The sequence below is a fragment of the Nilaparvata lugens genome, chromosome 2 (genome assembly GCF_014356525.2).
Source record: "Nilaparvata lugens isolate BPH chromosome 2, ASM1435652v1, whole genome shotgun sequence".
Taxonomy (NCBI): domain Eukaryota; kingdom Metazoa; phylum Arthropoda; class Insecta; order Hemiptera; family Delphacidae; genus Nilaparvata; species Nilaparvata lugens.
The window spans coordinates 77,455,966-77,600,144 of NC_052505.1; the positions used below are offsets into that span (position 1 = coordinate 77,455,966).

Consider the following 144,179-nt stretch of genomic DNA (forward strand, 5'->3'; position numbering starts at 1 on the left):
TAATAATTAAGAGTGCCAGTATTGAAGCGTGAACTTTTATTGGACATATATATATATATATAGGCTGTATAATTTTATTAGAATTATTTTATTGCAAATATACATTTATAAGGTGGAAATTTTCCAATTTTCTTGTTTTGTATAAGAACAAAAATTCTTGAACTGTAGATATAGAATGGAATGTTATGTGACATTGAATGTAGATCCATCCATCCTTTAAAGGATGATTACATCAAAGTTAGATTTCTATCATGAGTTGGAGCCGAGATATACTTATTTTTGAAACCATTGCACTTTCGAACATTGGTGGTGGTAGTGGTCCTCGGAGGAAGACAAGCAGTGTAACAATGGGGATTTCCAGGTTATGTTCAATAACACCCTGCAAGAAATCAGCTTTCCCCCAATCTGTTACTTAGGACTATGTTTTTTGTCTTCATTGACATTGACAAGGCTACTTATAGCAAACAAAATGCTGACAGGGTTTCAACCACGATATTTAGATGAAAATCTTCTTCTATATACCGTGGTTTCAACTCAACCACTTGTCTCGGCGCACAGCTTATTGACAAACAGACGAACGCACTCCCATACCCATTTATAATAGTTGAATACCTCGCCCGAGGCAAACGCCTGTGAGTAGGCTGCTTTTCACAAACTCGGCGAGAGTGTGGCGTCTGCATACTGCATAACTTGAGCGTTCTAACCTAAAATCTTTTCTATTTCTATTGTATTTATATTTACTACAGTATTTTTTAGTTTTGATTTATTGAATATTGTATTAAAAGGTTTGAAGCTACAACCGTAAAACTGCAAATTATCTTTTAAAAATGATATTTTAATAGCTAGTTCATTTTTTATATGCCTACTTTTAAAATGGAAAAAACTTTATTTTTCAAGAAAACGTTGAGTGAATTTTTGAGTCACCTTAACAGCCATAGTGTAGCTTCAGCATCAAAATTTCTTACCATCAAATCGCAAAAGAGCTTCAGCGTTGAGAAAGGTAAGAATTTGTTTTTTTTCATGTAACTCATAGACCCTGAAGAATAAGGGTATTTGGAAAGGACTGGCCTTTCCAACTCATCGGGGATTATGCCTCACCCTATCTCAGGAAGTAGGCTACTGGATAAACCAGCCGCGGGTTGCTGGTTCTCATGGTGAAGAGGAAAGGTGCCAACCAGGGAGAGTAAGATAACCTTTGTTCCTGGGAGTAGCCTGGGCTCATCAATGGGTGTAGGCTATGGCCAGACGAAAGCTCCAGAATGAGAGATCTTATGGACTCTTCGACACTGGAAATAGCTAGGCACAGAAAGGCTTCTAGAAGAGTCTCGGGGTTTTCGAGTGTGGTCTAGAATCAGGGTGCCTCCGTCTGCGGTAGTAGCAGGCATGTGAAATATCTCAGACTGTAGGATTCATGGGTTGAGCCCCCTTCTCTGGAAGTAGAATCAAAACCCCACCTACGGTTTTCTCTTTCTGAAACGCTCTCGCGTCCCTCCTGGACGCCTGCTTGGTAGACGTGGAAGCGCCTAACTTGGGGACGTTTATTACAATTTGAGGACCACAAGTACTTTTCTATGCTCTTAGACAAGTTAGAGGATAAGTCTGGGTCTTGGTTGTACCACGTACCACCGGAACTGCAGCAGTGTGCACGTGTGGGATGACCACTGCAATGCAGGTTAAACTCCTCTGTGATATTTGCCTGCCGACTTGACAGTGCCGATGGATAGTTTATCGCGCTTCACACCACTCGGGATATGCGCATAGTAGATGACCATTTGGAGGTGTGGGATTAACGTGTGTTTTCACAGCCAATCTGACTATAATGTAACCCATGTCAAGGTATTTATTCAAACATGAGAAATGATTTACAATATGGAAAAAGTTCGTTACATAGGCAATAGGCTACTTATATATCATGCAGATTCCCACTATAGAATCTTTAGATGCATGATAGACTTGTACACTGTATTAAAACTCATATAAAGCTGCAAATATTGAAACGAAGAAATCTCATAAATACCGCAATCACTTTTTAATGCCTTATGCCTAGTCCACATGTTGTCCCAGTAAACTGGCCCAGCCTGGTAGGCTTGGCCGCGTTGGTCTTGCCATGCACACAGCAATGTGATCAGTCCCCCATCAAGGCCAGCAGTAGCCAGCGACATATCCATCACAGAAAGAAAGAAATAGTAACCAACATGAACACAATAAAAACTATAAAAAAGTAACGCAATAATAATTAATAACTGCAGAGCAGACGATAAAACAGGGAACAGCACGCATTGGTTGACATAATGTGCATTGATTTGACAACACTGGCCTTCACAGGTCTCCGGAGCGATGGCCAACCAAGGCCAATGAAGGCCAGCGCTGGCAAACCACCCATCCACTCTCTGGCGCTGGTAGACATTTGTACGCATTAGGCCAACTGGAACATTAATTTTCTCACTGGCCAAGTACACGTGTCCACTCACGTGTTCTTCTCATAGCTCGGTCATATTCTGTAAGTTAATCAATGAGATATGGGACGAAAAGATGACAGAAACATGCCTGTTCTTGGACAGGAAGTCCAAGAAGGTCTAGGATTTGCAACTAAATCAAGGCTAACAATTTGAAATCTTTGATTGCTCAATGAACATGTATTTACAAGCTAATCAACTTGAAACATTGGTCTTTTTCCAGTTTCTCCATCCAAAAAACAACGTATTTGTTGGAAAGATGGAACTCCATACTTTAATTTTGGATACAGACAATATCAATGTCAACATGGCAAGGATATGAATTTATCTGCTAAAAAGAGATATTGTGAGAAAAAGGAGAAAGAGGTATGCATGAATTATTTTATTCTCATGATTATTTTCTTATTTATTTATTATATATTATTATTTTATTCTCATGATTTTATTTTATAAGCAATCATATTTTCCTCAATCTGATCAGGTTATTCATTTAATTATAGAAAATCAAAGGTTTTGACATTTAAATTGCTGGTTTGCAACCTGCTCACACACTGGACATAGCACAGTTTGCGAGTAGCTTACAGGTCATCAGCTCAATTCAATCATAATATCGGGGGACCGAGCTTCGCTCTGGAGTACAAAATCATAGAAACTCTATAATGAAAGAGCAGATAATAATATATTTATAGTTTATACAGAAAGGTTTTATCTAATCACGGTGGATTGAGATTGAGATTCCCAGTGGAATGCAAAAATCTCTCTCACAAAGGCCTAGTTGCACAAAATCCGGATAAATTTTAATCCTGATTAATTTCACGTAAACCAAATCAGAATGTACCATTTTTAAAAAGACGGCTTCTATGATTGGTTCTCCTGAAATTAATCAGGATTAAAATCTAACCGGCATTAAGGACCTGATTAAAATAATTGCAATAGTTCAACAGCTGAGTCATAATTTTGTCTCAGTCACACACACATGCACTCGCTCACTCACTTCCATTATCGACAGACGACGAAATTATCAGTTGTTTTTTCCAAGGATGAATAATTATTATCCTGTTTTTGTCCTTCAGCGAGTTTTCCCAGGGATGAGACCTAGTACAATCGAATTTTTATATCATGAACCTACTATGTTCCAAATTTCGTGAAAATAGAGCCGTTTTCGAGATCCGTTGGACATACATAAATAAATAAAAACATACAGAAACTGCTCACCTAATATAATAGGATATTATTGAATACACAGGATGCGGCAGCGAAACTTCCTTTTTTCAAGTAGATAAAACTCTTTGTATGGATCTGAAAGATTGTATTCATTTTTTGTTATGTAGACACCTTTATAAAGTTTTGTTTCAATCAGTTTTGAATATCTAATCGGGTAGGTGACGTGCCTAATTCTCCATACACTGAGTAGACTGATTTCTGGCGTTTGTCATGACTCCTGCCAGCATTGCAGGCGTTATGTTAGCAATTTCTGCTCTGATATTGGTCTTCAAATCTTGTAGGGTCCTTGAACGGTTCACACAATCAAGGGATTTCAAAACCCCCATAGAATAAATCACAAGGGTTCAAATCGGGAGATCGAGCAGGCCACTCCAAATCGCTCCCAATTGAGATGAGGCGTCCTGGAAAGTGTTTCCTCAATTGAAGTCACGTTCAGAAAGTTGCTGCACGATTGACATGTTGTATGGATGAAAATGAATATCATCATGAAGAACTCGTCTCACAGAACGGTCGGAGAGTCCAAGAGCAGACGCATGTTTGCGCGCAGAACGCTGCAGATTGAAAATCTCACTGCTTCAATGCTCTCAGGTGACCTAATTAGCCAAGGGACTTGTCTTGTCGCATTTTCAGTTCGTCTGAACGTAGTGACCCCCGTAACATTGGTTTCCGGTCCGAGACAGTAGCCAAAGGGGCTAAATTAATGCGATTTCGAAATGCGCACTGGGTTGTGATCACAGAACATCCGCTCGACAAATAAGTCTCAACAGCAAATGCACGCTTCTCATTGCTCCAATGGTGGCGACTGAACATGTCGGGAAGAAAACTTTATGGTTTGACCTCTCTAACGAGACAATTTATTTTTTGCTCTACTGCGACATCAGCTGACTGATGGTGTTCAAAAAAGGAAGTTTTGCTATCGCACCCGGTATTTAAGATGTCAGGACGTTTCTGTTTGCTGATGATCTAGCGATACAAGTCAAGTTTGAGAAATTATTAATTGACAACATTAATATCCTACATTTTATCAACGCAACTATCAAAAACTGGACAGCTGCAAACTCTCTTTGTCTAAAGCCTAGTTTATACGATGCCAATTGGCGAGACAATTATCATAAGGCAACTGACTGGCATGAAATTATTGCCTTCGTATAAAAACTTCAGGTCAATTGTCTTGCCAACTGTCCCGACAATTGGCCCGAAATTCAACTGTCTCCGGGAGTAGACTATGGACAGTCAATTGGGCCCAGCGAGCCCCCACCACTCGGAATCTCAGTTGTCGCGACAATTGGCGCCGTGTGAACGGTTTAGGCCAGTAGCGCTGTCTTGGTTTTGCCAGTTCAGCTATTTAGTCACAACAGATGACGAGAACTCGGACATGTTTAGCTGTCAACTGACGTGCCAATAGTTAGCCGCGTAAACATCTTCTCGTTTAACTGGCCTGGCCTCCGACAATCCGCAACCACGTGATGACAATTGTCCAAAGACAACTGTCTCTCCAATTGGCATCGTATAAACTAGGTTTAACTAAGACAAAAACACAGCTGTTAGAATTTGATTTAAGTGGCAGATGTGATATTAATCATGTTGAGTTTCTGGGCATCACATTACAATATAATTTAATGTGGGAAAAACATGTCAGCTTACTGTGTATCTGAGGTAGTTTTATGCTTAGCAGATTAAGGCATATTGTAAGTCTTGATGTGTTGATTGCTGTTTATCATGCGTATATTCAGTCTCATTTGGTATATGGCATTGTTGCATGGGGGAGATGTTCAAATGTAAAGAAGCTTTTTATATTACAAAAGAGAGCTATTAGAGTAATTTGTAATAAAGATAGTAGTACCCATTATAAACCATTGTTTAAGAACCTCAGAATTACGTCAATTACTGCACTGTATGCTTTTGAATGCTTGATGTACACAAAGAAAAATGTAAACGGTTTTCCAATTGTTTGTAATGTTTACAGCAATTATACTAAACAAGCACAGCACTCAGAATGACATAGTGTAACTATGCTAAATCTGGAAAAAGAATGTTTAATAAGTTACCAGTTGAAATAAAAGAGCTTGAGATTAGACAGTTCAAAATTTGTGTTAAAAATATTTTAATTGACTGCTGTCCTTACAGTATGAATGACTTGATGTAATGTAATTCTTATGACTTGTGATATATTGATGTTGTTAAATTTGTGATTGCTTGTATGTTTTTTTGATGATTTCTTACATTTGTTTTTAATGTTCTGACAATAAACGATTCTTGAATCATAGTGTGAGGAATAAAAGTCTGAACAAACACTTGAATTCACTTTCCATAGGCTACACCTTACATGCATTGCACACCATAGAATGTTTACAATGCGCAAAAGGAATAGCAAAATTCATAGTAAGTTGAAGGGTTCACTTTCCACATTATGTCAATAAATTGTTGTATCGATATTCATACAACCATTCAGTTATTTATGTATTACTGTATTGATTGTTTACGTTATTTGCGTTTGAAATGTTACCGCTGTATTTACTTGTACTTATTTGGGAGCTAGCTGTACTTATTGGAAGGAGTGGCTTCCCTTATCTCATGGAGCTCCCGGCAGCTTGTAACTCAGGGGTTGTTTAAAGCAATATTTTTCCACTATTTTTAGTTATACATTGTAATATATTGTAATTTAATGTATTTTTTGGAAGAATAAATTTCAATTTCAATTTCAATCTAGCGATACAATACAAGTCAAGTGTGAGATATTATTAATGACAACATGAATATCCTACATTTTATCAACGCAACCATCAAAGACTGGATAGCTGCAAACTCTCTTTGTCTAAAGCCTAGTTTATACGATGCCAATTGGCGAGACAATTGTCATAAGGCAACTGACTGGCATAAAATTATTGTCTTCGTATAAACACTTCAGGTCAATTGTTTTGCCAACTGTCCCGACAATTGGCCCGAAATTCAACTGTCTCCGGGAGTAGACTATGGACAGTCAATTGGGCCCAGCGAGCCCCCCACCACTCGGAATCTCAGTTGTCGCGACAATTGGCGCCGTGTGAACGGTGTAGGTCAGTAGCACTGTCTTGGTTTTGCCAGTTCAGCTGTTTAGTCACAACAGATGACGGACAACTCGGACATGTTTAGCTGTCAACTGACGTGCCAATAGTTGGCCGCGTATAAACATATTCTCGTTCAACTGGCCTCCGACAATCCGCAACCACGTGATGACAATTGTCCAAAGACAACTGTCTCACCAATTGGCATCGTATAAACTATGCTTAACAAAGACAAAAACACAGTTGTCAGAATTTGATTTAAGTGGCAGATGTGATATTAATCATGTTGAATTTCTGGGCATCACATTACAATATAATTTAATGTGGGAAAAACATGCCAGCTTACTGTGTATCTGAGGCATCTAGAGGTAGTTTTATGCTTAGCAGATTAAGGCATATTGTAAGTCTTGTTGTGTTGATTGCTGTTTATTATGCGTATATTCAGCCTCATTTGGTATATGGCATTGTTGCATGAAGGAAATTCTTCAAATGTGAAGAAGCTTTTTGTATTACAAAAGAGAGCTATTAGAGTAATTTGTAATAAAGATAGTCGTAACCATTGTAACCATTGTTTAAGAACCTCAGAATTACGTCAATTACTGCACTGTATGCTTTTGAATGCCTGATGTACACAAAGAAAAATGTAAACGGTTTTCCAATTGTTAGTAATGTTTACAGCTATCATACTAGACAAGCTACAGCACTCAGAATGACACAGTGTAACTACCACATTAATGTTGAATAGTTTTGTTAAATTTGGAAAAAGAATGTTCAATAAGTTACCAGTTGAAATAAAAGAGCTTGAGATTAGACAGTTCAAAATTTGTGTTAAAAATATTTTAATTGACTGCTGTCCTTACAGTATAAATGACTTGATGTAATGTAATTTTTATGACTTGTGATATATTGATGTTGTTAAATTTGTGATTGCTTGTATGTTTTTTTGACGATGTCTTGCATTTGTTTTTAATGTTCTGACAATAAACGAATCTTGAATCATAGTGTGAGGAATAAAAGTCTGAACAAACACTTGAATTCACTTCCCATAGGCTACACCTTACATGCATTGCACACCATAGAATTTTTACAATGCGCAAAAGGAATAGCAAAATTCATAGTAAGTTAAAGGGTTCACTTTTCACATTATAATACTCACTCATGGGTTCACTTTTCACATTATAATACTCACTCATGTCAATGAATTTTTATATCGATCACTAGTTCATACAACCATCCAGTTATTTATGTATTACTGTATTGATTGTTTACGTTATTTGCGTTTGAAATGTTACCGCTGTATTTACTTGTACTTATTTGGGAGCTAGCTGTACTTATCAGAAGGAGTGGCTTCCCTTATCTCATGGAGCTCCCGGCAGCTTGTTACTCAGGGTTTTTTTGGGTCTCGGCCGACGCTCGCCCGGGCGGTCCGGGGTCGTAGTTCAGTCAAATGGTCGTTTTTCAGGAAACAGCCCCGAAATAATTTTTCTCGACGGCTCTATATGTATTCTGGGGCGCTGAATTCGAATCTGAAATTTTCTGACACGCTAGAGGGCGGCTTCACCCCCAAAACCCCCAAAATTTCGGAAATTTCAGATTCGAATTCAGCGCCCCTAAATACATATAGAACCGTCGAGAAAAATTCTTTCGGGGCTGTTTCCTGAAAAACGACCTTTTGACTACAGCCAGTGTTTGCAGAACTGTCGATTAGAAAGCATCACTCTCGTATCGTTGGGTTTGGTATTTGAGCGATTCGGCTCAAATCCAGCCCTTTTAAATTCGTGCTCGGGAAATAATTGTCGAGTATTTCCAGGAAGAAATTCGTTCTCCCTAATTAAAGTATTGTATAGCTTAATATTGAAGTTAGCAACGTCTAAGTATCAAGAGTTACGGTACATTTGGTAACACCCTTTATAATGCTGATGTAGCTATGCATTGTGAATTACTAGCCATTAGTTTAGTTGCTTTTTCGAGTCAGTCTGTTGCCAGAGCTCGTAGAGCGTACATCGCTTATAACCATGTATTAGAACTAGATGTATTATTATGTTAAATAATTAAATAATTCTTTTTAAAAAGCCGGTTGGTTATTCCAGTTCCTTAACTGAGGATAAACTGTTTAGTAAAAAATCATTTCTAATTTTCCATTTATCGGAGTTGAAAATACTCACAAACAAAATAATATTCATCAGAAAAATAGTGCTTCAATACAATGTGTGGATATTGAAGAAAAATACCTAATATTCATTGCAGTTTCGAAACCACTGTCACCTTCTAATTCGTATCCTCACCTACGTCCACCCCACCTTTAATAGGAGACTGCAAGGTATCAATCAAGATTTGCAACCTGGTTTATTTGGTGAGTCAATTCTTCCATTTTATATACAAATACATTTATTGGAAACCAAAAAGAATTTATGATATTTGATATTAGGGAATATTTTGAGTTGAAAATCTAAATATTTTCTGATGAAGTATTTATATTCCTAATTCAATTGTTCAACTGTTCATCTGTTACAGGCTGTTATGAATTCTTCCACAAAAAGATATTATGTAACGCAAACGACAAAAAAGTTAAACTGCCCTGCACACTTCTGGGTCTACAGAGTTATTTGGATGCCAGAATACAAGGTCAGCACAAATTTATACTGTATTTCTACTGATTATCTTCACAATGCCAGCAGTATGAGATGTTCAGTAAATATCAGTCAAAGTCAAACTGGAATACTGTGGCAATAACTAAAACAACTAAAACAACAACTAAACAACTAATGACTACTAAACACTAACTAATCAATAATATGCACAAAAAACAAACAAAACCTACTCTAGAACATGGTACGCCATAGTGGAGTAGGTAAATTTCCACCCAGAAAACACTAAACAAGAAGAGGACACATTATAAAAAACTTTTGTAACTAACTATTGTATGTAATTGTAATTTATCTAATATATTGTGTAATTGATGTTGTAGTTTTAGTTTTTTTTTAGAAATTAACATTTATTTTTTTATTCAATAGGCTTAACATTTAACAAGTTATTCTGCTATATTTGTTCAAAAATTAATCCGCATTACAGAACCAGGTTTCATGGTGGTAGCAGCTGAAGATGTGGTAGGTTTTACCATGAAACCTGGTTCTGTAATGTGAATTAATTTTTGAACAAATATAGTGGTATTGACAACATCAACGTCTTATTCTTTCAATTAAGGTTATTCTGCTACTGAAATAGTTGCATATTTTAAGTTGCTCATTCTCTTGACCAGTCATTTTATATCAATGATGAAAGCAAAGATTCTCACACACTGTTTTGTTTATTTATTCCCTTCATTAACAGTTACAGACTATAGAATAGAATAGTATGATCGAGAGAGAACAACAGGCAAAGCCCAAAACTGTCTCTCACCCAAATTTCGATGAATATAATTTCGCATCTATTTCACTTTCCATGACAGACTGCCAGTTAATAATCCGTTTTTGTAAACTATTTTTGACAAGCATAGCGAGAACTTATTCAATTTAGATGTTAGCAGGGCCCTTGATTCTCATTCATTACCCAGGTAGGTACACATTTTTAACCCAAATTTTGTAATAGGCGAACAACTGAATTTCAAGTTGGCTTTTTCGAAAATCCGCTGTGTTTCCCAACTGAAACTAGCCAGTGACACATGCTTTTACTTGTTTCTTGAGGGAAAGGGTACTTGGATTAACTGCAGGGAGCTCTGTACAATCTGCAATCCTAGAACCGACGAAACGGTACAACATTAATTTCTTACTGATATGCCCCATGTATAATGACGCAAGAAAACGTTACATTGGCAAACTTATTAGAAATGTAATTGAATCAGATAAAGCTATGGATCTTTCAAATTCAACTGTTGTAAAAATAAATAATTTATATAATTTTTGTGTAGAAGCTATAAAATAAATAATTTATATAATTTTTGTGTAGAAGCTGTTAGAATTAGGTCATTAATTTTAAGTACCACAGGCTAAACCGACACTTGGACTCAATTTCGAAATAATAATAGCCTATAATTATGTGTCAAACTAAAAACAATACTCGAAAGAACTTATAAGGAAAAAGTGATTTAATCAAATAGCAAATTAATTTATTGTATTATCGAATACTGTGTACTCAACTCTTTGTATATAGGGCATGGCCCTGATTATAAATAAATTCTATTCTATTCTAACTATTTTTGACGAAACTACCAACATTCAACTTGACTGTAGATTCAAAAATAGTTAAAAAACGGATAATTAATTACTATTCTTTGGGTTTATACTCCTTTGTTCTTCAATTACAAGAATATAAAAATGCAACATTTAAGATTTCAGAAAATTTAACATTTCAGTCTTGGCGAATGAAAGTTTACAAAAATGTAATGTTATGGTCCTCTTCCTATTCTAAGTATAAAAGGTATTCATCCCAAAACAATAGATATTGAATATTAAATAATAGAACTGCAAATAAATATGGAACTTCCATTGATAATGTGGAGCTGTATGATGAAATAAAACATATTACATGTTAATCCAGTCAACAAAAGATTATAGAGGAAAAAGTTTGGAACTCAATTTTCAACTCCACAGCTCTTTTAAGGATAGTAAGAGATTAACATAACAAAAACTAAAACTGCTGCAACAGTCGTATGGAAATGCGTGAAATAGTCGAATTATACATGAAATGAAAGATAATTCAATGCTTTACAATCTCATAATCAGCACATTATTGTCTCATCAATTGTTGAAAAGTTATTGTATAAGACTTAAAAGAGCGAAAAAATAAAGGAAACCTGGTTTTTCGAAAATACATCACTTTAGAACATAAATATCTCGAGAAGTATCGGATTTATCTAGAATCTCTACTAAACAAAACTTGTAGGAAATTTATTAAGCTTCAATTTTATGTAGTTGATTATGTCAATAGAATACATGTTCCCAAGATATAGGCATGTAAGTAATAAGTGGAAAATGCAACTTTCAAACGACCCTCATCCCTTCAGCGCAAGATTTAGGGGTTGGGATTTTTGATATGCTCACCTACAAACTAGTCACAACAAAGCTGCAAAGTCGAAAATTGTGTTCCAAACTTTACCTCTACATACCATTGTCAACTGATCTATTGTTGCTGAATAGAAAATTTCACTCTCAACACTAAAACTGCTGCAACAGTCGTAGGGAAATGCGTAAAATAGTGAATATATACATCAAATTGAAGATAATTTGATGCTCTATCAGTACGGAATTTTTCCATCAATCGTTCAAAAATTATAAGGCCGAAAAGATTGGAGGCAATAGTGTTATTTCAAAAAATTTCTCACCTTCAAGAGCGGATATCTCAGAAACTATGAGAGATATGGAAAATATGTAGAAGACAAAACTTGTTAGTAATTTTGTCAGCTTCAATTTTTCTTGAAATATAAATGTTCATAAGATACATAGTTTCCGAGATATATGCGAAAAATGAAAAAAATGGTACTTTCAAACCACTCCCACCACTTTAGCACAGGGGGTAGGGGCAATACCTACTTTTACTTAATAGTAATAGTAGGTATTGGTAGGGGTGAGGACTTTAAAAGAGCTGTGGAGTTGAAAATTATGTTCCAAACTTTTCCCTCTATACCTTTATTTGAGCATTCGTTGGCTGGACTATATTGTCAATTCCACTTCTCCATTCCAGCACTGCATTTTCAAAACTGTAGCTGAAACAAAATAAGTGAAATCGACTATGATTCAGTTAGGGCTATTTTCAGAATAATTACCTAATGTGATATTTCTCTTCAGCTTTCAGGTTTACTTTATCGAAAGCATGCAAGGAAAAAGATATCAGACATGATAATGAAGAAATTGGAAAATGGAGAGAGTGTTGGAGAAGATGGTTTCATTTACAATCTACCAAGTGCTGAAGAGCACTCTAATCATCCAGTTGGCGACAGGGCTGTTGTGAAGGAACCAGTAGACAGCCGAGTAAGGGATTATATACGCCAATTGGTTCACAAGGGAGAAACAAATCCTATAGTCATTATGAAGATGCTTGAAACATTCGTTGAAAGCCAACTAAATGAAAGAAACAGACATAGAAGAAGATTTTATCCAAACTTAGCAACTGTTAGAAGAATAGTTTCTAGGCAAAAATCGAAATTAAATAATAAAGCCTTGAACCAATTGATCAACGACGACAACGGCATTGATTCAGTGATGGAAGAAATAATAATCAATGAAGAGGTCATCATCACGAATGGATACGATTTTGCAGGAGGTAATTACTGATAAATACATCAAGAGAATTTATGATATTGATGGCATGCATTCCTTTTTAATTGCTTACTTCTCATTGCAGTATAACTCTCTTGAAATATTTCCACGAATTTCAATTTCAAATAAAATAAATTTTAAAGTGTTGGTGAAAATGATGGAAACGGCTTAGTATTTATTTTACAAGGATGATTTGACAGTAGGTTCCATTCCATTAGAGATCCTATTCAAATTTAAAAGTACTAAAAATTTGAATTGGTAAAAAGTACTTTTCTGTCGCTTTGAAATTTTTGTCCGTCATCTTGGGTACGTTATTTTGAATCTGAGAGTGTGACCACATTTAATGCGTATATGTGCACATCGAATTATGCATGAGCCGAAATACAGAATCTGGAAAGTGCCATTGAAACACATTGTGATTTTCATGTAGCTGCTCACACTGAACACAACCAGCAAGTGCACGCGTTTTGTGTGAGTGTTCCTATTGCTCTTTTAAGATTTTGTTTCTCATCTGCACGCTTAGTCATGCATAATGAAGCGAGCACTTGCACATGTACGCATCCACTGTGATCACACCCTATCTTCATTTTTTTTAATGGGAAGGTGGTCTCATGATACATGATTTTGATACAGAATTTCAAGAGATAATGAATTATTGTGAAAAACGCACATTGATATTTGAAACCGTTTCAATGCTATTGTGGCGAATCATCTGATATTTGCCACCTGTGATTAACAACCTGTTTTCAACGGGCATTAGTTTGTTTATTTATTGTATCATTTCATTTAATATCTTCTCAGTTCAATTTTGTCATCCCAACATTAAAACATCTAATAATTCATCCAGTTTTATTCAATCAATTTTATCATAGGAAATCGACAAACTAAATTTCCTATACTATTCACATCTAAAGACACTTATAAATCATACAACAATCGAATGAATGAATTTATTGAAAAGCAATAAAACTCTAAACTACATTTTACGTTTTCAAGTGTTAGTAAACACTTATAGTATCATCCACTCACATTAGTACTTTGAACAGAAAAGTTTGATCTGTCAGATTTTAAATGTACTCATTCATCTCATTTTGTATGTTTTATTAGTATCTTTAAATGTGAATATCTTTCAAATGGTTCAAGATATGGATGTATGAATTCATTTTCTCTTGAAATTCTGCATCGTAATCATGTCATACGGTATGTTCCTATTTGATGACATATGTTATAAATTATGTTCCACCACCTTCCTATTGAAAAAAATGATAAACCAAAATTTTTAAGAGACAAAAACTTAGCAGGGGGAAATAAATATTAACATGTTTCCATAATTTTTACCAACTCTGTGTAAATATTCTTTTCCATAAAAAGTACATGAACTTTTTCCGTTGAACAAAACACAAACAACAAAATAAACACCATAACAGTTGAAAACAATTGAAGAAACAATTCAGTTAACAATAAATAGGCTATGTGCCGGTTGCACATACGGTGTTCAAATTTTAATCGTGATTCATTCCACGAGAACCATTCAGAGAAGCCGTCTTTTCAAAAAACCTCTGATTGATTCTTGTGAAATTAATCACTGTAATCACTGAATTGGATGAATGGTAGCAGATTAAAGTATAGCATTGCACAACTTTACTAACACGTAGGCCTAATAGCATTTTTTCTCTCATTTTTCATGATTATATGTTGTACTACTCCTGTGACTTGTCACTATCAATAAAATTGTCATTAATTTATACATTTTACATTTAACAGGCCTATTATTGATGTATTTACATCTATTAACTGGATGTAGTTAATTCCAGTGCTATTTTTTTAAGTTGCCAATATAATATTATAATCGCCTTATGTGATTAATCATAAATCATTAATCATTGTGTACCCAATAAAATGGAATCAAAATACGTGTTGTGGTTGTGAGTTGTTCTTTTCTTCCTTAAGCTACCAGAAGTGCAATGTTTCTAACCCGAGGATTATTTCAAGGGCGAAACAAGCAACAAACATTGCACTTCTGGTAGCTTAAGGAAGAAAAGAACAACTCACAACTACAACACGTATTTTGATTAATGATTAAAAGTTTCATAGCATTTTTTCTATTTCCAGAATTAACAGAAAATGGAGAGTTAACTACAGAAGAGTTTACTACAGAAGAGTTCACTACTGAAGAGCTAACTACTAAAGAGTTAACTACAGAAGAATTAACTATAGAAGAGCTAACTACAGAAGAGTTAGCTGCAGAAGAGGTTCAAGAACTTCCACTGAGTGGTAGCAAACGTATTCTGCTTATGAATGAATTCAATTCGATTATGAGTTCATTACAGTCTTCAGCATTGAACTTGAGTGATAGTGATTTACGTGATTGTATTGATGGCTTGAAAACTGTTTACAAAAGCACTTTGTGTGAAGTTTCTGTTGGAGAAAGTATGCGTGATTTAGCGGTTGAACCAGAGACCAAATCTAGCCTTACCAGTCAGAGCATACAGCAGTCACTTATACTCGAAAGAGCATTAGATTTCCAACGGACTTCTAACAAAAATGCTGGACTTCATCCAGAAGAATCTTCCAATTCGGATATTGAAGATTCACTGATTGTAGTGATTGTGAAATAACATGAATTGTAATAATATATTTCAACACTAGCACAGTAAGATCATTGTAAATGCTTTCATGAAAGTAACTAACGATAATTTTAATGAACTTTTTTCAATACTTATCTATGTAGATTGTAGACCAAGTATTTATATTAAATTAAAAAAAATGAGATAATACATTATTTTATCAATTGCTGATTTCGTATAATATGTTTTAAGTCTGATTCAAGTAATAGAAATTGCATTGGCATATTGTAAAGTAAAAAATCTTCGCCCAAGCATTATAAAAGCATAATAATTATTGTTCTTTGAAATTAATAGAATAACACAAAATACTATTATAATAAAATGTCTGTGAGAATTGATATCAATAACATGTGTAATGTTGAAAGAACAATTAACGTTGATTATAATAATTTTTAAGAAACAAAAACCCATTTTATTGAAATGCCGCTGACTGATATATAAAGCAGAATTTGAAATTCACAAATTATTGTCCATTAAAAAAAAAAAAAACTAAAAAATGGTTAAGTACCTTCAACTTTGTTACCAAGAGTTAAGTATTTGTTAGATCTAAAAGTAGAAACCTCGAAAATGTTAGGATCCTTAGAAAATGATTGTGAAAAGATAGGAAATAGAATTACTAAGATAGGAGATAAGTTTGTTCATTCATCCTCTGAAATAACAAATTCAGACCTCAGTTTTGAAACATAGCTTAACTGAAACTTGTAAATATACTTTTTACGAAGTGAATGAAAACGCAATGAAATGGATTCTCGAATCGAATAAAAATTTGGCATACTCTGTAAAATTCGTTGAATAATTACCAATACTGCCAATGTAAATTAGTTCATAAGCCAGTATATATTGCAACATACATAAATAAATAACTCTAATCTAATCTCAGACTACTATTTCACAGGCTCTCTGAATTCTGTGAAATCTGTCAGCTTACTCCATAAGGCTAATGCTGCAAACTAAGGCTTGCATAGACTATAATATTGACTGTTATCAGAATTGTTTATCAAAAACTCTTCAAAAGAGTGCAAAACGCTCTTGCTGCTCATCCACCCCCTGATGGAGGGTGGATTACCTTTCATTACCTTTCATTTTCAAAGGTAAATACATCCTTTTCCTTTAGGGGTGGAGGAGTTATATAAGTAAAAACTGCATACAACCACACTGTATTGTTTTGTTGAATGTTTAGTGATCAGAAATGTAATTAGCCAGTAGTATGCAATTGTTAGTCATGTATCAACCATCAAGCTAGTCGGAATCCTCTGTATGTACATCAGTAATGTAATGAATGTAATTTTTCATTGTAAATAAATTGAAATATTCTTTAAAAATTGAATAATTTATTTGCAAACCTTAATTGGTATGAAGATGATAGTTGCCAAAAGAGGTAAGCAGACACAAGCTGACTTATTGCCACTACTACACTTTTCATTAAAATAATGATATCATCATTCAATTTTGAAAGATTTTCACACTTTCAACATCAAGTAGACATCGATATCGCCTAAATTTCTCATGATTTGAATTCAATACCGGTACTGACATTAAAAAAAAAGGTTATTCTTCTTAAAATATGTCAAATCTGTGCGAAGATGTATATATAATCTACTGCTCAGTTTATGTAAAGCCTTACTTATTCATGCGTTTCCTCACAAAAAATGAAATTAGTCAATAAATGTAAAACCCACATTTTTCTCGATAAATTACTTGAAATCACATAACACTATTATCAGTATGTTCTCAAAGTTTAAAAAAGAAATTTGTCATGCAATGAAACAGAAACTGAGTCTTGGTTACTGATAAGATCACTAAATATCATTGGTATGAGAAAAAACATTAAAAATTGGTTAAGAGAAATTTTCATATTCATAAATATCATAGAAAAATACTAATACACTCCAATAAGACGAGAGTCGAAATAAACCAAATTCAGGCTTGGAGAACATTTTCCATTGAATGAATGAAACATTAAATCTATAACTCATAAGAAGTACTCCGAGAGTAGCTTTCATATTAGAAAATGTTGGTAGCCAATAAAATCTCACCCTTTACCACTTAGTGAAAACTTATATTAATTTAAGTAAATTTTTATTGGCTCAAGTATTCATATTAAATTTATGAGTTAAAGAAAATTGCTATAATATATTCAATGAGACTCACCTGTATTTTGATTCCAAGTAGATTTCTCATTAGATAGTCATATCATAAGAATATTCTATTGTTCTGACTTATCAAATATTGTTTTTGTTCGAGTACACTGACAAAATATTTAGAATAACTGTTCAAGGCCTATGGTCAAGATCACAAGATGGTGTATGTCCGTGCAAGTCGGGAGGGACTTCTAGGGAAACTGCCATGCTGCTTCTCTGAAACATTTTTCATCCTGGAAAATGTTGGAATACACCACTTACATTGCGAAAAATTGCAATCACAAAGGAAATAAAATTTTATTAATTATATTATCTGATTGTACTTACTGAACTATATATTATTTCTCAACACGTATATAACTATTATTTTACAACATAATAGGCCTATAATTTGCTAGTCGCTATAAATTAGCAAATCAATATTATTGATACGGTAAACCTATTAGTAAGTCAGTCAAAATCGTACAGTCGTTTTTGCTGTTCAATGATTGGATGAAGAGATCCCATCTTACTGGATTTGTGGGACTGCGTACACTTATTTGAGCAGTCTATGCCACATAAAATACGATAAATGTTTAATTTATCCTAAAAATGATAATTCAGTATCATTGTGAAGAATTAAAGTAAATTACTGACTCAAAATGCACTGAGTGCATTTACTCGTCGGTCCCGGCTGCCTGAAAAGCAGTCGTTAGGTCATGTCAGAGGCCCTGAAATTGATCAGTTGCGACCTGAAAACTCTGACACCAGACCTGAGCCAGCCAGGTCACTCGATATTATTATTATTATTATTAGTCCCACAAATCCAGTAAGATGGGATCTCTTCATCCAATCATTGAACAGCAAAAACGACTGTACGATTTTGAGAAATATTAGTTTTCTAAAGAATTAAAGTAAATTACTGACTCAAAATGCACTGAGTGCATTTACTCGTCGGTCCCGGCTGCCTGAAAAGCAGTCGTTAGGTCATGTCAGAGGCCCTGAAATTGATCAGTTGCGACCTGAAAACTCTGACACCAGACCTGAGCCAGCCAGGTCACTCGATATTATTATTATTATTATTAGTCCCACAAATCCAGTAAGATGGAATCTCTTCATCCAATCATTGAACAGCAAAAACGACTGTACGATTTTGAGAAATATTAGTTTTCTAAAGAATTAAAGTAAATGTGAATTGAATAATACAGTGGGATATATCGTTGATGTGGGCTAAAGGTACTTCTTACTAAAACAATAATTCTTGAATGAATTGCTCCTGTAATCTCAAATTTTAATTTTAATCTGTCAAAAATGAAAAGATGAATTTCATGTTTAGCTTCATAGCCTATGAGTTTTAAATGCTCTCTATTCCATGAAGCATCTCCATAAGTAAATTGGAAGATAATTCGAAATATTGTTCAACATGGTTGTAATAACAATTTTCTTATTTTAGACCTATTTTAAATTGTATTCATCTATAAAACTTGTTTTTCCTTTTCAAAGTGCAAATTTTTCATAAATGTTACCTCAACCTACATTTTTGAGCTGTTGTAACTGTTTGTTTTTATTTATAATTCAACATAACTGAGCATTAAAATGAAAAAGATTTCTTCAAATATTCCTCAAATGTTTATTCCAACATATACAAATTCAACTATTCGAGCCTTCTGCCTACAATAATTATAATTTTGGAATGCAGCCTTTATGACAATATGTCTGGAAAGAAAGGTATTTCTACAATTATTAATAAATACTAAGAAATTGTCAAAAAAATTGTAAAAAATCATATTTTTATTTAATATGAATAATTACTACAATATCAACCTCTCCACTACACAAAAAGTATTTCTACAAAAATTATTTACATATAAATTCCTCGATACAGAAGGGTAGCAACCCGAACCATAACACTCTCGTGGTTTAGGATTGCATGGCTTTCAATGGTAGCAATGAACTTTCTTATACGAATTTTTGATCACTCTGTACCTACTATAACGTACATGATGTGAATGAAATTAAGCATTTTCACTTGATGATGACTTTATTGTTTATTAAAGTTATTCTTCAATATTGTTTTCCATCACGAACTGCTTATTATTAAATCACTTTTTGCTATTAATTAAAAAAAACGACTACCAGTAAGATGGTGGACCTGCCGAAAGATCTCATTGTCATAGTGAGTGATTAATTCATTTATTGGAGAAATCTGACTACTAGTCGTTCTTTTTAATAGCAAAAAGTAATGTTTATTTATAATGGTATTCCTTTTGTGCAAGACATCAACTTATTTACTGTCATGATTTGTCCACTCATGTAGGCCTATCGTTTTATGTCTTATTTGGATTTTGGTTAACGTCAACCTGCTTGCTATAGTATAAATATTTCCTGATAAGTAATTGTACAATAGATTAAACAAACCTAATAAATAAAACCAGAGACAAATAATCAAGGGAAACGGTATTCTCATTGAACGGTTTCTCTACTCTATTATTCTAGTATCTAGAATAGGCCTACCTGCGATCTCAATCCATTATTAACAGGAGGTGGAAGATCGAATGTGGCAGGAACGTAAGTTGTGCCAGGTAAGCACTTTGAGCATTGTCTCTTGAGTGCTGGTCTCTGCCTCGATCCGCGGCACCGCAATGCAAAGCACAACTCCTCCAACATTTCCGCACAGAGGCTTTGATGCGGTGCCGACGCTACTCGCTAGAAACATTAAATTCACGTTATCAATACTTTCTTGTTCCAATACTTTCAAATGGACGAATATACCCTCAGACATATTCACGTCAATACTTTCAAATGTCAGTTGAAAAAATAAATAAATGGAGGGCTTATTATTCACAAGGAAACTTAAAGAATGAAGTTTCTCAATAGGAAAATCATTCATACACCTTTCTCACAAAACCATTATAATAATATAGTCGACTTACCCAGTCAATATTGGCCACCTTCATGGCAATTCTTACTTCAACTGCTGCTCTGAAGGGGTCCTGTCACGTGCAGATGAATGCTTCTCCCAAGATAATCTTCTACGTCCCACTGGACGCTTACCAACTATTTCGATTTCTAATGAGCATTGATTGTTCAGAATGACTTGCTGCATTGTGCAATATGCTATGAAATACGTATTGCACAATAAATGTCACCGCACATAATTATTCTCGAGTGTGAGAACAATCCTGCATTCTACATCCTTCTTTCTCATAGCGGTTAACTACTAATAGTAGGTAGTAGTAGTAGTACCGTAGTAGTAGCACATTTTCAGTTGGATCAGTAGTGGTACATTCTCTTTACTTCATACTTTTATTCTTAGCAAGATGTATTTTCTAAACAGGTTTTTAGTTCGCCGTAGCGAAGCACGGGTAATATGCTAGTATAGCTATGAAATATAGCCCAGCCAATATAGCTCGTAAAAGCTGTAACAGTATATAGGTACAGGCTGTAAAATAAATATTATTCTATAAACGATTAACAACAGCCCACTTAGAATTGTCTCAGACAATGATCGATTGAAATCAAATGAGACTAATAGTATTGGTTGTATAACGTGTATATTTATTAGCGCTTGTGAATTGTGTTTCTGACGAGCTAATAATAATAAGGCCAATAATATAAGACTAATAATAATAAGACAATAATATGGCATTTTATACTTCATGTTATTTCTTTCAAGAAATTAATTGGTAAAAAAACTGCAAGAAAAGCACCGCATTCATTTGAATATTGATAATTGAAGGATATCAATTCAGAACCCTCATTTGTTATATTTATACCCTTCCATTGATCTCATCGATAAAATTTGATTGAATATGACTATAATTATTCAATTATTTCATCAATAGGTAAAACTGATCATGCACGACCACTCCCATGATCAATTTCAGTAGAATGTTCCTAGACTGGAGCTAAGCAGTAGTCTGGAACTAAAAGATAGAATGCTAATAACATGTATTAAAAACTATTCTTACTCTCTCAAGCTTGGTTATTTTCTTTGAGTTGTAGCAGAATTCGAAGATAGCCACAATCACTGCTATTGCCAGACCGCATAGAAGAACAACAAAAACACCACCTACAAATCAGAGAAGGCATTAAATCAACAGTTTGGAATAAACGCAACATTCAAATATAAATTATCATTGCGGTAGAAAAACTCTAATTAATTACATCTTTTCATAACTTATTATTCATAATAGGATAGGATATTAAAATTACTATATGGACCCAGGTCCCTTGATTGCCTTGATAAGATGAATACCAAAATCATATACTCTGCTCAAATGAGATATTTTGTGTTTATACTCATGTCATACACTTTAGTGTTGATAGATTTGTTTCAGTCTTTTCTTAGAAGGCCTAGGAAAAGTCATTAAATTCAAAATATTAAAATAAACACAACATCCAAGTCTTTTAAGCCGCGTTTACCATTGATTTTTCATCAAATTTCTACTCAAATTTCTTTGAGTTTTCAACAAGGTGCCTATACCGGCACCTTACTATTTCTAGACAACGTTGGTGTGAACGCAGCTTACATTCTATTTTTGATATTTAATAGCATTATAATATTATTAATTTTTATTTTTTTTGAATTAACAGCTAGAATAGACATTGAAATATAACTTCAACTTAATTTGATGAAATATTTGGTCATGATTATTTAAATCAATGTGATCAAATTCAGATAAATTATTTTGATCAATAATTATTAGCAACTCACCGATGTTATCAACACCAAGTGCGTTTGCTTTCGACTCTTTTCCTTTTTCATTCCTTGTGCATGTGTCTCCAGGATTCTTCCACCATTTGTCATAAAGCATTTGAATTTCACCTTTTTCCTGTAGCTCTAGAATTGCTAATGAGATCTTGTCTCTCCATGGTGATCCTAGAAGTAATTTCAAGATTTTGCTGTTATCAAACGTCATGAAAAATGAAAACTACCTCATTAGGAAACAAACTAAAATCATATTCAATGAATTGAACCGGTATTCATGTGGCCATATTAAATAAAATATGAAATATCTCAGTCAACAAAACAATATATTCTACGATAATGTGAAATTATTCATGGAACACCCAATTGATGTTTTCATATAAGATGTATTTTTAAGATGGAGTATAAAAATTAAGACTGAAATTGAATTCAAATTCAATCCAAAACATTCATACATCGATCGAAGTAGAATAAAATATATTGAATACCGTATATTTCTCATAAAAATTCAACAATTTACAAAATTGTGAAATATATATTTATATTGTTTATAATAGGTACTCATATTCAAATTGTTTATTCAACTGATTTATGACAGCTAGTAGGTAATATAAAAGGCTACGGGTTATTTCAAGTGAAGAATTAAAATGAGAACATTGGTGGTGTTATTGAATTTTATTTTGTTATATGAACCAGTGAGGGAAAGAATATTGGTAGTAGCCTATATTATTGAACTTACCCATTGGTGTTGCTATGCCATAGCCTTTCGAATCCAAGAGTCCTCCGATCTGTGTGAGATTGCAATCTCTCTGAACAATGTAGTCAAGCATGGTGGATTCCATTAGAAATGCATAATTCCCTTCAAGAACTCTTCGTATACCTTCCTCATAAGTTGGAACAAATACAGAGGGCTTCTTATTTTCCATAAACCGCCACATCTTTTTATAAGTTTCTATCATTGAGTCCTAAATGAAAAAACAAAACAGGAAGTTCTAAGTACATAGCCACCTCTAATACAGAGGTATTAGAGTTGGCTATGTCTAAGTACCGTAGCTAATAGATAGTTTGAAAAAATATATTGGAAGTCCATCCATTTTAGAATGAGGGGTTTCTTTCATAAATGTTAAAACATAGGCCTATTTATTACCTATTTATAATGGACATGATGAGAAGATACAATAGACAGTAAATTTGTACAAAACTGCTTTACAATGACAATATTGAAATTATTATTGCTAGATAAACTTCAGAATAGACTGAGATTGTTAAAGCTCATCAGCCTCTTACAACAAAATAGCAAAATAGGTAATTTAAAATTGATACTATATTATGCAACAATAATTATTTGCTTCAGATGAATAATTGGGACATGAAATGCTGTCATTGGCTATAAATTATTATACAGACACAAGAGACAGTTATTATAATTATTCATGAATTAAGAGACTAGATATTGTCAACCCATAGATTCGGCAATATCTGGTATTTTTATTCAGTATGGATAACTATAGTGAGGTCCACGTTATAATGACAGTATTGCATTAACATTAATTATGAATGATTGATGTTATTTTTGCTGAGGGTGATTGCTATCATAGTCTATCATTCGAAAAAGCAGGTATAGGTAGCGCTTTCCTTTTCTAGTTCCGCAACGTTTCCACAACTACTCAGAGAGAGAAAGTATTTATATGAAGCATCTAGCGGTAACTTATATGTTAGTCCATCATATGCTAAGTTTTACAGTCATGATAGTCTATATATCTTTTTAAGTCTATACATAAGGGTTGAATTGAATTGAATTGAATGACTGCCTCTATTTTTCCTAGAGAGCGAAGTTAGGGTACAATCGGCCCTCTCTTACACTCAACTCTCAAAGGTTTGATAGGTCTCTTGTGAATAAAATCAGGGGAAAATCAAGGGTGGAAAATGTTTGTGAAGATATAGGTACCCTGAAAAAAGTCATGGTAGAACCACTATCGAGAGTTCCGTAGGAGATGTCAGTCTGCCCCGCCAGATCCTCTGCATTCTCAATGGGCGTGATCATCCTCTCCACTGTGAGGAAGGCGGCCAGGTTGGCTGTGTACGACGAGATTATGATTAGCGTAAAGAACCACCAAATTCCTCCCACTATTCTGGTCGACGTAGCCTGTGAATTACAAAGTGATGCTTATCATGCAATATCTTTCAACAATGAATTCTCAATTCACAGTGAATTATACATTTTCAATTTATACAATTGATAAATTTACACAATTTATACAAAAAAATAATTCTGACATAGAGAAGGTACATGAGTAGTCTACTTTGAAGCATATAATTATTACAGCATGTTAAAGCATACATGAGATGGCCAATTTGACGTATATAAAGCACTCATTTATGAAGAATTGAAAATCCAAGAACCCATTTCTTAGATTTTCATTTCTTGATATTTTTTAAGAGTAGCCATAACAAAAAAAAGGTAAAGCACTTATGCTTTCTTTCTTTCTCTATGATAATATTATTGGATTTGAATTCTAGATTCAAATTTGAAATAATAAAAATAAATATCATCATTGATTTAGATGAAGAATTTTGAATTTGTTATATTCAATAAGTAAAATAAATTTACAGTAATCTAGTTCAATTATATTTTTTATACTATCTGGTCAATAGGCTTTAACTGAAACTCTAGACATTCGATAATTTTCATATCAATTTCCGATTACATAATAGAGAAAGTACATGAGTAATCTTCATGAGAAGCCTAGATTAGTTGTCTACTTTGAAGCAAATCAGTATTATATAGTTCATAATAATTCATCTATGAGAATTGGAACATGACAGCGAGCAGAAGACTGAGTTTGTGATCTTATCAAATATTGATATTGATAGTCGTCTTGTACATATATTTATAGGCCTACGAGTATCAAACAATATTACACGAAGAAACACCGACTAATTGCTGGAGGTGCAGGCATATTATATTATTAATAACTAAGGATTGTTATTTATTAACGAGATAAATGTGCTCCAATATCAATGTAATAAAATTATGTGCTCTCATTTCAATTTAGAATCAGTATCAAGATCAAGAGTATTTTATTATAAAAATAGCAAACTATATTAATGAGTTCAAGGGTATTTCATTATAAAAATAGCAAATTATATTAATGAGTTCTAGAAGTTTTTATGATAAGGATAAAATCAATGAATCATTGAATTATTTTCATAATAGCGATTCATTTAGGAAGCCAATCATTGTATGAATTATCAAATATTACCTTTTATATCATCATATGAATGCTGATTCAAATCTATGATCGATTTATTGAGAGGAAATAAAAATATCATTCAGTACCCTCTTATATTCGAGAAAAAATTATATTTGATTTTAGTATGTACTGATTAATCAAATTTTAAATTACATTTATTGTTTTAGTTTAAAGTTGTATTGACTTTGCAAGATACCGGTACAACGGCAAAGGAGAATAAAAATATATTGTGATGCGATGATACGGTTATATTATTCCATAACACTTATTACACGAAAATATAAATCTCAGTACCCTTTTAAATTATTTTGTCACAATATGTTTCGGACATTTTGAAAATTTGTTTAATGTCCGAATGTCCGGAAAATGTTGTGACAGAATAATTTAAAAGGGTACTGGGATTTATATTTTTATTTGTATTAAAAGTAGCCCTGAAGAAAAAAGACACTTATTGAACTTATGCTTTTTTGCGGAATAGGATATGGTACTTAACACTTTGATTTGAAAATAAATTGGAATGTTGAATTAGTATCTATAATGTAATCAAATTGACCCATATAATTTTGATATTCTATAAATATGAGATGTAATGTTTTGTAATGAGACGTGTGATTCTATACAATATTTGAGTGATTCTATACAGTATTTGATGGCGGTTCAATTTGTGAGAGTATCTACACAGAGCATGCATATTTTGTTTTTGGATGGAACATGGAAGTGATGTGTTTGAAAGGTAATGCCACTTTTTCACGCTGTTTATTGATTTTCGTGATTTTTTTATCGAGAATAAGCACCCAGGTATGTATTCAATATTATTGTGTAGAGGGATGAAATTATTAATACAGTCTATATCGCATGCTCAAGTTTATGATACATTGAAGTGCATATACAAGGGGTATGGGTTAAATACATTGTTCGAATAGAGTACGGTACTGGTTCTTTAAAATTTAGAAGTCCTATAACACCAACTCTAAAATGTCTTTGCTAGAAATACAATATTCACAGTATCTTATAGCACGCCGAGCTAGGCGATAATATGCATTTATAGGAGTGTGTGGGCACCTCTCCACGTCATCTGTATATTTTATTAGAGGACTTCGCAATTCTAATGAAACCGAGATAGAAATGAGAAGGATTTGTGTTTCTAGTAATGGATGAGTGAATATTTTTGTTGAATGATTGTAATATGTGTGATCTCTACATTGTGTTTTCAATCCTTCAATATAATATTAAACATTAATTCAATTTACTTCAAATGATTTGATTGAACTACAATCCATGCTACCGTACCTCAATAATTCATGCTTTGCCTTCCTATTCTATTTGTCTAATAAGTTTATCTTGATAAGTAGACTACATGAGTAAATCCGATCACAAAATAGCCCACAATAAAATTCATTATCATAAATCTATTATAAATGCCTAGATTTGTATTATGTGAGATTTATAACAATAATGTGGATCATATTGTAGGCTAATGGATTCATTGGAAGTTTGGAACAAAACTATGTCGTATTGCAAATACATAATAATTTATGTTAAAATAAATGGATAATCATTTTTTCTCAAATAGAACTTGGAAAAAAAGATTTTTTAAAGATAATGAAAAATGATACGACATCAAATATATTCACTCTTATTAACGCCTGTTCCTTAATATTAATTAAGAAGTCCTCTAAACCAAGAACATCTCATAGAACAAATCCGTATGGTTTTCGATGAGTTTACTCATTCGAAATACCTTGAAGTTATTAATTTTCCATACAGACCTAAGCACTCAATAGTAAGACTATTAGTTAACAAAGTTAGTAAGATTAGTTAACAACAGTTTCTGTAGTTGTGGTTGAGAGAAAGATCAAACTGTATGAAAAATGAAATAATTGCATTATTTCAAATATAATCAAAAGTTACAAAGTACAGTAATATTATGATGTACGGTATTCAACAGTTCAATATTGTTATGATGATGAGAAATTTCATAGGCTACGGAACTAATTTCCATTGAAATTATAGCTCTACATGCATATAGTACTGTAAGTGAAAGTAGAGACGACATCTTATAGTTGGCTCAAGTTATACTCATATTCAGCGAAACATGGTAAGCATAAAAAATAATGAAATAGCTATAGCTCACAAAAATAAATTTCGAATTTCTACATCATGTTACGACAAAAATATTACCTCTAGTACTATTCAAATTACTTACAAATCATGCTAGGTCTCTAAGCGTTTTGGGTGCTTATTCTCTAGAAAAAATAAAGCTTGATGAGCTTTTGCAACTAAATGATAGGCCTCTTGTTTAATTTTATAATTATCCTTTGTTCCTTGACATCATTTCAATATTTCAATATTGGAATGTATCATCACCTATCATGGTTGAAATTGTATTATTGAATTGAAAATAATCATTAATGCATCTTAGTTATTGGTGAATTAGATTTATTTGTCTTTCAATACATATGTCTTTCATATTTATCATTAAATTGTAGTTTTGAAGAGTAAACTTATAAGGAGTGGGAGAAAAGTTTGAAAACATAAATAATTATTAACTCGTGTTCATCCTTTAAAGATAATGACATAATATTCTCAATCTTCAAAAATAACTACACGATGCCATTTGAATAAATAACGATAAAGTTATTTTCTTTTTTTAGGCCTGCTTGTTAGTTTTATTATATGGAAACAATACCCTTATCCTTGTGTTTTCTCTGATGACACAACCGGTTTCATCTATACATCCCATTATCAAGTGACCATATCAATTTTGATGATGGCAACACCGCGCATCTTCCTATGACTCTCTCTATTCATCACTCTAATTGGATGAACTGGTTCTCCATCTCCCTTCATCTCTTTATTGCTCCGAATATCCCTCCAAGTCAGAGGTTGCTTTAATTCTACTATGGTAAGCTTTCATATAATAGAGATTCCATATTGTAAATTCTGATAAAGAATTTCAATGGGGCTAGTTGAATTTGATTAATAATGGAATACTCCCATATAGAAAAAAAACTTTTTATATTAACACTTATAATATAAAACACAGCAACTAGTTTCAGCTTTCAAGTGTTTCTGCAAAAACTAAGTTTTGAAACTAGTTGTTGTGTTTTATATAAGTGTTTACAAAAAAACATTATCAAAGCAGGGTAGGCTATATGAAATTATTTCTTCATTAATATTGTAGATTCTATTTATAATATGAGTTTTGAGACTAGTTCTTATGTTTTATATAAGTGTTTACATAAAAACGTTTTCAAAGCAGGGTACTATGAAGTAATTTCTTCATTAATATTGTAGATTCTATTTATAATATGAGTTTCAAAACTAGTTGTTATGTTTTATATAAGTGTTAACATAAAAACGTTTTTAAAGCAGGGTACTATGGAATTCTTTCTTCATTAATATTGTAGATTCTAATTATAATATGTTTACGTAAAAACGTTTTTAAGCAGGGTAGCTACTATGAAGTTATTTCTTCATAATATTGTAGATTCAATTTATAATATAAGTTTCGAAACTATCTGTTGTTTGTGTTTTATATACCGTAAGTGTTTACATAAAAACGTTTTTAAAGCAGTGTACTATGAAATTATTTCTTCATTAATATTGTTAAAATTATCTATTGATAATAAAGTTATTGATTTGTAAGCATTCTGCTTGGTTGAAATGTGATAAAACAGTGTGATGTCAAGAGAACAAGAGGGTAGTTGGGGGCGGCCAGCGTTGTGAGTGGCATTACCTTGGGGTTGAGATCGGATCCCTGCTGCATGAGAGTGCCGATCGTGAACCAGAAGCTGTTGGCCAGCGAGAACTGGTTCTCGACCAGATCGTTCTCAAGTTCGCAGGGGTGCGGATTGTGCCACTCGTAGGGCGAGAAGCGTGCCACTATGAACATGGTGATGGAGACGAGGACATATGCGGCCAACACGTACAGCCAGATCTCCACCGCCAGCGGGTTCATGAACGAGAACAGCCGCGTCGGCGCAGACGTCGGCACCTGCAACATGCTCAACCCTTCATGCTATGTCTCCCTTCAATCGGACCTGTATCAAGTCGTTTGCATTCAAACACAAAGCATCCATACTGTCATTGATTGGAGGCGTTACGTATCGGTGTTACTATATCATTGTTCTCCATTCTTAATTTTTAGAAAGAGTAAATTATTATAATTATAACTGTGAAGACCTTAAAAAGACATAACTTCATTTCAAACTTCAAAACTCATAAAAACACTTCACTTACATGGGCCTTTATTTTTTTTAAATTTTAATTCAAAGTACAGTATTTGTATTTTAATAGTTGAACGATTTCAAAGTTTTTTTAAAAAATAAAGGGTACTACAAGATTTTCATATTGTTTTTATTAATTTTTTAAAAAGTAACCCATTCAAGTGAAGTGTTTTTATAAGTTTTGAAGTCTGAAATGAAGTTATGTCTTTTTAAGGTCTTCACTTTCACAATCGTCACGAAAAATGTTTATGCTCCAAAAGCAGTGTTTCCAACCACAAGGACACTACACCCCCCCCTCCCTAAATAGCACTAATCTCCCTGAAAGTTTTAGGTCGTCAGCCGTGAAACGTGATTCTTATATTTCTCTGACCTGTTTTGGTACCATCTCTCCACTCCAAAGAATGGGTTTTGAACCCCCATCGGACGTGCCCCCCTCATAAATAACTAAAATTTCAATTAATCAATTTCTATGTCGTCAGTCTATCTATCAAACACTGCTGATCTTTCTTGGTGAGACCCCCTACAAAGGATGGTTTTTGAACCCCCCACCAAGAGTTTCAAGGATGTAGTCTGCGTCCTTGCCCTCCCCCTTGTGGGCACCTCTGTATTATGAATAGAACTCCACTAAAATATTATGGTCATAGAATAATAATTCATTAAATGTGATAAGTTGATCAGATCAAGCTTTTGATTGTAAGATTTCTGCTAGGAAATTATAAGTCAGAATTGATTTGGCTCCAATTTTTCAAGTATATTATGCTTTGTGTTTTATATACCGTAAGTGTTTACATAAAAACGTTTTTAAAGCAGTGTACTATGAAATTATTTCTTCATTAATATTGTTAAAATTATCTATTGATAATAAAGTTATTGATTTGTAAGCATTCTGCTTGGTTGAAATGTGATAAAACAGTGTGATGTCAAGAGAACAAGAGGGTAGTTGGGGGCGGCCAGCGTTGTGAGTGGCATTACCTTGGGGTTGAGATCGGATCCCTGCTGCATGAGAGTGCCGATCGTGAACCAGAAGCTGTTGGCCAGCGAGAACTGGTTCTCGACCAGATCGTTCTCAAGTTCGCAGGGGTGCGGATTGTGCCACTCGTAGGGCGAGAAGCGTGCCACTATGAACATGGTGATGGAGACGAGGACATATGCGGCCAACACGTACAGCCAGATCTCCACCGCCAGCGGGTTCATGAACGAGAACAGCCGCGTCGGCGCAGACGTCGGCACCTGCAACATGCTCAACCCTTCATGCTATGTCTCCCTTCAATCGGACCTGTATCAAGTCGTTTGCATTCAAACACAAAGCATCCATACTGTCATTGATTGGAGGCGTTACGTATCGGTGTTACTATATCATTGTTCTCCATTCTTAATTTTTAGAAAGAGTAAATTATTATAATTATAACTGTGAAGACCTTAAAAAGACATAACTTCATTTCAAACTTCAAAACTCATAAAAACACTTCACTTACATGGGCCTTTATTTTTTTTAAATTTTAATTCAAAGTACAGTATTTGTATTTTAATAGTTGAACGATTTCAAAGTTTTTTAAAAAAATAAAGGGTACTACAAGATTTTCATATTGTTTTTATTAATTTTTTAAAAAGTAACCCATTCAAGTGAAGTGTTTTTATAAGTTTTGAAGTCTGAAATGAAGTTATGTCTTTTTAAGGTCTTCACTTTCACAATCGTCACGAAAAATGTTTATGCTCCAAAAGCAGTGTTTCCAATCACAAGGACACTACACCCCCCCTCCCTAAATAGCACTTATCTCACTGAAAGTTTTAGGTCGTCAGCCGTGAAACGTTATATTATACCTGATCTATCCTGTTTTGGTACCATCTCTCAACTCCAAATAATGGGGTTTGAAGCCCCATCGGACGTGCCCCCCTCATAAATAACTAAAATTTCAATTAATCAATTTCTATGTCGTCAGTCGATCTATTGAACACAACTGCTCTTTTTTGGTGAAACCCCCCACTAAGGATGGTTTTTGAACCCCCCACCAAGAGTTTCAAGGACGTAGTCTGCGTCCTTGCCCTCCCCCTTTTGGTCACCTCTGTATAATGAATAGAACTCCACTATAATATTATGGTCATAGAATAATAATTCATTGGCTGTGATAAGTTAATCAGATCAAGCTTATGATTGTATGATTTCTGCTAGGAAATTATAAGTCAGAATTGATTTGGCTCCAATTTTTCAAGTATATTATGCTTTGTGTTTTTTAAAATGAGGAAGTAGATACTCTTCGAATATTTCCAACAACTGAGAACCAGCCACTCATGAACTTTTGCGTTGGTAATGAGACGGATGATGATCAGTGGACTTACAGTTTTAGGTGGGTTCCGAACCACCATGAATCGATTTTTCAACTTATGAACCATATTCAGAGGAGTTTGTTCAAGTAGTAGACTTTTCAACGGGAGTGGCAGGCGCTTCATTCTTAAGGCTGTGCAATTTTCTACTGGTGACATTTTTTTAAGTTTTTCGATTTGTATACAATCAAGCTATCAAAATGAAAATAGTTTCTCAGGAAAAATGGTTTTCCGACTATTACTTTTTGAGATATGAGCGCATAAAGTTTGAATTTTTGGGATAGGGCATAGGAAAAATAATTTTTCATTTTGATAGCTTGATCAATCAATCATTTTATTCAGTTAAATGCATCACAAAATTGGTCCCGCTAAACCTGAAAGATTTTACAGCAGGTGCCTACAAATAATAAAATACATAAGTAGAATTAATGCTAACTTTAACAATAAACTAAGGAAAACAAATTTTCATGAAACTGCTGGGAATTTAGGAATTTGATAGTATACAAATCGAAAAACTATGAAAAATGTCACTAGTAGAAAGTTTTTTTTTAGCATTTGCACAGCCTCAACTTATCTAAGCGATAGCTTATCAGCGCAGAAACTGAGTCAGAACGCTTCAATAGAACTTTCTCAGAATAGTGTTCATAAGTGCTCATTTTAATACTACAACACAAAATCGGCAACGTGAACAAGAAACATGCTGTTAGTACATTCAGGCAGTAAGTAGGACTCGAGCAGTGCACCAAGAGACAGACACCTTTGGGTTTAATCCAGCTCCCTGACGCAGTAAAGTACCAGTGATGAACCAGACACTGTTACTGAGCGAAAACGTGTTGACCATTAGCCTGGGATCATCCTTTCCCTTCCAAGGTTTCGGGTTGTACCACTCGTAGGGCGAGAAGCGTGATATAGCGTACAGGCAAAGGCACACTGACACAAATGCCACGAACGCTAGCAGCCATATCTCCAACGCCAGAGGATCCAGGAATGTGAAGAAACGAGATTCTTTGTCTGTTGGTACCTGCATGTGGAATCATATTGGACGGCAAAACAAAAGAGAAAACATGATTATTTTGTGCTATGACCCCGGATAAAAATGGATTCGATTTGGGGTTATGAGTTGCAGGATAAACAATTGAATAAACACATCTATAGTGGGATTCGAACCTACGACCAGACTTCGTAGCGATAGCAAGAATACTGAAGTGGCGACGCTCCAGACTATTAGACTGGTCAAAGCTTCTAAGTAATGATACTGTATGAAGTGAGATATCTTCTTAGTCATCACACAATACTGCTGGTATCACGGTCAGGACCAGAGCTCCAGGGATCGTGCTCATAATCTGTTCAAGGTTTTCTTAAACAATATAAATGTTTCAATCACATCTTAAACAAATTAGGCTTGTTGAAGATGCGATTCTATTAATTCAAACAAATAATGTGATTATTGGTGGTGAAGAAAAATGCACAGTGAAATGTAAGTACAAACATTATTATATCTGATCATCATAAAGCAATAATATTTATTGCATCTACAAAGTGTGTTTGTCGAGGTACATGTGTGATATAACTTGCATCAGTTATTCATTCAGTTTCTTTACTTCTTTAAGTACAACCATAGAAAAAATATAGCATAAAAATAAATTCCATGGTATAGGTCGTTCATGTTCTATATTTAAGCCGATTTTTGTTAACTCAAGCCGATTAAGCAGATTTTTGTTAACTCAAGCCGATTACTGTTGACTACTGTCTATTACAGTGTTATTGTTTTGGCCGGGTGAAAGTAAGAACGGCACAGTATGAGAGACTTCCAGCGTCACATAGCTTTATGAAAAATAACTACTAGGACTATCGGCTTGAGTTAACAGTGAAATTTGTAATATAGACACCCTATATCAAGGGATATCTTCTTATGATATATTTTCTCTATTGTACAACTAATAAATGAACGTACCGTATTCAAAAGAATATTGGAAACAAAGAATTTCAAGAACAAAACCAATTATTTTTCTTCATCAGTATGGATACAATTGTACCGGTAAATGAAAGCATATAATATTTTATCCATTTCGATCACACAAAGTTGTATTTCATAATCCCATCTCAGACATATTATATTAAGAGACTTTATGGAGGGTGAGTTAAAGTACTGTTGAGTAGGCCTAGCAGTTCACTCTACCAAAGAAGGTGTCTCATAGATATCGGCTTGTCTATGGCTTCCTAAACTCTCCACTCCCCCAAAGCCATAGAAATTGAGGAAATCCTTCAATGCCAAACTGCTGATAAAGACAACTTGACCTATCATTGATCAACGTTTGCTTTCAAACAAGGGTAATTTGTTACCCTCTTCCAATGATCTTGCTCATCTCACGTGGAAATCTACACGTCTGGGAATTGAGTCACAGAGTAAATTTAGCTCAGGACTATTATATTCATGACAACCAGTGAATAGGTACTATAAACTTTAAAATAAAATTGATAAATAATTATGAAAACACAGTGTACATTCAAATCATTGGTTATTTAATATAATATTTGTTGCATAATATTTTATAGGTGTGCAATTTTAAAACTTCTCTTACCTTGAAAAGAATACTGATTCCTAAATTCATGAACGGTTTGGTGAAGTCTATAACGCTTTCTCTAGCATAGTTTATTGTCATTGATCCAACTGCCAAATCGGCTTTCTGTGAACAAGAATGAAGATAAATACGGAATGTTACCAACAAAAATGGAATATTATAAAAGCTACATTTTGTAAAATGATAGGTTATGAATCGTCTGTATAGAAAAACAAACTATACATGGAATAATGTTACAACACAGAAATCAAGGTTCGTATTTTGTGGCAATACAGCGAGCAGTATTATTCTTCATGATTGATAAATTATTGTGCACAAATTCTAAATTAGCAAGTAAGAATAATATTGATCAATATTTGTGCACAAATTCTAAATTAGCAAGCAAGAATAATAGTGATCAATATTATAAGAGTATGAATGAAGTACGACACTCGAAAAGATTGATGACAAATAGAATGAAATTCTAGTATTCTTGTAGATTTTGACAATAATAACAACAATTCCAATAATCCTAAAAAACAATATCTTTCCAACATTTGATTGATATTGAAGTTGAACATTCATGCAAATAATTCATTGTGAAGAGTAGTTTTTTGTTTTGAAAGTTGATATTTCTGTTCTTCACCACTATAATTTTATAAACTTGATTTGATTTAATTAAATTTGATATATTAAACTTTCTCAACTCTTTGTTTGCAACTGATTTTTGTAATTTCACTTGCTTATCGGCTCCGACAATTATTACCAGAGCTGGTTTATGAAACCATTCATGAATATTTTAACTTGCTAAGTAGTGGTATCTTAGATTGATTTTGAAGAAAAAATCAATAGTGATCGATAAAGAGAACAAATAATCAATTTTAATAGAACCTATGAGAGTTGATTTTTCTCTTGAAATAACATGTATATGAATAATCTTCAATACTGATTGTCTTGGTCTGAAGCACTGTTTCCATTTTATCGTAATCAGAATAATTCGTTGTGATAATTGGTTGATACAAATTCAATTTGATGACAGTCAAACTACTACAGAAGGAAGGAGACTGGAACGTTTATACTTCTACATTTTTTCTCTCGCTCTATTACTTTTAATGATCTGAACTAATCTAAACTACTTTTTGAGTTAATTTATTGTAATGGAGAACAATTTTCAATCTCTTTGATAATTTATTGTTGACTCATATTAATAGAAAAATAGTTTGCTGAGAAAATATTTTCACGCTGATAGGCTACATTTCAGAATCTGCCGCAGTTTTTGTTACTCTTTTCCGGTTGAAACACAGCGAAAGAATAATTTCATTCCTGAATAGCTCAGAAAAGTTTAAAAGTTTATTGCTGTCACACTCGCTTAATAATTCATTTGATAAAGTTCGAATTAATTTGCACCAAAAAAGCTCTGGCGAGAAGCCTTCCCTGATTTATATGGAAATCAATAGCCGGCGGCTTTTAGCTCTCCTTTCAGAGCTGTTTTTGGACTCAAGTCAAAAATTAAGAATACTTTGTCATTCTTTTTCTTGCCGTTTTCGCTCTAGAATCAAGTCATAGCACGGCACTTCTCTCCCTACTGTACAGAAAATGATAGTCTTCTAATTCCAATTTCCTTTTTAGTTAAAAAGGTACTCAAACATTAGTTCAATAAGTCCTATAATATTAGTATGTTTTTATCATTGGCCTTACATTCGATATCGGGCCCTGCACTTACTGATAACATAGTCGAAATCATATTATTACCATGATAGGATTTTCATTCTATCTTTCAGAAAAATGACAAATGAGCTATTGAAAGCTCATCTCAAAATTTTAAGTCTTCCTTGATTTTGAATATTTTTGTTCTCCGTGCTTTCTAAAAAGATAAAACAATACTCTGAATGCTTCATACGGCTATCTTTTATCACCACTGATTATTTTTATCAGTTGTCTATTGAATGAATATTGATCAGTATCAAACCATTTGAGAAATTTAGAGATCAACTCATTTGGTTACTTACAATAAGTATAGAAATGAGAATAATTGAAAATAATAGAAATGCAATTATTTTGGTGTTGGCCTAGCCGTAGCTCGACTGATTATTTATGTAGGCTACCGTTTATGAGAGAAAACTGTTTTCGATCTTTATAGAGAAGTGGGTCTAATAATCCAATCTCACAATCTAGGTCAATCTAGGAAACTGATTATATAATACTTCAGCAATATTATCACTCTAACGATCGATCAAATGCATATTGCTTGAATTGCGCTAGCAAGGAAACCTAGTTATTGCTTCAGTCAGCTAGCAACAGGAAACTACTCTCGAAGTCATCAGGAAATTTGGCATTTATAGACGATAGGAGATTGGATAGGAAGGCTACGTTGGTGCGATGAGCGATCTCAATTGAAGATGAACCTTATCGTTGAATTCAAATTTATTACAATATTGATTAGTTAATGGGAATCATCATAATCAGTCAATGAAAATCAATAACATAATGTGAATCTTGGGATCTTTCTTTAAAGAAATTGTCTTTGAAGAGTTCCATATCAGAGAGCTCACTAATGCATTAGTGCTGACCTGTTGACAAGTAGTGTCTGAAAACTACTGGACAAAGCATTGGTGATCACTCTTCAGAAAGTTTTTCCTCAAGTCATTTTCATCACATGGAGATATTTTTACACCAAGAGAAAGAAAATAATCTATAATACTCCTGAAAAGGAAAGTAGATTCAATTGGTTCATGATAATTTACACACAAGTCACAAGAGTGGAAATGAACCCTATTTGACTAGATACTATCTTGTAAAATGAATCATAATGAGACAACGATATTCTCCACTTTTAGAAGATTGTTCTATAGTATATAGTGTATAACAAGCATTATTCAGCTATATAGCTTTCTGCTTTATTCTCTCATTTCATAAGTTCCATCATGTTCATAGGATGAGGCGATCCTGAAAGGAAGCAGTGCAAGATGTGAATGGATGTTGTGAAACAAGGAGCCGAAATACACTTCATTCTCATTCAAGAGTTGACAACAAATTTCCGTTCTTTCTCCGGAGATGCGTCTTCATCACACTGTCGTCGCCTTCAAAGCTTTTCTTCAGATGTAATGAGCTGTTTTCACGCCTTGCCCAACAAAGTGTTCACATTTCATTTTCCCTCTTCTTTTTGAAAAATGGAAAATTCGAAAATTTGAAAGCTCCATTCATTTAAGAAATTGTTCACTCGATTGAATTCGTTAAGAGTTCAAAATAGGACAGTGTTTCATCCTTTTCTTGGATTGACATGATTCTCGAATTAAATTTCAATTGAAGAGATCATCGAAATTCTATTAACAATTTATTGTTCATGAAACAATCGAACTATTTGGATCCGGATCAGGTCCTTTCTTATAGAATTCTGTTACGAGAGACTGAATATCAAAAGGAGACTCTTATCCGAACAAATAGATAACCTGGTAATCAATGGAATTACGAAAGCCATATTATAAATTTTTCATCAAATATAAGAAAAAAATCTATTATTGCTATGTGATGAGAGGTGAGTAATGTGATAGAAAGCTTATGAGTTTTCAACTTGGGTTTTGATGTAATACATAACAATGTACTTCATACTCCTAAATTGAAATGAGAAAATCATAAGTATGGAGAGTCAATGGTGAAGTTGGCAAACTGGGTCACTTACAAACTCAACTGATAAGCCATGCATATACGAGTAGGAGCTTCTGTGCACTAATCCCAAAAAGAATCTTAAAAGTTAAAACGTTTCTCCTGAATATTTTTTTACAAGTACTGTACCTACTACCACAGATTTAACCTTACAGATCCGACCACAGATATGTTCACTTTTAGTCTAAGCTACTACTTGAATATAGTATTTTCTGATGTTAATTATTTGAGAAAAAATCATTATATATTCCAAAGTACCTACCTAGGATTGTGTATTTACCTATAATTGTATTACCTAGATGTATTCTAGGTACATTGATATAATCTATTACAGGAGACTTATTATAATATTATATTATATTCATAAAGCAGTACAGGAGTTATAATCCAACATTTTTGGAAACTGTAGATATTGTGATTGATTGCATAATTGAATTCAGTATTTCCCCTGAAAATTGAGAACGAATCATGATTAGATTTGCCCATGCAGATTTGCATGCACATTCCGGAAACAGTGGTTACGATGGTACCTTATCCATAAGCTGCCTAACTATTCCATTCCACTCCCCAGTCTCATGGTCGAAAACGCCGTACTTTCCATCAGGTACCAATTGGATCTGGTACTCGAAGCCCACCATATTGGCTATCTCCCTCAACAGATCAATGCAGAAGCCCTCGTATTTCTGCGATGTTGTGTTCTCTTCCTCTTTTATCATCACGTATGGCGTTTCCTAAACACTATCAACAATGTAATTGATGCCAGAAAACACTACAAAACGACAAAACTACACAACATGATGTATATTATTTGATATTTGAGAATAGAATTAGGTTGTACAGTATTTTGATTGATGTTGTGTTATTCGTCAATCATAAATATTAAACAAATAAGTACGATAGTGAATATGAATAGTGACATAGCCACCTCTAATACAGGTGTAATACAGCCACCTGTATTAGAGGTGGCTATGATAGTGATCGTCAATTTCTTTTTCAGTTTTTAGATACTGAATACTGTTCTTTCAGAATCTGGTCAAGTTTACAGTAAGTTCTTGATGCTGACCCGTGTTATCGGATGGGCATGTTAAACTGTCGGTCCCAGCTGAAGTACGACAGTCGTAAGGCCCATTGACGGCTCAAATGACAAATTCAGGCGAGGAGGAGCTTCCGTCAGGAACTCACCACCAATAAAAGCCATACGAATATTATTATTATTGATGCTGAGCTTATCCTTCTTCATTTAGTTTCCATAATTGAAGGAGAGTTATATTTTCACGTTCGGTAATTGCACATTATTGTACGAGTTATTGCCCGAAAATTGTAAAAAGTTGTTTGTGAAAATGAAAATGTAGACACTTGATATTGATTAGACAAGCTCTGTAGGAGGCTGGTACGATGATCAAAAAATCCTTTGAAAAATGATGTAATGAATTCTGATTCGTTCAAAAAGAAGAGAATGATTCAGACCTAGTCATTGGAATAATCTACGCCCCCGTATAGCTACCGAATAAAATATTCCATTTGACTGCAAAAAGATGACATCACATTGGGACTTGATTGAATATGAAATCGACTAGCATTAGTTCCAGACTGATGGAGATGTTCATTGTTCCAGAAATCGAATATTTCGGCGATGACGGGCGTAGGGATGTGCGAGGGGTGGGGGGTTGCCTGCCAGTGTAAGGTAAATGAGCTAAGACGAGGTGGAATCAACAAGTGTCTGTAGACGTTCATTCGCTCTGTTGAAATTAAGCGTTCATTCGCTGAATTGAAGTGTAACTCAAATTAACAATCCCTTGTTGATTCCAGTAGGCTACTGTAGCTCTCACACACGACACAAAATAATATTTGGATGATAGGAGAATTCAATTTCCACACTTGATAATTAGCTGGATTGTCTTATGACTCGAATTCATTACAGAATCCTTACACAAAACATTCATTCATTTTTAGTTGAAAAAATGATTCAAGTTCACAAGTATCTCCGATTGAAAAAAGGTTGAATCTCCGATTCAAATACTTAGTGCCGGTTGCACAAAAAACCGGTTGAATTTGTATTCTAATTAATTTCACGAGAACCAATCAGAGAAGCATTTTTTCTGAAAAGCATCTCTGATTGGTTAAAGTAAGATTAATCACGATTGAAATTCAACCGGCTTTTGTGCAACCGGGCCTTAATGTGTTGGATGGATGATCTCATTATCAACCGAGACACTTATCACCTCTATTATTTAACAAAGAACATGAATTTTAAAAATGATATCATCTTCTAGCAACAGTGAAAACTACTTGATGAAGATTTGTGTTGGGTAGAGGAAACGGTGTGGTGAGGGAGTCGAATCCAATTTTCATAATTTGAAAGAAACATCGAAATACTAAGTCACACAGATATCACACTCTACAATAATAAATTATTATCAGTTCTTACGGTACAAAAACATTACGATCCAATTTTCATAATTTGAAAGGAAGATTGAAATTATATTTCACACTCTACATTAATAATTTTACAATCATTATTATCAATTCTACAATAATATTATGATCGGGATTCTAGTTGAAAGGATCACAACAACGAAGATGAGTGATTTTTGAGTGATTTTACATGATTGCAGTGAAAATTGCAAATAGGAAGCGCAGTAATACACACACACACATGAAGTACATGTAATTAAGAGCGTACGTGCTTCATCAACTGGAGAACCATGCCGTTCCATTCGCCAGTGCCCGGGTCCTGTGCTCCGTACTTCTTGTCGGGAACCAAATCCAGAATGTAGTCGAAGCCAACCTCTTTTGAGACGCGCTCCAGTAAGTCTACGCAAAACCCGTAGAACCTTGAGTTGCCGGTGTAATTTTTCCCATATCTCATCATCACGTACGGTATTTCCTACTTCATACAAAATGACATCGGCTAGTTATGGATTCTCTATGCAAAGTTCTGATCCATGAAACAATTTTGAGTCTTGTAATGGATTCAGAAAAAAAGGTCCTACACACTAACTCTATGATTATCACAATCCAGTTACCAGGTATTGATACCAGGTATCCGGTATTGAAAGAGAAGTCTTCTCCTACGTAAAAATGAAAATAAAATAGTAAGAATGAAAATTAATGAATTTCACTTTCGTGAACCAACATTGACAATTGACAAGGTCACACAGTGAACAAAATACATAACAAAGAATCACCAAATACATTCGTACCGTGCTACCTACGTCTGGTGTGAGGGGTCCGGTTGTGACTTAAGGGTGTTCTGGAAATATGTGAACAACAAGAGTTTCTCTCTGCATAACATGACTTTTCGATTTCATTAAAAAGGTTTCATCACTTATATAACGTTGTTCTGTTGGAACATAAGTATAGAACATAATGGGACGCGTTTATGATGAGAAACATCAATTTTACAGCATATCAATGACTTTTTGGTGAGGACTACTCTTATTTATCAGGAAATAATAAATTTAGGTATCCTCTGAAAACCTTTATTTACAGCTTGATGCCATTCTCATCAATGACATATTGAGATCATTTGATGCATTGGTATCAACGATCGATTAAGTTGTTACATCATAGATGCTTTGGGAAGTTCAAATATCAGAGGTATATCAGATAAGTTTTTCAAAATTGTCATTCATTTTGAATATTGTTTATTTTAATATTGTCAGTAAGCAAAGGTTGATACGATAAATTTTTGTGGATGATGCATTCATATTTCATGAGAAGAAACGACTACCTATATCAGATAAGTTTTTCAACATCGACAATCAATTTTAATATTGTTTTTTTTTTAATATTGTCAGTAAGCAAAGATAGATACGATACATTTCTGGTGGATGATGCAATCATATTTCATGAGAAGAAACTACATAAGAAAGATAAAGGTGAAGAATTTTTCCTATACAGAATGAAGGATAATACAGTGAAGGCAAAGTACCCAAAGAAAAAAGAGATGGAGAATTATTTGAGATATGACTTGGGAAACAGCAATAAAATAATTCTATTTTTTCGAACTTGAGTCTTTTTCAATAACTATGGTTACTTCATGTATGATTCGAAAGAATTCAATTTGATTGAATCACAAATGAAATGTAAGTGAATAATATACCAAAATTCAGCATATCAGTAAGATTAACGATATCTACATGACAAACCGAAGGCTAATTTGGTGTAACTCGAGATGTTACCATTGTACAAAATATTTGTATATAATTGTTACCAAGTACAAAATATTATGTACATTTACTAGATGACTGAATGTTTTTGAAAAATCATTCAGAGATTATTAGTGAATTAATAAGTGCAATACTCTTTTCCTTGTCTAAACTACCTGAATCAATATTAGTAGTAGCCTACTTTCTCTTACTAGATTTTTGTGTGGAATGTAACAAGGCCATGGGTTCATCTAGTGTAGCCTTGAGTGTAAGCGTAAATATAATGTTGTGTATGGTCCTTATTCGGATTCCACATTCCTTAATCTTGTGTTTCTATCATTATCCTCAATTCGATTTTGTGCTTGTACGAATGAATAGAATAGAGTGTTCCAGTTTGAAGTATGATTTTATCAAAGAAAATGATATTATTTCTCTATAAAAATACATCTAGCTTCAAACCACTGTGAAGAGGAACTGCATGAAGATCGAAACAGTGTGATAGTCTTCTGGTTCCAAAGTTGCTCCGCTTCACAAGTTAGTATCAAGTGCGTTTATTTATAGCTCAAAGTTGAAATGTTGTGTAACGTACAACCTCTTGAACTTTGAATCACTCTTCGCCCCTCCAATATACTCATTTTTCCCCACCAAGTAATTCCCAAGTAATAACAGAGGTGAGTTGAAGGTGGGGGTCCCGTAGTAGCCTGACTTTGGGCGAAAGTTTTGCTCTGGCAATAGAATGCTATATGAGACGATCAATCTTTGTGTTTTTTCCATCAAGTTGTTCTTTTGTCAAATAAGAGTGCAGCCATTAGCGATAATCTAGGAGCAGTCAAGCCACACAACAATAACTCGACAAAGCAAAGCAGGGAAGTATCTTCTGCGCAAAGATGAATCTCCACTCTTCTTGTGGAATGCAATTTGTTGTGGCTAGAAGAAAGAACTCCACCATGTTTTTAATGTGGACTGGAAAGCTTTTTAGTTGCTCAGATATGTTGTTTTTGAATAGCCACATTATATACAGGGAACTTGGACCAATGTAACATTCCATTGAAACGAGAGCTCTCGTTCTGCTTCCTGACAATTCTATTAAACAACTGGATGTTTACAATGTAAGTTACATTACAACTCAGCTTCCAAACCATTCATCCCCTTAAGTTGAATAGGAGTCAAAATGTTACTGTTGCTTGAATTTGAGAAAAAACTAGATAGAACAGTGATATATTACTATTTAATTCAATGTAAAAATACTTATTGTAAAAAACTAACCACATTGTGAAAATAATGATATTCCATATCAATTTTGCACCATATCATAAGCGATAATTTCGGCAGAACTCTCAGATATTTATGTTACTTATTCACTTCTGAAGGATATTTGGTGATCTTCATGATCAATGATTATTCATTGATGAAACTCAATGAGAAACCCCTATACTTTGTGTCGTAAGGCCGGATGAAGTTCATGATTATGTGCTCCATGATATTCTATCCACATATGGCCTACTAAAACGGTTTTATTTCCCTTTTCATGCAAGAAACCATCGGTTTGAACTACGAATTTCCATTTATTTCAATATATTACGATTATTGCCATGGTTTATAAGCACCGTGCAGCACTTTCCCTACATGGCCAAGTGATAAAACTTAATGCTTCACAGAAATGAGACTCACAGCAATTTGTATTCAGGTCCTGCTCTCAGGTGCGAACGTGTATGGAATTTTCAACAATTCATAATTCTCTGTTACATTATGTCAGCGTCGAAATGACATAAAGTGATTATTTCGTTAAAACAGGAGACACACGGGCAGGGAAATTACGTCAGTAACACATTAATCGCTTTTGGCTGCCAGCGCTCGTTGGAGAAACATCAACCCTTTGACCAACTGATTGCTTGAATTTTTCATCATTTTTCACTGCGATAAAAAACTCGCTATCAGCACACTGCTACCTGACATTTATCTCAACTGCTATTATACTCTGTCGCTTCTGATTAATGTTACCCCGCAGTCATTATCTGTCAATAAAACCACTGCATTCTTTATAGAAGGTATTTTCAAATTCAAGCATCAAACTTACCACCCAATGCTCGTTGAGAAACAATTCATATTGCAACTATTATAACTCTCTAATAGCCATTTCTATTTCTTTCAAGTTATTGAGTAAACAAACAACTTGTACCAAGGAATTTAATTTTGTCATGTTTTAATACTCTTATTTGAGATTTTAATTTTATCTTAATTCATCTATTGCATGTGAGGTTTGAGCTTTGAATAAGATCAGATCTGATCGATAATATTACTGAATTCTTTGTAAAGAGTGTGATTTTTTCATTCCATTAGTGATTTGAAAGGTGAAGTGAAACTACGAAGAATTCGTATATTAGTAGATATCAATGTGGAATAGAATTAGTGTAAGACTTCTTGAAATTCGCTCTCCAAGGGAATATTCCTTGTAAGCTACGAAACAAAACAGACGATCACGGAACTATTTAATGGCAAAGTGTGTATAATTTGAACTTGACTTATTTTAGTTACAGCCTAGTCTAATTCCTCAGATTGCATATCTTCAAACCAATAAGCTTGGAATATTGAAATGAATTCAAATTGAAATAAATAAAAACCAAAAAGCCTAGTCCATAATTGAATAGACTTAAAACGTTGTCAAAAATCCACTTTAATTAAATAAAAATTAATATTTTACAGGAACATGCGTTTCGTGTGTGCTCATACATCATCAGCTGTAAGTTACAATGTAACTTATAATTATTACCACTTATAACACCACAATATTCAATTATGGAAAAGGTCCACAACATCAACATTCACGCTACAAGCCTAGTCCGATTCATCAGGTTACATATCTTCAAACCAATAAGCTTGGAATATTGAAAGGAATTGAAATTGAAATAACTTTATTGGCACAATAAAAACTTGAATCCACTCAAAATACGTCTGTGATTTAGAAAAATAAGTGGTAATAAGTAAACTGATTGGTGAGTTATTAGAGCTAGTTTCAAAAATGAACAGAACTGACCAATATAGTGATGACAACTAGAGTGACGTTCATCGAACCAGAATCGAAGAAAGCGGCTCTATCGGAAATATTGACTCCGGTGGCTGGACTCCATTCACCCACTTTCACCAGTGAGTGCTGTTTTAACTTCAGCAGGTCCAATTTGAATTGGATTCGTCTGCCCTCCTTAAACTCAATTGGCCCACTCAGTCCCTTCAGCTCCACCTGAAATTGAACATGAGATTCAGTTATCCAAAGATTTAGATATTACTGATTGGAATTTGTGTGAGGATACGTAATACATTGTTAAAGTGTTGAAATTGACTATATATCTCGGTAATTTCTTCAACACTACATCAATCCTAAATGTTTCACTAATGTTCACTAAATGTTTGCCAGAATAATGATCTAATTCTAATGCGTTTCATGAAGGCCCACATCTTCAAAGATAGTTTTCTGGTGTTTCCAAGATGCATAAGTTATATGATAAAAATGTATAGAATTAATGTCGATCCATCCCAGGAAACCATATTTTTCTGGAGACAGGAGTCACTCTATTTTTCTCACGTTTCCACATCTCTTGGAACTATGTGTTTCTGATAATAGATAGGTCTTCCACTTTCTTAGACAGAAGAGTCGATAAATAGCTATGACTGACTTTATTATGGGCTGCATTTAGTTTTCCCTTTCACAGTTGTAAAGTTGTTCGAATCGAAAGGGAACGGAAGAGTCTCAGAAGAAAAACTAAAACAAAAGCAGTGGTTTCGGAAAGGAAATGGTGAGCTTTTTCTTTCAGTTGTGATGGCTGGATCTGGAAGGGTGTTGTAAATAACAATTGATTGGGTCCTGACCAATCCCGAGTCTGGCGGTCTTCCAAGAATATAACAGTACTGCCGACAATAGGAAACAAGGTCGCTACTGAAAAAAATCGCTTTCCTTGTATCGTACACTGGAGCACAAACGTTTCACTGAGTCTTAATCCAACAATACACAAACACACGCAGATATTAATTTGGAGTTCGATTCTGTATGGTTGCTATACAGAAGTTTGTCAGTTGTGTCGAAGAAATTCTTACGATTCGCTGCTCCTGCCAAATTTGCTCTTCTACAAACTCTGACCAAAGACAATACCGGCTATGCTCTTACTAAATCTTGTTTGGAATCTGCTTTTGGTCATACGTAACATGTTTGTTCAGTACAAATTCTCGGTAGAAATAATACGAATATACAATATTGGACAATCGATGAAATAGTTGTATGTCATTCTGTATCATAAGATCAAGAAAGTGTTGGATTGATTACACCATTATTCTCAATTCGCAGTTCATGATAAGAGTGAGTCCAATTGAAAATATTCTCTCACTCATAATGGTTCACATTGATAAGGGTGAAACTCATTCATAGACATTAATTAGCTTTTATTCCCCGTTCCGTTGATTTTCATTTCATTCTCTGCATAACGCTACACAATGTACCAGGATATTCGATCGTCTAAATTCTTCATGCTCTTCATGCAAAGGAGAAGTGAAGTCCAAAAAATTCCAATTCGTTTGAACGAATTCAATTGCGAAAATAAATCTTCAACCCTATAGCATTTTCTCTACCAAGAAAAGATAGCTGTAATATTCTTATTCGAGTTAATTTGTCATTTCAAATGTCTTATAACTAAGTTTACGATTTTTTATCTGTTTGGTAAACGAATCATCCCACCTGAAATAGAATATTATGCAATTTTCGGAGTTTGGTTGAATGACATGCGACCTATTACGGACAGGCGGACAAAGCCGGTTCTGGCCTGATTCATCCTATAGAGAACTTCCTTTTACGTGAGAAAACTTTAGAAATGAGTAATCCGTGACATCTATCCCTCGGGAACCTGTGCGAACCAGAAAACATCGGCTTACCACCTCCAACTACCACCCACCTTCACCTCCACCACCACCTTCAACTACGGCTAACCTTAGCAATTTCGTGTCTCTTCTTCAACTGTCGCCCTACAAGCCAACACACTTTTTCTTCCAGTTTTGTTTGCACTGCAGAATGGAACCGAGCATTCAAACTGTTCGACTTCTGGCTCGAATCAATCTCTTTGATAGGCAATCTGATCTTTTGTCAAGTAGCGGAACGTTCAAAGACTGAGGACTTTTTCAAGGTTATGCCTTCGTGATCTTTAGGCTTGTACATGTAGTCTATAATGAGAAGGATGATGATGATGGAAAGTGAGTTCCATGCAATCGGGAAGGGACTTTTTCACTTATAATGTTTTTACTAAAGTAATGATATTTAGCGGAGTCAGCTCTGGTGCAACTGGAACATCGAGTATGAAACCAATTTTAATTCAATCAAAATAACAAAACCGCAAAAATTCTCCTCATAGACCTAATCAAGTTGCAACATAGAACCAGAGATAAATGAAACATCCAACGATTTGAATTATAAATATGAGAAGAGTACACTTCTCCTCTCTCTGATAGAACCAATTCAGCTATTAACTTTTGGGTTGGGGTTACTTTCAACTATCAAGGAATAGAAAATAAAAAATCGAAGTACTCTTTCTCAAAAATCTCACTTTGAACATGTCATTTTATAAATTAACTCATTTGAATGTTACATAAATTTTGAAACATGTGAGTAAAAATTTCTAAAAAGGGTACTTGATTATTATTCCTTGATAAGTAACTCAGTTTTATGTTTGGCGATATACCTTCGGATATTTTAAACCTTCAGCTTATTTGTTCATCTCATGATATCGTGATAGCAAAATATATAAACACAATTTCTTCTGAAATATAATTTTCAAATTACAAATTTCCATATTGCCGAATTGACAATAATTGAACATCCCACTAACTACAAAATCAGGATCGATTTAAATCCTGTCACTGCTATTGATTGTGGCCAAATAATTTGCAGTTGTACCTCGCTCTCCAGTTGAATTTATATTCTCTGATTCTTTCTATTCTAAGCATCGACGTTACGCTTACTGGACCGGCACGAGTTACACTCTCATTCGTGGGCAATAGATTGTATTCTTTCCTTTTTCGAATTAGCCTTTTTTGTTCGATCACAAACAAAACTAAAAAGGGGTCCGGTTTGGAACTATATCGAGACAAAATTATGTACTGTCAATAATTATTATAAGTGATGAGCTTAACATTCGCATACGCATGTAACAATAATTATTCTTCTCAGAATAGAAAGAATGTTCAATTAGTGCAATTTTCATTTATGAATTCTACGATCGTGAATGAGGATTTTGTAAAGATGATTATCCCGTTCACAATACAAAACCGTTGAATAATTACATGAAGAGTTTTTACTTTCCTTGCCCTATTACCATAGGTAAGGAAAGTATTGCTTTCCCAAAAAAATTAAGGTACCCTTATTTCAAGTTTTCTATACGTTTCAAGGTCCCCTGAGTCCAAAAACATGATATTTGTGTGTGTGTGTGTGTGTGTGTGTGTGTGTGTGTGTGTGTGTGTGTGTGTGTGTGTGTGTGTGTGTGTGTGTGTGTGTGCGAGAGTGTATGTGCGTCTGTGTACACGATAACTCCATTCCCAATTGACCGATTGACTTGAAATTTTAAACCTAAGATCCTTATACGATGAGGATCTGACAATAAGAAATTCAATAGAATTCAATTCAAGATGGCGGAAAAAATGACGGATGATGATGATGGAAAGTGAGTTCCATGCAATCGGGAAGGGACTTTTTCACTTATAATGTTTTTACTAAAGTAATGATATTTAGCGGAGTCAGCTCTGGTGCAACTGGAACATCGAGTATGAAACCAATTTTAATTCAATCAAAATAACAAAACCGCAAAAATTCTCCTCATAGACCTAATCAAGTTGCAACATAGAACCAGAGATAAATGAAACATCCAACGATTTGCATTATAAATATGAGAAGAGTACACTTCTCCTCTCTCTGATAGAACCAATTCAGCTATTAACTTTTGGGTTGGGGTTACTTTCAACTATCAAGGAATAGAAAATAAAAAATCGAAGTACTCTTTCTCAAAAATCTCACTTTGAACATGTCATTTTATAAATTAACTCATTTGAATGTTACATAAATTTTGAAACATGTGAGTAAAAATTTCTAAAAAGGGTACTTGATTATTATTCCTTGATAACTAAATCAGTTTTATGTTTGGCGATACATCTTCGGGTATTTCAAACCTTCAGCCTATTTGTACATCTCATGATATCGTGATAGCAAAATAGATAAGCATAAGTTTCACTGAAATATAATTTTCGAATTTCAAATTTTCATATTGCCGAATTGACAATAATTGAACATCCCACTAACTACAAAATCAGGATCGATTTAAATCCTGTCACTGCTATTGATTGTGGCCAAATAATTTGCAGTTGTACCTCGCTCTCCAGTTGAATTTGTGTTGTGTGTGTGTGTGTGTGTGTGTGCGAGAGTGTATGTGCGTCTGTGTACACGATAACTCCATTCCCAATTGACCGATTGACTTGAAATTTTAAACCTAAGATCCTTATACGATGAGGATCTGACAATAAGAAATTCAATAGAATTCAATTCAAGATGGCGGAAAAAATGACGGATAATTACTAAAAAACCATGTTTTTCACATTTTTCTCGAAAACGGCTCTAACGATTTTCTTCAAATTTATACCATGGATAGCTATTTATAAGCCCTATCAACTGACATAAGTCTCATTTCTGGGAAAATTGCAGGAGCTCCGTAATATTTTTGATAAAAATGGCGGATAATGACTAAAAAACCATGTTTATCACGTTTTTCTCGAAAATGGTTTTAACGATTTTCTTCAAATTTATACCATGGATAGCTATTTATAAGCCCTATCAACTGACATGAGTCTCATTTCTGGGAAAATTGCAGGAGCTCCGTTATATTCTTGAGGAAAATGGCGGATAATGACTAAAAAACCATGTTTTTTACGATTTTCTCAAAAATGATTTGACCGATTTTTTTCAAATTCATACCCTGTATAGTTAGTTATTTATCAGCTCTATCAACTGGCATGAGTCTTTTTCCGGGGAGACTAATGGGGGTTCCACCCCATCCTTGAGAAATGGACTGTGTAACCTCCTTCTCATGCATGAGGTAGGTAGGTGAGCAGTTTATAAAAAAGAACACATAGTCGAGATATTTCATCTGTAGAACAGCTGTTTTGACGACTTTTGAAAAAAATCATCGAATTTCACAATCTACATAAAGGAAAAAGTACTCTGAAAACAATTATAATATACACATATACAGTAGTCTGATCGTAGTATCAAATAATAGAGAGAAAAATAAAAATCTCAGTACCCTTTTATTTTTCTTTCTATTTTCATAAAAGTAGCCCTATACAGGAAAGAGATATCAAATAATATGTTGCCACCAATCGTCATTATGTTATTCCCCTAAATTATTCTCGTTTAAGAATGAGTCTTATAGTTCAATGAGCAAGGAAAGTTGTGTGAGTGTAACACACCAGATTTTTTAATATGGTGTAGAATTAAAATGTCGTAATGATAATAGTGTACATTATTATGATAATAGTGGAGATATGGACGTTTACCATTGAGCTATCAACTCTCAATTATTTTCATTATTGGAAGCTTAGAGCTATGATTGAACAAATGATATTTCAATAGCTATGCTACTATTTCCTGAAAACTATTCTGAGAGGAACTCTGAGTTAGTCGGAACTGCTTTGTAAGTTGGAAAGAAACAGCTCTGAATGGATTTTTTCTTATTTCAATAACTACTGAAGGATATTATTTGTTCTTGAAGGGCTACCACTATTGTAAGAATGAAATAGAATACCTTTTCTATGTTCCATCACAGTGTGAATTTTTGTGTAATAAAGCTTTCATAAAAAATTTTATGAATAATATTTTCAAACTTAAAATAAAAATTTTCATGTTCTAATAAAACTAAAGAGAGGGTACTTGCGAATTTTTGTTCCATTCCTACTCAAGAATATACTGTGATTCTCTTTCTATGTATCTGTCCTGCTTTAGATGATAATATAATGCAAATTGAAGATGATAATGATATGTAAATTTCTCTTGAAATATTTGTTTCGTACAATCACTCTACTTGTTAAGCAAAAACTTTATTGTTTAATTTGTTTGGAAAGGACGAGTGTTTCTGTAGCTTTGAAATTCACAGTGATATTCAAAATCTAATAATCATTTCGTAGAGATCTTCAGCTCCATTTCAGTATTGGAGTAATAAATTCTAAATAACTAAGTAAATCAATAGGACTGGATTCACAGACAACGGTTTGTGGTTGAGGAGACGGACTCAAATTTATAGCTCCACCACATTTTAACCCTTAACAAATCAATCCAATCCATCCTTCCGGAAACGTGTACGAAATACATGATTTACTATCCTGTGGTTTACAGATTCAACTACTTGAGAAATATCTTCTGAGAATAAATATTATTTGTTTGATTTGTGTCTATGAGAATGATGAATAAGAGGTTAAGAAATTAAACGCGTTGTTATTCAACTAGTGGTTTGTGATATAAAAGTGTAATATCGGGGCACCGAGCTTCGCTCGTTATTTATTTATTGACTTTTGATAAACCGAACACAATTCTTCAAAATGATTGGGAAAGTACTAACAGGCACAGCCCAAAACTGTTTCTTTCCCGAATTTTGATTTATATACTATAAATAGTCCAGAAAGTAGGTTATATGTTCCATACACTCGAATTCAGGTTCAATTTTCTGTTCAAACATTTGAAAACAAAACATTTATAATCTAGATTATATACAAACCAAATTGAATAACAAAATAACACTCACCAATCACTTAAAATTGTCAAATAATGATCAACTTTGAAAATTATGATATACTCTAGTTTAGGAGGATTATCATGTCATTTCAACAAATCAGATTATGTTGATCAAGTCGATTAAATTGTCTAGCTAGATAAAATTTCTCGCTGATTGACTATGAATACACAGCTGGAAATAATTCTGTCTCTCTCCTACACAGGCACACGCATCTTCTGTTATCGAGAGACGACGAAATTATCATCTGTTTTCCAAGGATGAATTATCCTTTTAATGTCGTTCAGCGAGTTATCTCAAGAATGAGACCTGGTGCAATCGAATTTTTATATCGTAAACCTACTACGTTCCAAATTTCGTGAAAATCGTTAGAGCCGTTTTCGAGATCCGTTGAACATAAATAACCAGATATAAAAATAACCAGATATAAATATACAGAAATTGCTCGCTTAATATAATAGGATATTGTTAGTATTTTTGGAGCTATGGTTTGTTATTATAAAATTATTATTATTCAACAGGGAAATTGATTATCATTTATTCATGCAATCATAATTACACAACTTCTAGAGAAGTACCATAGGCTCAAAACGGTTTCAATTCTTATTTATAAAACAGTTCAAATATATAGTTAGGTTTTATCATATCACTTCCACATTTTCGAGTTTCACTCCAATTTACAATTCACAACAAAACAAAGAACACAGATTCCAAATTCAAAAGTACATCGGAAATGAATGATTATTTTGAATATTCAGTTGTTTAGAAACTAAAAATACGAATTATTATAAAACAGACTACGAGGTGGAACTACTCTCATAATTCATTCCTGCAGTAAAACCAATACGAATATAATAATTATGATAATTATGATAGCTTCTCCCTGATATTTATGATGATAATGATGATGATGATTATGATGAAATAAAATGCTGAAAGGGATGCTGATGATCAACGAAAGTGTCCTCTATCAGGCAGCTTTAGGACGTAAGAGTTCTAATCAACATTGAAAGAAATAATATAACATTTGCAAAGGCATGTTCAGGGAAAGAGTAATAATGCAGTATTAAATGTGGAAAAAGTTTCTGGTAAAGTGACGATCCATCGTTAATCCATCAAGAAGAGGAAATTCCATCAAAATAAAGCGTCAAGCTCCAATTGCCGACACCGTCTCACCCAGAATTCAAGAGGGAAGTACATCATTTTTCACGCAAAAATTCGCCGGTACTCTTCTATTATTCAAACCCACTCTTATTCCGTGACATGATGAGCTGTTATTCCAAAATAGAGCTTGTAGAAAAATAGGTGAATGAATTTTTCAAACAGATTTCCCATCAATTCTAAAGAGAAGCATTTCCCTCGAGTTTTATTATTGATGAGTTTCTCTCACGTCTGTGGTTTAGCACATCCTGTGGTTTTCAATGTTTATAATTATACAAATCAACTCGTAGGATGAGATACGATGATGAATTCCAGATATGGTATCCGGATGAGAGAGATCATGATTAGTATTTGAATGAGAGATTAGAATTACTTCATTCTGTATGCAGTTTGGATAGTGTCTCATCGTTCTCATTCATCATTCAAATATGAAAGTACTAGTTTCACTATCATCAGTCTAATAAATGAGTGTTATGAGCATCTCGAAAGCATGAAAATATTCAAGGAGAGAAAATTACCTCCATGGAATCAATGTAGTACAATGTGGGTTTCTCACAAGAGGAAGTTCATCAAACCCATACGTTAATATATAGTTTGACATATTCACATTTTGAGAATGGATTGTCATGGATAAAGTACAGTAAACATTCGTCTTTTGATCTAGGAGGAAGTAGGAAGAAAATTCAGAGATCAAGAGTGCAGCACGTTGTTTGTTAACAACACGACCCAGTAAAATTTAGTAATTATTATGTCTGGTTGCAAAAACGCCTGTTAAACTTTAATCATTATCAAATGTCTTGAGAACTAATAAAAGAAGGCTTTTTCGGAAAAAGGCTCCTCTGATTGGTTCAGGATGAATTTGCTCACAATTGAAATTCAACAGACCTCTGTGCTACCAGACCTTAATATGTCATAACAGTTCCATTTTCTTCTGAGCAGGAACAGATATAAAAACTCCGCTATTTATGTAAATAGTTGATTGAGAAGTAAAGAGTATAATTATAAGCTTGCGTTTCATACATAATAATAATTTCGATAATGAGACGCCATCTCAAATATGCCTGTACAATTCCAAACTCGACAATTCCAAAATTTACTTAATGATAGGTATTGTATTTTTGAATTGAATTCTATTGGAGGAGATAAAAAAATTGCATGGGAAAAAGGAGCCCATGCCATATAGAAGAGAGAAAATAATTTTAAATATAGTTCAATATTATTCCAGTCACATCATAAAGAGCTAAAAAATAATCTGCCCTGCTACTATCGGGAATTCCAGAAGAACGTGATTTTTAGAAAGAGAAGCTGAGCTCTGATCTCTGATCTCTGAGATAGCAAACTGATGAATGAGATTCTTCTGCCTTCTCGTAACTCAACCATTGTTGGCTAGCTTGTAGAATCTCTATTGAGGCTTTTGAATAAATATTGGATTCCAGAAAAAATCATTCACTTGTTGAAAACAATAAGGAGATTGAATCATGAATGAATATTACATAGAGTAAAGATATTTACTCTAGATAACCCTTTATTTGCCTTAAATAATCATAACATGATTTGCTGAAAGGAAAAACCCTCACTTTGGACTATGAAGAATGCCCTCATTTTATCAATCATGTTGTATCGAAACTATTGGGTGATAATAAAAAAGCAGATTTCGTATGGAAGATGATTATTGAATATAGTTGTTTTGGAGTGCATTGCTTGATAAAAACTATTGAAACAATTTTCATCCATTACTCTGTAAAGCCAGGTATTTCATATCGGTGCTAAATTGTCTAGGAAATCGATTCTAGAGTTCATGTGTAGTAATTGCTTTGGAGGAGGATACGAATACCTTCTTAGCAGCCTTTATTATTGTGGATAGTGATGGAGACCATCTTGGCAAAAATAATCTTTATCATCAATGAACCAAGAAGGAAAGCGCATCGGTCATTGTTTGATTTATCCGGCTTCCAATAGTCCGCAATTGTCCCAACATTCCGATTCTTCATGTCAGGAAGCAATCAATGAAAAGTCGTCATCATAATCAACTTGAAAGAATTTGTCATCACTTTATTATAGAATGTATGCCTCTGTGAGATTATTTATTCTATTCCATCAACTTGCTATAACAAAACCTACTATCAAAAATCAATAGAAAAACACGAGCCTCCCATATATTTCTCCCAAAGTAAAAATAATACAGACTAATCTTCATTCTCGATTCCACAAACACTTCACAATCTACAGGAGTGATACTGCGACGAAAAATACTTGTGAGTGATATAGTTCAATGTGATTATAAGAAATGTCATATTATGGAATATGGCTGATGAAATTGATAGAGAATTCAGTAACTTCATGAAGAAAATTAATGGGACAAATCACGAAGTGCAAATGTAGAACCATTGAATATTTGTAGAGAACAAGAAAATGATTAGTTTTGAAAGAGAATATACCTTTAGTGTACCTTTACATTATGCTTACGTGTAATATTTGACATATTTGATTAGCTAAGAAATAAAAAATGGAAAACTGAGTACATCTTTTTTAAAATCATTCAACTGTTTTAATTTAAAAGAAGAGTACATGGATTTTTATATTTTATTTCTATTCAAGATTAGTCCTAACGAAAAAGATAATTTTATTTGCTAAATATGTAACAAGTACGAGTAATGTTGGAATGACACCGATCTTGCCAAGAAAACGAATCCTTCCTAAACACATTTGGTTCTAACATTTATCTGATTCCTATGAAGAGAGTCAAGAAGATTCCATTCACACATACGATCATCAATCAACATCACTTATTTTAGAGTGTCAAGTTTCATCGATATACTGGGCTAGCCAATAGAAGAAACACATTTTCGTTCTTTCTTCGCTCTCAGCACGGATGAATCGAAACCGTTTTAAAGATTCTTATAAACCGTTATAAGATTCGTATATGCTTCCGCAATATTCTGAGAAACTGGATTACATCAACTATTGGTTTGATGAATAGTAGACTCACCTCTGTAAACAATCAAACAATCAAAGTTGACAGTGGGTTGACTTGTGAGATGACAGTGAGATGACGTGACTTTATTCGCGTACTATACAAAATATACGATTTGTACTTGTTGTTAAAAACCTATTTGGTAATATGAAAGCTTGGAAACTACACATTGATAAAAATTGCCTCTTTCCTGTTTAGGGCTATTTGTAATATAAATAGAAATAGAAATCTCAGTACCTTTTTTTGAATTATTTTGTGATGAAATAATACAAAAAAGGGTACTGAGATTTTCATTTCTATTTAAAAATCTCTATATAAAAATCTTAATTAAAAATCTCAGTACCTTTTTTGTGATAGAATAATACAGAAAAGGGTACTGAGATTTTATTTTTATTTATATTGACAAAAATAATTGAGCGACTTAGAGAGCTGTTTTAAATGACAAATGGCGACTTCTAAATGATAACTTCATATTCGCAGTGGGGTTGTAGCTGCTATGAGATTTCTGCTGCAGACGATAGGGAAAATAAGTCGCAATCCATTCCATTTGAATAGCGGTTGACTTGAATCGTTATTGATCATGAGTCTTGTTTGATGGACTACGCAGAACGCACTCAAAGCACGAGATCTTCATAATGAGCAGAGTATATTTTTAAGATAGGTTTTCTGTCGAATGAAGGCTGCTCTGACTGTTGAAGAATCGATGTCAAGAATAGAGGTGATTTGCAAACAAATCCTCTTTGGCAAATGAATGTTTTTTCAAAATTATTTTCCAGTTCTTCTACAGCATCCATTTTTATTTTCCTTGCCCTATTACCATAGGTAAGGAAAGTATTGCTTTCCGAAGAAAATTAAGGTACCCCAATTTCTAAATTTCTATACGTTTCAAGGTCCCCTGAGTCCAAAAACATGATTTTTGGGTGTTGGGTGTGTGTGTGTGTGTGTGTGTGTGTGTGTGTGTGTGTGTGTGTGTGTGTGTGTGTGTGTGTGTGTGTGTGTGTGTGTGTGTGTTTGTGTGTGTGTGTGTGTGTGTGTATGTGTGTGTGTGTGTGTATGTGCGTCTGTGAACACGATATCTCATCTCCCAATTTACGGAATGACTTGAAATTTGGAACTTGAGATCCTTACAATATAAGGATCCGACACGAACAATTCCGATCAAATGCAATTAGAGATGGCGGCTAAAATGGAGAAAATGTTGTAAAAAACAGGGTTTTTCGCTAATAGTCATATTTTTTCGAAAACGGCTCCAACGATTTCGATTAAATCCATACCTAAAATAGTCATTGATAAGCTCTATCAACTGCCACAAGTCCCATATCTGTAAAAATTTCAGAATCTCCGCCCCATCTATGCAAAGTTTGATTTTAGATTCTCAATTATCAGGCTTCAGAGACAATTTAAACAAATACGTTCGAGTAGAAAAGATTGAGCATGAAAATCTCTACATGTTCAGTAACATTTTCACCTAAAATTGAAAATAAGCTCGAAATTCGAGAAAATGAGATTATCCAATTGCGAACTGTTGGTAACTGTTGATTCTATTTAATCATTCACAATGAAGAGATAGCAGACCTCGTATGTCTCCAGCGTTATTGTCCTGTCACAAGCTGGCTCAGATCTTTGTTTATAAATAGACTTGAGATGCACGTCAACACTAGCGTCAGGTGATCAACTCTCATAACGGCAAGGAAAGTTGTGTGAGTGCGCCACACCAGATTTTTTCAACTGCAAATAAACGTTGAGAGTGGATAAGCGAAGGTCGATGGCTTGAAGAATCTTCACTGATGTGGAGAACTCGCGAATCTGGACTGAATTCAGAAAGGATTTAGAATCTAGAGTAATATAATAATATCTAAGTCTAGCAATAATCACTAACCGTATCTCTTCACTCTTTTATCCAATGAACTTTATGATTAAAATCAATCTGTTCTATAATATTTGAAGAGAAGATAGAGTTCTTATTGTTATGATTACAATCAATCTGTTCCATAACATCGAAAATAATAATAAATTAATTCTTGATGTTCTTCAAAATATTGTTAAATACAGTGATATTGATTTTTCAAATTTATTGATTTTGTATATTTTGCGAAAGTTTTGTGTAACATTCTCAAAGTTTAACGTCTTTTTTGATGAAAGGATGACGTTTCTAACCATTCCTCCAGCTAAATATCTAGTATCTTTTATATACGGGCATTAATACACTATTCAAATTCACATCAGTTTTAATAAATATCATTTGTTACCCAACTTGAAAATGATGTAAAATAATTTTGGCTAAACCATTCCACGTGCTCACTGCTTCTGTTACCTATGAGAGCGATCAGTTTGACTTTTTCAAATAATTCTACGTTTTCGAATAATATTCTAGAAGCAAGAAGTTTCCGTTCATGCAAATTCATGTTGATCCAGTACATCCGAACGAGTACACTCTCAGCACAACCGAATTCCAAGGATGTTTAGTACATGATAGATGCCATCACAAAGCTATGAGTACAACACAGTTTTCCTAGTGGAATTCAACAGTGGTATTTGACAGTGCTAGAAAGTGTGACGTTTTCCAGTTGGAATTCATGCAAGGGGATCCCTCCAGGATGAGTTGACTTGAAAAAGGAGAGAGCTATTCTTAGCGTCTATTTCACCACAGTTACGCACTAACGAGCTCACTCTCTTGCATTGGGGATGCTCTGTGCCCCTCTGTCACAATGTCTCTTAACTACAAGACGAGAAGTATTTGAAAAAAGCGTTTTGAACTGACTTGTGTGAGTGTACCTCCAGCAAAATGATGTTGCTGATATAGCAGCCTACTAAGAACGCTATTGAACCAAAATTAAAATTTTTAAATTTTAAAGTTTTAATTGAAGAGAAAATGCATTTTTACTTATAACTAGCAGGTTACACGTGCTCCGCAACGGTCTCTTTCTGAATTGAATTGAATTTATTGTAATCACAAAAATACATATTTGTAAAATATGATTACTAGAGTTTACAATACAATAATATACATTGATTGTAAATTGAGTAGGCTATAACAATGATATCAATTTAATATATGGCACTGCCAACATAAGTAATCATTGTAATCTGTGATAAGTTGTAAAATAATAGTGTGTTTTGTCTTTTCGGTCTCAAAATTTAATCGTTTTTTCAAAGTTTGAAATTTTAAGTTACAACTATTTGTAATTAATTTAATTTAAAACTTTTTTCAATTTAAAAATGATTAGTGTGTGATGAATTATGTGTTTTGAATTGTAAATTGAAGAATTTTGAAGTGATACATAACCTAACTACATTTGGACTGTTGTATAAATTAGAATTGGAACCGTTTTGGGCGATTTAGCCAGTGGTACTTTTCTGTAAGTTGTGTAATTCTGAATGATTGATTGATTGAATAAGATTTCTATGTAATTGAATACTTCTGATCTAATTGGAAACTTGACGAACTGGAAACTTGACCTACTGTAATCTTGAAGAATCTAAAATAAGCATATAACCATCCTTGATAAATTAAGAATCTATTATGCAGAATTTCAAGTTAATCGGTCCTGTAGTTCATACGTGGTGATGCTTCATTCGTGAAGTTTCTATCCCGTACGTGTATAAGTAGATTCTGTCCTTTTTTTCGTATAGACCAACTAAGGACCACAGTAATTTACCATTAACTATTATAATTATTATCATTATTATTATTTTCGTTGGGCTCCCGCTTTCGCCTCCAATACTCTTTCATCCTCGCACTATGAGCGATTCGTCTTTCTAATGACCAAGTTTCAATTCTGGGTTCTTCTGGGAAAACATTAACTTCAAGCTGATCCGTAGCCCTGCTCTGATTAGTAAATCCGTCTCTGTTATATTCAATTTTTGCATATCCATCTTAGACTCTAAAAACCAGTTCAATTTGGATCTCACATCTATTCTCTTGAATATTTTATTTGTTTGTCTGACGGGATCCATTCTAAACAAATGAGTATAGAACGCCAATCTCCTCTGCCTGATTACTCCGAAATCTTCTCAACATGTCTTTAGATTTCCTCGTTGATGCAAGTGAAAATATTAATCTCGTTGTGTTTACCAAAAGTCTTTCTTTCTGCTACTTTCAACTTTTTACGATCACCCTTTCTGATGAGAATAAAGCACTCAGAAGCATACAAAGCTTCCGGTCTTATAACAGAAATTATTCTCTCCTTTATTATATTATAGATCAATGAAAGAGCTAATAGATAACGTTCACACTGGAAAAATTAAATTTTTGTGGCCTACAAGGGCAAAGTTGAGTTTAAAAAACGAGTGGTTCAGCTTGTAAGGTTGAGATCAATTATCCCTTCAAAAAGACATGAAAATCAGACAGAATTGATCAAATAAGTATACAGAGTTTATCAATTGGTAACATTCCATAACAATGAAGGAATTTTGCGGACAGAATATCCAAATATCCTGAATATATCAATTACTGAAGGAAAATCTATGATTATGGAGGTATGGTATTCTGCATGCCTTAAAATGAAACTGAATAGTATAGCACTTACAGAATTGATGTAGTTGATGAGAGACAAGCCACCATCCCAAGGCATTTCGGCGTCACATGATACGTTGGCGGGGACCAGTGAGTGGCTCTGCTCCAGGGTTTGGAGACCAACAGCAAACACCAGAACCGAGTCATACATCAGGGCAGGACCAGCCTACAAACAATACCGAATCAAAATTATTCTGCATCAAAAAATATTCCACAATTACATCAATTAAAATTCAACAAACATATTGGCACAATATGGATGGACCAATAATTATAAACGATGTTGTTACCCCAGCATAGGTAATTAATAACATGAACAATAAGAAATGGTCTTATTCTTTTAAATGGTCCTATTATTTGTTGCTTGTGTTGGAACAATTAGAGGAGGAGCAATTTCACATACTAGCTACAATTTCTTTTGAGAATTATAATTATATATATTTTTAATAAATGAATTCAAAATGTTATGTGGAAATATGTTCATTCATGTAATATAATCTTAGAAAATACATTCTTGAATATTAGAATCTGCCATGAGAATATCTGGTCTGTGGTCTGAATAGAAAGCAGGAAATGTGATATTTGATGAATCGAGGCTCATGCTTTTCTTCTAAATCGAATTATTCGTCTGAAAAGTTAGAGATTACTGTAGTGTGAGCTGCATTCGAGATTTTCAGATGGATGAGTATCTAACGAGACGTCGGAAAATGTATTGTATTTTCACATTTTGATAAATTGGTTTGAATAAATTGGCATTCACGTTTTCTTGTTACCATTTTTGAACATCTCGACTTGAATGCACAAAGTACGTATTCTCTGAGAGACAAAACTTGACTTGCACCAGTTCAAGATGAAATTATTCATCATATCCAACAAAAGGTCTCCTGAATTCCAGAGCACTTGTCCTTGATAGCATGAAAGGGATTCACTTGGAGATAACCGAGTGTACGGTCATGACACAAAAAAATGTGTTTTCATAGGGCTCCACTTATTTTGAATGAGGAACATTGTTCCAGAACGTTTCTTAGAATTCGCGCAATATAGCAGACTATTTCATTGCACATTTGTATTCATTCCTCGTACCGATAAGCTTAGGAAAGCTGGCATGAGGCTCTTTCTCTCATTCAGCTGAATGCTCTATGGCATATTGCTGGTTTTTGTGTTTACTCAAAGTATTGCTCGGTCAAAATCCATGCTTGATGATCGTTTCCAACAACTCCCAACCCTTTATCTTTTTGAAAGGGTAATGGTGGAAAACCAATCCGTCCAATGTAATTCAACCCTTTCTTGAATTGCCATGAAGTAAATGGCAGCGTAATTTGGTAGAAGAGCGTGGAGTGAAGCTCCAGGACCCTCACAGAATTCCGAAAGCTGATTGATGGATGAGAGAAATAGAACTTTCATCCATCCTCCCCACATATTATATTTCGCGGCCAACAAAAAGTGCTTCCCCGAAATAGAGATCGTGTTCCGATCGGGCTTCATTGTAGGTACACTTCTACAAAGTTTGATGTACCTTTCTTGTTAATTTCGGAACTATAGAGATAGCCACTTATGAAGCCACACACACTACAAAAATAGTTTACCGATTGATATTATTGTAAAATATTGTATTGATAATATTGTCTTCAATATTGTATTTTGGTAAAATTGTCGATAATCTTGATTCGATTTTTCCAATTTTTTCCCAGTGGTTTTGATTGTTTATAGTATTACAAAAGAATGTACTATGTAATAATGTAACGAAATTCCCATTCCAATTTAAGTGATTTACTAAAAGCTCTATTCCCAAAGCACCATGATTGGAATTAGTTCACAATTTAGAATCGAGCTGATTATTCCTCATCTTATATTCAGGATCTCGTACAAATGCATGTATCAAGAAAGTATTCATTGGGAGAATTGATAATTTCTTATCGAGCTCTTGTTCTTCACGTCTCAATATTAACTATTATCTGCGAATCTGTAAGGAATTAATTATGTTAAACTAATGTATAAAAATTTTCTTTTACAGAATGCCATTTTTTATGAGTTGATCGATCAATCTAGCAGTTGAGGAGATAAACTCCCTCACAAAAAAGACATGCATATTACTTTTTTACAACTCTTATGAATCCAACACTGATGGAAGAAAATCCCTGAGACTTGACTTGTCTCACCCTTTTGAGAGGAACTGGGTTAGCTTGAAGTAATAAATTATCTTATTTAAGCAATAATTGAATTATCTCATTCATGATAAAAACATCAATTCATATAATTTTATTGACAAGTTTCTATAAATTACCTGTATCACAGAAGTCTTGTTGAGAGGACTATGGCCTGTCGGCTGAAAGCGTTGCATATCTTCAAGAACTTGTCTAACATTCACATCTTCTGCATCTACCATTCTAAAAGCTGTCATATTTACAAAATTATACTTGAAGTCTTCTAAATCGAATGTCTCAATATCCTGGAAAAGATAAATTCATCAATTTCCATGTTCTTTGATGTGATGTCATCAGAGTTTTGAGAAGGTCTCTACTATGAACTAGGTAATAGAACTAGTTGATAATATTATGTCTATTAATAGGATTTGAATCAAGCAGACCCAAAAATAATTCATCTATATTCTCTGATTCTATTTGTTATGACAGTAATCCTCTTCAAATTCTCAATTCCTCATTAGTCTTGATATCCAAAATATACCCAAAATGAATATTATTAATCTACAAAAGAAGCAGTATGCTATAATTATTTCTCTAAACCTCATTCCCTTGTGAGAAAGTTCAAAATTGAAAGTCTCTTCTTTCTGTTAATAATATTGATTCCATTCTACACAGGAACTATAATTTATCACCTAAATTCTTTCCGATGTGGTAGAAGCATATCAATCTGGTTTCTTTGAACGGTTTCAGAGTCTGTCACAAATATTTATGAAGCCATCAGAGCCACCAGTGATCAATCACAAGAAAGAAATGTCAACCTTACCTCCCGCCACCGATGCGCGGTTAATTTGAATAAAGCTTGAAAAAGTATTCAAATCACTCAGAACAGCTCACCGTACCGCTCAAGAACATGCGGGTCTAGATTAAATATTTCACAGCCTGACAGCTTGGTTCTTCGAGCTTCTTCAGAATGAAATATAATTTGTCATTTATAAAACGTGGATTTAAATGATGGAGACTATTTGTCATAATTGTAGCTACAGTACATGAATTGATTACTGCGTAGGTACAATCTTGCTTGTAGAATAATTGAGTCATATAAAATTATAGAAAAAATTATCTCGAACGTAATTGAGATTTTCGATAGAAATATCAAAACTATCTTTCAAAAAAGTACATCTGCACACATTTTGTATGATATTACAATAATTTCTGCTAGGAAATGCCTTGGAACTTGAGAGAATGTATAATGTATTATTCAACCAGTAATTTTTGAAAAGCAGATTGTTTTGAAATGTTTAAATGATACTTACAAAACTAGTGAAGAGGTAATGATATTTGTAATCGTTCATTTGGAGCTGTAAAATCTGGAAAAGAGACTCTTGATAACAAATGTTGCCACATTACTGTACTAAATTCATTGAATGAAATGGTCCAAGTTATCTATAATGAAGGTATGAGGGGAATTGTCATCCTAGTATCCTAACTACTAGTATCCTAAATACTCTTTGTATTTAATTGAATTTCATAAAAAAATTTGCGATTGACCGGATGACAGAGGCACGCCTTGTCTTGGAATGTAATTAAATACAGACGCATTAGACAATCTGAGAGGTTGAATAATCAGTGTCATTTCACAGTATCTGTAGCCTACTGTACCTACTGTAGCCTGCAGTATCAATGCAAGAAGAGGAGAAAAATAAATCACTAAAATTTCAATCTGCATGAAAAGGAATGGAGATACTCTTGTACCATTCAATACCAATAAATTGTTCAAAATATTTCTTTCTTCCTCTATTCTTATTCGAGATCATCTTGTATTCTCAGAATCGCATCACTGTATACAAACTGGAAGCAATAACTCAACTTACACAGTTTCCTAATTCATCTGTAGATTCTGTACTTATAATAGACCAGACAGCGTCGGCTTACAAATGAGGCCAATCAAATGCAGAAACTTCTTCAATATAGCAAAATGAGATTCACTACAACAACCTAATGGACATGCTTCCCTATTCTCTCATTCCATTATCTTCAGGTCTGGAAGAACATTCTCATTCCTTCGGAATAAAGCCAGAATACATAAGAAATTGTTATTGAACTTAAATTTACTGTTATAAACTTCACCATGAGAAAACTGATTAAGCTCTGATGTTAAAATGTTATTTGATTAAATGTTTAGTGTTATTAAAGCTATGCTTTCAGATTTAAGTTTTTTTTCGGTAATTCTTTGAAATTATATTTTTAATATGTGAATATTGCCTATTTCAGTTATACAGTAATAAGACAAAATATTCCTTCTATGTTTAGTTTTGAAGCATCTAAATTTGAGAATCTACTTTGCGAAAATACTTGAGGACTGAAAATTTTGTGAATTGAAGAACTACAAGACTTAACGTAATTCGGATTATGTGTTATCTAAATTTGGGAGAGGAATAGCACAAGGTTACCTTATTTATCCTCTCCCTATCATTTTGATAATGTACTTATTGTATAAATGAATGAAATAAATGAATAAATAAATGGATGCTATCGGTATTCTGAGTTTTATTGTATTGAGAGATTACAATGTATAAGCATGATATGAGAGTAATATTGGGTGACCATGATATTCTGGATACAACAAACATATCTGATCATACAAAATATAACACTTATATACAATGGTGTTAAATTGAAAGATTTGCTTCACTCTACTCACCCCACGGAGAAAGTGATGCATATTTTCAGGCCTAGTGTCAACAATCAGATTATGAATCTCTTTGGTCTTCACTTCTTTTAATACACTCCTATAAGAGTCAGGATCAGCTTGTCGTATATGAATTTCCACTTCTCTTTGACCAGGAGATCTCACAAGCTCTCTTAACTTGATAAGGCCTAGAAATGAATGTTTTCACTGGATACCATAACACACTTCAATATAATTCTCTACAATTTTTATTAATCTTGAAATTCCGGTTGATTATCTGATGTACTTTTATAGATCTAGATGTTGCATTCAAAAATTTACTTTTTTAAAAAGTAGTGAGTATTGTGGTGAATGTCTAAATTTTATTCCAAACATCCATCAAACGAGTTTCTATACACACAAGAGCGATTACTTATATAAACAGAAAACAGAATTATAACCGAGAAGATATACTTTTTTAACTATCCATACAACATGTAAAATTGAGAGATAACTAGACCCATTTTTCAGTGACTAGAAATGTAGAATTATTCTAAATTGATTGTGAGATAATTCTATTGTGGAGAAATTCCACGATATCTCTGTTCATAGTGTAAATAATCCGTTTTCTTGGAAGAAAAGTCTGCTGATAAATCCAAGGTTACACCAGGATCAAGAAGACTCTGGTAACTTTAAGGTGTGGAATGTCCACAACTAAAGTTTCAGCCGGGCTTAGAGAACAGCATTTGATAGCAGGTAAAGGAACTAACTGTCGCGCTAAGCTAAAAGCCACTTTACTACTTGTGAATTCGGGCAATGCCTTGCTATAATAAATCCATTTGTTCCAAGACACCTATAAAAAATATCACTCGACGAGTTGAAGAGAGACAACAATAATGCATTTTTGGTCGAAAAAAGATCGTTTCACCAATAATAGAAGAGATTTTATCACGTATCGTGACTTTTTTTATATGACTCATTGGATGATACGTACTTTGTTATCAATCCTTTATCAATCCTTTGCTATCAATTTATGTTCTATATCGGAACTTAACGTCCCATTTCCCACAGCAAATATTATTCAATAACATATCCAAAACAGATTTCAGATTAAAATTGAAGATTTTCTTACTACAATTAGGAATAGATAAATCAGAAAATATTATTTCAACTAATTACAATAGTCACCATAAAAACTAACACTTATGATTTTGTTTTGTGCTGAAGGGAACCTATATCTGCAGTTTCATTCTTTTATTAAAGTTAACTTATTTAGTAACGAAGGGGAGGAAAAGATTATACATAAAAAATTATAAATTCTAAATTTTTCTGATACTATATTCTCTGCCTATAAAAACATGTTTTAGTACTCTGGTTTGCGCACAGGCATCTAGCCCATGCAGACCATTTTCATATTATTCATTGTGCTCATTTCCTTGAATATAATTATTGTGTTTCTCATCGTTTTCCTTAAAACCTAAGCCACATTAAGATTAATAAACTTAAATTTGAAATTTAAATCAACACTTTCATTTTATTTTAGACACTTTACATAGAATTTATTTTTACTTATATACAGTAATTTAGGTTCTAGGATGATGTTGTAACACAATGGTTATTAAGTTTTTTTTTGTATTACAATGAATGAGCACAGCATGTTTTATTTTGTAAAATGCTTTTTTTTTTTAATGAATTGTTACTCGCCAATAATAACTGAGAAAGTTTCATGAAATGGATTTTAATTCATTGATAGATAAGAATACCAACCGAATAGAATAGAATATTTACGAATCTCCCAGAACACATTATCATAGATGATAATTTTAGATCTTCTTTACGATTTCGATTAGGTAACATCAGTACAGATATATTCTTTTTAAAATGTTTCTCCTTTATCTATTAAACAATGTTAATATATTGCGGTTGGTGATATTGATTATGCATTAACTATAATATTCCATTTGTGAATGAAATATCTTATCTAGTTAGATTGAGCATTGTACATAATGAAAATATACGAGCTTATTTAGTTATTCCTCTCTCCTCCATTGAACCAATTGTCACTATCCAAGACATATTAATTTATTTCAATGATTGATCCCATTGTTCAAGTGGACCCAGATGGCAACCGGAAGTCCTCTAGGAATACGAAAATATTCCAAATTAGTAGCGACACATTTTCCGAGAATACATTAAATATTACGATACAAAATGAAATAATATACATTATTATTGAAATGAGGTATCAAAAATAAGTATATCGAGATTATCTAAATTTCTCCCCCAAAGAGAATTAATGGAATCGGACAAAACTACGTAATTAGCTGTGGAAGTACTAATTGACTGATTTCATTAACTTGGAAGATCCCACTCACCGTAATCTTCTTCATATATGATTGCTACCCTAGTCCAGTTCAAAAAGTCGATCACATCGTAAAATGCATTGTTGAGTAAAGTCTGTGCAGGATGGAGATTGATTGAGAACTCTTTATATTCAGAGTCAAGATCTAGGCGCGATTCTAGGTGAGGAATGTCCAACGCATCGCAGATTGAGTGAATGTGTGCTCCCAAAAGAGGGTCACTTGGTCCGAACACTGCTTGCACACCATCCTGTACTTGTTGGCAAGCTGAAAACATCAATACAAATTCACAAAGTCATGACGAAAACAGTGGGGAGGCAACTAATTGAAAGTAAAAACCAAAATAACGAACACTACCTTGAAGTATGGAAGTTGAACCTTTTTAGCTACATGGTTCTAGAATCACCATAATAATGAGAACACACACAAAATATCAGGATGAAGCATTCTAAGCTTTCATCTCCCGAGAGTGAAATCATCTAACCAGTTTCTATTACACTTCACCGTTAAGTGGGAGGAGAATGTCTAGCTGGGCCAATGACAAGCGTTCATGCCCTTGACCAGCAGCAGTACTCACTTACTAGTATAAATTCAGCTGCACTTAGTTTCACTTTATCAAAGATTGACAATGGTGAGACAACCGAAACCGGTTTGCACTTTTAATAAAATTTGTGGTTTTTGACAATTACTTAGTATTTTTATTTAAAAAAATCCAATCCTTCTCTTATGGCAGTTCCAACTAAGTTTATTTATTTATTTATTTATTCATATGCAAATACAATTCAGGTAAAAAACAACAGGCATTTGCCCAAAACTGCTTCAAACCTTAATTTGGAATACACAGTCTAAAGGTTATGCTACTTACGTAACTTAAATGATAATTTGTACACAATTTTGACTCCAAAAAATGTATCTACTACAATTTTGAATCTATTAGATTGATCAATTTCCAAATACGAATCCAAACAAAACTCTTCCTTCACAATTGCAAAAAAATATTGAAAATTTCACTCAAATCCACAAACTCATGCTTTCAATATAAGTACGCGGAGAATTGGAAGAAGGGTATTTCTAGAGGAGAGAGCTCATGAAATAGTGTTATAGGGTCATATTGTGAAATTCTAACCTTATCTTTGGACTTTGTCATCTATAAATTTGGAAGAAAAATAGCACAAGGACTACCTTATTATTTTATCTTTCAATGTTATTGCATTGGTGTTATTTGCATTGTAAATAAATAAAATAAATAAATAAATAAGTTCAGCCCATGATCATCTGAACATGATACTTCCATCTATTGTTTGTATTGTTCATTTTGTTACAAGATGTAAGATTTAATAGAATAAGTATTGAACATTTTAGTGACTATCATTCCTGATTATCAACCATATAAATAATAAATTTGTACTTCATAAGTTGATTCCAAAAGATCATATATATTTTTCAGATGGGCCTCAAAAGAGCTCTTATGGATTCTCAATTTTCCCGTTTCTTATTAAGGGATAGCATTTCTTAAAGGACATTTTTTTGTTTTCTTGGCGAAGTGTGAAAGTGTCTGATATCATCTCATGAGGCTCTCGTTCAAAATTTGATTCATTGAACAATATTTCTCACAGTTTAAACCACTTCATATCTAATCGAAAGTGATTCTTAAAGGAGAAATATGGGATATTTTTCAGTAGAGATTTTCAGTTGAATGCCATCATCCTAGGCAGTGTGCAGCGTGATAAATGGTGTACTTTATTTTCTTCACACTCAGTTCATACTTGTTGGAGATGAAGAGTGTCTCTTAGGTTCTCAAGAGACTCCAACCAGCTTTTTCAAAGTACAAGGATGTCGTGAGAGGGTTATAATTTACAGAAACAGGAAATCGAGTTTGGCTTCCAAGAATTTACAAAGCGATTTGTCAGATTCTTGTCTTTCAAGAGACTTCTTCGAAAGATTATGACATTTTTGATATTACAAGTTCAAAGAATGAATGTTCATATATTTGATTTGATGTTTGCTTATGAAAATATGATATCATCATTATCCTCATCATGGACTAGTCTTGTAAAGCCTGTTTCGGTGTCCACCACTTCCTCGGTCTTCCGATGTCTCTTTATCCAGAAAACTGCAACTTGTAAGCTTGTAGTGATACAGCTTCCAAGCTTGAATATGATATTGATGATATAATTATCCCTTTAAATAAGAATATATGTTTTTCACAATATGCGGTAGTAGTTCTGTAGAATAAATATATATTGAAGTTTAGATAACAGTTTTGATGAGTGTCATTTGATTCCCAGTTAACAGTTTCAACAGTTTGTCACCTCAATCAAGAATAATATGTTCGTAATGCAAGTGAATTCCTAGGTGATAAAAAACACGATTGGTATCATCAACTAGCAGTCTGCTTGCTGAACTGATTGAGTTCACATTTTGTTACTCTTTACTTGCTTGGTAGAAACTAGAACTTGCCCTTATTATATGATGCCATCACGCCCTCCTGTCTCAATTCCGTTGAACCGTATCGTATTTCAATCAATGGTTTGTTATCATTTTAATCGAATGAGTGAGAAAAAGATTGTGAAGCATGATAAGAAATAATGAACAATGTTGTCGAGTTCACATTTTGTTACTCTTTACGTGCTTGGTAGAAACTGGAACTTGCCCTTATTAAATGATTCCATCACGCCCTCCTGTCTCAATTCCGTTGAACCGTATCATATTTCAATCAATGGTTTGTTATCATTTTAATCGAATTAGTGAGAAAAAGATTGTGAAGCATGATAAGAAATAATGAACAATGTTGTCGAGTTCACATTTTGTTACTCTTTACGTGCTTGGTAGAAACTAGAGCTTGCCCTTATTAAATGATTCCATCACGCCCTCCTGTCTCAATTCCGTTGAACCGTATCATATTTCAATCAATGGTTTGTTAACATTTTAATCGAATTAGTGAGAAAAAGATTGTAAAGCATGATAAGAAATAAGGAACAATGTTGTCGTATAGAATTACCGTGGATTAGCGTATAGAGTAACGTGACAGTTCCATTGGGTAACGTGGACAATGCATCCAGAGCTACAATAAGCTGTAGACGATGGTGAAATGGGATTTAAGGATTTTGAAGTACTGTGAGAGAAATGTTTGAATGAAGAGAATAATAGAAATAGCACAAGGGCTACCTTATTATTTTATCTACCAATGTTATATATGAAATCAGTTTTATTTGTTTATCGTCAATAGATTAATGAATAAATGAAAAGAGAATAATACTGATGTAAACCCTAATGAGCTCTCTTGGTCCTCAATCATCTGAAGAATTGAATCTTATTCGAATTAAAATAATATATCAGAAAAAGAATGATTTATCAATGAGATCAAAAATAGTTATTGACAACAAAGTATTGGAGCAAGTGTCACAATATTTCTACCTCGGTTGTGATATCAGTTTCAAAGTCGAATTGGATATTGAAAGAAGAATAGGTAAATTCCAATCAATATGTGGGAACATCAGCAGGACCCTCAACAAGAAAGCGAGGAAAGAAACACTCATGAAGTTCCACAGAGTGATGGCTGCCCCTGTTCTCCTATACGGAAGTGAATCATGGGTCACAACAAAACGTCCAGGGAGCAGGGTGCAGGCAGCAGAAATGAGATTCCTTGGCAGGACAAAGGGCTGTGACCGCCGGGACCACATTAGAAATGAGGAAATAAGGCAAGAGATGGGGTGCATTTAACATGAATGGAAAAGTTATATCATATCGCAACCAGTGGAGGGAGCATATCAACAGAATGCCAACAGAAAGGATTCCCTTGAAAATTCTTAACTACCACCCTATAGGTGAAAGAGATATAGGCAGACCTAGGAAAAGATGAATAACTTATTTAATGATTATTTTAATTTTAGACTACTTTACTGTAATAGATAGATAGAGTTTTCATAGATAGAGTTACAATTATACTGTTGTGAGTCGAAAAGGGAAGAACCTATTCCTTGAATGAAGGAAGAAAAGAAGAAGAAGAAGAAGAAGAAGAAGAAGAAGGAGAAGAAGAAGAAGAGAAGAAGAGAAGAAGAAGAGAAGAAGAAGAAGAAGAGAGAAGAAGAAGAAGAAGAAGAAGAGAAGAAGAAGAAGAAGAAGAAGAAGAAGAAGAGAAGAGAAGAAGAAGAAGAAGAAGAAGAAGAGAAGAAGAAGAAGAAGAAGAGAAGAAGAAGAAGAAGAAGAAGAAGAAGAAGGAGAAGAAGAAGAATGATACAATATTCTGTCAAAAAACTCAACTCAAGGCAAGTTGGACAAACATTGATAATTCCTCCCCTACAATTAATTCATAATAATCATATTCAAGCAATCGATCCAATGACTCCGTTGAAACTTTGAAGGAAACTCTTTGTCAAGAATGAAGTCCCTTACCCGGTATGTACAATTCCCAGACCAACTTAAAACGTGTAATTTACTTGGAAGACATAAAGAGTACACTGTCTCATTATATTGGTCGTTCACAACGTGCCATTACTCGTGAGAAGAACTGCTTGAAATTATCGAACATATTCCCAAGTGGAAAATTTCATTTTATATTTTATGCTCCATCTTCGAATAACTGCCACTAAGCTCGCGGTGTTGGCAATAAATTAGTTTGTTTAACAGCCTGAGCTTTGCTTCCCTCAGCCTGATGCTAATAACATTTTTATGGTTGCGAATACAGACCATCACAGTTTTACCGTCTTGGGCCAAGTTGGCTGAATGCAATCTATCTGTGGAGCGATTTGGTGGCGAATCCCTTCACATATAAGTAAAGGGGGCGCAACGAATTAGTGTCGCACCATTCCCATGTCACTGACCGCGATTTTGTCGGCTGACGTTCGAGCTCTGCATACCAATGCGAGCGCCGGATAAAGCCTTTCTAACTCCACCATTCTGTCATGCAACCTGATTCCAGAATGATTGCGAGAGAGGTTACCTGAAGGCCAAAACCGGTGATCAGTCGCGAAAAATTTTCTACTTTTTCCTCCCAGTTTTATCTTTTATCGTCAATTGATATTTGATTTTTCAGAAATCGTTTTGCAATAAGCATTCTAGAATAACCTAACCTTTCCAGTTGTTGAGACTGAATAATATTATTTGAATTACAGTATTAGATCTTCAACAATTCCACGTCAAAATGAGAGTACAAATTAAAATATTTTTTATAAATGCAGGTGTCTTCTCCATTTCATCTGTCTCCTATCCCTTTCATGTACAGCAGTCACTCTCAGCTCCACATTGAAATATTGAACTGACGTCACAAAAGCTTCAGATCTTGTATATACTCTGAAGGCTTCAGATCTTGTATATACTCTGAAGGCTATACTCTATATCGGATAGGTTAATGATTTGATAGACCTTGAGTTTTGTCCTATATTCAAATACTATATCGGGGTTTGTCCTATTTGTATTCAAGAACAAATGAATTGGCGTGGGAATTGGCGTGTTACACCATCGTTACATTGGTGTGGGAATAATCACGGTGCTTTTTCAATTCATATTTTTTACTTTCCTTGCCCTATTACCTATTTAGTTATTGTAAGGAAAGTATTGCTTTCCAAAAAAAAGGTACCCTAATTTAAAGTTTTCTATACGTTTCAAGGTCCCCTGAGTCCAAAAACATGATTTTTGGGTGTTGGTCTGTGTGTGTGTATGTGTGTGTGTATGTGCGTATGTGTGTGTGTGTGTGTGTGTGTGTGTGTGTGTGTGTGTGTGTGTGTGTGTGTGTGTGTGTGTATGTGTGTATGTCTGTGAACACGATAACTCCATTTCTAATTAACCGATTTACTTGAAATTTTAAACTTAAGGTCCTTATACCATGAGGATCCGACGATAAGAAATTCAATAAAATTCAATTCAAGATGGCGGATAATTACTAAAAAAAACATATTTTTCACATTTTTCTCGAAAACGGCTCTAAAGATTTCCTTCAAATCAATACCATGGAGCTATTTATAAGCCCTATCAACTGACATGAGTCTCCTTTCTGAGAAAATTGCAGGAGCTCTGTAATATTCTTGAGAAAAATGGCGGATAGTGACTAAAAAACCATGTTTTTCACGATTTTCTCAAAAATGACTTCATCGATATTTTTTCAAATTCATACCCTGTATAGTTATTTATCAGCTCTATCAACTGACATGAGTCTTTTTCCTGGGAAACGAATGGAGGGTCCACCCCATACTTGAGAAATGTACTTTGTAACCTCCTTTTCGTGCATGAGGTAGGTAGGTAGAGCACAGTTTATTGAAAGAACACATAGTCCAGATATTCCGTCTGTAGAACAGCTGTTTTGACGACTTTTAAAAAATCAACTCAAAGGAAAAAGTACTCTGAAAACAATTATATATGAACATAAAGAGTAGTCTTATCGTAGTTTTAAATATTTTGCCACCAATCGTCATTATGTTATTCCCCTGAATTATTCTCGTTTTCAAGAATAAGGCTTACAGTTCAATGAGCAAGGAAAGTTGTGTGAGTGTACCACACCAGATTTTTTTAATCAGTACCTGAGAATAAAATGAAATTTAGTATTATTGATAATGATTCCAAATCGATGTCAGTAACATCAATTTTTTGATAAGTCAAGTTAGATTAGAGATCACAACTGAGAAGAGAAAAAGTAAGTTATAAGCAAGGACGAAAAAATATGCATTGTCATTTGAACAGCTGACGGGAGAGCCACCAACGATCCTCGAATAATATTGATAAGCAATAATGAACATAAGAAACTTTATCATTGGTTATAGTTACATTCAGTATGTAAAAATTTTGTCAGTAACAGTATTTATTGTACAGTAGAAAGGTGCATTTTATATGAGAAAATTGTTAGAATGGGATGGGAAATGTATACCTTATCGATTTGATTCAGCTGACGTCAACATATTGGAGACCTTCAATTAATATTGAGAGGGGATTGTGGCATATGAGACAATGTACATCTTGTTCAATCGCCGCGGGTGTCATTCCTCGGCAGCCCTATTGTCTGAAGGGGAGGCCGAACAAAGCTTTCAACTTTCCAAAGAGGACTTGTGAGGACGAAAGTGAAGGAGAGTGAGTGAGTGAGCAAGACAAGAAGTGCGCATCCTCTCCTCTTTCACTGAAGCACCAGTGTCATTTCAAGCTGCGTTATTACCTGGCCCTAAATTTCACGGGGTCGTTCAATAGATTCTGGAGCGTGTATATGGAAATAGGACCCAATCAACACTTGAGACAATATTGTTATTTATGATAAGATCCATCTGAGACTAACTTTATCATAAGAGTGGAAATTGTCTTCAGTTCTGTCTGCAATGATACGCCTCTATCGTAGGCGAATATGTGGTAGGCTGATATTGCAACTTTCATAAGTTTCATTCGTCATTTTGAATATAGGAAAGAACAAGTTGAAACAATTTTTTTTTTTACTTGTGAATCTATAAGTTAGTCTTATTAGAAGTGCGGCTGTTACATTTTTTCAAGTCCTTCATAATGATTGGGACATCTACTAAGATAACAACTTTTCTACCTCAAAGTAAATCTGAGGATTCTGTTCTATAAAAATGTAATCATACTATATGAGAAATCATGAGATGTCAGATGGATAATGACTTATTTCCCACGATTGCCACATCTCTATCATAAGCCTAGGCTATATATATTATGACAGAAGCGCAGTATAATCTTTATTTCTAAGTCTTCTCAACAACTTGAAAATCCTGTGTATCTGGTCGATGGTTGATCGCTTATGTGGAGAATAGAAGTGATGATCTAGTATCATTTCTCTCCTATCTATTATGGATTTCACTTTGGCTAGAAATAATTTCCAAAATGATTTGATCAAATAACAATGTTAGGATCGGTCTGTAATGAACTGCATAATATAGAATTGTAGGGTACAGATTTGCAAGTCTTATAAATCATGATAATTCTTGCTAACTATCATATTGGTGAACTTCCTGAGGCTCCAAAGCAAAGTTATTTCTCTGTAATTGTTTCGAATTTTGGAGATTTCTACAGCAATCCCTACATAATGCTTTCAATTTTCTCTCAAGAAGTGCATATGAGGTGGGCAATTTATCATCTTCTTGTATCTTCCTCTCTAGCAAGTCTCCAATCGCAATTGTTTGGTAGAGAGTTAGTGGGGAGGATATTTCTAATATTCTTTCCGACGAATGGACATTGATATGTCCAAAGCTCCGCCAATCTATGTAGATGCATAACAATATAATTATCTATAGTTATTATATTACAAATTGCTTTTTCATATCATATACAGTTCAATAATTATTTTCTTAGTCTATATTATGTAAATTCATCTATAATTTTGCTGTATTGTAAGCTATTGTATATAAGTTTATATGCCAGTTTATATTGTAATCGACATGAATAAAGTACTCAATCAATCAATCAATCAATCAATCGATGGATTCCCATTTGGTTGTAACACTGTTTTAATGAAGTAAAGTAACTACTATTATCCAGCTTTTCCCTTTTTATTGTCTCTAAATATTGAGGAAGCAGGACCATAATAGCGTCTTGTATCCTATACTTGGCAAATTTTGTTCAGATTACAAAGTATTAGTGTAAATTCTCAAAAGTAGTGGGCACTAATACTTATCATTTCAACAACATTCCTTACACGTATAAGTTTTTCATCATGAATGATGTTTTTGTGTGTATTTTGAGAGTGAATGGAAAATAATGGAAGCATTTTCTTGAAAGTTGTCTCTAAGGGTTCAATATGCCATGCATTAGTGATGCAGGCAGCCAACAGATCGTTGCTAATCTAGTTGTTTCTTCTAATAGTCTCGTTTCGATCTTGGCCACTTCCCCAGAGGGTGCGAGTGCCTTGCTCATCAGCAGCTCCATATTTATTCGAGAATGTTGGAATAGTCGAACGCCATTTGGCAACTCGCCGGGTCAACAGCAGCAGCAGAAAGGCGAACGGAAGTCTTTGTAGCCGTTGAGAGCCCAATTGCCGGCCCAATTCGTCCAGCCGTGAACTCCACTCTTCTCTTCTCATCCCTTTTCTCTCACACACTCCTCTCTCACCCTACTTTCTCTCTTATACACTCTTCTCTCCTCCCTTTTTCTCTCTCACTCTCCTCTGTTCCACTATCTCCTTATTCTCTTATTCCCTATTCTCCAACATCTCTATTCTCTTCTCAACATCCCCATCTCATCGCACTACCCGAACATGTCTTACAATAATTGCGTGAGCACATGCACTTCAGCCAATACTACAAGCTGTTAGGAGAGATATCAGGAACATTTATAAGTAGAAAAGGCTCCATTTCATTCAAATAATTGATTCCTTAGAATGACTGTTGATTTGAGGATTCACATCAAATTGGAATAGGTACTGTGGTGCTGTATCTAAATGCCTCACGTTGGGCCGGCAAATCATGTGGTGCGTTTTTTAACGGCTTCACACATGTAGAGTGAATCTTGTACTGAGTCAATGGTGTAGCGGCTATAAATTTTGTAATTGCGTGCGTGGACGCGGAATGCACACCAGACTGATTGATTCACTACAAGATTCAATACAATTGTCGGAATCGCGGGAGGCCTAAACGCTCGCTCACCCTTGATTCTTCTAATGACAAATTGTATAGTGATGAAATTTTTATAAGCAGTGTAGCGATCGCTAAACACTGAAGACGGATACCTTAAAATTATTACCTGTGAAGAATGAGCATACAAAATCATACAGGTCGAGCAAAAATCCCGATGTAGATAATTTACGGGACTGCGTCTCTAATAAGTTCTGAAGGATTAAAATACGGTATTTGGACCAAATATCGTTCAGAATATATTTCGAGAACAGAGTCTTGTCGGGTTTTAAGCTATATTGTAGGAATTTATATGATCTATGGCTGCCACTGCTGTACAATTGATGTGTTCGCTCCAAAGTCGAGGTAGGTAACAGATAAAAGCTGATATATGAGCAGGTAAGGACAAAGAATAAATATCTCGATCTGGCCCCGCTCGCTACATCCACTTAGACCTGTTCCAATATCCAGCTTAATTCAATTATTCCAATGATCGTATTCGATCGGTTCTTGATGATATAGAACGTATCAGACACAATAATTGACAGGCTTAAGAAATAATCGAACTCAGAAAGCGAATTAACAAAACTGAAATATATTACAATAAAATATGTAATCATACAGTGCAGATTCAGAATTTGATTTACAGGATGATAATAATTTAGCATTAACAAAAGGAGTTAAAAATGTTCTTGTGCTTGCATGATACCATGCGTGATTCGACAGAATTTTACAATTGATAAAATTTAACAGTTTTGAAAAAATAGTGAAAAAAATGAATTATAAAATATTTTTAAAAATGCTCGGGGTCGTGGTTCAGGCAGCGGAGGATAGTCAATCAACTACAAATTCTTATAAATTAAATATTGAATAAATTCTAGGCTCTTAAATGCTAAAAGCGCTTGTCGGCGTGGCCAATAATTTAACGAAGAAAAAATTTATGTTTCTGCACTGAAATATTTTTCGAAGCGTAGATTGGGGCCCCTTTTAAAACTTATAACTCACGTGAATTTCCTTGGCGGTCGTGGTTTTCCTCTTTAGATCAAAAATCGTTTGATCGGCGGCAATCCAGGCTTCAGTTTCAGCACGTGGGGAATTTTAATTTAATATTTCCTTCACCAAATTAATTATGGGATAATTTACTTTAAGCTTTTAAATTTATCGATTGATGAAAACAGAAATTTACAAATAACAAATAGATTGGCCTAAAATATCGGCTCACAAATAGAACATTTAAAATCGAACAAGAAATTTTCACAAATAGGTCTTGGTAACTATAAAAGAGATCTGCACGGTGAGGATTTCAAAAGGGAAGTGCTGTCTTTTCTCTCAGCTTCTTGGCTAGACCTTTCTTCTCAGATTCTCGATGTAATAATTTGCATAAAAATTTGCCATTGGTGGAACGCTTGTGACGTAGACATGACGTCAGTGGCAAGCAGTAGAATATAATTCCTTTAATTACAATAATAATTTAATTTATGTAATTCTTAAAACTGCTTAATCTTCTAGACATAGTTCCTCTCATACAATGTACATGTGCTGGTGTAAATGATAAGACAGGGTTGTTGTCTGATAATAGATTAACATGTGTTGCTTTCAAACGATCACCTTCTTGGTGCTATTTCTATGCACTATGATTGGCTTAGGCTTGCCAAAGAGATTTAATTACCATGTGGTTCAGTTGAATTAAATCGTTAATGAATTAATACTCTTGTACAATTTTTATTAGGTTTGAGACTGTTATAATTAATTTCTGTCGTTTTATCAATAATATAATTTCATGCTATGACCTATTTAGTTACAATAAGACCTGACATATAATATAATTTCTTAAATAATAAATAATTTCAACGATAATACATACATTTTATTTTTTTTTGTTTGAAATTCTTGGTCCTTTATTGATAGTTTTATAATTTTTAGAGATGGTATTATATCTTACGTGAAGCCAGCATGACATTTGACAATACTTTGAATCAGCCAGCTGCGTTCGAACTGTTTTAAAAACATCTGATCGATAGTAAACAAAGTGTAACCTCAAAATCAATGAGCAATTCGTAAATAATTCGTGCTTTATTTGCAAAATAATTATAATTTTAGTGAATGATTTTCTAGAAAATATTCAGTACAGAACGGTACTCTTATCTAATACACAGTTACTGATAAGTAAGTGTTATCGCTCGGTCGCTAACTATTCCTTTAGCAAATTCTTTCATTTTAAAAGGTAATCACAATTTTCTCTCTTCTCATGAGATCTATTTGAAATATTCATCACAGTACCTTCAACTATTCAACTTCTATATATTTTCTTCAATTGGAATAGGTTCCCAAAGAAACGTGATATAATACCAGACAGATGATGCAGCATGTTCTCATGGAAAGTTCTCACGAAAAGGTCTCATTGGAAAACAATAATTGATCCTGTGGAACTAATTTTCATAAGATACATATCATTTATTTATTTATTTGATCATTCAGAATTGCACAACTTACAGAAAAGTACCACTGGCTCACGCCCAAAACGGGCGTGATTTATCAAAATCGATGATGATTACGATGAACTGAAGTAGAAATGCGTGTTGCAAGTTTCAGGACTACGATTTGAAAATGACGAAATATATTTGTGTGAAATTGTCAGGTATTCATTCTAAAATCGTATTCAAAGTAACACACTTGGATTTGAAGGGATACATTAGATAGATTGGATAGCTATCCGATTTTTTATACATAAACTGAATATTTGATCAATACATGATCGAAAATTGTACGTTTTACACTATTTTTTCTATTATAATACTATCTTGATATAATACTAGATAGATGATGTAGCATGTTGAACTCGGAATGGTCTCATTGGAAAACAATAATTAATCCTGTGGAACTAATTTTCATCAGATACATATCGAAATCGATGATGATCATGATGAACTGAAGTAGAAATGCGTGTTGCAAGTTTCAGGACTACGATTTGAAAATAACAAAATATATTTGTGTGAAATTGTCAGGTATTCATTCTGGAATCGTATTCGAAGTAACACACTTGAATTTGAAGGGATACATTAGATAGATTGGATAGCTATCCGATTTTTTATACATATACTGAATATTTGATCAATACACGATCAAAAATTGTACGTTTTACCTTATTTTTCTATTATCAATATTGTAAGTGCACGTCATGAATTCAAATTATTATATGCTGTAGACCTGAATAAGGTCATTCAGTTATTTATAGATAATGCATTGAAATCTTGGAAAAATTTTATGCTTTCTGATCCAAAAACATAACAGGACAAGAAAGATCTCTTTTCACGATTTGTCATCAAAGTTCTTCATATTCCACCATCTGTATGACAGTTTTCTTCCGAATACAAAGGGTTGAGAGATGAAAAACATACAAGAGCTCCGCTTCATTTACCACTCGTCTTTGTCAGAGGAAATAGTGATATGAATAATGTATATTCTACAAAAACTTCTCGATTCATTAATCCACTAGAAGCATCTCTCTCCATGCATCACGTTTCTTCCTGAATGATTCTCCACAAACGTCTCTGGTTCATTCAATGGAAACAACGTTGGATTAGTAATTGGGAATGGTGAAAAATATTGAATTCTATCTATTTGAACAAAAAAAGTGAGTTACAAAGATATGCATTATAACAATGAGTTTTTTGTATGGTTATCATTATAATCATAATCAATAATCATCAATAATTCTTGACAGTATTCTAAGTAGACAGAATTGAATAATAATTATTGATGTAAAGCGGTCATGATAGTTCAATATGATTGCGGAATTTGAATTGAACAATATTTTGAAAGCGGCCTCTAGACAATCAATATTGTACAATATATTAGCCTATAAAGAATATTGTGCTGTATGGGAGCAATATTGAAGTTTTTGCAATATGTTGTTCATTTATTAGCATAGACACAGCAACTCAATTGCCTGTTTCATGGAACCAATAATTTGAGTTGTGAAGATTTGTCATGCGTAATAATTACCGTGACTTCCGGCTTGTATTTTCGCAATAATTTGGGAATATTGATGAACAAAAAATTGAAAACGTTGACTTAAAATGGCTACGTTATTCAAATGAAGCTTACTACAGAGTGCCATAAGAACTCGAATTTTTGGATCTGCTCTCAGCTTTTGTTGTTAACAAACTTCCGTCAAACCAACCACCTAACTGAGTGAATTATACTTACATTTTTCAGCTGATAAGATAATAAAATTGAGCTATTTAAACGAGTAATACTGATAGAATATGATCTCAGGAATCTATCTACTGGAGCGGAATAATGATGTAAGAACAAAAAATTTAGTGATGCTGATTAAGCCAAAAATCAGTTTATATTTGGCTTTTCTACCATTGAAATTTTCAAATGAATCGGAATCATACTTTCAAGAGGATGTCGGTATATTGTATCCTCAGAATTCAATATTTTCGGATATTTGACTCGATTTTGATAAAAATCAATTCGATACTTATTAGAGATAAAGGGTTGTGTGTGATCCCAATTTTTCATTAGTTAAAAAAGAAAGATGAGTAAGAATTTTTCCTGATCTGGTTCTGGCAGAAATAGCAGGTAACTGTGACAACCATGAAAGTACAAACATAGAAAAGAGATAGTTGAGTGGCAAGTTAGTGTTTATGCTGTGTTTTTTCTATTTGGTACAAAATTCTCACCAAATGTACAGCGGGTTGCCTAATCTTCTCCTTCATTCAGTGCCACTTTTAATATATTTTCCATTCGCACTCAACGCCACAAATAATCATTTTTATTGTTTTGTATAATTTTTTATTGATTATTATAGTTATCATTATCATTTTTATTCGAGCTGTGTATACATTCTAGATGAGTGGCTCCCAACAGGTGGTCGCAACTGATTTTCAAGGGGTCACGGCATGACTCTTGGGAATCAAATTGATTCACTGTTTTTTAACGTCAATTTTTCGATTTCAAAAAAGTGGAAAATTATTACTGATGTGTTTGAGAATAATATCTTCCCGCGATTGATTGTTTGTTGAGCGAGGTAAGAAAATAAAAATAAAAATATACACTCGTTTGACTATTGAAAGCATTTTATGTTTAGAAATGATAAGATGGAAGATAGATTTTTGTTCATGCGTAATATCCGATTACTACAGAAAAATAATTTTTTGACTTTTGGGGATGTTCAAATTTCCTCAGGCTGAACACTCTCATGTGAGCCTGAAGTATTCTTTGCCTTTGTACTTTCAAACAAAGCTCCTTCCACCTGATATTAATACTTATTCATTATTAGGTTGAAAAATCACAATAATAAAACGAAAAACAAACAGAAAGTTTGTTTTCCGGTAATTCTTCAAAATTATATGTGAATATTTCCTATACTAGTTATATTTATGTGAAATATTCATTCTATGTTTAGTTTTGAAGCATCTAAATGTGAAAATCTTGAGGACTGAAAATTTTGTGAATTGAAGAACTACGAGACTTAACCTATTCCGGACTATGTGTTACCTGAATTTTGGGAGAGGAATAGCACAAGGTTAACTCATTTTTCCTCTTCCTATCATCTTGATAATGCACCCATTGTATAAATTGATGAAGAATAAATAGAGAAAGCCAAAACTTCTCTTCCTAAATTCGTTACAATAATTGTCCACAGTAGGGTCATGCTCATCGCATTTCTTCACATTAACGAATTTTCACTTTCACAAGACATATATTGAACACCACTGCAAGAGTTTCGAGTAGAATAAGAGCTGATGCATTATCTGATGAGTAGTTCCCCTACTATCAAACTATGATACCGGTACCTCAGTGTGATAGTTTGAGAACTATAATTTCAAATAGGCTAAAGTGGAAGTAGTGAACTTGGAATGCAAGAGTATCGAATCAAGTTTGAAATGACAGAATTAATTTTAAACTGAGTTAGTAGTTGAACAAAATGATTCCACGAAGATAATAATCCTCATCAATAAACAATACCGATTGTAGAAAGTGATAGATAGATTAGCGATAGTGATCGTTTATATATATAATTCTTGTATCTTATGGATGATTCTATTTCTGTTATTTTTTTTAAAGATGTTATACACGTAGTACAACCACGTTGAAGGGTGTTTGTTTCAGTTTAGTTCCACTGATTGACATAATGAGTTCTAATTTACTCTTCATACTTCTTTTTTCTATTGAGTGGTAGGCTAAGGCTGCTGAGCAGATTTTCTTGGCACTAATTTAGAAGCTGTGAATCAGGAAGACTTTTCCAATTCAAGAATGTTTCTAAAATTAATACTATAACTCGGAATTGAGATGGAACTGATACTGGAATAATAAATGATATTAGTAAAGCTGCATGAAAGTTTGAGATTGATCAGAATTCTAATGAAATTCCTATGAAATCTTTCATCTCAGAGAAGATTGAATTATAATCAATTCTAAGAAGTATCCTGATAGAGCTTACTTGAATATTTTATTGTTATAGATAGTTGATAGAAACTATAAAAAATTATTATAAAAATTTATAACAAATTCATTCGGAATAAAATAAAAACTCAGAAGCTATAAGATCTCTCTCCTACATGAGAAAATCCTACCAATAGCGATGACCCTCCTATTGATATCAGAGCATGATTGTATTGATTCCATTGGTTTCACATGATTCCATTACTTGTTTTCGCTAAGCTTTGCCAAGGAAGATTCTTCCAATAATTTTAGAAAGTCTCAAAAGAATCAATGCATTCCATTCTGTACTAAAATAAACGCTAAGAAAATTTGAATTATTGTTAATATCTGAAGAAAAAACAAGAAATGTCACGTTTGGTAAAAAGGATCCTGTTAATAATCTCAAAATTTGTGAAAGAGTTTATAACCCAGAACGTGAAAAAGATACCATGTTGAAATCTATTCCTCGTTTTGACTTGATTGAATGAAATTAAAGACTTCATCATCAAGGGAATAAAATATGGTCATTTTGCTCTGCAGTTATTTTGAGAATAGCTTGATGATTGATAATATTCCAGACTTACCTTTCTTGGATGCATGGAAACTATCGTCTTTTGGCACGTACTGTATGTCGTAGACAAGAGTGGTTTTAGGGAGTAGGGTTTTGTCTCTGTTGATTCTGTAGACCGCATACTTGAAAGCGAGCTCGGTACTACTGTCTTTTTCTTCTTGTGTGAAGATTGCTCCTGGAACAAATGAAGTGTATTAGATAACTGAAAACCTGTTACAAGTTTATTCAGAGAGATTTAGAAATATATATTCTGTATCAAGAGATCCCGGGTTCATACACGCTCATCACCGAAACTTTTTGACCAGGTCACTCCTGTTTTATCGGATGGGCACATTCAAGTGTCAGCCCCAGCTGAAGTATGACAGTCGTAAGGCCCATTGATGGCTTACATGATAATATATTCAGGTGAGGTCGGACCTTTCCGCAAGAAACTCCTCACCAACAAATACAAATACTTTTATATTCAACATACAAATCTATTTCTTTTTTACTTTTCCCAGAAAGATAACTGAGACCAATGATCTCGATACCACCTCAAACAATAGATTTCTAGAGTTTTCATCTTTTAGAACACTATTTCCAAAAATAAATTACTATCAACATTTAATTAAGATTGAAGACAACATTAATTAATTCAATTAAAGCTGTCTTCAATCTTTTGATACATCAATCACGATTTGATACTGATTGAATTATTGTTGGATCCTTAGAATAAGCCTACCATAATTTTGTCCCAATTGCTGTGAACTGTTCAACATCTTTTAATTTTTCCATAACACCAATCCGAATTACACCTTGAAACTATTTAATTTTGTATGCAGCTCACTCAATAGAACGTATTGGAAATAAATTCAGGAACATATTACAGAAGAATAAATAATTACATAATCTCCATTAAGTATCATTGTAATTCACACAGTCGAAGTCACCATGTAACTCACATGCATAGATGATTCGCAATATCTATTGATCTCGTAATAAAAATTAATAACTCTTGAAATATAATTTTCGAAGATGCTTAGATAATTCGCAATATCTATTGATCTCGTAATAAAAATTAATAACTCTTGAAATATAATTTTCGAAGATTTCTATGTAAATCATCAATAGCCTTCGGCTATGATAAAATATGAGTCTGTTTTATGATAAAAGCAAATCTGAGTGAATTTTCAATCTAACACAACCAAAAATAAAATCCTGGGTCACCACTTTCAACAAGAAAAACATTGTATACATCATACTAATCATTTTAAATATGTTCACAGTGGCCCAAACTCTTTAAAAAAAATTGAAAATGCCGTATGTGTAGAGAGGCAAACAGTTCAGATTCGAACAATGAAGGGATGGTTTTATGCGTTGGAGAGACCAATTGAATTGGTGCCGCCTGCATATTGCATTATAAATCCATCCCCTGAGCCTGTGTCACAAGCTCCATCCACCCGTCAGAATAATTGTCAACTGAACAATAAAAACATCTTTAAAATGCCTTGTAATATGACTCTCATCAATATGTGAGCTCAATTTGTTATTGATTTGATAGAATAAAACCACGAGAGATTGCGGAGTTTGGGCATACAATTTGATGCTTATTTCGAGTTAATGAGGATAATGAAAAACAGGATTATTCAACTCACATTGGGCTGAATACTATACATGCTCTATTATTATGTATGAGATTGGCAATACATTGGTAGGATATTTCCACATGAATTTGATCCTTATAAAATATTTACAAAAAAAACTTATCCTCATTATTTTCTGATTTGCAAAATAGCACACACAGAATTGATTAAAATTTCTAAAAATTGGAATTTCAACAATAATAGATTTGAATTTTTATGAAACGCGATCAGGAAGTACATGATCAATGTTACATTATCCACTGAACCTCACTATTACTAATACAACTACTGACAATATTCTTAGGATTATTGAAAATTTCACATTCAATATGAATATTAAAATATCAATTTTCATGCATCCTGGTAGCCCACTTCAGAAGTATTGAATATTTGTATGATTTTTTTGAAGGAAGTTCCTTAATAGAAGGTTTCAGGTAGCCTGAATATACGAGGCATGTTTTTTAAGTGAGTACCGTTTTGGAATAAAAAAAAACGTGTAAAGATATCGCAATAATTTCATTTTTACGTGAAAGCCTGTATCTTGATCTACTTTTCAACATAATTTCAGTGTATATTGACGCACTTGTCATAACGTGGCACCAGTTTTTTGATACCCTCCTCATAAAATTCTGCCTCCTGACTTGTTAACCACTGTGTCACAAATGTTTTGACATCGTCTTGCAAACGCTGAACATCCAGGTGTTTCTTCAAGTGCAGGAACAAATGGTAGTCGCTGGGTTCCAGATCAGGGCTGTATGGAGGATGACCTAGAGTTTCCCATTTATAAGATATGAGGAGATCTTTGGTCCGATTTGCCAAATGTGGATGGACATTGTCATGCACATTTGTGCAGCCATCTTTAAATGCTCTTACCCATTTTACCTTTCCATCACTCATAATGTTTTGTCCGTAAACTTCACAGATCTCACGATGAATATCGATCGGTTTGACGCCTTTAGCACTAAGAAATCGTATAATAGCCCGTACTTCACAATCAGCGGGACTAACGATTGTCGGAGGCATCTTAAACACTCAGTAAACAACGTATACAATGAAAAATCAGACTGTAATGGCGACAGTGCGTAGACAAGAGATGTAGGTAACCAGCGCGCATAAGTGGAACGCTGACCGTAGCACTAAGGCGTCGGAATCACAAAACGGTACTCACTTGAAAAACATGCATCGTATCATTGAAGCCGTCTATGAGCCTCATAACTAAGACAAAGACACTATAGCATCTCAGAACTCACATACTATACTTCTACTGTAACCGACAGTTTAATGTACTAATCTGAAAATAGGGGAACGACCTGACACCTGAATAACAGCCTTTGGTCACAACGAAACCGGGGTTTGACTGTAGGCTGCTAGGCAAGTCCACTGTCTTTACTGTCTCTTCTTCAGTAATATTGAGGAATAGTTGACAGTTTTGCGATAGTTGACAGATGTTTTGCTGAATATTTTGAGCGAATAACGACATAGGATTATAATTCTAAAACTCAACTCTAAGGAATTTAGAAACTGAGACGAGTGAAAATTAGAGAAAGAAAATCATATTTTGATACATGAATGAGCGGTGTAACGGACAAATTGAGAATATGGAATCCAATACAAATAAAATTGATCGCATATTCTTGTGGATGATTACGGCCCAAATCCACCAAAAACGAAAACTAGGATTGAGCGGCAGTTGGTTTAGTTCTAAGTCGGATGATTTTGAATTGGTTTTGTGATATGATTTTTCTAGAATCAACTGGCGCTCAAACCAAGTTTTCGTTTTGATGAACTCTCTCCTCAATAATCAATCTTGAAGGCTCTCGCTAGATAATTGAGCAAATCAAATTCTACAATGTTGAAAGTAACTAGGAAGTTCAAGTTGGTAGAGGATCTGGAATGAGAAAGAATTAAGTTGCTTTTCAAGTGAATGTTTGTTGAGTGTGTATCATGTGATTCGCCATGAGCCAAGAGAAGTAAGCTGACTTGACGTTCAGGTTTTTTTCCTCGTGCATGAAATCCCAATGGGCATAGGATAGATCAATTCTTTTTAATTGCATGTTTTTGTTGTCTGACATGGCAAAATGTCAGTTTTACGTCAATCTTTGTTTCCTGCTTTGATTGGAAACCAAAGCTTCCCCTTGACATCATATCCTTCTCTCCAGCTCCGCAATATTTTGGTTCTCTGGTATCTGCATTTTTCATTGAACTCAATGAGATTTAATATTTTTATAACCAACGGAAATGAATGAGGAAGTAATATTCAAAAACGTTTGACCAAATCTTCATCCTTAACACATAACCAAACTAGCAAAATCAGTCTAGCATGGTCATTTTAACAACTGTAATCTTCTACTGTTAAGTATTTAAATGCTGAGAATCTACTAAAATAATTGAGAATGAAAATCAATTCAATTATCATAAGTTTAGTTTGCAAGGAATAGAAGAGGAATGAGAATAATAAGACGAATCTAGCTGAATGAAAAAGAATGTTTATTTCGCCAAAATTGTTTGCGCAAAAGTTAATCTTGTGCGCTAGCTGTGAATGAGTGAAAAAGACTGAGAAATTGTCAAAAACTTCAGATTTTACAATGAGATCTGTGTTTTTTGACAATTTCTTAGTCTTTTTCATTCAATATGAATAATTACCACATTATCAACTTCTCAACTACACAAAAACGAATCTAGTTGATTTCACAAACAGGAGTATTTTCAGAAAATTTAAAGAACCATACTTCTATGATGTATAAAAGAAGCATTGTTATATAGGGTGATTCGAAAAGGACTTTACAATTATGAAAATCAATATAAATCTCATCAAACAAGGTACAGAGCTGGTTTTGGTGTTGTTTTAAAGGAGAATTCTTCAAATAATTCCTTTACCTTGAAGTAAAGATGTTCCATGTGACTTCCGTTGGTTATCCTGCAGACATCCCATCGATAGTCGATTTCTTCCCAGACTCGCACTAGCATTTCGGGTGTAACTTGCTCAAAGTTCAGGTAGAGTGGCTGATAAAGGAAGTACGAACACCATATCTTTTATGGAACCCCACAAGAAAGAATCCAGCGGTGTTAGGTCTGGGGAACGAGAGGCCATGCAATTGGCGTATTATGGTCAATCCACTGATTTGGAAAGCGGTCATTAAGAAAATCCCGGACGTCAGTCAGATAGTGTTGTGATGCGCCATCTTGCATAAGGAAAACATTTCGTTCTCAGTCATCCTCATCGATCTGTGCTATAATTTTTTTTTGCACCATATCAAACCAAAAGACACAGCTAGCACACTCGGGTCCAGTGAAGGTAGTCTTTGTATCCAGTGAAGCGGGTCCAGTGAAGGTAGTGAAGGTAATCTTTGACAAACCACTCTCTGTCTCAGACAGCACCGTATCGCGCATGCGTTAGAAACGGGTTTTTCCCGTTCCATTCAGTCAGATCTTTGAATGTAACGTTCTTTGTGATGATGGTTACCGAGCACTGTAACTGGAGCCAATCGTCATTCTATTTGATGAAGATATTATTATCCAATGATGATTTATCATTATATTCAATATAATAATTAATATATTATCATTTTATTCCATATAAGAAAGAGTACTTTTGAAAAATATAATTAATAAAATATAACAGTTGTTATTTAACTGATGTTGAAAAGCACTATAACTAAGTCAGCATATTGTCATTTCAAAACAAAAACCGAACCCTCAATCTCCCCTTTTACATTTGAAACATCAATAAACATAACTATTTGAAAAACCTCTATTCCCTTCCAGCATATTGCAATTTCAAAGCAAAATCCTAACCTATCTTTCCACCTTTGAAATATCAAAAAGCATAATTCTACCTGAACCCTTGCCCTTTCTAGCATATTGCAATTTAAAAGCAAAAACCTAACCTAACCTTATGGAACATTATTAAATATAATCAAAAAAAAAAACCTAACCACTAACCCCTAACCCCTTCACATTTAATAATTTGGATTTCAAAGCAAAATCCTAACCCCCTAACCTATCCTTTCACATTTGAAACATCAAAAAACATAACTCCAACTGCACCCTAGCCCCTTCTAGCATATTGCAATTTCAAAGCAAAAACCTAACCTATCCTAATAAAACATTATTAAATATAACCTAAATAAAAACTAACCCCTAACTCTTTCACATTTGTTGAACGAGGCAAGGATAGCAACACCATTGCAAATCGTACACTACCATTATAACGTGGACCTCACTATAGATACTCAAAGAATACTTTTGAATAACAATGTTATAACTGTGACTGTTGCTGGCCGTTACTCTGTTTCTGAGACAAAGAGAAGCTCCTAATCTTTGACGTAACTGCCACTAGTGCTTGTGCGGTGCGACCAGGCACTAGCAGACAACGCGAGTCAAAACTTGGAATTTTCCTCTAGAACAACACCAAAATCAGCTCTGTACCTTGTTTAATAAGATTTATATGAATTTTGAAAGTTGTAAAGTCCTTTTTCAATCACCCTATTTAAAAAAAAAGTCAAATAACTACTGTATTATTTTACAGGTCATGAAATTATAGACAATTTATAGGAATCTTGGCCAGTGGTAAAACCGAATTCCTTCGCAGCCAGAAACAAATTATTAATTTTGAACAATCAATTCATTGACTGCTCTGCTTTGTAGTACGTCGAACATGAACGTGTGAGGGTGGGAAATGCTGGTGTGGGCATTCTGTTGATAAATTCGACATTCGTTGTGTGCGCTTTAGTGCGGCTCATTTTTCTGAATTGTGTGTGAGAAACGGACCACATCTACTGATTTTGCCAACTCACATCCATTTACTGACGTCTTTCTATTTTCTCCATTTCCGGCGAAGGCGTTTTCTCAGTATATCCGAACTACTATTCCTGATCAGGATTTGATTCTTAACAGAGTCCCTCCTATCAGGATATCAAGGAATCACTTGTGTTATTGTGGGAATTTTTATCAGTCTCATTTTTGAATAATCTATTTTGTTGAATCTCATTTGATCACATCAATGTTGGGACTGATTGTAACTTGAATTCAATTCAATCAGAATTTCTTATCATTTTAGTGACAAAATTTTAAAAGGTTGTGAATAGGAATCTATCAACCTTATGAAATTTTGTAGGGGAAGGGGCACGTTACAAGCCTTCCAGACCGGGGTATCCAGGGTTCTCTCCCGAAAAATATTGAGAGGAAGGAACGGAAAATATTGAAAGGAATAAACCCTTAAAACGCGTTTTTAAGCGGTCTGGAAGTGTACACATGCCACTAACCCTTCACCTATTACATAGGAAGTCAGCAAAAAATTAGTTGTGATATTATGAAATATGAACAATAAATTATGAACTATATGAATTAATAAGAAACCTATATAAATTTTCAATTCAAGGGATTTTTTTCTGAAAACAAGATGGGTCACGACCACCCTGAGTATGGGCGCCCATGTAATCATTTTTCATCTGGAATATGTGTTTGTTCATAGAGTTTCATATCATAATTTTCTGAATATCATTCATTCAGTGTAACATTACTTTGATTTGTAATGAAAACCGCAAATGAGCAACATTCATGAAAGTATTATTCAAATTTTCCTCTAGGTTGTTGCGCAAACTCTTTCAACAAGCTCATATGTGATCCTACTGCAGACTTAATTCAGACTTATGCTACTTCTCCAACCATGCATATTCAAAATAGAGCGTGTTTCTCCTGCTCACGGCCAATCTCGCTACGCTATGTATCTTTGAAGCAATATTACTCTACTATAGAATAAAGTGAACAGTTTTCCCTCTATCAAACTATTTCAATTAAACCAGTCGTCTTGGCTCTCTGGAAATCCATCCGACTTGTCAAGCTGTAGACATTGATACGATAAAGACGACCAAGGTAGTGGGATGACGTTTGCTCTATGCTGGAAAAGCAATCTCGTTCAATTTCTCTGAAGCAATACTGTCAGGCTAATTGGATTCTCAGTGGAAAGAAACACGGGAGATTACAATTTCAAACTAGGTAACCATTCCAAATTAAACTATCCTGTGGACAATATTGATCTCATCTCTTATTTCCAACAAAGCTTATCTCAACAGTGTTACTAATATGATACATAAGAAGGAATTGGAAGTAACCTTATCAAATTATAATACCTCACGTAGGCTACTTGGAAAAAGAAATTTCGTTAATGGCAATTTGCATCTCAAATTGTGATCCATTGTTGTGAATAAGCATACAATCTATGAGCAACGGGAAGTGTATTGGAAAATAAAACCATTTAGTAGGAACAATATACTGTTTTCAATTAGACTGACCTATATTTTATATACAGTATTTATAATTTATAACATTTAAAATATGGAATGCAAATTATCTGAGTTACCATTATAGTACCTCTCATTATCTGTAATTAATGGGATGATGGGAGTTTCTTATGTCGAGAAAGAATAATATAATTGGTAGTACAAAATCCAGAAAATAAATTGCTTTTATTCATGATGCATGACTTATATTATTCTCTGTTTGAAATTACAAAGTACATGATTTTACATTGAAGTTGCTGGTAGTATGGTATCAATTAATAGGCTGAAGTATTGTGGTATCGAATGTTATTGAAATCACTTCGAGATCCATTTTTTTCAATCTTCACTGATTGTAAAAAACAATAGATATGAAATGGAAATTTCACTGTGAGTTGTAACAACCCCACTTCAATCCTTGTGATTTGTTACAATAAATCACCTATCAATCTCAATATGAGATGATAATATGATTATCAAACACATAACTCTTTTCATAATGATATAACTAAACTCACAACTCCACATAAATTCTATCTGTTCAATTTCAATTTATCCGTTCATAACAACTTCACATAAATCGCTCTTTCGTGTTGAATATTATTATGATTTCAATAGTTTTCAAGAAATAGATTTATCAAAATATAAATTTCCACTTACCTGAAATAGAACATAATTAATGTTCCTATTCATGTTTATTCTTGATTTTTCTTAGAAGATGTCAAGAAATTCCCTCCACTTCTTTTCAAACGAATTTTCCCCAGGGTGGTTTATCGAGATCAGAATATTTTACAAAGTTTATACTGAAACATGAATGGGATAATTAAAATATGCTGCATCGTCAACCTGTTCGAGTCCGATCTAAGGATATGACCAGTGGTCGTTTTTAGTGTAGTGGTTATGAACGAGTATAATAATTCAATTGGGGTCGTTGAATGGAGCCCAATGAATCAAGCCGGTGCTACCGAATAGACTTATTGGCCATGTTATTCGTGCCTGTAATGGATTCAACGACCTTTATTGAGGAGCAATCGAGCTAACGGCCATAACGATGTTGGCTACCTACTCTTGTAGTGAGTGCATTTAGGAGCACAATTCACCGCACACCAGTGAATCATCATTGTTTTGCGCGAGAGTGAGTGAGTAGTTTCAGCTGCCAATGTTCTGTCACCTTCATCAACATTAATTCCTGCAACGAATCTGAACAATGACGCGTTCTCAGTTTCTAATTACGGTACTCGCTACTTGACTTGAATGGGAATAATGGTGTACCCGAACTACAATTGCCACTGAACTGACCTTAGGCTACTCGACTCCGTGAAAATTTAGAGTATGGGACATTCGTCACTGAAAAGTAGGTATGCATTTTCATCAAATTTGAAGATTATGAATCAATTGGTGAGATCAATTTTCTCTGTTCTTGTATCAAATATTATCTCATATCATTGATTCCAAATAGGTCTAGGCTCATACATTAAAAATTAACTTTCCAAAGTCATTTTATCAGATTTTGAGAATTCGGAATACAGCTGATACCTGACTCCTGAATGATTCTGGGTTTTGTCACAGTATGTTATAATAGCATTGCTATGGGAAGAGTAACTAACTTGTGATAAAGATGGCAAAATTGGAATTTAAATAGTTTTTGGCTTTAGCCTGTGGTATCTTTTTAAAAGTTGTGTAATTCTGAATGATTGAATGAATAAACTGAATTGAAGTTTTTTTTTTCTACAACTGCGCGTAAAGAAAGAATTTACATACTCAATTCTCCTCGTAAAACAGCTTATTTCTAGGTGAATCTACTTTTTCGCTCGCTAACCATCCGCGCATGCGCAGTAATTTTCTTTACGCTCGCTGATCATTCGCGCATGCGCAGAAGAGTTTCTTTACGCTCGCTAATCAGCTGATGGTAAGCAGCTCGCCAAAAAGTCAGATCTTAACCTAAAAAGTCGGTAATTGTAACTCCGCCGATATAAGTAATTTAACAGGTTTGGGCAGTTGTAGAAAAAATTATGTATGTAATTCGCGCGTAATGCTTCTTTATCACTCTTGCAGAATTATCACGCTCCGCTTCGCGTCGCGTGATAACTGTTTTGCGCGAGCGATAAAGTCGCGCATTACGCTCTTAATACATAAATAGCTATTCCGTTAAATAAAAGTTTATTGAAATAAATAAAAATATAAATCTGAGTACCCCTTTGTCACGACATGTTTCGGTTACTAATGCCATTTTCTTCTTGAAAATAAAATTATCAGCTTTCTTGAAACTGAAAAGTAGCCGAAACATATCGTGATAAAATAATCTAAAAGGGTACTCAGATTTATATTATTATTCATATAAAAATAGCCCTAAAGAGAAAAGAAAAGTTTACCAAAACTTTATTTTTGAATCCAATGAATTGGTTATCGATTATTCTAATAGGAGTGATTCGAATTATAATTACTTCTTTGACGAAATAGACAAACAGAAAGATAATTTTCAGACTTCAAAGCATTTCAAGAGATTTTCTATTATGTTTGTTATTACCTTGGTTATAATAATCTAGGTGATTTTCGGTAAAAAATGTGGGTGTGAAAGAGGAAAAAACGAAGTTGTGGGAATCGTACGTGTGTAAGTGAGAAAGAAAAGTAGCAGGATTGGTACATGAACGGGAATCGATCTGAAACGACGCCGTCTACATTTCTACATGGCAAAGTCTTTGTCGCCACCATCACACCCACAGCCCTCTCACCGATCCGATCCCAAATCCCAGATCCACTCGCTCCCAATTTTCGAAAGCTCTTCAGCACCCACACACTCTCCTGGTACAAAACAACTATTCCCAAAACACCGTCTACAGTAGTCATGAAGTCAACTTACCAGCACAAGAGCACTGATATTAAGCGAAAATAGACTCGATTCTTCGCCACTCTAAATTCTCCTGAAGGATCGCCGAGCAGACGACAAAGCTCGAGATGAAGCTCGCTACTACCCTCTCTAGCTTTGCTAGCCAAAACAAAGGTCATGGCTAGAACGAGAGCCGGGAGATTTGTGGCAAGATAATGGCTCTTATTTATTGAGTGGAATACTGGCAGCACATCTGATCTAACCAGCCTTGAAAGGATTGTTGAATGCAAAATGAGTTCTTTGTAAAAGATGCTTCAAAGTACACTGACTTAGCTCAGTGGATTTGAAATGTCGTACTGTTTTCAAGTGGCGAATGATATTATCTGGTTCGTTTCCAGCACATGATTATCTTCCTTCAAGAATAGGAAATATATAATTATATGTATCCATGTTAGAAAAGCGAATTTACAATAATATTTAAGTTCAGCAGTTGATGATTTTATTCATGGCTGAGATGCTTAATGATCTTGACATGACCGTGAATAGTGGTGTTGAAATTGAGTGAATCATTCAAAATCAGAAGGAATTATTGCTGTGCTTCTAAAACCAGAATTCAGTTTGTATATTCTAACTGAATATTTTTTTTGTTATTCCAAAGTTAGTATTTCAATTAGTTAATTCATGATAAATGCGTGATTTAAAAATTTGAATTCAACATTTTTTACAATGAGTTGAATGTTTAAGATAAGATAATTTCTGCAAATATAAATTTGATTTCCTTAACACGTGGATCTTTTTATCCAACTCTGGAGTATCATATATACAGGGTGATTCATAATTATGGTAAAATATTTTAATACGTGATAGTAGAGGTAAAAATAAGAAAAAAAGTTCATATAAACATATATCCATAAACGCTTCATTAGGGAGTTATACAGGGTGGAAGATTTAGCCCGGAATTCAGTTCCTCTGGTGAAATATGCCGATGCTGAATTGTTTGGGGACTAGTTTTTGAAAAACTTATGCTGGATTCATATGGAAAAAAATCTGAAAAATTGAATAAAACTAGTCTGGAAGCTGTAGTGTGAGTAGTTTTTGAGAAAAAAGTTGAAATATGCAAAAAATCCAAGTAGAAAAACATAGACTTCTACGTTTGATGCCCAATAACTTTCTTTAATAACCAGTAAACAAATAATTTTTCGCACTAAAAATTGTAGAGAATTTAATTCTGAAAAGAATTATGTAAGCTGTGTAAACTAAATTCAAATAAAAGTTGAATAAAATGAATTCTTATGTAGTACATTACACCACAAAAATTTGCTGTTTTATGAGGAGAGAACTAATAACTCATAGGTTGTAGCTGATTGCAAATAAAACATGGATTTTAATAACAGCTGTTCCAAAACAGCTGATTTATCATGTTTTAAATAAGAAAATATTTAAAAGAAATTATCAGCTGTTAACCTTGGAGTATCTTCAGGTGTTAATTCAAATGAATTTAATTTTAAAATGCACAATTTTATTATTCCTCCAAGAATGGAATGATAATAGATAAGCATTAAATTGAGTACATATTCCAGTGTTACATTAAAGAAGTATATTTAAATTTTTCTAATGATTAAAATAAAATAAACATGGATCTCGATATTAAAGAAGAAATCTTAGAACTCGACAAAATAAAGAAAGGAAGATGAATAATGGCAATAATAAAAAATATTCAAATATTCTTCAATGCTACATAATTTGAATTAACATTATAGACAGCATATAAAAATGATAGATAATTATTCGTGATAAACCATTGCTCTTCTATAGAAGCTTCCATTCATCACATTCACCATCACATAATCTTTCGTTCCAATGACAGTTCATAATCTGAGTATAAAACACTTGACATTTCTTATTACTTTCCTTGCCCTATTACCATAGGTAAGGAATGTATTGCTTTCCGAAAAAATAAAGGTACCCCAATTTCCAAATATCTATACTTTTCAAGGTCCCCTGAGTCCAAAAAAGTGGTTTCTGGGTATTGGTATGTATGTATGTGTGTATGAGTGTATGTGCGTCTGTGTACACGATATCTCATCTAACGGAATGACTTGAAATTTGGAACTTAAGGTCCTTACACTATAAGGATCCGACACGAACAATTAAGATGAAATGTAATTCAAGATGGCGGCTAAAATGGCGAAAATGTTGTCAAAAACAGGGTTTTTCGCAATTTTCTCAAAAACGGCTTCAACGATTTCGATCAAATTCATACCTAAAATAGTCATTGATAAGTTCTATCAATTGCCACAAATCCCATACCTGTAAAAATTTCAGGAGCTCCACTCCATCTATGCAAAGTTTGATTCTAGAATCCCAATTATCAGGCTTCAGATACACTTTAAACAAAAAAATTCTTGCGGAAATGATTAAACATGAAAATCTCTACAATTAATGTCCAGTAACATTTTCACCTAAAATTGAAAATAAGCTCGAAATTCGATAAATTGTGATTATATCAATTGCAAACTGTTGGCAACTGTTGATTCTATTAAATCATTCACTATGAAGAGATAGCAGACAACGTGTGTCTCCAGCGTTATTGTCCTGTCACCAGCTGGCTCAGATCTTTGAATAGTAGACTTGAAATGCTCGGGAACACTAGCGTCAGGCCGTCAGGTGATCAATTTTCATAACGGCAATGACAGTTCATAATCTGAGTATAAAACACTTGACATTTCTTATTACTTTCCTTGCCCTATTACCATAGGTAAGGAATGTATTGCTTTCCGAAAAAATAAAGGTACCCCAATTTCCAAATATCTATACTTTTCAAGGTCCCCTGAGTCCAAAAAAGTGGTTTCTGGGTATTGGTATGTATGTATGTGTGTATGAGTGTATGTGCGTCTGTGTACACGATATCTCATCTAACGGAATGACTTGAAATTTGGAACTTAAGGTCCTTACACTATAAGGATCCGACACGAACAATTAAGATGAAATGTAATTCAAGATGGCGGCTAAAATGGCGAAAATGTTGTCAAAAACAGGGTTTTTCGCAATTTTCTCAAAAACGGCTTCAACGATTTCGATCAAATTCATACCTAAAATAGTCATTGATAAGTTCTATCAATTGCCACAAATCCCATACCTGTAAAAATTTCAGGAGCTCCACTCCATCTATGCAAAGTTTGATTCTAGAATCCCAATTATCAGGCTTCAGATACACTTTAAACAAAAAAATTCTTGCGGAAATGATTAAACATGAAATCTCTACAATTAATGTCCAGTAACATTTTCACCTAAAATTGAAAATAAGCTCGAAATTCGATAAATTGTGATTATATCAATTGCAAACTGTTGGCAACTGTTGATTCTATTAAATCATTCACTATGAAGAGATAGCAGACAACGTGTGTCTCCAGCGTTATTGTCCTGTCACCAGCTGGCTCAGATCTTTGAATAGTAGACTTGAAATGCTCGGGAACACTAGCGTCAGGCCGTCAGGTGATCAATTTTCATAACGGCAAGGAAAGTTGTGTGAGTGCGCCACACCAGATTTTTTTTGTATTGGAATTTTTGCAGAGTTAGAAATTGGTAAGTTTCACTATCTACCTAAAAATAAAAAACGTAATAATCAATGGTATATGAGTATGGAAAGCAATATATCACTTTCGCTCTGTGGCTTTCACAGTTCACTATGAAATGAGTTGGGGTTAATGACAAGATGAGCTTGAAGCAATGTTTCATGAGATGAGGTCGACCGCTTGTTTTGTAGTCTGATAATATTCAGTTGGGGGAGCAATGCATTTTGCTGATGAGGCTCAGCATAAAGCTTGGACTAGTGTTGAGTAGCGAATCTGAGCTCAACCCTAGGACACTAATTGTTGGTAATTATCCCGAAAACAAATGGACCCATGAAAACGCTTGGTCCCCTGCTAATGTTGTTATCAAGCATGCTAATTCACTCACTGCATCCGAGCAAGTGAGAACTCTACTTGTTCTTATCACACTGGATCGAGTCAATTCGTACAAAGCAGAGTTTGGGACATTGGATATTAACGTTAAAAAATTATGCATATTTTCGGAAAATCAATTAGGTCTATGATTTTCACCGAATCAAATAAGCAGAATATTTTTCAGAAAAACTCCCACATATTCCCAATAACTTATGGAAGGCCACCAACATCATCAATAATGTTGATCAGGAACATTTTGAGTTGAACGGAGATTGGTACGGAATGACATTCTGCAAAACTGTCACCATGCGTGGTTCGATTGGAGAGTGGCAGCCATGTTCTCGGAATCAACTTTATGTCTTTTTACCCCGCAGAGTGAACGATACCAACATGAGTTCCCCCTTCCATAACATCCGCTGATAAGAACCGGTGTGTGGTTGGTAGGCTACCGCTACGCGTCATTTTATCATAACGCATCTCGTCTCGTTCTGACTCACTACCGTGTTTGTAACAAATGCGTGACGTTGTATTACTAGTTACTACGCGTACATCAGAACTGAGCAGTTCAAATTAAACTCTACTTTTCAAAGAGAACGCTTTGCTTATTAAATGAGTAGTCTAGAATATGAGTTGATAAAATTAACTAAATTGACATGAGTGATAATATACAGTGACTACAAATAAAAAATGATTCTCCAGTCTCTGTATGGAAATAGTACCACGAACGTTATCTATCGCAGGAGAAAGGCAGAAAGTAGGCTGGTACTGTCGTTCAAGCTCGACTCCTATTGGTTAGCTATTCCAAGTGTTGAAAGTGGAAGTGAGAAGTCTTGTCCAATCACAGAGCTTCATTGAAGCTTCGCCATTTATTTTTTGGAAGGTAGTATCTTATGTATATTTTTGTTCTTAACTAAAATTCTATGATGATTGCTATGAGTAGAGCGGTCCTTCTCAATGGATTTGGGTGAATTGATATTGGCTATTTAAAATACTGACCGTACAATACTAGAACATTGAATGAATAAAAATAAAATACTGACTGTACAATATTCCAGTGAAAATTTATCAAATTGTTCTATTTCCATGGAATATATATATATATATTCGTATGGTCAGGGCAAAAAAAACAAAGTAGGTACTTTTCTCACTAGGAGAGAGTCGTCAAGAAAAATTATGAAATATCATAGAATAGAAATGGTTACAGAATGAGACTAAACATAAGTTTTTGGTTCCATCATCGAGAAAAAGAATTAATTATTTTTCTAGTTTAGCCAGCCTGCTTCGCTGTGTTTGATCGTGAGTTTGAGCCCCGCCTGAGGGCGTAGGACATGGATTCGATTCTCCTGTATCTCAAATATCATTAGCCTTGAGCATGAAAGATCATAAAAATGTGGGCCAGGCATCACAAAGAAAAGTATCTATTAATGTTCCTATGACCCGTTGTAGAATAAGTATATTTTAACACTTCAACCTATCATCTTCAGCATCCCAACTCAGAATTCTCCAGTAGGGTAGTAGACTCAAGATCATATCCATTCGAAAAGTGGGAGCTCGGGTTGAAAGAAGAGATCATCATACAACAATATTAATTACTGTGCTACAAGTGACAGCAAGAACATTATTTTTCTCAGCAAAGTTTAGAGTGATAATTCACTGTCCGTACTTTCAAGATGGATGTAACCAGACCTCTTTCAGAGGTAGCAGTAATGAAACTCATACTCTACTACTCAACGATTGAGCCAGCTTGTGTCAGGACAATAACGCTGGAGACATACGGAGTCTGATATCTCTTCATAGTGGATGATAAATAGAATCAACAGTTGCCAACAGTTTGCAATCGAAATAATAAGATTTTCTCGAATTTCGAGCTTATTTTCAATTTTAGGTGAAAATGTTACTGAGAATTAATTATAGAGATTTTCATGCTGAATCTTTTCTACTTGAAATTTTTTGTTCAAATTGTATCTGAAGCCTGATAATTGCGAACTCAAAATCAAACTTTGCATAGATGATGGCGGAGCTCCTGAAATTTTTACAGATATAGGACTTGTGGCAGTAGATACTGTAGAGCTTATCAATGACTGTTTTAAGTATGAATTTGATCAAAATTGTTGGAGCCGTTTTCGAGAAAATCGCAAAAAACCCTTTTTTCGACAACATTTCCGCCATTTTAGCAGCCATCTTGAATTGCATTTGATCGAAAATGTTCGTGTCGGATCCTTGTAGTGTAAGGACCTTGAGTTCCAAATTTCAAGTCATTCCGTTAATTGCGAGATGAGATATCATGTACACAGACACACATACACATACACTCATACACACACATACACATACAGACCAATACCCAAAAACCACTTTTTTGGACTCAGGGGACCTTGAAACGTATAGAAATTTAGCAATAGGGGTACCTCAATTTTTTTCGGAAAGAAATACTTTCCTTAACTATAGTAATAGGGCAAGGAAAGTAAAAAAATTGGTTCACAAATTTCCAACATATGAGAATGTTTCTTCTCAGATAACGAAATATTGATAACTTGAATCCTAATGGAAACTTCAACGTGTCTTCCATAGAACACATATCTACTTTAGGGAGAGCATAATTTCAAGATTTCATCGATGAGAGGAATAATGAATAATGAATTCACAAAACATTGTTATTCAACTCTCATATAGAAAAGGAACTGAACAGTATTCAGCAAAAAATGCATGGCATGTCACTGAATATCGAGGAATCCAAGTAACAGATTGACAACCAATCAGCCCCGTTATTCAAATGTTCGAGTAACATTGTCATAAGCTCATCAGATCCACTCTGATGCTCTACAGTCCAGATTATGCCAGAGGCTATTGATTTACAAGGCTCTCTGTTTATGCAAGGATTCAAGAGGTTTTGCCATCAATGACAATGGGTTAGCATCTGAGAATCACACAGCGAAATAGGTTTGTGGATCAATCCATTCGCTCAAAAAAGAAGTTTTATTTTTGTTCGTTTCATTCCACGAATCAGTTACTACTGTATTTATTTTTCAGATTGATTTCAACGGATTCTGTAGATTTGACCTCCTAATAGGATCAAAATCCCTAATTTATTCATTCTTCATAATACAATGAATCTTATCACTAAATATCTGTCAATAATATTTGAAGATGAAATTCCACAGTATAACTTTGAGAATAAGAGCTTGATAGTATGGTAGTTTAGTATTATTATGTATTAGTGTTGTGGTGTATGTGTATGTGTTTATTAATATTCCTGGCAACAATCAACTATTATTATTGTAGTTAGCTACAGTTGCAGGTGGAACGAGAGACCAACCTGCAAGCTTTTTTCATTCACCTCTGAAGACTGTATAAGATTACAAATGAAATCTTAGCTTAATTATATTGAAAAGTCAAGGTTACATTAGTGGTTGTTCTCGTAGTCAACACTGTATTAGTCCTTAGTTTGGAAAGCTGCTCTGACTTGTGCGTTAGTAATGCCAGGAGAAAAATGATAAGTGAAAAGATAAATGTACATAGAATAATATTATGAAGCTGCAGCTAAGGTGAGTTTTGATTCACTGGCCAGTGATTTTGAAGCAAATATCCATCTATTACTAAATAATTTTGAATTCTGACTAATCCAATTCATCCTCAGTCCACCGTGAGGTTTCGCTTAGTATATTGATAAGTTTCTTCGATTATTGATAATTCCTCAAAGATCCATCAATTTGAATCTCCATTCAATTTCACGTCACTATAAATACCCTGTAGTATTATATTTTAAACCTGAATGTAACTCTCGTTTAACTTTTCGGCTCATGTTTGTACTCACTACAAAGTCCTAGAATAGTTTCTCTCTGTTTCTAGTGCAAGTTTACTGGGTGATAAGTTGACTTCTAGCTTGGAAAGATACGGCACATAAAACCGACTCTGAGTTGCAGTTCTAACTCAACGTGAGTATACGTTTAGATAAGCTAGGATAAGTTCTGCACAGAGGAGCGAAACCATTAATACAACCTATGTAGTTTATGTTGAACCAACGGAGCAGAACTTGTGAATGTCAATAGTATTGTGCAACTCTTTTTAAAGAGAGAAAACACGTTGTCTTGGATTGAATTCTTTATTGTGAGATTTCAAGCTCTCAAAGACTATGTCATAAAACATCAAGGTAATCAGTTACTGATTAGAGCTAACTGGAATAAAACATTTCCGTAGATTGATTGATTCGAAAAATCGATATGAATCTTTATTATGGAGAAGTTGTCAGAGATCTGAATGATATTTTATATTTATTGCGGTGTTCAATTTCTCGCTTATTCCGGTACTTTTTCTTGGCTTATTGTTCCTAAGATTTTTTCAGGCTTGTGCAGTGCATAACAACTTACAAAAATTACAATACATATTATCAACTTTTCAACATAGCTGATAATCTATCTTCAATATCGTAAGACCCGCCAATCACAATCTACTTCTTATGGTGTTACTGAATGTGTGGAAGCCTGATAACGCTCCAAGACTGGGGGCTTTAAAATCACTTAATCACTTCATATCGAAGGATCTTGCAATTAATTTCAGCCATCAAGTGACAGTTTCCATTATGGAGCTGGTACATGGTGAACTCATTCCACTCCAAATCAATTAATCTGTCTCCATGACGGCATACTTCATATTCCTTGTCCATTCCTGCTTCATGTTTGACAGCAAAGACAGAGAAAACCATAGATTGATTTTTATTATACTGTTTAATTATATGTTAGTGGTGAGTAGAGCAGAAACATTGTTGAACAACTTTTATTCCAATGATGAGCTTGGAAAATTTTAGGAGTCGATAATATAAGAAATAAATTGAAACAGGATAAATGGGAACAGAAGTGACTGGTTGGAGCATGTTAATAGGATGAGTGATTACCGGATCCAGGCTCTATTGTATTAGCCATTTAGCCAGGAAGGAGAGATCGCGAACGTCCCAGGAAGAGATGGATTGATTTTAGGGGAACAGGGGTTCAGAGCAGGCAGTGATGCCTAACTCGTGAAAGAAAGAAGAAGAAGAAGAAGAAGAAGAAGAAGAAGAAGAAGAAGAAGAAGAAGAAGAAGAAGAAGAAGAAGAAGAAGAGAAGAAGAAGAAGAAGAAGAAGGAGGAGGAGGAGGAGAAGAAGAAGAAGAAGAAGAAGAAGAAGAAGAAGAAGGAAAAGAAGAAGAAGAAGAATATAACAATTATAATATTAATCTAGAATTTCAAGATATTTTTCGACCACGAAAACTGAAAGCAGAGAATATCTTGTTTCTAGTTTAAAATAAAACATTGCAACATCTCATGTACTTTTTCAATCACAACAGAATCTGAGAATATTTTAAGTCATAAAAATATAGCCATGAAGATCCTTCATAACCTTCATTGAATGGTTTTGATTCGAATGATAGATTTTCTCTGTGAGTATTCTCATATTTTTCTCAATATGGCATAGAGAAATATGATATGGGCTTCATGAAAATTTCTCTATGAATATAACTGTATTGAGAAATGAGATCACAACAACTGTAATTATTCGAAAGAAACTTCTGCAATGATTCCTGATGTGAAGATTGTGAAGTATATTACGTATATCATGATAAGTTTTGTAATCAGAGGTATTCGTTGAGAGCTGAGTTCGCCAGCTCGTGGGTGAGGTTGGAGACAGGTCGATTACTCTGACGATGATAAATTATGACACTCATATGTCACGCTGATGCTCTTCCATTATGTACTGCAATGTACGTCTTAGGATGAAATGATATTTCTTAGTCTTTTTCCATAATTTCTTTCCTCTGTAATATTCACATTGTGATCTAATAAAGTATTCAACTAGGGCTACCTGATTTGTTAATTACTGGAAAATAATTCCATAGTACCCTTTTGTTTCAAAGACTGCTTGAAATAATACTTTTTTCTACAGTTACCTTGAAAAGTGGCCATTCCTGCACTGATTACAGAACGCAAAGAATCACTTTTCCGCTCTAGTGCGGGAAAAAATTTTTCTGCACTCCAGATTTGCAACATGGAAACACAAAATAGTTGGTGGGTTATATGGAGGATTAGTGCACGAAAACAAAAATTAAGTTGGTAACAATGACTGTGGTTAGATTTAGATAAGAATCATTTCAATGGCTTCCCTACATTTATGATAAAACCCCAATCTAGAAATCCAAAACAAGAATAATGTTCATCTAAATCATAATTAAATAATAACTTCTCATCATTTAATAATAAATAATGTTTATTTTCTATCGACAGTAATAATTATTTTAACTGCAAGCAATGAGAAATGTAGCAAACACACATTTTGAAATTCGAATTTTCAGGTTAAATAATTACCGTTCGAAATCCATGTCAATAAAATTAATAGAATAACATTAGAATATACTACAATAAAATATTTTCCGTTGTCTATGTTATTTTATGAATATTTTTTAGTTTACTTATATAGTATTTTTCGGTAATTCTAGTTAATCATAATTCTAAATATCTGAATACTGTTTTTAGCTGGATGAAACGGAGTTAGGTACGATTCTTCCCGCTAGGTCGCGCGCTTGTCGGTTCAGCCATTTTGCAGTCATCCCAACCAGCTGTTGGCGTGTATTTTGAATGCAATTTTTTTGTTTTATCTGTAATTTTTCTGATTCTTGAATGAATAAAAATGAGAACTTTGGCTGATAATTTTCAACTTCAATTGGATTATTAATTTTTAAATGAATTAAGGTTGTTATTAATAACAGCATCACACACACAAACATTTGATGGATTTCAGCCATCATTTTATCCATAATTACCCACTTTTCATATTCAATGGTAACTGTAGGAAAAATGTAATGTGAAATACATGCGCAAAGTTCCTCTGCTGCACTCAAGAAGTCGTTCCGCCCAAGCCGTCGTTTCTTCTGGTGCAGCAAACTGTCACTTTGCGCACTAGTTGCACAAATAACTATTCTACATCATCTACTCGCATCAGGCTTACACATTGAGCTCTGGAATGAGATGAGATGCATTTGACATTTTGGTATTATTAGGGAGGTCTTTTGATGGAGGTCTTTTAGGGAAGTCGAAAGAACTGATAATGGAAAAATTTATTGTTTATTTAAAATATTCAAAATATATCCGAATCGATATTCAATTGTATGTTATGATTTTTGTCTGACTCAAAGATAGTTCATATTATAGTGAAGTTAGATAGTTTTCACATTGAGTTTTTTTTCGCTTCTGTGTGGTTTTTTGAGAATTGCAGTACTGTATAATATTATAATATGAGACAAAGTGCAATGATTATAGATTATTGAACGACTTAGATACGAGTGATTCATATTCTAACCCTGAAGCTTTTCACAGGGTGCCCCAAAAATCTGGACTTTTTGGTTCCCTTCTCAGTTTTCTGGTATTACCGTAGCCATCCAATACAAAAATAATTTTGACCTTATACTTCTAGTTGATATAATATTGAATCGAATTAAATCAGATGGTAATCTTTGTGACAAACATACTCGTTTATTTAGCAGAAAAATTGATTGATCATGATAACAGTGTTTATTATACAGTCATAATAATTTTAAACCAGACTCATTCAATGTTTCTTTCACTGGAGTGCCTTTGGTCACTTACAATCATTGTAATTTTTTGTTTTATCAGCACACTTCTGGTGGCCAAAATTCAGATTCACAAAGTGAATACAATATTGATCGTGAATATAAAATCTTGCATTGAGACTCAGCTTGTTTCAGATGAATAGGGAAGTTCAAGATTTCTATTGAGGCTGCATCCAATATCTCATCAGCGGAAAAAATTGCCAAGTGAATGGTTCTCGGTTGATCAAGTTGTAGACACAATGGACTGGATTCCTTTTCATACCGATTGAAGAACAAATGCATCGTGCTCCAAATCTTCAGTATGGATTTTTCAGCCATTTGAAATCCATCATGAACTTGTTATTATTCCAGTAGACATCAGTACTAGGCTCAAATCGTGTTGCAATTCCATTACATACAGTGTGAAACGAATTCTAGGTCATAGTTTAGAATTTCTACAATTTCTATCATTTTCTTCATTACTCGTATTTCTATGCATTTCCAGCATGGCTGTCACTTCCACTTACTATCCTATCATGGCAAGTGAGTGGAAGATAGAAGGAAGAATAGTGATGTCGAATTTTTAGAACTTCTAACCTAATTGGAACAAAAAATCTGAGTGTCGTTAGGATACAATTCCCCTACAGGTGTGAAAAGCTTGTGGATATCGTTCCCCAGGAATTGCTTGCAAATTCTCCGCCAAGTGAATTAAAGAAAGATACCATCTTATGAATCAAAACATCCACTGACATCTTTGGTAATATAGCCTAATACATTAGCTTTGTTGGTTGAACTTCTATCACTGTTTCTTCACTGATACAAAGCCTATGAACATTCATAATTTTTTCTTTTTATAAGATACATATTTCTTTTTTTATAGAAATTACACTTTTTTATCTTGTTGTTGCTGTGCTGTCTCAGTTTACGTCTTTTATCCTGCACAACTTCACTGTGAACATTGTTATACTTATATTTCAATAGTATACTTACATTCAACTGTATTTCATTCTATTTTTTGTTATTCTTGTTATATTTTTCTTTCTAGTTATTATAGTTAATATATTTCTTAATTAAGCTCAAGAACGGACTTATGTCTTGTGAGTTTCACATTTTCTTGTACTTTGATTTATTACATTGAACATGTCGATTTGTTTATTTTTGTAATATTGTACAAGGAATGAATAAATTTGATTTGATTTGATTTGATTTGATAGGCCTATTTTTATTTTACAAGAACACGTTTTTTTATTTTATTGTTAACGATGATAGGATAATAATGACTGGAATAATGTTTCACTCAATCTTGTGCCAAGCCTCTAATAGTTTTGTTTTTGATTTTTCGATAACAGTAAATTATAGATTATATATAGTATATTATATAATCATAATTATACTATATTCTATAATTTTGGAAGTTCATAACAGTATTTATTGAGTTTTGCATTGATGAGCTCAAACATCTTATCCTATTTTTTCTATTGCATTATACCTGAATTTAATTTGCTAAACAAAACTTTAACTTTACATGTGACTTGGGAGTGGATCTATTTTGACGAACTTCTACAGTATCAATATACACTATAATAATTCAACACTCATTTTTTTCATAACCAGGAATTTTGATGATTCTTCTATCACAACTCCCCATATTCAACACAGCATGCTCAATAATGCCATGCTTCAATATGATAATAATAAGAAGTTCTATCGATATAGGTAAATAACGATATAAGTAGGCTCTCAACACAGATAATATAATTTTAATAATAATTTTAGAGATAATTTTATATTCTCAGGCAAGGCATTGAAAAGTTTCAGAGAAATGTAATAGAAAGTTTTCTGAGTATTGACATATTGGCAAAACTTCTATTGACTAGCTTATTCCTACCTCTAGTATTATAGTTGTGACACATACCTTGCTGAACATAGGAGTTATAATTTATCTTGACATGATTGAGACATTGATACACAAACACAGCAGGAAGTGTCATAATTTCAATCAATTTAAAGCTATCCCTACAGTGTCCTCTTAAAGAGAGACCACATATTATTATTCTCACAGCGTTTTTCTGCAGTCTAAATAATCTAAAACTATATTTCTGGGAAGCCCACAGTAATGTTCCATAAGATAAGATAGATAACTATGTATATGAGAAAAATAAACTATTCTTTCAACACTGATAGACATACTCCTGTTCTCAATTTTCTTTACATAAACAATATATCATATCTGTGCGTAAATGCATTCTGCGTGGAAAAATTCATTCTGTCCTCTATGAAAAGAGGTATATGGAAATAATGATAATAACCCTATCGACATAGGTATCATAATAGTAGTGAGCCTATTGTAATATTGTTCTATCCTGATGCTGAAGAAGATTATAATCATTATTAATACCACTTTGTGAGAGACGGTCAACAGTTTAATATTTTGTCACCAATATGAGCAAGTAACTTCATTAAAATCATCAATGTTTCTTTATTATTAATTATTATCATTGATTATCTGATAATATAAAAATTTGATTCCATCTGATTGTGAACTTTCATCACCCTCTTTCTCAAATTGAACGTTTTTGGACCCAATTCAACGTTTTTGATTTTAAAGTTTTCAAAAATATCCTTCCAGACGTTTTTCTTATGATAGTTGGAGAAAAGTTTTGGTCAGTTTACACAGTTCTCCATCTCATGTTTCATCGTTATTTTTTCTTCAATCAGTATAGTCTGGTAATTTTTACAAAAAAATCCAATTTCAAGCTATAAAACTACAATGAGCGAAGCAAGAAGTCATGTGAGATGTGATTCAAACCATGAAGTATCGATGGGTTGATTATTCTATGCATAAACTCGAATTACTTCTCACGTAATGGATTTATACTCGTACATAGAATCAATCCATATTATCAGATAGATCAGTATGATGGAAAAAGTGATTTGGTTTACTTTTATGGAGGTAGAATGAAGGGCCAAGTTTAATCAATAAGCTCAAACAAATCATACTCAGCATTTCTTATGAACAAATAATCTTGAATACTGAGAAACGACGATCATAGAAAGGGGAATGAGAGGTCTGAGATCGGAAAGAATGGAGGTGAAAATAACAAAAGAATTCTGGTCGATTGTCGATGCATAAGTGATGTTGTTTACCTCATATCGGAGCGAGATATTGTGGAAAGCCGCGAAGATTGGGAACGAGTGGAAAGTTGATACTGGATGATTGCCAACTTCTGCACTCAGCTTTTTCAAGATGAAAGAATCGATGGTTCAGTGAAAATAGAATTATTAATTCTTTATGAATTCCTATCCCAAAGTTAATCAGTTCTTATGTTCCTGTTGGAATTCCCCAACAACCAGAAGCCATAAAAATTTACTTGGTTTAATCTCAAATGACGTTTTCCACAAGAGCTCTACATATCATTTTTGTTGGATTTTCATTAGCAGTATCAATCTCCCAAAAATGGTTCTGGTCTATAAAATATCATTATAGTCGATGACAATTGAACGAATAGTAATCGATTCCAAAACTCCTGGTTACACAAACATCCGTTTTGGACAGAGAGTCGCAATCGATCTATTGTCGATGGCATTGCTGAGAAACCTTTTATGCAACATTCATCTCTTGCGTTTAGTGGGTGTCAGTGTGACTACTGCAATATACCACCCCCATCTCAACAACGAGTAGTGATAGAATTTATGGCCTTCACCTTTTTCGAGCATTCATAGATTCAAGAGTCTGTAATACCATGATACAGTTAGGTATACAGGTGCATACAGGTGCATGTAATTTATTATAGGAGAGCAACATAATTTTTTAATTCAAATTTCAACAGTACACACCACTTTTTCAAAAATAATAGATAATTAAGATATAATCAGTGTAGTACTACGTATGCCAGCGCACAAACCCAAGTTTTGCTGGTCTTGTCAGATTGAAGACGTTTTACTTTCAGTTCAAGAGTTCATGTGTTGATTGGGATCTTGGTGTGTATTTATGACTTATCTATTATCCATGAATCAAATCATAAGAGAAAAATTTCATGCAATATAATACAATATATGGAGATTCGAAGATATACAAAAACAATTATACAAACAGCAAAAAACAAGTAGATAAAGAGCATAGTTAACAGGAGTATAGATCATAGGAGCTCAGCAGAATATAGACAAAGTGAGACAGAAGATCAACAAGAAAACAAAAAGCCAAGACTAGGAACATTACACGAAGAACATGCCCTCATGGACATTCCAAAAAATGAAATATCTTTTTTGCGATCATATATACTCGTATATTCGAACAGTGAACTCACCTATTTTGATGATAGGAGGGAGAGCGGTAGTTAGAGTGAAGGTGAGTAGAGTGAGGAAGAAGATGTGACGACATTTCGTCACAGGCATTCTGACATGACGTGGCGATCGGTTCAGCACTTTGCATTCCCTGCAGTGATCTATAACATAAGAATACTCCAATAAGACAAATACAAGAATTTGTCCTACCTTGGTGTTTTTTTTTTTGGTCATGTTTTACCTACATCAACAACATAGGCCACCTAGGACATTTAGTTTTTAGTTCTGGAAGGGAAATTATGAGATATTTTATTGAGATTAGAAAGAGTAATTTTCAAACTGTATTGGTTTTCCCAAGTGTATTGATTCTGCCAATAGATGAATAGGATATTTTGATCTGTCAAACACTATCAACCCAGACAATAAAACTCTTCTACATTACGTAATGCATATTTTATTACTCCTGCTATAAAAGTTATAGTTTGCTCAATCAACTAAGATAATATAATGCTTTTTCAATCTATCGATAATTTCATCATCATAATAACTATAATATTATTTTCTATGGTGGTATTTGATGGATTTCTGTCATGGAACTCGTGTCAATCGCGCACTAAACATAACTGAGGATATAATATGGAAACCATTTTTAGTCACTTATTACTATATTGTGATGAGTTAAATAATTAACGAACTCAGTAAGAAGTAAGAACTTTTAATTACTTCTAAAAACGAACTTAGTAACTAATTAATCCTATCAAGTTATTGTAGTGAGATACAACTGAGATTGAGTGAAATTATAGGGAAAATACCTCGAGAATCTGTTAAGATCCATTAACTCAACTTGATACCTATCCCAATGAAAGTTACAATGGCACCTGTCTTACATGAGAGTGCTACTTGAATGTTTTGTGAGAAGGCCGGAAAAACTCTTTTTTGAATCAAATCTCTTCTCCACCTCAGCTGACCCCAGCTTTCGGCGAATTAGCATATAAAGTGGATTCTGGAGTCTTATTACTCACCAAGGAAATGATTTGATGAGTAACAATAGCAGTGTACTGATTACTAGAATAACCTTTTTTAGGATTCGTCAATATTAGAGTACTGTGAAGTTTTCGAGAGCCTTTCAACTATTTCACGACGGACCGTTGGGTAGCGATTCTACCATATTTTTTTGTTTGCTGATTCTTTTCCTCATTAACATTCTTCTTGTTGTTTTTTTTTGAAAATCAGTCTCAATATTTGAGCGAAAAAATACGTTCCAGATCCATAGAATAGTAAAGAATAGACATTAGTTTATGTTCCCTTTGTTCAAGCAACAAAATAATACAAATGAATTTTGAAAATTTCTTTTTCTCATTTTTGATGGTCCATTCATGTCCAATGGTCTCTATTGGTCCAAATTATAATTTTGCATGATATTAAATGATATAGCTCTCTCAAATTGTTTTTGAGTGGACTTATCAAAGAAGAAAAATAAAATTATATTCAACTTTTTTGAGAGGAGATAAGAGATATTGTTTGCTGATGCTCCTACCTTCAATAGTAGAGAATATAAGAGTAGTAAGTTAGCTCAGAGTACTGATTTTAAGAGTTCCAGTGAATTGTTGATCAAGTTGATCATACTGTAGAGCTAAAGCTAACTGTTGTTACAGCTGTAAATAATTAATAGTGAGTAGGTTTTTGATTTTGTATTCAAAATTTTTCAAATAAGTGCAATATTTTTAAAGTTTTTAATTTATTGCGATAAATTCTTTAATTCATTTAGAGTATAACATCAACCTTCAAAATTCAAAATGTTCAATTCATTATTCCTGTACCGAAAATCAAGTGACGAAGCAGTGCGTGATTACATAACCTTAACTTTTGGACAACATTAGCATTTTATTAAAATTTTTGGAGAGAAATAGTACAGGCTCAGCCTAGTTTTTCCTCCAATGTCATAATTGTATTATAATTATAGTGTTTTATACAATAAATGAATAAATAAATAAATGAATAAGTTGAGGAAGGGAAGAGACTCAGAAATTCATTCTTCATACAATATTATTACATTGTCAATTGATATAAAAGTATGAACCTCAATAATTGTTTAATGTTTATTACATAGTTCATTGATACAAAATAATAAACCCCAATTCTCTAATGGAACTGAATTTCCTTTCAGCCTTTCTCTGCAATGCAATGAGAAGTACATTTCTGCGGAGAGGTAAGTCTGATTCTGGATGGAGGAAGATGATGTACGATGAGCACTATATTAAATTTCGGATGAGTCGGAAGTCGTTCAAAATGCAATTCCGCTCTCATCGGAGACTCAATCACCACATGCTTTTAACGTTCTAGGAGATCTGCTCTTATGTATGGGCAAATCATGTTCACAGAGTATTACTTGCTGCAATGTTATACCCCCATACCTCTCAATATCTTAGTCTTTCTTCACTTTCAGGAAAGTGAGTTTTAAGAAGTTTATAGATAATTGAATTATCTTTACTGTAAGTATTTGCCCGAGATTCATGAGTTTGATTCAATGAGACCAATGGGATACATTCCAGAAAAGTTATTGAATGATGAAGTTGTACAGAGTAGAGATTAATCACAATCTCGTAAACAAATTCCAGCCTCCAGATCATTATTTGAAATGTTTAGTGATAATTTCATGATTGGCATGTAATTATGATTGTAAAAACAAAAAATTCCAGACGTTCCCTCGCGATCAGATTAATCAAAACTATTAATTTCCATGAAGAACTAATATAAATAAGGTATATTATCAATATTTCAATTATCAGTCGTTTTGAGCTACAGGATTGAAAATAGAGCATTCCTTCTCCATTTTTCTGGATTTCGATGTGATAGAATCTTATTCCTTAATTCACCTACATCAATCCAACCTACATAGCCTAAGATTATTAAAATGTACTAAATTTGTTGATTCAAATGAGTTCAAAAATTGAGGGAGTTTGAAAATGTTCCAATTCTAAACGAGATTTCATCATTTTCAACCTTCTTGTGGCACTTCTGAATTTGAAACACTTTGAACAGATGTTTTTGACTAGTCAAATGACTCTATGGGATAAATTGAGACACTCAACTGAGATGAAACCGTTATTCCATTGAAATGTCAATAATTAGTATTTTGAATAATATTCTATGAGAATCTTCTATGCTTTGCCTCTGGAGTACCCCAAGATCATGATACATATGAGTTATAAGAATCTAGATTTCGATTGCTATCTTAACTCATTAAGAAACAGCTTTCTGAAACTTTTCCTTATATCTAAATTTATTATTTTCTACTACTACTACTCTCCTTGTAATATCTGAGATGAATAACATAACTTGAGTCACATAATCCTTTTCTCACTTCAAAAGGAGTGAGTAAATTTCATTGGTCTACGTGTTTAAGATCAAGAGATTATTCGTTAACGTGTGCGGTAGTATCTCCAAACATAGAGAGTTTTGGTATTCCTTCACAATCTTCCAAAAAAAACTTAACTCTTAATCAAGTCTTACAGAGCATAACGCTTCTGATTTCTACTTTTTCACGAGACCTTATTGATAAGCAAAAATATACATAATTGTCATATTATACATACAAAATTGCTAATACTAAACTTAGTTCTAACTATGATACCCCACTATAATAATATGTGTCGGGGTGATCATAATATTCTTTCCAAAACATGTATAAAAAATTTGATTAGTAATTTGAGTTATAAAGGTTTGTTCGTTTTTGAAGGACAAAGACTATCGATAAATAGTTGGATATTATAAATATTTATAGTGTATAAAAATTCGCAACAACAAACTTTTATTAAAAATGAATCAAAGAGAGGTAGAACCAACAAAAACTATCTCTAAATTAATAGTTGAAGCGTTCCCTTGAATTGTATTATTAGATTAGAACATTATTCGATTAACTGACCGTGGTGGTGGTGGCGTCACTCGTGACTCCTCGTGACCGGGAGGCGATGACGAGGCTGTGCGTGGAGTCCCCGCCGACTGCAAACAGCTGACTGAAACTTCAACCCTCGGAGCGCCAAATTCATGTGTTTACCGGCCTTCGCCACCAGGCTGCAGCACATTACGGAGAGCAGCGCTCATCAAAGGATCTCAATGCCGAAGCTCTTCAAGCATCATCTTCACTTCGCAACAGAACGTCACCAACAGAATATCTATACTTAATAATTATAATCCTATCACTGAAGAAAAAAATACCGTTCGTTTTTAGCATCCTTCTAACATATAACTTTGAATTTGAGAAAAGCTCTGGAAATGCAAGTTTGTGAGATCTGATGCAAAGAAAAACATGTGACCGGTGTCACATGTGAAGGGAGTGAGTGACCCAAAGGAAAACTTTTGTCGGCCGATCTTTCAACTTCTGTACTAACTTTTATCTTTCTCTGCAGAACTGATCAATCATTATTCTGTTCGACTTCGTACGCAGAGATGTGTGTTTCTTGGGTACTGGGAGGAGATTACATGTTCTGTAGCATTGCAAAACTAATTAAGAGTATTTTTCTCTAGCTGTCGGTTTACTTCTGAGTTGTCTTGTACTATTAATGTACTTGGTCTTGTGACAATAAGTACGTAGAATGATATTCTACCTTTGTAGATACTATTTTGGAATGATTTCTTCAATAGCAATTTCTTGGGATGTAAATTAATGAAAACTATGATAGCCAGGATCGATCATCAGTACCGTTTCGACTTTACTATGGAATGCCACCAAATTTTACGATTTCTGATTTCAAAAAGTGATTCTTCAATGTTTGAAAACAAATTTGATGGTTGGACATCGAATTGAGTTATTAGCATCCAGATTCGAGGGGAAAACATATAGTTGCGTCCAGAGTTTCAGCATTTCACAAATTACCTGTTTACTGTTAGCCCTCTGAAAGCCTGAGGGGGATCAATTAGTATACGGGAGCCAGTCAAACAATCCCATTCGAATATTTCATAATATTCACTTAATTATACACTTTTATGATGGGAATGTTGTATCCATCATGATTAATCAATGCTTTGAATGCGTTGACTACGAGGAAATTTGAAAGATTTGAGAAAGTTGTATTATACTGTTGTAGGGAGAGAAGAATATGGAATTTTTTTGGAAATGGGTTTTAGTTTTTCTGAGGGAGTGAGTGACCCAAAGGAAAACTTTTGTCGGCCGATCTTTCAACTTCTGTACTAACTTTTATCTTTCTCTGCAGAACTGATCAATCATTATTCTGTTCGACTTCGTACGCAGAGATGTGTGTTTCTTGGGTACTGGGAGGAGATTACAGTTCTGTAGCATTGCAAAACTAATTAAGAGTATTTTTCTCTAGCTGTCGGTTTACTTCTGAGTTGTCTTGTACTATTAATGTACTTGGTCTTGTGACAATAAGTACGTAGAATGATATTCTACCTTTGTAGATACTACTTTGGAATGATTTCTTCAATAGCAATTTCTTGGGATGTAAATTAATGAAAACTATGATAGCCAGGATCGATCATCAGTACCGTTTCGACTTTACTATGGAATGCCACCAAATTTACGATTTCTGATTTCAAAAAGTGATTCTTCAATGTTTGAAAACAAATTTGATGGTTGGACATCGATTGAGTTATTAGCATCCAGATTCGAGGGGAAAACATATAGTTGCGTCCAGAGTTTCAGCATTTCACAATTACCTGTTTACTGTTAGCCCTCTGAAAGCCTGAGGGGGATCAATTAGTATACGGGAGCCAGTCAAACAATCCCATTCGAATATTTCATAATATTCACTTAATTATACACTTTTATGATGGGAATGTTGTATCCATCATGATTAATCAATGCTTTGAATGCGTTGACTACGAGGAAATTTGAAAGATTTGAGAAAGTTGTATTATACTGTTGTAGGGAGAGAAGAATATGGAATTTTTTTGGAAATGGGTTTTAGTTTTTCTGAGGTAGTGCCGTACAAATTTGTAAAACAAAAAAATTGCTACTACATTATTCACTTTCCGTGACCACACGTGAATCAGATGATCATCCTTCTTCAATATTCAGCAGCGAGCATCAAGAAGTTGGGAAGATAATCGAAATTGAAATTATTGACCGAGCGAAGTGAGGTCTAAGATTCGAATGGACGGTTTGGCATTTCAATGCTTAAATGCTTAAATGTTTGAATATTCATATGTTGCGTATTTACGGCGAAACGCGGTAATAGATTTTTATGAAATTTTACAGGTATGTTCCTTTTTTAATTGCGCGACGACGTATATACAAGGTTTTTGGAAATTTTGCATTTCAAGGATAATATAAAAGGAAAAAGGAGCCTCCTTCATAAGCCAATATTAGAGTAAAAATCAGACTATAGAATTATTCATCATAAATCAGCTGACAAGTGATTACACAGATGTGTGGAGAAGCCCAATCTATTGCTGTATTCCCATAAGGTCTATAGTTTCAATCAGGTACTTGTGGATGAGAATACTGCGTGAGGTCTACTGTTCACACATCAGTCCACGATTGATTATGAATCTTGTTTTCTTATCACAGTCGGGAAGATGTAAGAAGATTTATAGGCGAAAAAAAGAACGAGTAAAACTGTTCATCATTTTCAAAGTATTGTACTCTCAAGAAATTCTATTACCTTTTCAAGAGAGAGTAATGATTAAGAGAGGTCATCACACAAGTTTAAATTTCCCACACTTTTCCAATTTTTCAAAGACGCTTTTATAGAATACCAAATCTATGAAAAATATAAGTCACTGTTTGATGCTACAGAAGAGGTGCTTTACAATGTGTAGATACATTTCAGAGAACTTTCTTGGAGCTACTATTTGCGTTCGATTGCAAAAAAATTGTTAAACTTTACTCTTCAAGTTTATTAAATCTACACTGATAGTGTCGAGTGGCACGGAAAATCTCAATTCGGCCTAATAAAGAGTATTTCTATTCAACTTCCTATTTGGTAACAATATGTATAATGACTATTTCATATTCATAAATTTATGAAAATGAATTATTTTAATCTGGAAAAATTTCAACTCAACTTATCATAAGGTTGTGAAAAGAATGTATTTCACAGTAATCGATACTGTTGTAGGAAGAAAAGAATATGAAAGTTTTTTGAAGAATGGATTTTAGTTTTTCTGAGGGAGTGCGTACAAATTAAAAAACTAAAAAAATTGCAACTACATATTCACTTTCCGTGACCACACGTGAATCAGATGACCATCCCTCTTCAATATTCAAGAGCGAGGAAGAAATTAGGAAGAAAATCTTTCAATATAATATTTCCATGGGAAAAATCTTTATGAAACAATAATAGTAGTTTTCCTAGAACTATATTTTCAGTTGAAGTATCATTTTTGCACAGAAGACATAACTGGAAGAAACTTCCGATAATGATTTTCCAAAGTAATCGAAGTGAGAACATCTCTACGATAGTCGTTTAGCTATTAATATATAGAGCCATATTGGAACACTAGTTCTGATAGATGGGTTTCATATTCATAATATGCACTTGACTAGACAATCCATTGCTGAGTCAGTATCGAACTAGGAATGAGAAGGCTATGAGATTATATGAATATCTCTTTCGTGGCCTCAAACCGTCCAAAGAGCTCTGAAATATAATGTAGTACCACACATACTTATTCCCAAAGCAATCTTATTTTGAATGAATTTTCACAGACGTTATTCCAAGGCTATATTTCACAAGTTGATGTTATCCTGTGAACGGATAAGCTCCACAATGTGATATTTTGCTGATATAAAGACGATCCAACAAGCATTTAGCTGGCTTTGCTGAATGTCTATATCTTTGTTACAGTAACGTATTCATTGATTGGAGAAACTGTGTAGCATATCAAGATTTTCACATAAACTTGACGATATAATATATGATTCTTTCTTTCTTCAAATACTTGGATTATGAAGTTCATTATACAGTAAATAGACTCCACCATAATAATGGCAATTGATGTGTAGTATAATGTAGATTTGTTCGCTTTGTTCTTGAAACCATAAATCAAGAATTTCTTGTGCAGAAGAATGGAATAGCATAAATAGCTTATCAGCCCGTTTGGATAGTCATCATCCACTTCAATTGATGCATCGAAAATTATGTGAGCCTATGTAATAGATTATTATGCTTGTTTTGTTCTAATAGGATCCATATTAGCGATACTGATTGCTCATAGCATTCAGATTTAGCAATTTGACGCCCCTAGACTCAATATTTCTGTCGCCCTGGCTCTAGTTGGAGTTGAATTAGTTATTTCAATCAGAGCTACTAACGATAGCGGCCATTTTTTGTGTATTGGAATATGGGCTTTAGTACACTCAGAAATAAATTTCCCACTTTTAGACCGAATTTGACTTATGATGCATGATTTTGGACCGCCTTTACGAGCCGAGAAGAATGAAATATAGTACGATGAAATCTGAGCATTGTGTCAGAAGTTATAAGTGTTTGAAATTTTGATCCTTGAGTTGTCCTTAAGCACGCCTCTCCACTAGGAAATACTGAAATGAAGTGCATCTAACGGGTGATTTTCATAGAACATAATCTTATGAACTTATGTCATTGTGCGAAATATCAATGTGAAGACTATGTAGTTGGTGATGATGGTTGAAGCTGAAAATTAGGTGTTTTTCACAATGCAAGGAGCATTGTTGTCAGGTGTACCTGGAAATCTATATGAGATAGAGCGCTCTATCTGATCTCAGATTGTAGAGCACAAAAATACGCCTAGAGGGATTTTGAATCATACATCTAAATGGTAACAATCGGAAGATATTGTTGATCAAAATCTAAAATTCATCAAAAATTGATTTTCTCTTTAAATTTCACTCATTTTTTAAAAATCATAACTTAGTACTCATTGGAGATAGAGAGTTTCGAATGATCTCATTTTATTCAGAATTTCATATTTTAGAAAAAAGGCGAGAGCAAATTAGCTGCTTGCTTCCTATTGGTTGTGTGCTGTGAGCGTAAAATGGCATTGATCGAACTCATTGACCAATCAGACTGTTCCTTGGTTTCGCAGACGTGAACTACTAGTTCATTCACTCCTGCATTCTATGTTATTGTTCTATGAAGTGGAGTCATCGATGAGAATGCAATTATTATTCATCTATGGACCGAATTCACCTTAATGAAAACTTGGTTTGAGCGCCAGTTGATTCTAAATAAACAAAAAATCATACTACAAAACCAATTCAAAATCACCTGACTTAGAATCAACTGTTGCTCAAACCTAGTTTTCATTTTTGGTGAATTTGGACCTAAGTAGCCACCGTGGCCTAGTGGATAAGGTGAGCGGAGCGGTACTAATGGTTAGTACCATAGTTAACGATTTTGATCACTTCAGTATTTAATCATAGTGAGTATCATTTACCATGATAAGTTCGAATCTCAGAAACAATTTATCACACTCTTTTGCAAAATTTGATGACAAGCTTCCTCGTCAGTTATCTTGACAAGTTACTAAGTGTTCAGTTTCCTTGGAAAAAATATCTCCAGGAATCGGATCATCATATTCTCAATAAGACATTTTTTCCACAACACAATCTTTTTCTTCTGGTGCCTATCCGTTACCGAATGTTGGCACTCATTCTGGCAATTACAACCTTGGTGACAGCCGCTCTAAAAAGTTCCGGGTGGAACTTTCATTAAGACACAAGACAATAATAATTCATTATTGAGAAGAGATCGATAGAGATTGTTGATCACATTGATCCGTATGCTATCCGAGAATAGCAGGCTCTGATTGATGCTAAGAGTGCAGGGTTGAGAACGGACAACTAAGAACATTGATGATCGAAAATGAAGAGAGAGTAGACAGAAGACAGATGGGAGAGTTGAGCAACGATATGTTCAACTGGATGGGAACAGGAGACAGTTGGCTGCGGACAGAAAGCGAGATGGAGCAATGGCTCTGCACTACTCTGTGCCGCTGCCGAAAGGCGAATTTAATCTTGTTAAGAACTTTCTAATCCAATGTATATTATACGGCCTACATCAATCTTCTTAAAGGAAGCCATTTCTCACACATTTTCGGGCCTGCTTCTCTTCGCTGCGGCAAACGTTTTTCTTTCCATGTTGGACAGTGGTTTCAACAATAGATGTAACAATGACTGCAAACATTATTCTTCAAAACTAGACTCCAACTTGTTATGTGGCTTGTGGTCTCTTCCACGCTTTTCAACACACGAATAATGAGGCAGGAAATTAGTAATGACTATCGACTATTATATTGGATTGACTAATAATTATATTATTTATTTAATAGACTATTGAATTGGCTATTGGAATGATTCGTCATTTGACTATTTGGCAATTCGATTATTCACAATTTGATTGTTGAACTGGCCATTGAATTGAATATTTTGAATCGACTTCTGATTCAATTGACTATCGAATATTGAATCGGTTATTGACTATTGAATTTGATATTTAATTATTATTTAACGAAAATCCTAAATGAATGCTGTAAATCACCCCGAAGACTTCTGCTACTGCAGACATTGACAACAGGGTTAACAGCTAGATGGAAATTGGATGAGAACTACTATCCAAAAATTAGTTGCCAGCCCGGGAATCGAACCCGGTACCTCCCAATTGCTAGTCAGGAATGCTTACCCTTAAACCATCCAAATAAATGCATTTGAATAAATGCATTCTCTATTTAATTCCATCTGTAACTGGTTGGCCTCTATGGCTTCGTATAAAATGAGCGCTGCTATCCAGAGATTGTCAGTTTGGTGTAAGGGTAAGCATTCCTGACTAGCAATTGGGAGGTACCGGGTTCGATTCCCGGGCTGGCAACAAATTTTTGGATAGTATTTCTCATCCAATTTCCATCTGGCTGTTAACCCTGTTGTCAATGTCTGCAGTAGCAGAAGTCTTCGGGGTGATTTACAACATTTATTTAGGATTTTCGTTAAATAATAATTATATATCAATTAGCGTTGAATTTAATTCCATCTGAATTTGATATTGACTATTGAATATTGAATTGACCAATAGATTAGTTATTTGATAGACTATTGAATTGGCTATTGGAATGACTTGATTTGACTATTTGGAAATTAGATTATTCACTATTTGACTGTTAAACAAAAATAAATAAAGTATTTCAAATTGGCCATTTAATAGGATATCAACTTCAACATTGAACTTCTCATCCAATTGACTATTCAATTGACTATTGAAGAATTGAATTTGCTAGTTCATTCTATTAACAAATCTCATGATAATTATTCAGCATAGTGATCATGAGATATCCCATAGAATATGTTTGAATATGTTATCAGTGATTACAAATTGAAGAGCTTAAGCGTTGATATTACTATCAAATCATTCATATTCATTCATTGATGATACATCAGCAGGATCTTACAACGATTCTTGAATATAACTTGTGTAAGATTATGAGCATTCTCAAAGAACAAAGAATCTCTTAGTAGAGTATTTATTAAACATATCTAGATATTTCGTAATTGGAAGTCTCAACAAAGTACAAAAACTTTCTTGGCAATATTGAAAACTCTCATTAATATACTGAGGGTACTGTAGCGTACTGAGGGTACTCATAGTATACTCATAATATACTGAGAATTGAAACAAATTAAAATTATTATTATTTACATACAATAATTATTATCTTGATGATAATTTCAAGTCATTTAGACGAATTTGATCATCATTTTGTCAATTTTATGTTTGATTATTTCCATTGGAAATCCACTCTTAGGTGTTCAACAGTTAGTTTGTGAACAAGGATGCTATATATTAGATGCTGGGGGTTGATAAACATAATAACTCATTTCACTGGGAGAGATTAAGAGATTACCAGCCTGGAAGGAAACAGACTTGAAAGGCAGGTTGGTGATGCAGATAAGGGATGGAACAGGATGAGTGTTTTAATCAGTGCGAGGAGGTGGACAGCTGCAGGGTGAGAGAGGGTATGATGGAGGTCGGAGGATGAAGGAGCGAGGAGAGAGGAGAGAACAAGGAGGTCAACGTTTGCAACCTCCCACGAGAACGATTTCTCACTGCTCCCGGCCAAATCGTCCTTACAAGTGCTTCCCTTATGTTTATCCTGAGTAAATTCATCCCGAATCTTTTATCATCGCCCTTGTCGCTGATAACAACACTGCTGGACCAAGTTCAAGCTTGAAATAGCCGAAGCAAGATTTATCTCAAGGACTCTCTCTTCAAATCTTCCTCGATTTTGAAGATAGTGGAACGGTAGAAGCAGCAACTTAATTAATTGAATTTGGAAACGTTCTTTCTTATTCTTAAACAACTCCCAGATATTACCTTGAAAACTAGATGGGATAAGGCGGGTGAAGGAAATTTGGCTACAATGAATCAACATACTAGTTGAGACTGTTGAATCAACATTCAGGCGGTGGGACTTTCCCGCAAGGGACTCCCCACCAACAAAAGCTATACGAATTTACTTTTTTCCCTTTATCAAACAACTCGTTTATGAGTAACGAGTTCAATAGCTTGCTCAATTGATAAGATTGCATGTAGCAGAAGTCTTTAACATTCGATACATCTTTTCCCACATGTAAAAGCTCTCAATTTAGCAAAATGCTCATTTCAAACATCTATCAATATCATGATGTAAGAGACAACTAGTATTAGAGAATTTCACGTTATTGACGAGAAATGAGTAGTGAATTTGGGTTGTGGTAGAATTGAGTGATAATAGTTAAACAGTGAAATAGATAAACGTAGCAATTCACGTGAGTTATTTGAAGGAAGTATGTAACTTATATTAGTAACTTACTTACTAAGGTTGAGTTGATGTGAGAACTGAACTGACGGTAATCTTGAACTCTCAACAGCTTTCACTTGTTGGATATCACTCTTCAGAGATACGGCGATCAATGAATTCAAGGCTCAAAACGTAAGTTTGCCAGTGTTGTTTGGAAATCGGTCAAGTGGGATGGGTGTGAGTGCAGAACCTGAGCAGCTCTCGCCAATACATCTCTAGAAATTTCGAAGAGTAAGAGGAGTCTCCTACAAGTAAGTTTAATTAGTGCCGGATTAATTAAATCAGCACAAAACTGGGAGCCATTTGGCGCGGTGATGTAGGTAGCAGCATCCCAGCATCCATCGCCTGGGAGCAATAACGAGTCTCACTCAGTTTGACAGTGGTTCAGACCTCGATTGTGAAGCTAAGTGAAAGGAGCCGACAAAATTATGTTTCTTGTTGATTGGAATAGATTCTTTGATAAATCTCTTCTCTCCGATAATCACTGCTTGTATAAAACTTACTTAGTGATATTGATTTTGCAGGTATCTCATTCAATTGTCGTACTGTATTCAATATTTGACTTTGCCTATAATTGTTCTAAGAATTTAACGGCAATGAAATCATATTATCTATTCAATTTTTTGAAGACTTCTATCAATCAAAATTCGGCAGAGGGAAAGTTTTTGACTTAGCCTATTGTCCTATTCCAATCATTGTATATGATTAGTGCTAAAAACACTTCACTCACATGAGCTACTTTTTAACAAATCAATAAAAACAATATACAAATCTTGAAGTATCCTTCATTTTTTAAAATAGTTCAAAAACTAGTTTTGATCCTATCTTAGGTCATTTTCCAGTGGAAATTTTCCAGAATTTCAATTTATCCTTTACTTCAAATTTACCCTTTATTTTTAAAAACTTTAAAATATTCCAACAACTAGTTTCGATCCTACCTTAGGTCTTTTTTCAGTTGAGATTTTCCAAATTCCAACTTGAAGATGACCTAAGATAGGGACGAAATTAGTTGTTGAAATATTTTAAAGTTTTTAAAAAATAAAGGGTACTTCAAGATTTTTATATTGTTTTCATTAATGATTAGTGCTGTATTATAGATGGAATCGATTTTTCATATTCGGGATAATATTCAATTTTCAGCTCAAGACTCTCAGTGTTTTTGGATGGGGCTCATTTTTCTAACATAAAAAAATGGATCAATCATCAAAGAGAAAAATACACACATCGTGTAAACAGAATGTTATATTCGGAAAAACAGTCTCCAAACATGATTACATGTAGGATTTATTTCATAATCCTCTGCCTAATTCTTTTGTGTTTGTTGAATGGTGCTAAATTTCCCAATACCTAGTTGAATAACTGAGTACTCATCAATCATTATCACTGTAATTAATAACTATCATCAGATAACAATAATCATCCAACTTTTCATCGAACGTTTCGTGTCAGATCATTCCTTATCCATATTCTATATTTTACCAGAAAATCTAACCCATTCTTAAATATTATTGTTTCATCATATTGATAATAATATCATAATCCAATAATATTACATCACTAAATCCGCTAAATCACTATGTAGTCTATTAGACTACATCAAACAATTCGCTAGTTTTCATTCATGAATAATTCCTATATATTTCATATACATGGTTAAATAATAAATAATTCATTCAGTATGAATTTGTGTCGATTTAGTTGAAATTTTTCAAGTTCCCTTGTAGACTTTGTTCATGCTCTGATTGTGGTGAACATTTTCTTCGCCAGCGCTTCTTGGTGAAGTAGCTATTGTTATCATTCAATAATACAGCTTCACAATTGAACAATAAGCTTGCTTAGGCTACAGACCATATTTTTGTAGGCAAAAAAGACACCGGGGCCATTAAAGCGATATTACTACTTGTAACATAAAGGAAAGCTTAATCCCGGTGATTCAAACGAGCGACTAGTATGACTCATAAATTGAGCCGACTGAAAGGAGCCGGAGGAAGCCGAAATTCCGACCGCGCCGGATTTGCATAATGAATGAAGGCGGTAAACTGAGACCTGTTCTCGCCAGCATATTCAGTTATTGCGCTGCATTATATTCATTGAACTCATACGTGAAACTTTGAAGCCAAGGAAATTGGCACTTGCGAACTTTAATAGACTCACCAATAAATATTCTCAGCCTCTAATGTATATAATAGCGGGAGGGATCCACTTACTAATATAATGTGCGAGATTGATAGACCTAATTGCAGAAAATCTTGGTGGAGAACTGATTTTTCATACTTCCAATTATCATATCAACTTGTGATTATCGTATCAAATCTCATGAAATCTATTTCAATTTTGAAATAAGTGTCTAGTCACCTTCCCAAGCTCAATCTGAGGAAGCAGAAACTACATCTCAAATCAAACTTTTCAAATCAATATATCGCACTAGTTGTGTCCATAATTTATAAAAGAAATATTACACGCCATGTTTACTCTATTATTGGATAAATAATCATTGGAGATGGAACTGAATTTTGTGAATTCACCTTCAAATATATGTTGATTTTCAAGGAATACTGACAGATAATTATTATTCCTATCAACAATACAACAAATTAAGAAACTCTTTATAGTTTACAACACTAATTACCTTACCAAACCCCCCTAGCCTACTGCACATTATCTACCTACTTATTGCTAAAATGTCGCATGCTTACCATCATTGAGTCACCATCATACAATAAAACTTCTTGATTGATAGTTTGCAGTGATTCAACCTTCTCCATTGATTAGTTTGCAGTTTATAGAGTCCATCAATCATAATCGACTATCAATAAACTTATCAATTTTATAGAATGATTGGGATGTAACTAGAACCTGACATTATGGATGGTCCCAAGTTTGAAATAAATTTAGCGGTCAGAACCAAAGATCAAATCAGGAAGGTAGTCTCATAGTCGTTTATCTCTCCTCTCAAAGAACAAACTGGTCTCAGGAGTACAGTATTTTCATCTCTTTAGACGGCCCGCCTTGAAACTGGGTCCAAAGCAAATAGACAGGGCGTTCCCTGGAAGCCTTCGATCTCCTCAAGTCTTTTCTTCGGTCTCCGGAATCGGTTTTCAATCGGGTTTAACTGGAAACAAGGGAGTTACCCCTTCAAAAGAATGGAGATCCGGATGCACCAGAAGGAAGAATCATTGGGTCTTTGACGCAGACTGTATGTGATTTTCGATTCAATACAAATATTTGATTTACAGAATGTGATGCGGTTACTGTTCTATTTATGACACGAACCTTGAAATTGATCTCCAACAATCTCTCTATCACTAGCACTCTATTAATTAGCACTCGATGAGCAACCAGATTCATCAGAGTTATAAGAGTTGATGGAGCCATTGTAGTCAAACAGTTATTATTTATAGCAACATTAGCAAAGTGAAGTTTTAAGATTGAGACTGCTTTTTTTCTTTTTGAATCATCATTTAGCCTATTATTATACTAACTGATTGGATTGTTTTGTAATCGAGCAATCAAGGAGAGTTGCTCTAGTTTTTCTTATACTGTATCATGATCGGTGGTCATTATAGAGAGAAGAAGTGAGCTAAATTTGTTAGAGAACAGTCAACACGTGAATACTCGTGGTACTCTGAACATACGCGTATACTAACAGAAAGCATTTCTAGTCAATTTCTCGTTAATCTGGGAAGAGTTCAATCATCTAAAGAGGAAATCCTGGAATCCTGACTACTCACGGTAGCAAGTATTGATGTGATCCATCTCAATTCATGACAGTTACTTCTTAATTTTCTCCTACAATCGATTCTCGCATCTGTCTTCTCCGTTGCAGCTTTCACCATTGCTCAGCATTGCAGCTTTCAGCTTAGAACGTTTAGGCTATGATGCAGCTCAATCTTTTCCCTAGAGAATCAACAAAGACTTCCTTCCAACAGAGACTTTGATTGTACAGTGGACTTTATATTCCGTAGAATCATGGGAGCAGTGTTTTATCATCTATGCCATGCCCTAGAATTGGATGTTTCAAGATTGAACCTACAATTTTTGAATCATGATTCAACATATATCGATTATTATCGTTGGACAGTTGCAAGTGGGAGAACAGTTTAAATTCCATGGATAAGCATGGACGTTATTTTATCAATCACTCACGCACTCATTCTATGGTTCACGCATATTCACATACATGGAAAAAAACATATGTGGGCATCATCCCCAATAGAGAATAAGGAAAATAAAAAATCCTGTTTGTTGATGGGTTTGGTCCTGTAATATTATAGACAAATATTAAAAATAATTATAGAATTTTCTGGATATTATTGCTCTGTTTTACAGTTAATAGAAGGAATTTTCCTCTTTTGAGTTATCCTGTAATTTCAAGGTTTGTTTCTGTAGTTGGATCTCAAACGTAATTTGAACCGCCAAGTGAATAAAATCAAGCTTCGATTCCATTCATTCCATATTATGCCATTATTTCGAGTATAATAATTTCCAAGAATATAATATATTATATTGATATATTACCACAATGCAAAATTATATCACATACATTGAGATGTGTGGAATAACTATGTACTCATCGCTTTGTGTATAGGGCATAACCCTGATTACAAATAAATTCTATTCTATTAAATCAAGAGATTGAAGTAGGTAATGTCTATTTATGTTTTAAAGTAATAAGTATTGATTTGAGTTTTATATAACCCAAAATAGGTTGATTTTATTATATAACTGAAGTTAAGTTAATTTGTATTATCCTAGTTTATTTTTTTCATTCTTACAGCGGTGTAAGTACGGGAACATCAAAGTATGGGATCAAAGTACGAATCCATCAATTTACGGGTTCATGAACGTGTGTCTTTAAGCCGCTGAGACGCCTCTGAATCGATGGCCGTCCTAGAAGCTTGGGGTATGCTGTCTCCTGTCCATCTGGACGTGTAGAGCTCGATCACCGAGCCTAGATTCAAATTGAAGAAACGGCTATGAGGTAACAACTTTTTCCAAATTAAACGAACGTCCCAGGAACTCCGGATGTGACAAAATGGGTTTTAGTGACGACAGACTTTCAATCAATTAAAACGTGCGGAATTAGACTTTTTGTTAAATCGTAATTTTGAGATATTATTGGGGATAGATAGATTATTAATTTTATTAATTTGGTTTGAGTAATAGATTTTCGGTTGTATCTTTACATTGAAATGTGAGGCCATATTTTCTCTGTAAGGATCCAGCTGGAATTTCAGTTTTCTTTAAATTTATAAATAATTATAATCTTCTAAACTACTAAAAGTTGAATGAGTATATGAATTTTTAAAGGTCCCTTATTGATTAAATTAAGGTTTTAAAATAATTCTCATCTTAAAGTTGTAAAGGATCAAGTGAAGTTTCAAGGACCCTAACCTTTTCTAAATTTGTTTTGATGACATATATTTTTGAATAGTTTTTCCTAGGTAGTATTCCATGATGTGATACTTGAGGAATGTTTGTCTTTGCAGCTTTCATGATATAAAGATACAGAATAGTTATTATTGGGGATCATTAATATTTGATAATGTTTTGATAGTGTTTTAAGGTTTCCAAGTGTGTTCTAAATTTGATGTTCTAAGAATTTTATGTGGATCTTTTCTTAAAATATTTATCGTCATTTATGATTAACTTCTGAGACATATCTATGATAATTTCCAATAATTGTTCTTTTGAAATTAGAGTCCTTTAAGATTCTTATGATTCAATCTAAAACGTTTTCAAATGTAGAGCATACAGAGTAGGTTATTACCGAATTATCTATTTCAGAGATAACTTTCTAAATTTAGTAATTTTATTTTCGGTTTTCATGATGTAACTTCTTTGTTTTATTAATTGTTGAATTTAACTGTAAGAGGTGACAATATAGTTGATACCTTCTCTCTATTTCGTTGTCTCTCTTGTCATTTCTGGTTTCCCGTTCTCTAGCACTAGGTATGTTTATCAAGCGTCCCTTTTATTAAGTTATATTGTGTGTTCTTCTAAATTCTAAATTCAAAATTAACTTTCTAATTCATAGCACGGCACAAATTTGATGTTTCAAGATTGAACCTACAATTTTTGAATCATGATTCAACATATATCGATTATTATCGTTGGACAGTTGCATATGGAAAAACAGTTCAAATTCCACGGATAAGCATGAACGTTATCTTATCAATCACCCACGCACTCATTCTATTATTCACGCATATTCAATACATGGGAAAAACATAATGTGGGCATCATCCCCAATAGAGAATAAGGAAAATAAAAAATCCTGTTTGTTGATGGGTTTGGTCCTGTAATATTATAGACAAATATTAATGCTAAAGGATTTTCTGAATATTATTGCTCTGTTTTACAGTTAATAGAAGGAATTTTCCTCTTTTGAGTTATCCTGTAATTTCAAGGTTTGTTTTTGTAGTTGGAGCTCAAACGTAATCTGAACCGCAAAGTGGATAAAATCAAGCGTCGATTTCATTCATTCCATATTATGTCATTATTTCGAGTATAATAATTTCCAAGAATATAATATATTATATTGATATATTACCACAATGCAAAATTATATCACATACATTGAGATGTGTGATATCACATACAATGTGTGTACAATCTAGGTTCAAACCACCTGCTGTTCTGCCTTATTTCAAATTCACTCAGTACTAAAATTACCCCAAATCATGCCCAAAAGATTCACTAATTTGAATGATAATGTATGAGCTTAATTATCATCGCAGATCACTGATTGTAGCTGAGTTTGATTGTGAAGAGGCACGCGTCGCGTTGAGTCCCACGCGTACCGCATCAATAACTGGACGCGGGCGAGCGGCGAGCGGCTGACTGGTGCGGAGTGACATCTGGAGGGTGAATTGGAGAACTGGCAGCTGCAAGACACGCTGGACCAATCCAAACTCTGCCAAAATACCCGAGGCGTGCTGCGGATCCGGCTTGTATCAATACTCATAAAATATGCAAACTGAAAGCTACCCTCTCATTGCCATCCTGGATCCTGGCTTACGACTGGAGCCGGTAGCCCACTAGCTTAACAATGTTTGATCATCCAAAATTGTCTATGCCTACGCCAATCTCAACATCAACAATATTTGGATCAGTGGCACAATACTCTACAAGATTCATGGTCTACTAGTTTTGAATGTGGGTGTGGAAGTTAATTTATCACATGCAGTATTATCATCTACGATGAAACAATATAATATGAGCAAATATTCTATAATTGGAAAATATTAGTAGTAAAAATATTTCAAATAGATGCCACTTAATCAATCACCAATCAAAATTTTATTTAGCCAAAACAATGATTAATCAAATTGCATACAATAAATCCAAAATACTTTCAGGTCACAAGTCATTCACTACTCAATAGAGTGTTTTCACATAAATAATGAGGATTATCGATTAACTGAATTCCGAAATGCAATAACTCATGGTTTTGTTTCCTTCACATCGTATTCTTCATAAAGTTTTAGAACAAAATTCTGATTGGGATTACAGGGCAGGATTACTATTTACGCAATCATCCAAATGAGTAATTGAATTGTAGTATTCATTCATCCAGTATGCGATCATTCAAATAAATGATTGAAATGTAGTAATTCTCCAAAAATGAGAATGAAGTCAATATCACCGGATTCTTTAATACAAGAATATCGTCTGGAAAATGTACAAATATCTCAAGTTGAAAAACAGTTTACATAATGCAAGTATCTCTCCATAGTGAGATACTAAAATGAGAATGAAGTCAATATCACCGAATTCTTTAATACAAGAATATCGTCTGGAAAATGTACAACTATCTCAAGTTGAAAAAAGTTTACATAACGCAAGTATCTCTCCATAGTTTTCAGATAATTTACAGAATAATGCATAGTGATAGATGGAAACATTAGTTCTCAGCTCAATTAACGATTCCGTTATTTTTATGTGGAAATCCACGATTGAAAATTACAATATATTCATGAATCACAAAATAACGTATTGCCGAGAATGAAGCCTCCACTTTTTCCTTGAAATTTCGCGTTGGATTCTTGCTAGTTGGCATGGCAAGGAGCCAGGATTGGTGCCCAAGATTATGTGACAGGGCTTTCACTGTAGGTCCAAAGTAGAGAAGATCTTGTTATAGTGGACCGACATTCTTTTCCTTGAAACTTCTCTGGAGAAAGTTATGTGATGTGCTCTCAGCTCTGGAAGAGGGGCAGTGAGCCAGAAAAGTATTTTCTACTTCATACAGCATGAGGTTCATTCCATTTATGAAACCATTTGCTTGTACTCTAGGATCACAACATTAATTCAATGAACTGATGTGGATTTTCAAGAAGTCTCTTCTCTCCTTATTCTATTCTAAATTATTACATGCTGGAAAACTTTTAAAATCGAATTAACCGGATTATATTTGTACAGTTGTGAACACCGCTTCTCAAAATAGTTTCTAACAGAAGAATGAATATCACTCATAATCGTAGATTTTAAGCTATGATCTATTATATTTCAAATTGTTATTGCAATTATATAACTTAATTCATAATGATTATAGTTGGACCATATTCATAGAAATTATAGTTGAAAATAAAATTATACAACTATTTATCATTTTTCAGTGAGGAATATTGTTTATTCATACTTCATACAGCATGAGGTTCATTCCATTTATGAAACCATTTGCTTGTACTCTAGGATCACAACATTAATTCAATGAACTGATGTGGATTTTCAAGAAGTCTCCTCTTTCCTTATTCTATTCTAAATTACATGCTGGAAAACTTTCAAAATCGAATTAACCGGATTATATTTGTACAGTTGTGAGCACCGCTTCTCCAAATGGTTTCTAACAGAAAAATACATATCACTCATAATCGTAGATTTTAAGCTATGATCTATTATATTTCAAATTGTTATTGCAATTATATATGTTAATTCATAATGATTATAGTCGAACCATATTTATAGAAATTATAGTTGAAAATAAAATTATACAAATCAAATCAAATCAAATTTTATTCTCACAATTTACAAATAATACAGTACAGTTACAGTACATTTATATATACCCTTACGTTATGAGAGACTCACATGTAGGCAAAAGCCTGTGTTTGTGAGGGCCTGGCGTAATTCGCTGAATTTAAAATCGATAAACTAAATTATAAAAATTGATATTATATTAAACTAAATTGAGAAAAATACAGATTGAAAAAAATATATGAGTAAATGTTGATATTATAGGCAGAAAAACAAATAATTGGCTGCAGAAACAGTCAGTTATAATTAATGACTAAAAGTTAGTAAAACTAAAAGGTAGATACACTATAGCAATGCAATTAAATACCAAGTTATAAAGAAATTTCCAAACTTAGAATGAAAGATGGTGATGACGATGGACAATCCAATCAAAAACATGTAATACTATAACAGTAAACTACACTGGCTACAAAAAAAAAAAAAAAACAAATATTTATCATTTCTCAGTGAGTAATATTGTTTATTTAAATTAAAAATATTGTAATTCATTGCATTTTGTGATGTGCAGTTGAAATGTTTGTTCTTTGTGAAAATAAATTTGAATTTGAATTCTAATGTAAAGTTGTTGAGTTGCTAATTTGTTGTTTGGAGCTCCAATATAATGTTTTTAACTTAAAACTTGCTTGGCTCTGATTCTTGGTATCAAGAAATCTGTGATTTCGTCTTCTGATGGAATTTCTTCATCAATGTTAATTTTTTTTCCATTGAGGCTCTTGATACAAACAAAATCAGTTATTTTGTCATAATATAACATAGATTTGGAATATTGTCATATATTGCTTGGTAGATGAACATATCGTTTATCGAAAGTCCATCCTGAATTATTGATCGGCATCAATTGCAGATGATTTTTGAGAGAATCAATTTTGAGGAAGAATAAAGTAGGTTGATTCAAGAAAATGCGGAGAAAAACGTTTTTCCTAAGTCATCTAACTCCTATTTTTTCAAGAAACACCGATGAAGTGCATGAAAAGTAATCATTACAATGACAAATATCATCTCCAGTGATGGACTCATAGTGTGTGAGACGATAATAATGATTGATAAGATGCTCAATGTATCAGTTTTTAAAAGATCAAAATACAAAAGCAAAAACACTCACTCCTCAATGTAAGAAGCTTTTCGACTCCTCCAACTTCATATAACTGATATTCAATTATAAATGATAGAGATTATAGAGAAAACATAATTTCTCTTGAAGATCACAAGAAGTGGTCTTTGTGATTCCGTGTCTAATATTGAAATTGAATTCCATCTTATTCATGTGATTTCATCTTAAATTTTCTGTACTTCTCTACATGAAGAATTCCGAACCATTGTAACCCAGTCCGAAGATTGATCAGGGCATTGTGTGGGGTTCGATCCAAACAGCTCTTGTACAAGTTAGTCATTAAGCAAGAAGAACTCGAAACATTTGGAGAACAAATCGCTGGACTCTGTGAAATATAGGGTCGTAAGTGCAGCTTCGGAAAGAAATTTCTCCAATACCCAGAAAGGAGTGCTAACCATCGGAGTCAATAATAGAGTTACTGCATCAACCCCTCCATTGTGCGGATAACTCCAGAGGATTAGTCGTGCTTATAAGACGAAAGCTATAGTTTTTGAATTGAAAAAGTGATCATTAAGTTAGGGGCGATAAGATTGCACTTATCTATCAAAAATAATCTAGATATCTATTCAAAATAGTATAAGTCGAAGCCCCCTTCAAATATAAATTTAGAAGATTCATTTATAGTGTTGAAATACAATAACATTTTGTTCGAGAATTCTTCAAAATATTAAGGAAACCTAATTATTACTCTATTTTAATTTGGAACTAAATCAGGTTTTCCCACAAGAAAATACATTTGAATTTCATGCGAAATTTTATGAATATAGCCTACACAGTTTCTTATATCAAGGGAAAACTGGATGTAATGAAATGTGATGTAGTCAATCTAACATATTATTCGGTTAATGACCGATAAATTAAGTTGTTTGTGAAATAGGACAATATTTGGTTTGAGAATACTCTGAAATATTTAGAATTCATAATGATTACTTCATTTAAATTTGCAACTGGATCAAATTTCATATCCACAGAATTCATTTGATTTTCATGCGATATTGTATGGATATACACAGTTTCTTATATCAAGGGAAAAACTGATATGATGTAATGAAATATAATGTTTTTCATCTAACTCATTATTCGGTTATTCACCGATGGATTGAGTTGTATGTGAACGTGGAGAAATTGGATATTCAATTCAACTTTACAAGTGATGTGTATAAAACACAGAGCAGTAGCTTAACTTATTGATCACAGTAAGAATTCGTAAGCTCCGATGATGATAAATAAGTGCATAGATACTTTTGCGTTATAGTGTTGTTATATCTTGTGGATTGGGGAAAATAGATGCATCTTTATTATAGAAGGTGGAAATCTTTCATCGTTCTGAGGGTACTTGGAGTTGTGTACTTGCACACCGAGATCCCTTGTTCGATGTGCATTTCAATGGCTTCTTCGACGCATGCGTCAACGTCTTATTGCTCTGCATTAGCCAATGTAAACCGACCTGTAATCCTCGTGCGAAATATGACTCCCTCGGGTATCAGAGACAGAGGAAATGTGTGTAACATGCAGGAATCCTTGTTCGCTCAAGATTCATGCTCGTGTACACATACAGGTATGTGTGTATGTGTGTGTTGAGAGCACATGGGCGGTACGTAGAATAGAATCAGAGACCCGAACATTCGAATCTGATTTCGTATGTCGCTTGTAAGATTCCTGTGCTTTGTTCGACGTCTCTATCAAGGTATAAACAAAATTCGAATGTTTATTGGACTACTGTGTTTTCTTGGTGTCTCGGCTTTCACAGTTCACTATTCATCAACTACAATGAGCACTCTCCTCTTATTACGTTGTCGAAGGCTCAAGTTAGAAAATTCAAGATGGTACGCTAGTATATAATCACTAAGAAACATTTCACTACATTTTATGTGATCAGCTTGGAAGTGTTTGAGGAAAAATGTTGAGAAAACTACTTGTTGATAAGTTCGAAAACGAACTTGATATTAGAATATCATTATAGACTTCCAACCAGTGTACCAACTCGGATTTTATCAAATTCTATAATTTTTATCAATGATCAATTACGATATTTTTTTATTGTTGACTTCCAACTCACAATATCATACACCTACCTTATATACTTTGATTCAACAATAACAATTATTGAAAATTGTAAGGTGATCATTCACTGGGAATATTATTGTTATTCTCTAATAAGATTAATCAGAGTTCATTCATAATGATTATCAGAGCTATTGACAACATCCTATTGAGACTAATCATTTGAAAATACAGAAATAATAATAATCAAAGAGTTCTCGGAACATTCTACAAAGATCTCGTAGACTGACTTCCGAGAAAAATTACTGAAGCATGTGAGATTGTACTATAGAGGAGCACTGTAGAGCACTGTAAAGGAGTATTCACTTCGAGTATTTACCTCGAGAATCATATTCGGTTCTTCATATTATTACAATCTGAATAACTTCCCAATCCCTTTCATGATCGAATCAAATTAAACAGTATCAATATCATTCACATTATTTTCTTATGCATTTCATGTTAACATTGAGTTTTGATGCTATATAGAAGGGGATTTGGGGGTTATATGGATTGTAACATGAAGTACATAAAGAGATGAATATGATTCTCAAGAAAAATACTCGAAGTGAATACGCCTTTAAAATCCTTCATAGTGCCTGACTCAGTAATTGATCGGGAAAAGCAATTTACGAACATGAAGCTAATCAAGTTCATCCTTGATGAAGGCAGGACGGGAACAAAATTTCATCGAGGACAGATTGTCCCAGACTGACTTCTTATAAGATGCCATCTTTCTCAAGGTCTCCATTTTTATAATAATTTTCCTCGTAGCCTTTACAGAAAGCTATCTTCCGTCTTCGTCGCTGACGCTTTAAATAGATGAAGTTTTTGAATGTCGTGCTAATGAGGGAAATATCACTTGGAAACTCAAAGGTATGACGCATTTTCATCGAGATCAGAGAGACGGACGGACGCATCCCGTAGTCTGCATTTTGCAGGAGTGACGGGTGAGGGTTGTGAGGGTGAGCCATCCCTTATCACAGCTACGGATGAGACTTGCTTTACTTCACCAATGAGGTGGTGTGCGCTGCGTAGTTGCAGACCCGGCGGATAGAGGGCGCTAGGCTCGGCTCCCTCTTTGAAGAACTCTGCTCAGTTTCGACGCGGAGACCGGGGCGTGCGGACGCGGTTACGGTGGCTCATTCATACGACGCGTGATGACGCACGCACAAGTTTCGGACGTGAAGTGCTTTCTTCAGTAACTGCCCTTCCCCTCCCACAAACGTGAATAATTATGCCAAAAATTCATCTTATAAATAGCAAATTGTTGCTTTTATCTGTAGCAATACAGAAATCTATCTGAAGGTAAGCTATCGAATTTCAAAAGAAGTCCTCAAAACTATAAATTATATCACTTCCCCTCATCCATTTCATACAGAAAAGTGCCTACCTCAGGCCAACTATGCTAAATAACGGCTTCTCAGTGGTTCGGAACACACCTGAAACTCGAGGTCCATTCATGGTCATCATCACTTCCCATCATCAACTGGTGTGCTGCCTTAGACTCATGCAGGCATCATCCTAAACAAAAAACAAAAAATCGTGTTCTCACAAAAGTGTGATTGAAGAACTCACTTCAAAGTTCTAGGAAAAGTTGAATCATTAGTTTCTAAAGTCTTCTAGAACCAACTGGATCTGATCATTGCTAATCAAATTGGCTTTTCGAATTTTCCTGGCAAATTATAATTATAAAAAAATAATTCTGGGGAATAACCCTATCAGTGTAATCAGGCTACCTCATAATTCCCACAAACGCCAGACAATTAGATGGATCATTTTATTGCAACGGCTTCCTAGTCCTACACAAGCAATACATTTGAAGAAATAATACATTATCACATTGGAACATGGTGAAATATGAATATTGATTAATATAATTCAATATCATCTATGATGATAAATCATATTAGTGAAGCAAATTCAATCTGAATGAGAACAAAATATCACAGAAAATATGAGAGTAAGTCAAGCATTGATTCAATTCAAATTTTAGAAAAATGAATATTCTTCAAGGCATTCTGCTGTAAATTTGAATCAATTTCTCTGAAGGCTTCTGGATTTTTTTTGGAGGTCATTTTTCTAATACATTTGCTTACAAAATTGAATGTTTCATTCGTTCATCATACACTCCAAATAATATGGGAGAATTTGAAGGTAGCATAGGTAGCATAGTATTATAGATCAGCATAAGTGCTTGGTAATAATATTCGTATAGTATTAATATTTGTATTAGTTGATGTAGACATAAGAGGTCATAAACTTAAAAATTACCCACACTCTCATAGAAGAGGTTAAGTAATGAAGCATTTGGAACATCCATTTTCATTCTATCAGGAATAAAATAGGACGTTCTGAATTAGAGAAAACAAGTTCCTTTGAACACATGATCTAATCAATAGAAGTTGATATTCTTAATATTTGAAGTAGGATAATTGATGATTAGAAACTTTAGATAATCATTAAGATCAGTAAATCTATCATCCAAAAAAATAAGGGAAACTGTAACTCAGACTTCTCAAAAAATGAGATGCTCATATTTTTCAAATAGAAATATTGTTTCGTAAGACAACACAGGATCAAGCACTATGAGGCTTTGCACAGAACATTAGTCGAGGCTCACCATCAAACTGAGTAAATGTACGTCATTCAAATCGGTAGAATTCACCTCATCCATCCTACAAAGGTGCCTCGTGCGCATGTGCCAGGTCTAAACCGTAGCCTTGATTTATATTTGATGTCGAGTGCCTATGAAGTTCCAGAATCAGTGATGATATTCATTATGAGTTGTGCGATCTCCAGATCAAGTTGAAACTGGAAGACCAGTAAAACTCCAGTAATTATTCTGGTCATAAGGAGCAGACAGAACGCCATATCCTTTCTCTCAGATTCAACAAAATCTTTTCAGATACAAGATGAAATCTGAAACAGAATAATATACCAAAAAACTACAAAACGTTGAATTGAAAGTAATTTGAAAATTTAATTCAAGAAGTCTGAAAATCGATGCTGATCTGAAGGGAGTGATGAATTATTGTTGAATCTTCTGTTTGACTGTATCAATATTATCCTGTATGAATATTCCCCGATATCGGCGAAATTTAAAGATCAAGGAGAAAGTATAGTTTACCACTCCCAGTTGCCCGTATCAATTTCAACTTTCAAATTGTCAGGTTTAATAAATGCAACTACCAATAGTAGTTGTGCTAAGAACCACAGGATGGCACAAGGAAACTAGAAGTTTTGGAACAGTGTCATTCTCTTTAAAAAAATAATAAAAATAGTATAATACTAATAAGATTCATCATGCCATTTATGATTCATTCATCAAAATGTTCAAAAACACTTCTGTCCACAGCTCGTTATGGGTGAGAAACGGGAAATTTCCAAATAATGTCTTATCCACTACTCTTTCATAAAACTAGTAAATTTCAAATGAGAAGCCATGTATTTATCATGTCATTCATGATCCTACAATCATACTTTTTAACATGCCGTGAGAAAGATGTAGTCTCATTCGGCGTTTGCATGTCGGCGTCTGTTGTGACTGTTATAGAAATTCAGGAATGAGTGTGTTGCAAATGAACGTGAATGTCAATGATTTCGTTTCAAATGTTTCCCTTCATTTCTTGTTCAGGACATGTAGAGTGCCGGATATAATATCTCCTAAGTTCATGGTATCTTCTACGATATATTTATACGTTAATGAAGTCACATGAAGTAATGTCAACAAAATATTCTACATACGGTAGTTTTTAATTTCTTAAAGCTCTCACCGTTATTGCACGTTCAAAACCAGTTGAATGAAACCAGTTCACATGAATTGTGCAAAATTTTTAACATGTACCGACTCTAATGATCAGTGAACTGAACATTTGGAATTTCTCGTTTCCCTGCGCCAATCTGTATAATGAACTTTCTTCAGAACTTTTAAATTTGTATCCACTTGCTTACAAAATTATTCGACGTTTTTACAGAAAAAAATAGAGAATAGGCCTATTTGAAATCATGAATTGTTAATGAATTCAAGTGATCAATCCTATTCTGTGCATGAGAATGATATATTCATGAAAATTAATCATTTTTCTATGAATAATTTGAGAATTAATGAATAGCGCAACATGTAATTGTGAATTCTGCACTATTACTCAAACTTGATTCATGTATCACATCCAATAGCCCTGAATTCATACATATTGGGAGAAAATCCAATAAATATTCCAATGACTATCCATGATTCAACTATCCAGAGTCTGACCTTTAGATATAGATTGAGCAAATTCGAATCTATTGGGCTAAACAACTTCTCCTTCGCATCCCATCTTGATTTGATATTCCAGAAGGAGAGGTGCCAAAACACCACTCGTCTCAAAAAATAGAGCTTCAAGAATTAAACTTCAAATTCTTATAGAGATGACGGAGAAATGTCAATGCATCAATTTCCAAATGATTCCATGTTTCATGGGAAGAGGTGCCAGAATAAAACTCTTCCGAAAAAATAGAGCTTGAAGAATTAAACTTTAAATTCTTATAGGGTTGACGGAAAAAGTCTATACATCAATTTACAAATAAATAATAAACTTTCGAGACTCTGATGTAAGCAAGCAATGATGACGATGGGAGAGAATTATTTTTGGAGACGAATTTAGTGAAAAATAATAATCCTAGTAAGCTAGCAGGGATGGGAAAGCGCTGTATGGAGTGTCAGCAAACTGTTGGCTGCGAACAAGTAATTGTTTTCAGCACATACGTTTCATTTTCGTGTTAAATCAAAACGAGCAGTGCAGCTCCCAGCTGCTGAAACTGGAAATGATGTGCCGTCTATATTCGTGCACTGTTCGTCGCTTCACTCAGCGTGACGATGACGCTTCTCCTCCTCCTTCTCCTCCGCTTCCTCCTCCTCCTATCCTCCTCCTACTCCTCCTCCAACACCTACTCCTCTTCCCAATTGTGTTCAGTTGTCACTATGGAAAGAACAGTACTATTCAACCCCACTCTCCACCATGCCACAAGCATTGCTCCAATTTATTTCTCGACTCTGCGTCGGTTCGGTGTGAATTATTATTCACGGGCCTCCTGCAACAAAAAAAAAAACGGTTTTTTAGATGCCGATCGACAATTAACATATTCGACGCTACATATTATAGTGATGAATATTGATAAACCCTTGGTGGAATTACATTCCCGGTTCATATTATGCAATGTATCATGGATTGCTGTTTCTCTAATAGTCTACTCATGCAAAATAACAATCATGAATGACGTCATTAGATCATGCTTTGTACAGGTAGGCGGCCTACAGTCATAACTATTGAATCTTGATGTGTTCATTCTGCCTGGAGGCAGAATTTAACAAATAGATTACAAGGCATGTAACATAACTGTACATAATATTAGCCTCCAAGTAGAGCACTGATCAACAAGCAGTCAGTTTGTCTACGCTCCTGAATCAGTTAATTCAACTATTCACGTTGAACCCAGATAAACTATGCCGATATTCATGACTCAAGTTAAGTTGTTGATAACGTAAGCAAGGAGTAGAGCTTTATTCTACTGTGCAGTAAAATGTTCTTTGGAAAAATTTAATTATTCTACTGAGCATAATGACATGAGTTATGAGTGACTATATTCCAGCAAGGACAACATATTGTTCTTTTCCTGTTACCATAAATTTTGGGCTGTGCCCGTTGGTCCTTTTACAATCATTTCAATAAATTACGTTCTAAATTCTATTTGAAACTTGTGAGTGATAGAGAGATTCTCCTAAAACCGTTACTAGCCTCTTGTAGAGAACTAGAGAAATCATGTGGAACGAGTGCCAGATACTAGAATTCCAAAGGATGTCATGGAATATAGACCATATGGTAGAAGGGGTGTTGGCAGACCTCTAAAAAGATGGTAAGATAAATAGTTATATCCTTTGAAACCGGAACAGGTGTGCACGCCTAATCCTGGAAAGAAGAAGAAGAGAAGAAGAAGAAGAAGAAGAAGAAGAAGAAGAAGAAGAAGAAGAAGAAGAAGAAGAAGAAGAAGAAGTGTTCTGTGTATCATCGAGTTAATAAATAAAGGAAAATGATAGAATGAGCTGAAACTAATAAGGTCCGATGAAAGAGATTCACAGTATAGTAGAGGAGTCAATCATAGCAGTGGTATTTTTCCAAATCAAATCTCAAATCTAATTTCATAATGCTGTCTCCAAACTAGACCAACTAATTCATTTGACTATATTGCAGTCCAATAGCATTGTTGAAAGAAGAGAATGTGGAGCAGAAACTAGGGAATAAGAAGAGAAAAGAGAGTAGGGATTTTTGGGAGAAACCCCAGTTGAAATACGTTTATTCCTTGTGCTGTGAAGTGGCGCCGCTAATCTCCAGGATAAAAGCTGGCCTATAAGCTTATCGCTGCTACAAGGGAGGGGACATACGAGGCTGGGTTACGTGTAGCCGGAAAGAAAGAGTTATCACTGGAACGTGATAACTGTGTGCCATTGTCCATTATCAACAAAGAAAAATTGTAATTCAAGGTATTTTATGAGTTCTATGTTGATGTGCGATGAAGATAACAGAGTAATACTATGACGATTCTGAGATCTCATTCTGTTATATTGGTAGAAGGCGTTTGTTCAATCTGGGTATTTCTAGTGTGACTATATATTCTATACTAGGGCTTATTCTCAATTGAGGAGTTTAAAATCAAGAATGATATGATAATTAATGCTGATTATAGTGATGGTTATGGTGACGATGATAAAAATGGTGATCACCATGTGGGTTCAGAGATGAATAAATTAATAATAACTAACCAACAGCTTCGAGTGAATTCCGTTAGTGCTGGTTTATAGGAATAATCGTGATTTGGAATGAATGACCTTATCTCTTCAAAACATACTATGGAATATCAAGAAGCTAGTCTGAATTTTCATGAAATTATGAACGAGTATATTCAAATATGTTACCAAGAAATTGCTAAACTGTTTCATGATAGGAGAAAAATATAAGACTTGGTCTATCAACTAGAATGATACTCATACAATTGATACTATCGATGTCCTGGATAGTTAAACGCTCATTAGCTCATAATAGCATGAGGAATGAAAATTGGGTCTTTTGAAATTGAACCTCAACGATAAAATAAATAAGTACCATGTTTCCTTTTATTCATTCAATTATCAATACAATCACATAATTTATGGATGAGAGGGTGAGAGCAGTAGGCCTAGCTCAAAAATGCTTTACTCCTAAATTTTATATACAGTAGAATTTCCAAAAGATAAAATTTACATAGGTGTTAATCCAAGGAGGAAGTAATCTGATGTGAAGCGATGTTGGATGGTTCATGTTGTGAATGCTTAAACAGTTATATCAATGGTATTTTGAGTATCTGAATTCTGATATTCAATTTGTATAACAAATAAGGAGTTTTGAAAACGACATATTTACTCAACCATATTCCTCATATTATATATTTCATCCTGATGAAGAAATACTATTATGACTCGAAAAAATTTGAGAACAATATTTTTTCGGTTATCCAAATTATTTTGAATATTTTATTTTTGTTGTAAATGGTTTCTCATGTGGAAAATGAAGGAAAGTTGAAAGTTTCTTTTCTCAAAAGAAGAGATACTGGGAAGTTGGCGACAACTTGTCACTGTAACAAAGGCAACAATGGCTGCCATTATAGTGACCTTCACTGTGACAGATGTTGGCTGGCTGGCCTTTCAGAAGACGCTTGATCCGTGGTATCATTTAATCATGAAAAAGTTGGAGAAAGCCATCCGACAAGACGAATTTAGGCAGCCTGCCATCCTCGGGGGAGCTGAATAAAAACAAAAGATGTTTTGTTCTATTGAATATAGCAGCAGAAAAGCTTCTATACGGCTCCTCGTCAAAAGT

At 34.0% G+C, this 144,179-nt stretch overlaps 2 protein-coding genes across 18 annotated transcripts; one reads left to right on the forward strand and one right to left on the reverse strand.

The window, feature by feature from the left end:
• The first annotated feature begins 657 nt into the window (after positions 1-657).
• On the forward strand, positions 658-15,598 carry LOC111060394. 2 transcript variants are annotated; one of them, XR_005570564.1, is made up of 6 exons: positions 658-1,000; positions 2,680-2,822; positions 8,972-9,077; positions 9,239-9,349; positions 12,508-12,982; positions 15,091-15,598. XR_005570564.1 is itself a non-coding variant. In XM_022348058.2 (5 exons), exons 1-5 carry the CDS (start codon positions 859-861, stop codon positions 15,594-15,596), a joined length of 1,377 nt encoding a protein of 458 aa, XP_022203750.2. In that variant the 5' UTR covers positions 664-858; the 3' UTR covers positions 15,597-15,598. The 2 variants fall into 2 exon arrangements, 1 of the variants encoding a protein (XP_022203750.2); XM_022348058.2 differs by lacking the exon at positions 8,972-9,077 and having other exon boundaries at positions 664-1,000.
• Positions 15,599-17,754: 2,156 nt separating this feature from the next.
• Positions 17,755-115,365, reverse strand: LOC111060386 (glutamate receptor ionotropic, kainate 2). Of its 16 annotated transcripts, none has more exons than XM_039421783.1 (19): positions 115,249-115,365; positions 111,347-111,484; positions 84,804-84,965; positions 68,261-68,512; positions 65,919-66,094; positions 64,531-64,584; positions 63,358-63,522; positions 61,087-61,239; positions 45,651-45,854; positions 41,149-41,352; positions 38,996-39,196; positions 34,824-34,928; positions 30,892-31,149; positions 24,385-24,582; positions 23,176-23,401; positions 22,443-22,607; positions 21,697-21,797; positions 20,240-20,431; positions 17,756-17,962 (listed from the first exon to the last, which is right to left on the reverse strand). In XM_039421783.1, exons 2-19 carry the CDS (start codon positions 111,432-111,434, stop codon positions 17,879-17,881), a joined length of 2,988 nt encoding a protein of 995 aa, XP_039277717.1. In that variant the 5' UTR covers positions 111,435-111,484; positions 115,249-115,365; the 3' UTR covers positions 17,756-17,878. The 16 variants fall into 16 exon arrangements, with proteins under 16 accessions (XP_039277724.1, XP_039277717.1, XP_039277719.1 ...); XM_039421785.1 differs by having other exon boundaries at positions 17,756-17,979; XM_039421782.1 differs by lacking the exon at positions 30,892-31,149 and adding an exon at positions 32,999-33,262.
• Between the last annotated feature and the right edge of the window lie 28,814 nt (positions 115,366-144,179).

What these genes read in the sequence shown, in the direction of transcription:
- LOC111060394 (XM_022348058.2), top strand. Translation starts at nt 859, where the DNA reads ATGCCTACTTTTAAAATGGAAAAAACTTTATTTTTCAAGAAAACGTTG. An exon ending in TTTGGATGCCAGAATACAAG is followed by an intron (nt 9,350 to 12,507) that starts GTCAGCACAAAT and finishes ATTTCTCTTCAG; the next exon opens with CTTTCAGGTTTACTTTATCG. An exon ending in TGGATACGATTTTGCAGGAG is followed by an intron (nt 12,983 to 15,090) that starts GTAATTACTGAT and finishes TTCTATTTCCAG; the next exon opens with AATTAACAGAAAATGGAGAG.
- LOC111060386 (XM_039421782.1), bottom strand. Translation starts at nt 111,434, where the DNA reads ATGCCTGTGACGAAATGTCGTCACATCTTCTTCCTCACTCTACTCACC. An exon ending in TAGTTGTCATCACTATATTG is followed by an intron (nt 41,353 to 45,650) that starts GTCAGTTCTGTT and finishes TGTATGAAGTAG; the next exon opens with GAAATACCGTACGTGATGAT. An exon ending in TGGCATAGCAACACCAATGG is followed by an intron (nt 22,608 to 23,175) that starts GTAAGTTCAATA and finishes AATTACTTCTAG; the next exon opens with GATCACCATGGAGAGACAAG.